At 35.0% G+C, this 110,213-nt stretch overlaps 2 protein-coding genes across 2 annotated transcripts in view; one reads left to right on the top strand and one right to left on the bottom strand.

The window, feature by feature from the left end:
• The first annotated feature begins 1,929 nt into the window (after positions 1 to 1,929).
• Positions 1,930 to 96,700, top strand: tara (SERTA domain-containing protein 2 taranis). Its single transcript, XM_088262753.1, has 2 exons — positions 1,930 to 2,069; positions 95,734 to 96,700. The coding sequence occupies exons 1-2, from the start codon at positions 2,052 to 2,054 to the stop codon at positions 96,562 to 96,564; spliced, it is 849 nt and encodes a 282-aa protein (XP_088118879.1). The 5' UTR covers positions 1,930 to 2,051; the 3' UTR covers positions 96,565 to 96,700.
• Positions 96,701 to 104,897: 8,197 nt separating this feature from the next.
• LOC148307806 (uncharacterized) overlaps positions 104,898 to 110,213 on the bottom strand; it is a gene marked incomplete at its 5' end in the record, with an annotated part of 10,316 nt that continues 5,000 nt past the window's right edge. The window contains 2 exons of the mRNA XM_088262763.1: positions 104,898 to 106,926; positions 107,723 to 107,892. Coding sequence (XP_088118889.1) covers positions 105,346 to 106,926; positions 107,723 to 107,892 — 1,751 coding nt within the window. The remainder of the gene's footprint in view (positions 106,927 to 107,722; positions 107,893 to 110,213) is intronic.

The following is a 110,213-nucleotide window of genomic DNA, read 5'->3' as shown; positions in this document are numbered from 1 at the left end:
TCCTTGACAGTATTTGGAAAAGAGAAGATATGTACTTCAAAAAAATTAAGAAAAAAATATTATATAATTTATATTTGAAGCACTAACTTTTAATTTCCCATTTTATGATTAAAATGTAATTTTGTTTTAAAATCACTATAAATATTTTTTCGCCTCCGTAGTGTAATGGTCAGCACGCTCGGCTACCGTTCTGGAGGTCCCGGGTTCGATTCCCAGGGGGGGTAAAATAAATATAAGTGATTTTTTTCATTCGATACTACCCTGGACTGGTACCTGAAGCGGAGGGCTGATTACCTTTCCTTCATGTGTAAACGATCAAGATTACACTGCGTTTGTATTACGCAGTGCCCTATGCACCATTGGGGTGCGGATAAGGGTTTTATTTATTATATTTATAAATACAAGATCAAGAAAGATAAAGAAGCGGTTAGCTTCGAAACCGGTAGACATTATAATAAAGTTATAATAGAATATTTAGAATGATTTCAAAACAAAGTTAGATGATAATTATAAAAAAAAAATCTCAAAAATTCGTTAGAAAATATTGGCGTGTTGTAGAAATTTCACTAGTAAAATTAAAATATAAATACAAATAAATATAAACATATTTTAATATGTTATTTTTAGCAAACTAACTAATTAAGCATCACGCAAGGATAGGCAGAGAGAATAGAACGCCACGCCAATCTGTCTTCGAAAACAATCTTCGCCTCTTCCACATTCATGCAACTCCTCATACATACATACCCGACGATTATTCCAACTGACTTGCCCACTTTCAAGTGTTTAAAACGCTAAATCATGCCAAGTTTTGTGATGTATTTGAATTATTATCGAATAACATAATGAAAAGGTATTCGCAAACATCATCCCAAAACATGAGTCATCGGTTTACTAAACTATCAAAAATTCAATCATAGTTTTTTTGGATTCAATTTTGTACTGAGATTTTCTTGGTGGTACTGTATTTTATAGAATAAAATAACAACTTGTAGTTTTTCCGACAAAAATTCATGTGGAAAAAACAACATATATACATAGTTGTTATTTTACTATATTTAAAATCTTTGGGTTTTATGTTAATGAATAATATGGTAGCTATGATATAGATATTCCTATTTAGATAACAATTTATAATGTCTTGTTAATAATGAGAATATTAATACTTTTTAAAAACATAGTACAATAGTTAAGTGCGCAACTAGTAAAGTTTCCAGTCTGCCTTAGATGATTTTAGCTGTCAAACTAATCCGGGCTGTAAAAGGCGCCCTTTTCGAATTTCCCCCTCCGTTTGAAATTCACAATACATCATGTTATCGGCAGTGACGAGCAGTCGCCTGTGCGCACTGCGCACTGCGCATCACTATAATGGCGCTTTTTTCAAAATGTAACCACAGGTTATCTCAGAGATAAGAGCGTCTTGGAGTGTAATCAGCCAAAGTTTTCACCGACATTTCCCACACGACATTACCCCAGAGGAATCTTGTCGTATTAGTTATGTTTCACAAGAAAATTGCGAATTATGTTGACTCGTTATATTCTGACGGAATTTAATTTTAGGTTGGACTCGGTACGGGGATGTTTTTCACCTAAACGCAGGTGGGCAGCGGTGAATTGCTATCGAAGCTTCGTATATTCTGTCTGGATGTCACAATAAGTCACCTAGAATCTAACAATAGGGAGTAAAAACGTACAGGTCGAGCTAGGATACAAAAATAAATGCGAAGTAAATGGTTATTACTTTTTTATTAATAGCGCTTTAGCTGTTCCGCGTATTGAACCGTTGCGCACGAAGCCGAATTGCCGGAATGAGCCGATGGTAGCCGAGCGGACCGGTCTCGATTCAGGCGCTAGTTTCTCGGCTCGAAAAGGTCGTATCTCCAATACATTGGAAATTTACCACACTTTAGTATGGCGATCGCTGTAAAGTCTGTAGGACGTGTGACGCTCGGCAGTGTACGTTTCGATTTTGACAGTTCGCGTGTGTCAATTGTGTTTCGGTCATGCTTTTATTTCGGAACGATGTTTCCTCATGGTGATAACTGATAACAATGTGGGGTGATATACAGGTAAGTCAAAATCTCCAACCCCTATCCGCAGATATACGGAATATACTATTTATTTAACTTTTTCCTAACATTGTAACATATAATTTTTTTGTTTCATCGAAATCAATACAACTAGTAATCAGTATTTTATTTCTTATGTACTTTATACGTTAACTGGTTAGTAAAAACAAATTACGTATAAAGAAACAAACCAAGAAAAATATTTTTTAAAAGGTTTTTAATCGAAATTTTAAAAGCGATAAATTGAGAAAAAAAGGTTTTTAACACAAAAATTCTCCAAAATCGATACACGATTATTTTTTCAGTTAGAAAAAAATACACTGTTTAATGTCCGTGAAATCGTTCAAAAAATATAAAATTTCTTTCCAAACTCGAGACATAAAATTTTGCTATTCGAAAATATCTTTTATGCAATTTTTACATAATGAATAATCTAATAATAATTCAATCAGCAATGAATAAAAATGATTTTTTTATTATAATTTAAAATGTATATTTTTTATTAGTTGTATTTCTTTTTATTAAAAAAATGTTTGTGTGCGAGTAAAATCCGAATTTACAGAACGCTCCCTTGCGCTTATAGTTCAAATAGTTTGAATCTGTTCCAAATTGGACAGAATGGTGTTGTCATTTTCAAATTTTGTTTTCATTCCAATCATTTCCCGCCGATATCAGCGATCTGTCAAACGGCCGGCCATGTGATTGGCGGGGAGCAGTAATGTCGCACATGTTTTGTTTTCTTCTATTGAGTTTTAAATTCTAGCGGGTTTCACTCCCCCCGCCTCCCGCGCCCCCTCGTCCGCGGCTGTCTTGTATTCTGCCTAGAATCGTTTATTCAGCGACAGCGGGATATTGTGGGCGCTCACTCTAGTACAGCTGCCTTCGAACGCTCAAAATATACGGGGGAACAACATTTCCAAGACGTTTTTATTTACTAAAACTAATATCTTATTTATTAAGTTTTAAATACAAGAATTTGAATTTTCTATAAAGCGCAGTAATCAATTTTATCGCCACTATTACGAAACATTTACGAAAAGCATTAAAAAGATTTTTTTTAAATTACTGAATAAAGATCTTTTCGCCTGTTGCAAAGAAGACATTTTTTATATACAATAATAATAATGTTTATTATATATCGCTAATTTTGAAAAATACTCCTTTAATGTTACTTAAATTGATCTCTGAATAAGAAATATGTGAATACATATATGTAAATAATTTTGCGGAAGAAAATGGTTTAAAAGATCATCTCACTTTCACAGTTTTAAACGAGTGATACCAGAAAAATTCATATCATTCGTCCCGTAACGGCAAAGACACGCTCTTCCTATTTACTGTCTTGGTTGCGAGCTATTTAGATTTCTACCTGCGGCAGTGTAGAAGTCGTTATATGTACGTTCTACGAAAAATACTTTTGTTTTACTCAGCTATGGACAAACGCTTTATATTGTTTTATTATTATTACTTCATTGAAATACATATTTGTATTTTTAGTTCTGCACAAATATTCATATAGCATAATGTTACCATATTACTATCTCATTTCATAGAAATATATTATTCGCCGCAATAATATTCTTCATAATACGAATAATATTGTATATTTCATCTCTCAGGAGAAGCTGGATCCAACCGTGTAATCTATTATTAACGTTTTGTCTTTGAATACTTAATCGTTCTAATTTTCCATTAATGTCACACTTCATACTAACCAAACTTAATTTGAGCAGAACGAAAAACCCAAACGAACATACAAGCTTATATCGTAGTAGAGAACCATCATGATGATGGAGGGGGACGGCGCCAGCTCACATTTGCCGTGTCTGTGACCGTCGGGTTCTATCTACGACGTACGTCGTACTTCCTTCCTAACGAAACACACGCACTAGAGAGAGAACGAAATGTACACAGTTTGTCGAATACCAGTCGGTGCGGTGTTTGGAAACTCCTTTATTTGATTGAACAAAGACTTACGCCCGTAGCGCTGTTTCGCTCGTACAAACTTGGAAACGCGGAATAAGCGAGATAGCAGTATGTTTGTTATAGCGCGGGCGATTGGAAACCTGCCAGTCAGCTAGCTAGGTGCCGGTTTTATGTTCCAGCGATATGTATGTATATTACAAGTAGGTACCTATTTTGTTGAAGTCCACTATGAGGTAAAGCCTCGCCGTTTCCATGACAACTTACCAAGCTTTCGGGGGCGTTCCCGGCGTTAGAACATTTTTTCCGGTTTTGACAGTCTCCCGCTCACAGGAAAGGTGGAAGGTCGTGGAAAAGCATTATGACTTGTTTTCCTACACGCAGAGAAATTACCGATCGTAGATTAAATACAACCCTGTCACCCATGTTCAGACAACTCTCCGATGCCGTCTAATGACAATAATTTATTTTGTATAACCTTTTTTAAACTTAAATATTATGGCCGAAAAGGTACCTATATAAGGAGCTTGTTATAAATAATTATTATCCATTCGTTGAATGACTCTTAACCTGATATTCCCTAGATCGACCTTTACAACCCGTACCCATCCATAAAATTCTTAATTATTTCGACTCAGATATCCAGGAATTAAGAAATTGATTCAATATTTCCGATTTCCACATTCAGAATTATTAAATTTTCCTTTACTTATAAATGGATGATAATACGTCGACACTTTTGTCCCTTTTTAAAATTTACCTTGTGCACACAATAGAACGTATCTACCTACCTAATAGCTCAAAAGGGTTCATTGATAGATTTCCTAGAGGAAGTAGGTACCTACGTACATAATACATACCCTCATAATGCCTACTTAAAACTTACCAAACCGTCATCAAAGGGTTAAGAAGACGTACTTTTTTTGGCAAAGCACTAAAATTTTATTGATACGTACTTTCCCACCTATATTTTTAGTTTATAAAGATAAGCATAAAATTGTTTAATTTTTATTTTATAAATACATATTTACTTAATTTTTATTATTTCCTTATTAGATTAAATAATAGACCTTAGTTTTTGAACCTTTGGGATGATTGCCATGATTTTTTTTATAATTACGAAAGTTGACCGAAAAACTAGATTGTTGCTGAAAATTTACCGAAATACTGAAAATGAAATAAATACATTGATTTATTTTATTCATTTATTGCCACATACGCCTGAATGGCTTTTACATGCACAGTATACGGAAATAATTTAATACCATTACAGCAATATAAGGCAACATAACTAACTAACTAACCATCACGCCGCTTCCCCGCAGGGGTAGGCAGAGAGAATCGAACGCCACACCACTCTGTCTTTGCAAACATTCTTTGCCTCTTCTACATTCATGCATCTCCTCATACATACCCGACGATTATTACGACTCCTGACCCGGCCGCTTTCAAGTATTTGACATACCTGATTGTGCCAAGTTTTCCTCGGTCGTCCTCTGCTTCTTTTTCCAACTACATTCGCTCCATAAATTTGTTTAACCGTTCTTTCTTCACTCATACGCTCCACATGTCCAAACCATCTCAACACACCTTTCTTAATTTTATCGATAATGCTTATCTCAGCCTTACATTCTTTCCTTATTTCATCATTCGAACATCTATCAAACATCGTTTTGCCACACATTCGTCTGAGGGATCGCATTTCGACTGCGTTCAGTCTGCTTTCATCCTTCTTTTGCCAACTCCATGCTTCGCTTCCATACATAAGGGTTGGAACCAGAACTCCATTGTGTACTGCCAGTTTAGCTTCCGCTGATAGATTTTTATTTGCTAAAACTGATTTTAGTGCACCATAAGTATATATATATTAAAGTACAGGACATAATATAAAATATATACCTACCTAGAAGGGTAAAAAGTGTTGATGTTATGTAGTAATTGTGAAATCAAACAGATTTTTTGAGTCTACTAAGTTATATTTTATTGTTACAAAACACATAAAAAATAACATTGTGACAATTGTTTCGCCTAGTTATGGCATTATCAAACAATTCGCTCACTCCTTTCAAGAACGTCATAAATCAAAAAACTTGATTTTTCAGGAGAACGTTTTTAAAGTTTGAAAATGTAACACAATGTATTAAAAATAAATATCAAGCCACTTATTGAACTTTTTACTGTGCAACAGATCGTTTTAGCTAAAACCTGAAGGTTTTTTTCTCCACTTGAAAAATATTTAGTTTATTTAAAAATATAATTAAACAATACCTTTTCTTAAAAATGCAAAAACAACACTCTCTGCCCTGTAGCGGGTAAATATTAAGTTAAAAATATACCGCTTTTGCTGGGATACAGTACATTTTCTAGGCATTCCGAAAACATGCCCAACTGAAAATTGACGAATTTTGATTTATGACGTTCTTGAAAGGAGTGAGCGAATTGTCAAATGCCATAACTAGGCGAAACAATTGGCACAATATGAATTTTTATGTGTTTTTTAACAATAAAATACAACTCATTAGACTAAAAAAAATCTGTGTTTGATTTAACAATTAATACATAAATTAAAATGGAGTTCTACAAATTAAACTCGAAATCAATTAATAAAAAATTGTGTTAATGTTTATTATTTGAACTTTTGACGTTTCGCTTTTATTTGACCAGGACGAGTTTGCGATCTTATGGCGGTTACACTACGCTATGTACTCACGTATTAACTATATTTTATATTATACTACAAGGTAAATTGTTCAGTCAAAAGTCAACAATATTGATAAAAACTTATCACTTGTATTTTCTTGATGGAAACGTTGCCTCTCTCTTACGACGTCTCTACTTACGACCACTTTAAGCAACATGTTTTATTTGCCGTAAAGGCGAGGTCCTAGTAGCGAATAATAAATTTTATACATATTATTTAGTACTTGCATACCTACATCACTGTCATTGTTATACAGTATTTTGTGTCATTCTGTTATTTTTTCAACTTTTCTTAGTTCAGCAAAAATTTCTCAATACCAGTAATAACGAATTGGATACAATCGAAAAAAAAGGTTTGTTTTAACTGCTTAAGCCATTTATTTAAAAAAAAATAATAATAAAGATGTCCAGAATAATAAATGATTGTATTTTTCTTACTTTCTACAATAAAACAACTTTGTTTTCTTACTGATAATAATAGTGACTTTTTACATCTCAACAAAGATGAAGAAGAATATGGAAGTCTGGGCATTTACAGGGCTTACGACCCTCATAGGCTGGCTGGTTTAAGTGATCACTTTACACGCGTGTAACATTCACCAATTGTACCCATGATTGACAACCACACTATTCAAATTCTTGAATCTTCTGGATATATTGATTCGAAATACGGTGCTTGACATCACTAGAGACATATGGTAGGAAGAGGGAATCTTCTAATGTAAAAAATATCTCCTAATTGGGGATAATCCAGATTTGTGAACAAGTATTTGGACACATTTAAAATGTTGTAAATTGATTTTTAATGTTATTTTCTTCATTTATTCAGAGAAAGTGCTTGTTTCCATATTACGGAGGTCTATACAATAAGCTTTCCAACAAATTTCCTACCTTTATTTTTCAAGTTTAAAAAGCATCAGTCATTATGAATGGAAACATATCATCTCACTTTTTTATGCTCTAAGTCAATTTTTATTGAAAGTTTGTTGAAAGGAGTGAGCGATATGTTACCTCAGGAACGCTTTACAAAATTTACATAATTATTATTTTTTTTAAATTACTTTTTTTTGAGTTTTGCATTAACGAGTATTTTAACTTAATTGTATTTTTACGTTTATATTATAATTTACTATTTAAACAAAATACAACGTCTTAAATTTTGAAGTCAATTGAAATGATGGTAAAATTACTAACGAAGAGGGGACGGAACACGATTGTAGCTTGCCGTAGCGCGGGGTCTTGCCTAGCACAGGGCGGCCGGGGTCGGCCGAGAGGGGTTCCCAGGCTGGGGACCGAGCCCCTATCCTTCGCTCCTGGTGAGTAGTTGTCCCGGGTATCGACTTCCCTTCCACGAACCAGAACACCCCTCGTTATGCGCTCTACCCGCGATGTTGCGAGGCCCCGGCTAGCGATTCAATTATACGACTCAATAACACTTTTCGATGTCGAAATATTCACTTTTTGTTTTTTAATTAAAACGCACCTTACTGATGAGCATTTGTCTTTGTGCATTTATTGACGTGTAGGTTCAAATGATAATAGCTCGGTTAGTTTTGATCAGATCGCCAAGCTGAAAACATCGTTATAAGGGGAAATTCAAATGATGTCCTAATACCTATAATACCGATAGATATTACGTGGACATAAGTCCCAAATAAATAATCTTTATTACCATATAAAAAACGAATATAACGAACATATTAGAATCAATTTATATATATATATATATATATATATATATATATATATATATATATATATATATATATATATATATATATATATATATATATATATGTTTATACATACATACATTTGGTATATAAAAGTACCTATATTCGTTTTAATTTACATTTTTTCATTCATAAGTTTATTGCCTTAATCGGTTATACGTATATCAAAAATTAAATAATTTTTAAAAACTTTTCCTGATGATATTTATTTTATTAACAGCATTTTTAATGTATCCAATGAGTCTGATTGAAAATTTCAAAGCAATCGGTGAATAACTTTTGAATAACGGAGATGAGCTAAAATTTTAACAAAAATATTCATTTTTATTTATATATTATAGATATTAGTTTAAGCGCCGTTGATATAGAACATACATATTTTACGAAAATGGCGCTATATAAATGATCTAATATTAGTACTATTTATTTGACTAATTGACTGATTCGAGCAGTCTGAGGATGCGCGTTAATGGGTGAAAGCGCCAGTTTCTCAGATAATCAAGTGAAATTCTTGGTAGACACCAAATATTTCATATTAGCTCGTGGAACAGTTCAAGTCAATACTAAATTCCATTGAGTAATTCACTCGGTGTCTAGATAGTTATTCGATAAATCACAAAATATTCCGTTATTTCATACGCATGCTGAAATTGAAATACAAAAAAGTAATTATCATTTACCTTAGTAAATTATCGCCATTCAAAACTCACGTAGGAACTGAAAAACGATTTTTTTTAACATGGCAATTCTTTAAAGATAAAAAAAAACAGAAAACAAAAGTGAAATACATATTCCATAACTTCTCTACAATCTATTAACATTACTGTCAAAAACTTCTATCAAAAAGTATGCTTGAAATATATATTCGTAAATATATCGTTTAAAAATATACTTAAACAATAATTATTGCCTTAAAAATGGTATGAAGATTCATTTATTAATATTTATCTACCTTACATTAGTTTTTGACCGATATAAGTTGGAAAAAAATATGCGACATAAAAAGGTTTTCTTCGTCTTTTAACCTTATCTGCACCCGGTAATGCATAGGGCACAGCGTCATATAGAAGCAGTAATATCTTAATATTTAGTACACAAGGGAAATTTTCAAAGAAAGAATCAACCCGCGCTTCAGGTACCAGTCCAGGGTAATATGAAATAAATATTAGGATGAAAAATCACTAATATTTATTTTGACTCTGCTGGGAATCGAACCCGAGACGTCCAGCACGGTAGCGTAACGCGCTAACCCCTCCGCTATAGAGCGAGACCATAAAATATTTAACCTTAAATAATGTACAAAAATAAACTTAATATCACGCAAGCTAACAAAAATATGTTTTAACTCATAGCGTTGCAAACATAAAAAATGGTGGTTCATTGAATCGAAAGTCTAATAATACACACATAATAAAAATTAATGTGCCGATAGATTTTGGAAAACCTTATTGCGAATACAGAACGAAGACTGCCGAAAAAAATTTGGTACCATCAGATCAATCAGGACCTAAAATCTGGTGGTGTCGAAAATCTGCGTAATGACGTGTATGGATATGAAGGAAGCTAGAAGTGTACCATATGTCAAGGCAGAAGAGTGTGGGGTTCCATCCTCTCTGCCTGTAAATGGCGTGATAATAGTAGTAGTAGTTTTATTTATTGTTTTGGCATTAACTTTGTGGTAAGACATGTTACAATGATTAAAGAAAACACTTCGTTTTTTACTACTTGAGTTTTATTACAGACTACATGTTTCAGAAGTTAAACTTCCATCATTCAGGTCTGTATAATAACATTATATAGACCTGAATGATAACATTATACATCATTCAGGTCTGTTATTATACAGACCTGAATGATGGAAGTTTAACTTCTGAAACATGAAGTCTATAATAAAATATATTATTAGATTAAAACCAATATTTTTAGCTTTTCCACTTTATTTTTATTTGACCAGCGACCGGGTTTCGTCGTTACAGACATCATCAGACTGATGTCTGTAACGACGAAACCCGGTCGCTGGTCAAATAAAAATAAAGTGGAAAAGCTAAAAATATTGGTTTTAATCTAATAATATATTAAAAATGCAATTCCATCACGAAGTGTCAGTGGATAATATAAATCTATCTATAATAAAACTCAAGTGGTAAAAAACGAAGTGTTTTCTTTAATCATTGTAGTAGTAGTTAATTACAATATGACCCTTTATAACCCAAAAAGGCTCCCTGAAATAAGTCAAGTTGAAAGAAATTAAATAATCGTTAAACACGTTTTAGGAATTCGCCTAATAACCTGTGTAATGTAATGCTTTAGGAATAATGTTAAAGGGTTGATCAGATAGTGTCGTGTGTAAACGTCAGACGACCCCGATTTGTTAGGAAGACTAGTTGCACCACCGCTGATCGCGATAAGGCCCACTATCCTGTAGGTACTATAGTAGCTACACTAAACCATTGTTGACCCCTTTGTATCTCGGCGATTTCCCATTAATTACTGTAGTTCGAATTTCCCAGCCAAGGCGACGCGACGTGTGACGTATAACTTGTTACTTCCCCGTACAAATACTTGTCATTCTTCCCAAATATATACTATTTACATGTATCGCTCACTCCTTTCAACAACGTTATATATCAAAAATAGTCAATTTTCGGTTCTGCATGTTTTCGGAATGCCTATAAAATATACTATGTCCTAGCAAAAGCGGCATATTTTTGAATTAATATTTACCCGCTACAGGGCAGAAAGTGGTGTTTTTGCAATTTGAAGAAAAGGTATTGTTTAATTATTTTTTTAAATAAACTAAATATTTTTCAAATGGAGAAAAAACATTCAGGTTTTACCTAAAAAGATCTGTTGCACAGTAAAAAGCACAATTAGTGGCTTGATATTTATTTTAAATACATTTCATTATATTTTTTTATTTTTTAAAACGATCTCCTGAAAAATTAAGTTTTTTTAATATATATAGTATGACGTTGTTGAAAGGAGTTAGCGTTATGCATAAGTTTTCAAACATAGTTTTAATGACCCATTTAAAATTGTACTTTAAAAATGTTTTCCTTTGATGATTTATTTGGGATAGTGATACACAGTTGTAAGTATAAAGATTTCGGTCACAATTATACGTCCTAGTTTTGTACAAAAGTAATTATTTAATTTTAATATTTTGTACCTAACTCACGGTTTCTGTATATTTTAGGGAATATTGTCAAAGTGGCTAGTATACATTTTTTTTTTCATTTAAACACTACCTTAGTCGTACATGAATTAATTCTCCAAAGTTATACTCGGTTTGAAAAGGGCTTCTTTAATAATTATATTAATATTTTTTTTTAAATGACAAAACTGTGCACCATGGGGTGTGATAAGGGTCAGAAAGAGAAAAATAATATTAAAATCATTTTCCATTTGTATTAAATGTGTAACATGTATTACATGACGTTATAACGTAAAAAAAACATTGCAACGACAGACTGGTACTTGGTTCTCCCAACCTTTCATATTTTAAATCATTTAAGTAAGAAGCACGATACACCTATGCGCAGCAATTTTCTATACGCCAAATTTCTTCTAAGCTTAGTCGTTTGCCTTGAATACTGTTGTGAAGAATAAAATCAAGGCCGGTTTTTTCTTTCACGAAACTCAAGTTAGTACCTACTTTTATTTGTTTTTCTCTCATTTTAAATTTTTCTAATCAAATGAAAGTTTGTGGGCTTTTAGGATCGCCTATTGGCTGCCCGCAAACCTTCATTCGGGGATAAATAAATGATAATATCTATATTTTAAAATGTGATGTAAGTTCTCCATAGCTAACTGCCGCAATTTTAACTTAAAGGAATCACGTTTTATACAAACATCCAAAGCAAAATCAACAATTTAGAAACTATAGAATTATTTGTTATTAAATTTAATTTTAAACTCATCCGCATACCACTTATGACCCGTTCTCTTTTTGGTCGAAAACGAAATGTAAACAGATTACATTTTTATGATATTGCACTACCACGTTTAAACTACGACAGCTTGAAAAATAGCGTTTCGAAAATGACGTCGTGTATCTGTACCAAACCTATGAATATACATATATAGTAGGTACTTTTTACCCAATACAGAGTTACTTTGAATTCCTCTTACTACGAGTATTAAACTCAAAATGTGTCTCTTTTTTGGCAACTGATTATTTGAGTAATTAAGTTTATTTTTCCTAAAAAAAAACATAAAAGTTATTGCTGCTATAGACCTCTTCCTATATGATGAAAATTGTGATGTTACTGTCAACCTATTTCTAAAATATCGAACTACATATACATAGCTGATGATAGAGCAATATCTCGTAAGCCACTTTTTTTTAAAGATCGAGGGAGTCTAAAAAATCGCATAGAATTTAGTGTTTTATTTTGTACATATTTTTTAAACGTAACAACATTTAAAATTGTACCAAATATACAACAAAAAAAATGATATTGAACAGTGTTCGCCTCTAAATTTTTTACAGGATGACTAACGAGATATAGCTTTATCATTAGCGATATATACCAAGTAAATGCAGGTTATGTTTCGCGATAACAATTAAATTCTTCATAATAATATTCTTCTCTGTTGCAAACAATCGTAGTCTTTAGTTTCAAACATCTACACCATGGGTCAGTTTTCACTAATACTGATCCCTTTTTTCTATGTATTAAGTGGGTTGTATTTCAACACATTGCTTAATTTTACGAATCAAAACAGTCAACTGCGTTGACCAGCAATGCGCAGTATCGCAGTAAGATAAATAAAGCGTCCAAGGCGAGATATAAGATTAGACTTATCTAATCATTCCAAGTGAACGAAGCTCGGCTGTTCTCTCTTCTGACAGCTATGTAAGTTCTCTCGTCAATTAATGCAATAGTCCCCAAAACACACCCTACAATAATATAATAAAATAATTTGTAATAATAAAGGGCTCTTTGTAATAATGACCGTATCCATCAAATGTATGTAATAAATAATATTGGAAGCGATCGTTTGACGTTGTGTAAAGCGCCTCGGAGACGTGCAATAAAATGATCGTGATTGTTTACGTCACTTCTACGTCATCGGTGCACACTGTCATCAGCGCATCGGGGAGCATCAGTGATGCTTTATTGACAGCAAATTTATAATTTTAGTGACCACTCCTGGGGCGTTTTAGAATTGTATGAAAATACTAAAGGATATATGGTTTTCGTAGTCGTTTTCGGGGAAATATGTATATCGAAACATATTTTGGATTTATTTATTTATTGGATAATTTATAAAGCGCTGTTTCCGTTAGAATTCACCTCAATGGCGCTTTAGAATATGCAGCAATTTTAACATTTAAAATGACAACTAAATACTAATTCTTCACATAATATATTTCTACGTTTGCACTCTTGAGTCTCGAGTAATAAACAGAAGTTTCATACTATAGGTGTCTCGTCTTCAGATGGAACATCTATCGTTTTTATATGAAAGAAGATACAAATCTGAGCATCTCAGGGCTTACAACCTGTCGTTTGGCTGGCAGTCGTGTAACATTTCATAATGTTGCAAAAGTTTCTTAATGACTTATATTTCTTCGGCGATTTTGGCGACATTCGTCTCGCCCCAGCCCTGGCGGCTGCGGCCGTGCGTCGGCACAGCCGTGGGCAGGAATGCCATGGGCCGGATCCCGCCTTTGGTGACGCCTCGGCCCCGGCTGGGGTGACTCACTCCTCACTCTAGCGAGAACCGAGAACCTCTGCTGGCTGAGCTAACTGCTAACTGCTGACGGTGACTAACGCTATACACCCAACACTTAGCGCGGACCGGACACCGTCTTGGCTCTTGGCTTTCGGCTGTGTGGCAATTCCGAACCTCTCTCATTGTCTCCAAATGACCATTGTTTCGTTTCGTTTGTATGCAGGACAGAAAAGTACTACTTTTCTGTCGATTAATGCAACATAAAAATCACCTTACTCGATTATATGATAATTTAAAGATGTTGACACTATTGGGCTGTCCAAACTTAAAACACAGTAAGGGACATTTTTTGTAGTATGTTTTTTTTGCATTTTAGATTTTACTTAGTCCAAAAATGCAAAAAAACGTACCACAAAAAATGTCCCTTACTGTGTTTTAAATTTGGACAGGCGTATAAGGCTAGAAGGCTCGATGGGTCGTTTTGATCATTTTGTATCAGAGCGATTTACTTACGTTTTTATCGTGATTATTGATAATAAAATATGGAAGTATGGATATTTACAGGGCATACGACCATTATTAATTAGCTGGTTTAAGTGTCCACTTTCTGCAGTTTGCTACATTCGCTATTTTACCCATGAGAGGAATACTTATACGATTTTTTTTATTTATAATTTTGGAAAATACCACATTTAATTTCCGTTACAGATAACGGAAATGAAATATGGTATTTTCGATAATATTTCGTAAATCGTTATGATATATTTTACAATATAAAATGCAGTTCCACCAAGAAATTTCAGGACAAAATTTAAATCAAATAAAAAGTTATGATATTATTTCAAACGTTTCCATCTCTTCCGGCAACGGGTGAAAGGCCACTAATGCGATAAGGATGTTTGTTAGAATGTTGACGCGTAATTTTTGGGATTTCGCATTATTTTTTGAGTAGATATATGAGTTAGACAAAGAGACGCAGTGTTCCGCGGCGCCCGGCGTCCTTCAATCGGCCGTCACTTGTGGGAAATGGCGTCCGATGGCGTTCTTGCACAACACGAATGGCGGGAACATTCCCGCCATCCTCGCCTTGTATGCAGTCTGCAGTCTCCTCCAGTGTGCATCCCCTGGCCGTGGGGGGCGGACGTCTGTCTGCCGGCCACGTGTCCCGGGGTGGAAGGGCGCCCGCGTGACGTCACCCTTTGTATTTTGACAGATATGTATGGCGGCTTATAGCCTCTCTGTTTACGACAGCGCTCCTAGGCCATTACGGCCGCACTCCTCTCTCCTAGCCGCCCGTCCCTCTCGCACTTCGCGTTTATCGCCTCGGCGACCGTTTTATCTTTGGCTGAAGTTGCGAAAAACAAGGCTCGCGTGATCGAAATATAATTTCTTAATAATAAATACGTTTCTCGAGAATATTTTATTAATAATTTTTGTTTATTTTTTTGTTTTATTGCAATTGCGTCCGTAAGCTTGTCGAATAGCGAAGATTCGAACCATTCCTGGCCGTAGGAAAAGCGCCCAGCGCCTAGAAGTTGCGAGAGGGCGGCCAGAGAAAAATGATCGTAATAAGCAGACGGCTGTAATAAAAAGGCCGAGGGAACAGCGCGCGCTCGTATCGCAGCCGTTCATAAAGTTCACAATGGAATGCAGAATGTAACGATTGAAATCCGGTGTCGGCAGTAAGGTCTCTTTTCCCTCGCAGCTCGGCGGGGCCGCGAGGCGAGCGCTTACGAGAACGGCGCTCGCATTCCGCAGTCTGCCAAGCGACCTTTATCCTTACGGAGTCGGTCTTGCCGGACGAAAAGAGCCTCTACTGCCTGCGAAGCAGCTTGTAGATAAGAGAAAGGCCAACTAACGCGCCACTCAACCGAGGTATAGCGACGGAAGGTAAGCCGGAGCGCTGAATACGTCACAAAAATATTGTGGAAAATATTCTACATGAAATCATTTTTAAAAACTATTCACGAAAATGGTAAATTAACCTTTTCGCATTTCTAGTTAATAAAAAAATAACAATGTCCATCAAAGTTTGAATAATGCCAGGCAATGATTTTTTCTCGGTATGTAAGTGATCACTTCATCGGTTTATTTATGTATTATATGTAATCTTCTTATATACATTATATGTACATTTGCGGGCTTATTGCTATAAAGAAGAAGAAGAAACTTCAATTATAAGGAGTCACTGTATGAATGATACTGTAAACTGGTGAAAAGGGGGAAATATTGAGGGTAGGATCAGTCAAGAGTTGAGGGGAGAAAGGAAGACGATCTAAGGAAGGGTTCATATGATGGACTGTTAGGGTTCCAATGATAGATAGCAATGTTTTAGACGCTTCACACATGGCATCAGAGAATATGCATTTTTTACATGGCGAGGTCATTCATTCGATACTCTACTGCTGGGAGAAAACCACGTAAAATTCCTTAGGAGAAGCCGGACTGTTGACTGTCGTCAGCAGGCATTCTGTTCCACTAGAAGAGGGTTCGGCGTTCTGTGTCCTAGCTTGGTTTATGGTACCAATGTCAATAATCCGTAATAGTTCATAAGGAACTGTCACGAGAGGTGGTATCATACATGATAAAAAATGGATTTGTCTAATTGTTTAGTGTTAAATATTATTATGCATTTTATTTTTAAATTTGTCTTATTCCTAAGCATGGGTGGCATACCCTCGCTCGAAGTATTGTGAACACGTGCGGCGCACCGTTCGTAAGAAGGGCAACCAACCTAGTCATGGCAAGGGGACCGGGCGGTCGGGCAGGGTAGGGGCGGGGGGCAGCCGCTGTCTGCCTGTCTCTACCCAACTCACACTCACACACACACATACATACATTCACATCACGCTGTCTCTACCCGACTCACACTGAGAGACTAATAGACCAGGGCTGCGAGTCACTAAATAATAATAAAATGATTTTTTTAAGTTGTTTTGTTTATATGCCATAAGCACGTTTGCTACTTATTCAAATCAATATAAAATCGTCTTCAGTAATTTATTTATAATAAAAAATATACCTACTTCTATGTTTTCAATGTAAATAAATCTTACAAAGATTATTCAATCATTTAGTATTAGTTATTATGAACATTGTTTTTTAACATATTAACATAGATGAAGAGGAATATGAAAATCTGGGCATTTACTGGGCTTACGACCGTATAGGCTGGTTTTAAGTGACAAATTTACACACGTGTATCACCGATTCGAGTATCTGGTCACACCATGAAAAAAACCATACCAACCACACCATAAAAAAAAACCATGCCAATAGTTTTTAAGCGTTTTTTGTTTTTTTCTCATTTTTAAATACCAATCTTGCTTTCTTGTTGGCATAGTTAAAAAAGAATTTTGATAACTATAGTCTAAATTAATAATAAATTTAACTTTTGATTGTACTAAAATTTAAATTAATACCAAAATTGGGACGAATTTTATGCATACTCAAAAGTGTGTGCATGCATTAAATCCATTGACTACGATAAATGGTTGGGACAACTTCAAAGAATAAAAAAATATCTAAACATAAAATTGATTCTGTCATTCTCTTTATAACTTAAAATTTGTTTTTTTTTTATAATTTAAAAAATAGTGTTCTCAAGTTCTGAATCAACATACACATTTTAACGATGATTCTTCAATATCAGAAATAAAATAGTTTGAAAAAAACTATTAAATATACTTTCGTAACAACCTTGTTTATTACGCGTTTCGTAGCGCTGTACATTATAACCAACACGAGGAATATAAATTATATGTATACCAGCACACCCTGGTTCTATACAGTACAGGCACACACAGCTACCAACCTAACCATACTTGTTACCAGTGCTACCAACACACGGAACACAATCTATACTTGTACGCTGGTTCTACCAAACCAACACCATCAGCTGTTATTCACTATAATATTCTACAAAGATATTTATATAAGCTTAGGAAGGTGTCTACCTATATTATTATTGTATAAACGCTATGGAATACAGGCTTTATATAAGACTTATACACCTAGTTAGCTACCATAGAGAAGTGCGTGTATTAAGTAGGTACTTAGCGGATCAAATTCTACGGTTTAGAGATATTTTGAAAATACGAATTAATTATCGAAATAAACCCCTTCCAAAAAATTTCAGCAGTTTTCGTGAATTTTGGTTAAAGGGTAAAACGACCGAGTATTTTGTATATAACAATATGATTACAACTTTTCCAAAGAAAATTAGTGCGGATCATGTATAGGGTCCGCCATCTAAAGTTTTTTTTTTCAACTAGTGCTTATTTCGTGAATGGTAACACTTAGCTCATGTCTGATTTGACAGATAATTAGTTTTATCCTTCCGCTGAGCGAATATGGTTGTGTATACGCTTGAACAACGCTGGGAAATATTGCGACATTACTTTGAAAATCATGGTAATGTTGCAGAATGTGTGCGAAAATTGCGTACGGTTTTTGGAAGAAGAGAAGCACCGTCAGCTCCGTATGTTCGTTATCTTGTGAAAAAAGTGAAAGAAACTGGCATCCTCATCGATAAACCAAAGCGTGAAAAGCCAAAAACAGTGCGTACACCCGAGAATATCGATGTTGTGGCAGAAAGTGTGCGTGAAGCGCCATCAACATCAATTCACCGTCGTTCTCAACAATTGAACATTTCGGAGACATCATTGAGACGAATTTTGCATAAAGACCTTGGTATGACGCCATACAAAGTCCAATTGGTTCAGGAGTTGAAGCCAACTGACCATCCAATGCGTTTTCGCTTCGCTGAGTGGGCCTGCGATCGACTTACAGAAGATGCCGATTTTGCCAAAAAAATCATCTTTTCGGATGAAGCTCATTTTGATCTTGGCGGGTATGTAAACAAGCAAAATTGTCGTATTTGGGGCACAGAAAACCCGCACGCATACATTGAAAAGCCGGTACACCCAAAACGAGTCACTGTTTGGTGCGGATTTTGGTCCAGAGGCATAATTGGGCCATTTTTCTTTGAAAATGAGCAAGGAGTGGCCGTTACAGTCAATGGCGATCGTTATCGGGCCATGTTGAACGGATTTTTGTTCACAAAAATTGAAGAGGAGGATATTGGCAACATTTGGTTTCAACAGGACGGCGCTACGTGCCACACAGCCGAAGCTACACTCGATGTTTTGCGCCCTGTTTTCAAAAAAAAAAAGTTATTTGGCGGACCCTTTATATTTTTTAAATTAACCCCACATTGCTCGCAAAACAGGCGTAAAATAATAATAGGAAGAAATACATTTGATTTTTTTTTTAAATCTTTATCCGCACCCCAATGGTGCATAGCGCATTGCATCATATGAACGCAGTGTTATGAAACTGAATGTGAAATGTTTTATTATTATTTTCTATTTTTACTATTAAAACAGTTTCATTTTATTTTATTTAAACATAATACTGTTGTGCATTGAGGACAATTCAGGAGTCTTAATCTTTTATACATTTTTTTACCTTTGCCGATGATCCATACATTCGGGAAAATATGCAACTTGTTTCATCTCCTTGAATGCCTCCACATCTTCACTCGACATTACTGACGATCTTACTCTTACTTGTAACTATTTGGGTCCGTTCTTACGTCCATGACTTTAAAAAAATCTTCTCGGCTTCTAAGCTCTTCTCAAAATCTTTTCGTCTTGGGTGCTTGCCCACAAATGTCGACACCAGAGCTACCTTTTATTATCCTTCTAACCAGCAGCAGTGCACGTTACTCTATCAACATTAGCGAATCACTCTTCCGAGGTTCCTTTGGGAAATCGCTGCATTTCTTTCTCCTATGAGCTTTTCAACCCAGGAAATCTATTTCTAAGAATTGTAGCGAAGGATAGTATTTCATTTGTGTGTAAATCCACCAGCAAAGTACCGCAGTCAAAATTAAGTTATTTCAACACTCAAAACGTCTCTTTTTAGTCTGACGACCACATTGCCTCTTCAAATCAGGATCATTGAAAACCTTATATTTGTCATTCTTGACCGGATTTTTTCGTGATATATTTTGTGAAGTGATAATAAAAACTGCTTAATATATTCACAATAATACATATTGCGATATTTGCGTTAAATTCATGAATTATTCAATGATAATTTTACAAAAAAAAAACTGCAGTTAGAACATTATTTGACACAATTATTAAAGAAAACACTTGTTTTTTACCACTTGAGTTTATTTTACGACGACGACGATTAGTTTCGGAAGCTAAATAAACTCAAGTGGTAAAAAAACAAGTGATTTCTTTAATAATTTCATCATGCCCTACCACAGTAAATGCCGAAACAATAAATGAAATTATTACTATTATAGCGTTAGGTGTGAGCTGCAGAAGTCCGTCGTCTTTCAAAAGAAAAATGACTGAGAGAAGAGGAGCAAGGTTTATGAGGAATAAACATAGTAGTGGAGAAGGAATGTGGAATGAAGTGTTATTTATTGGGTTATTTTAGAATATGTTTTTTTTTATATATTCTTTGATGTGCCTCTTGATCATTGATTGTTTTTATTTTGTTATTTCTAAGGGTGTAAAAATTTAATGGATTGATTAAAAAAATAGGACATAACAATAATATGGTTTACAAATTAGTATAATTTATTAATTAACTGTTACCTAGACATCTTTAGACGTCTAGATGTTTGGCCTGAGTATTTTTATTACATCGCATTCAATTCTACCAATTCCTCTTTTATTTATCATATTGATTATTTGGATAAAATTTATATTGAATTGAAGTAAAAATTATTTTACAGTATTTGAAAAAAAAGTATTTCTTATTTTTAACGCGATAAATACATCAAAAGTTAACCGTCAAGCTAGTGCAACAAATGAATCACGTGTAGTTTTACTATGTTTATGTTGTATTACTTTTGATAAAATTCAATTAGCTTCGGGGATTTGAATCTAAATAAAGGAATCTTTCTTAAAATGATTGGAGATTTCCAGACAGACTCATTGAATAAGGCCAGAAATGTTTACATCGGATTCGCAGGATGCGAAACGTCAAAACATTCACGTGGGAGGGTACTTACGCGAGTACGTAATACCGCGGGGAAAAGTTCGGCGGAAAACTCGGAAAAAACCGACAGGGGAAAGAAATCCGTCGTGTTTCCGTGTCGGCTCCCGCCGGCCGACTGGCGGCTGACGGCTGTCGCGATAAGCGGCCAGTGCATCACTCGGAATGACAATAAAAACAATTTGAATGGGGGAAAGTAGGCACCTACCGGAGCGGGAGAAGACCACATTACATTCTCCTTTTACTCAACTTTAAGTTGGCGGGAAAGCGTTCTTTTGTTTTCCTTCCGTCGACAACGAAACGGTTACGTGATTTCGGCGCTACACCTCAATTTTCTTAAATTCTAAAGCGCGTAGACAAACAACAAACTTTTTGCATTCGTTAACAACTATAATAATTTATTTATACATTTGGCGTTTAATTTGTAGAACACCATTTCATAATTAAAATATAACTTTATAAATATTTTATTATAACGTTATTATAATGTCTACCGGATTCGAAGCTAACCGCTTCTTTTTCAGATGAAGTCATAGTAAAAAATGATGGTGATATTAAAACAATGTTATATATTAATTATAAATGGAAAAATCACAAAGTTATTGTTTAATTCTTCAAATATAAATTATAACTCCATTTTAATTCAAATATAAATGTGAAATCAAACACTGAGTACTAAATTGTATTGTATTATTAAAAACACATAAAAATAAAATTTGTGACAATCGTTTCTCCTTATGGCATTTTCAAACTACTGTGAAGATTTAATTAAAGTAGTTTGAGAATGCCATAACAAAGCGAAACAATTGTCACAAATTTAATTTTTATATGTTTTTAATAATAAAATACAATTTAGTACGCTCTAAAAATCGGTGTTTGATTTGAACATTTAGTAAATGAACTTTAATAATGTCCGACTTGTACTGTTTTATTTTATAATCGATTTTTATATTATATACTTTTATTTATTGATTCATTCATTATTGCTCACAAAATACATCACAACAGAAAAACAAAGATTGTTAGCGAATATACGGCTGACGTATCGCCACTGGCAAATTCAGTCAACAGCAAATTACGATGTATTGGTATATTTTGCAATGCAAAATATTTTGTGCATTCGTAAATCATTTAGCTGTCTATAGTTTAAACCACTAAATATAAATAATTGCTTTAAAAACGCAATGACGAACATCGGTAAAACTGTTAGCATTATTCATATATCATATTTTTTTCTTCAACAATCATACTATTTATTATAAACTATGTATGACTCTAAATCAGTGTAGAAAATGATCTTATTTATGACAATTAAAATTGAAAAAATAGTCGTCATTCATTCCGCAATATAAATCCTAAATTCCAATAATGAGTTTATTTAGATGTTTATTATTACTATTTTAAATCACGTACTAGGATACATTTATTTTTATTCTCTGGTAAAATCTTAAGCAAACACATTTAACCTTAGATTACGGGACATTCGTAATATTTACGACGGGCATCTTATTTGTGGGGAGCACCGAGGCAACACATGTATAGAATGTAGTGATAACTAGCATATACAAATATCATATTTTTAACCGATTTTTATGCTCTGTTTTATGTTAAGTTCTCAAAAAACATGTTGCTCTTAATTTTTAAATATTTTAGGTAAAATGTGTTTTTTCTTATCGTCGTAAATTTTACGATAATTCCGTATTAAGTTACATTGAAACAAGTTCCGTGGTCTAGGGTTGATTATTAGAAAAAAATATTTAATAAAAATACAACTATATTTTGAGATTTTCAAAATTTCTTTTAAAACCAGTCTCGAAACTGTATTTATATATTTTGTTAGCGCATCAATGGATATGATGCTTAGTGCTTATAATGATGTGATGCTTATTTTTAGTAAAAATATCGGTCAATGATTATTCACATCGCTACTATTTCTACCTACTTGTATGTTTGTCAGCCCCTATCAAATTTCAGTATGCAACAAAAAATGCAGGAAAAATACAGCCAAAAAATTAATGCGTGGAAATTTTGAAGTGCGTCGTAGCGAAGTCAGGCTCGATTGGTGTAATGTAGGTAGGTACGGTATACGGAGCTTTGTACGAAAGTCCCGTTCGTCGATTGACGCACTTTTACCGCGGCCCGCGGCTATCGGAACTAATCGAGGTACCGGCTAAGCACTACTTAGACCACTCGCTGGTACTGCCTGCACTCGTAACGCCGGTACATCACGAATATCGCTTCAGGAAGTGATTGTCGAGCGAGGAAGTCTCGGGGCAGTGAGAGGGGCAAGGCCGCGAGTCCCTTGTATAGAGGTACACCTATGTAAGAAGCACTATGTGCCGTGTACATTTATACATGCCGTGTTTACTATTCAGCGCCAAACAAAACGCGCCTGTTGCTGTTGCAATCGCGAGATTTCAATGCAACATTAAAGTTCACACCTCGCACACAGCTCGTGTTCAAAGTCTCCGCGCGAACGACCTTTCTGCGGATTCAGTGAAAAATTTTTAGTGGCTAGTTTACTCTGAATTGCTTTTTTAGATTAATATATAACTACATAATGAATAAATATGTTTTATGCAATTTTTAAATCTAAATTATTTATAACGGGACATTCGTAAATTTTACGACGGACATCCAATCTATGGGGAGCACTGAGGTAACATATCGCTCACTCCTTTCAAGAACGTCATAAATCAAAATACTTGATTTTTCAGGAGAACGTTTTTAAAGTTTAAAAATATAATACAATGTATTAAAAATTAATATCAAGACACTTATTGAACTTTTTACTGTGCAACAGGTCTTTTTAGGTAAAACCTGAAGGTTTTTTCTCCGTTTGAAAAATATTTAGTATATTTAAAAAAATATATAAACAATACCTTTTCTTCAAAATGCAAAAACAACACTTTCTGTCCTGTAGCGGGTAAATATTAAGTTAAAAATATGCCGCTTTTGCTGGGATATAGTAAATTTTCTGGGCATTCCGAAAATATGCACAACTGAAAATTGACGTATTTTGATTTATGACGTTCTTGAAATGAGTGAGCGATATGTAAAGAATGTAGTGACAACTAGCATGTATTTTAATTTTTTTTACCAATATTTTATGTTCATATTTTATATAAAGTTCTCAAAAAACATGTTGCATTTATTGCTTAAATGTTTTTAGTAAACGTTTTTGGTAAAATGTGACTTTTTCTTATGATCCTACATCTTACGATATTCCCGTAATAAGTATTTCCATTGTTACCATTAATACTATTTATTTATATAAATCTGTTGTTTTATTTTAATTTTTATAACGCTAGAGAAATTAAAGGAACGGTGTGAATTTTAATTTTACTTGCGATAACCGATTACACAAATATTTTACATTATATTGTCATTTTTTCAAAAAAATAAAAATAAAAATTTCCTTAGTAGATTAAGGAATAAATTAAATAAAGATACTGCAGAACTTATTTACAAAACAATCATTCTTCCACATATAGATTACTGCTCAACAATATTATTTTTAGCAAACGAAGGAAATTTAAATAAACTAGAAATTATACAAAATAAAGCGATGAGAATAGTTCTTAAGAAAAATAAATATAGCAATGTAAAAAAAATGAGAGATGAACTAAAATGGTTATCTGTAAGAAGAAGACTTAAATTTAATATGTTGATATTTATACATAAATTTTTTCACGATAAATTACCAAAATATTTTAAGGATAAAGTTGTCTTAAACAAAAATTGTCATGAATATGCTACTAGACAAAAGGATAAAATAAGACTACCATTATTGAAAAGAGCTGAGTCGCAAAATTGCTTGATGTATAAGGGTTTAAAAATGTATGATGAGATGCCTGAATGTATGAAGAATGAAACGTGTCTGAAAGAATTTAAAAATAAATGTCTAACTGTAAGGAAATGTAAATATATAAAGATGATGTAAATGTATATAATAGTTTATGTTAGTTTTAATATAAGCTAACTTAAGAAATAAATAAAAAATAAAAAATAAAAATTTTGATACCTGCAATACTTCACTCTATATCACTTAAAAAATGTAAACATATTTATAGTTATTTTTTTATCCGCTCGCCTAACATTAATACCGATGCGCCAGCGCGTCTAATTCGACACCATTGTGTACTTTTCATGTTTACACATTTATCTGTGACGTAGTATCAACAAAAAACAAATTGCCGTTTCGATACATAAATTCAGCAGAACAAAGTTCGTCATGAATTGTGTCCTATATTTGTGATAAACTGGCATTTCAATGATATACTGGTATTGAATACATCATCTGAAAAATAAAAACGACAATCAAATAATTTAAGGTCGAAGTATACCGAAATAAAAACTTTTCATATCAACGTAATGTGTATCTTTTAATATAATGTGTATTGTAGCTCTTCAGTGTTTCCTGTAATAGTTTAAAATATGTCGGTAGGTAATATTTTTGTGTTTGTACTTATTTGAAACAGTGCGTACAGAACGCCCCCCTGCATTTTAAATTCAAGAAATTCAAATACGTTCTAAATTTGAGAGAAAAATGTTGCCATTTTTTTAAAATTTGCTTTCATTCCAACCATTTCCCGCCGATATCAGCGATCTGTCAAACGGCCGGCCATGTGATTGGCGGGGAGCAGTAATGTCGCACATGTTTTGTTTTCTTTTATTAAATTTTGAATTCTAGCTGGTTTCACACTCCATCAACCTCCCGCGTCCCCTCATCAATGACTTCTAGTGTTTGGAGTAAAAACACAGGTCATCGAAAAATAATGCCAATATTTGTGGTAATGCAATGATTTTGATCTTGAAATGTGCGGAAAAATATATGTTTTTTCGTATCTGAATATGTTTCGATGTGTGCACCGTTCATATTCTTATAATGCAACGAATAAGACATACAAATATTATCAATGGACATAAAGTGCACAGTAGTTAAGTCATTTTGCGGGTGCAGTTGAGAAAGTAAAGTTTTGCTCGCGTTCCACACATACTCGTAGACCGGGTACCAAATAAAGCACCCCTTGAGACGTGTGACGTCACGGAGTCGCTTTCATCGGCATATTATCACACGCCACACACCTCTGTCCATACATCTCCAACCTGTTCGCGGAAAGCTGCGCTCTCGTTCCGTCTTCCTCGGGTAATCCTAAATGGTAAACGGGCCCGGTGCACTCGCTCGCACGCGCGTACACTGTAAACAAGGCGGTAGGTCAGCGATCTCGTTTCGCGAACACGTGGACGGCCGCACCATAGATTTACGGCCGGCTGTCACTTTCCGCGTGACTGATCTCCGGCGCCCGCCTTTTCCCGACATGGAAATTCTTCGCGAACTTTTGTTAGGGTCCCTCCACACAAATCCTCGCCGTTCGTCGCAATCTTTTAGTGACTGGTTACATATTACTTGGATGAACCACTTAGTACTTGATACTAATCGATATTTATCTTTAAAGCTCTCAATTCGCATATTTATATACTTTATTTACGCACTTGGACTAAAACGACTCCGATATATGACATGTGTTTCTCCTCATAATTTCATAATTAACTCCTCATAATTTCAAAATTTTACTACTACCATCACGGCGTTTTCTGCAGGGTTAGGCAGAGAGGATGGAACTCCACACTCTTCTGTTCTGAAAAACACTCTTAGCTTCCTTCATATCCATACATCTAGTTATGTTTTATAGATTTTATTATTATATAATATACCGTAATTACGACAAAGTAAATAATTTTGAGCCACAGAATGTAATATCGCTAAGCAGTTCTTCAAATAATGATTGAATTTATAACTGGTAATTTCACCATTATCTCTAGAAAATCGTTTAATTTTATACCAATAACAACACGTGCCTCGTATTTATTTTAATTGGTATCTAATTAATAAATCATTTACAAGAAAAACAAACAGTAAGCGTTATATAAATGTTATCAGAATACAAAATACACAGCAAATAAGAATTATTTATATTGAATTAAATTAAAATATTGGAAAATTAGGAAAACACTCTACTTATCGTATTGAGAAGGCAAACACGTTTTCATTTTATTTTATCGTATTTTTATAAATCAGACTCATTTTCCCTTTGATAATGTTCTTATTATCCATTGATAAAAATAATTTTATCTTATTATTAATGTCACCTTATCATTATATTCTGAAATTATTAGTCACATATTGTCCTCTAATATTATATTGTTGTTGTTTTTTATTTCCACGTAAACAAAACAAAATCGAAAGAAATACAACACAATATGTTTTTTTAGTTAATTTAATTGTTATTGAGATTAAAAATTGTTGCTGCAAAGCGACATTATTGAAAAAAAAATCTGGTAATAAAACAATTGTAATAAATATATTTCATAATTAAGGAGAAGAAAAAACATTATCTTTTTACTTAAATAATGTACATATATTCATAAAACAAAATAAATAACAAAAAAAAATAATTACAACATTTTGAATACATATTTCCAAATATTTGCTTGTTCACAAATACTGGATTCTCTACACTCACTTTTTATACATTTTTTTGACATCTCAACATAGATGAAGAAGAATATGGAAGTCTGGGCATTTACAGGGCTTACGACCATGGCTTGATTTTGGAAACAAGCCTATGACAGCCCAGACTTCCATATTCTTCTACATCTATGTTGAGATGTCAAAAAATGTAAAAATAAAAATTAAATAATGTAGCAGATTATTAATCTTGAAAATATCGTTTTATTGAAAACCATGCTTTAATTAATCAATGAGTTTTTTTTTATATTCTTGATTTCCCTTATCCCCGGTTCGATCGCGCCTTTACAATTTGACAAAGTGACAGGTTATAAAGCCAGTGCAGTTCGCTTGGCAGGCAGGTAGGTACTCGGCCACGTGGACGGCGCTAGTGTCGCGCTCGTTATTTGATTTATATTGACAGCCCGCCACTTTAGGGTCTTCCGACATAATAACACCCGCTAACTTTAGTGCAGTCGCAACTCTCGTCGGGAGCTGCGTTCACTTGCTTCCGCTTTTCCCCAATGACAATTGAAAATGTTCTAACGAATTGCAAGTGAACGCAATTCGTTCGAATGTTTTCAAATGTTTCTCTAATTGACATAATCTTGCTATTTCTATGTCTGTTAAAAATGAAGATTATTTTTGCTTTCTTCACTTTATTTAAAAAAAAAATATTTGGGAATTTTACAGAACAGTTGAATCAAATCATTTACATATAAGAGTATTACAAAATAAGTATTAATTTTTAAATCAAACACAGTTTTTTGGGTCTACTAAGTTGTTTTTTTATTAAAAAAACATTTTCATTTTCATTTAAAACAAATATCATTTTCATTTTTATTATTTTAGCTTATAATTTGACCAGATAATTTATTTACATAATTTTTAGTGTGTCCTATACTTGTTCACAAACCTGGATTATCTCCAATTATAGGAGTTATTTTACATATTACATATAATGTGAAAAATAACTCCTATAATTGGAGATAATCCAGATTTGTGAACACACTCAAAATGTTGCTTTTAATATTGAATATCGCCCATTTATCAAAAGGCTATATTTGTATGGACAACTCGCTCGTATGTTTTTCTTCGGTATGAATTGAAATGTGAACAATTGAATTGTTTTGAAAGGAGGCAGCTATAAGCACGTGAGTCGGAGAGCGCATGCGCCCGCGACCGACTCGAGATGCATATCAATCGGAACACAAATATTTATTTTTATTACGTGTTCGGATTTATTGGCTGAGGGCCGCTCATTCAATCGCTCCGCGGAGTAAGGTAAACACAACAATTGGCGCGCGTAACAAAACAAATGCGAAATATTGTTCAACCGTAGCCATTCATTATTCACAATTTACAATCAATCGTAATCTAGACTTGCAGAAAGTTTTAAATTTCAGTTTTACTTGGAAAATACCACTATTTTTTAAAAATCTATTATGACACGTCTTTTAATGCATTCAGCATCATTTTCAAACACCAAACAAAATAATGCTGAATGCATCAAAACACAATAGATATAAAGAAAAAGTGTCATTTACCAAGTAAAACTTAAATTAAAAACGGATAGATTTTACCACAAATTGACTGCCGAATCAATTAATAAAATTGGAGAAAGTTGACTGAAATTAACCTTTGTGCATATGTCTCTTTTGAATTTGTGTTAATCTTTCTCCTATTTAACCTTGCTTCTACTTTACCCTTATTATTCTCTATTTTCCTGTCTATATCATTAATCTTACTAAAACATATAATCCTTAGAGGCTTCTACACTCCACCTCAAGTTTGAAATAAATGAAACCAACAAACTAATGAATAGCAGAGTTTTTTTATTTGCTATGAAATACTTTATAGTTTTCATCTTCATACGCATAGTTTCGTGGTAAAATACCAAGTAAAAATATCTAAATCATGCTTAAATTATTATTTTTTAAATATACCGGGAAGGATATTACTATTTTTTGTTGTCGACCCCTGGCCACCTGTCAGTTCGACCGTTTTAGTATTCAAATCTAAAAGCGGGGGTAATAATCGGTCGCTAAATGTCGCAAATTCATAAATTTAGCGAGACGCCGGACACCTTCCATTTGCGTACAGTTCACTCTATGGGCAGTGACTCCGCTAGACGGATCGTCAGCCGCCAGTACTGAGTACCCACCATCAGTACCTGTTACGTTCGCTCAGCGCGCACGTATTCGAGGTCGATATCAATCGAGTACTAATCATCTGTTTGCAAGTTGATTGACACTGTTTCGTCACATGCCTATAAAGAATGATACCGGCTGTTTATTAGGTAGTTATTAGGTGTGATGGCATTACTCATTCTGCTGCAAACCGAGGAGGTACACTGTCAGCTGTTGTTGCAAATTTTATCGATATGAGATCGATTTCTTGCCGACTTCAGATATATTCATTTAATTTTAGCGAGATGTCGATATTTTTAAATTGCCGCATACTTTATTTTGGAATCTTTGAAAGTTATAAAAACAAAATTGAAAAATGAATATACTGAAAAAATCGCAAGTTAGAATGTGTTTTTGAAAAAAATACTTAATGGAATGATGAGATGTTAGTGATTAGTTATATGTTCTCATTTTTTCCCCTTAAACATGCTTTTTACCGTACTTTTTTATATGCCTATTTACTGTACCTTTTATTGCTTGATATTTTACATTTTGCCCCGTGAAATAAGAAATATTTGTTTTTCAGTCATGTTTACGTTAATCCCAAGTCCTAAAATGATTAATGGAAATCACTCATCTGGAATATGATATATGTAATTTATGTATGTAATATATTTAAATAAACAAAAAAATTTGACAGAGACGACAAGATCAATTAATTTTTCGTTTTTAAATTGCCACACACTTTATTTTGGAATTGTTGAATGTACCTTCATTTTGCTTCCTCATTAGTAACATCAGAAAAATATATTATTTTATTATTTATTTTTTTTAAAGTGAAAATATCTTTATAGATGGAAGAAGTTATAAATAGATTTTTTTTTATTCAATGTCTCCATGGGATTGAGAATACAAATAATCGTTGGATATTTTATCTTTAGCCTGATCTTAGATAAACTTATGTTTTTTTGATACATATATTTATTTATATAATTTTTAGTTAAACATATGAGTATTAAATATTTTAAAAGAAATGTCTGTATAATATAATTCAAAGAAGATCTCGATGACCTTAATTTGTTTAAGATCTGATGTAATTTACGATGACAAAAGAAAATCACTAAATTAAAAAAAAAATGTCATGCAAAACTGATAATATTAATAACTTAAAAATAACTGAAATTATTATAACGTAGGCACTTCTAGCCTTTAATTAACACGGCACATTTTTCTTAAAAGAATGATCATTAGTCATTGTTGTATAGATTATTCGTATTCCTGTCGTTCGCTTAATCCCGCCATTTGTTAATGCCGGCCGCTGTAATTTTGCCAAATTAACATATTCATGGAATGCAATCTAAAATTGTGCGTGAAGTTTTAAAATGATATAGAGAAAATCGCGTCCTAATTGCTTCTTTGTCTCAATACGACCGCCAGATTTGTAGCGGGGGAGCTTTCCCAAATTGCGAACTGGCGACAAAGCAGAACCTTTCCGGCTCCGTCCACAAAGCCCCCGCCCCCTGGGGCCCCCTGCCTCCGGCCCTACCTTATTTAAGGGCCCCCATACTTTCTCCGAATCTCCGCCCCCGCCGAATAATGAACGCGGCAAAAGCCCGCGCGTTTTCGGCGGAGCGCGCCAAACTTCAGATTGATCCGCGCGCAACCAGTAACTGGAAAAACCGCCGGGTAAAATAGAAAATACTAGATAAAAAATCCGAATCACGCCCGCTCCTCGTGAGCCTGGGGCTCCCTCTTTCCACTGCGCACCCGCGTGCTTGCTTCGATACTCGCTTTCCCGGGGACCGAGCTTTAAAATAGAAGTTGAAACATTAATTTAAGGAGTTGTTCGGTAGGGTAGTCGAGGGGGCTCGGAGGGGCTGGGGGGAGGGTGTGTTGCCGCCCCCGCGATATCGAGTGGAGACCCCTCCCTCCGCCGCCCGACAAACATAACCTATATTTTTGACAGAACATTATGTTTACAAAGTCCGTGTTTTCACACGCGTACTAATAATAATCGAACGTTGTTGATTATTCATTAGGTTTTTTACGCGGGCACGATTTTTTCTATCGGCCGATAAAAACGGGATTAAATTATTCTTCCTTCACACTTTATATCCAGCTTCATCCTATTTGATTTGAATCAGATAAAACATTTTTTTATCAAAATCGATTTTAAGAACAATTTTTTGTTGTTTATCGATTCATCAAAAATAATTTATCATTTACATCAACATGATAAATTTTCATTATATGTATCTTGATTTTCCTAATAAATATAACATTTATTTGCGAAAGTTGAATCCCCAAAGTATTAGGAATATTTCACCGTGGTAAGAACAATCCATAGTTCGCTATTTTACGATAATAAAAGTTTTCCAAGTTCTTTCTCATCCGTCTTACTTACTCCTCAATAATCAAAAGAAAAAAAGTACAGGAAATTCTTTATCTTATCGGCGCAACAGTTATTTTATCTTTGCGATTAAAAAAAACATTCATTCAGATTATACCATTAGCAAAAATTTGAGATATAATAATATTGTTTTTAAGAGAAGGATTTTTAATAATATTCAAAATAAGAGAGCTTGTATTTTTTTTATCGCAACATCTGCCGAAGGTTGGGTTGAAAATGAGTGCGCGGGCGTCAGAACAAAGAGGAGGTAGGATATTCTAAATGTAAACAAAGGACGATTCGGGGCGCCGCCGCGCGGAGTTTTCCCGAACTATCAGCAGGCTATACTAGCGCCCGATGGAAACTGGCGGCATTCGTGGGAACTAAAATTCGAAGGTTTTTTCAGTACCTAATTCATTCATGAGGCCCTGATACTAACGTGTCAATTTTATAGTGTACTAAACTTCTCATCGCTCTGATTTCTAGCTTATATCGTATTTATTATATTCAAATGAATTATTACGGGTAATAAAAAAACCTGTATCGATTTTATGACTGCCCTATTTTATCAGTATTGAAAAAATAATTTACATTTTTTTTATATTTATTTATGTGGCAACTATTTCACTATTACTCAATGTTGCATAGGGCACTGTATTCACATCATAAAGCGTCATTTTAAGCTCTATTTTATGCACCTTTTGGAGATCGTTACTTCTAATACATTACTGGATATTGTAGTTATTATAATTTCATGAATGATTTTATATTTGTAGAACAATTTATTTATAGCTTATTTTACAAATTAAACTATTAAAAAAACTAGTTTCGAGCTCACTCTACCTCAATTTGATTCCTATTTTTAATAATCAGCGTATGAAATTTGTATGAACTTAAAGTATTTGCGTATATAATAAAAACACCATTATTTTTCATATCCAAAAAGGAATAGTTTAATAGAAATATTTTAAAAAAAAGATTTTAATGAAAAAATAATCTCGTATCAATCTTGTTTAGAAAATACGATTTTCATTTTTGAAGACCCATAATTTCAATAGATATTAAGTACCTATTTAATTTATTGTATATTAAACAATGGCGAACATTTCAGAATTAAATCTCAGATATATTTTGATATTTAAATATTTGGATTTGGCCAACAAATTATTTGGACTAATATTAAGGATGACATCGCAGCAATCCTGTATAGTGCAGCGAGATTGCGTCCGAAAGAAAGGAAACAACGATTATGACTAATGCGCAAAAACAAATCCAATTCCGCAAATGGTGTGCCGTGGCATAGAGTAGGTAGGTAGGTAGGTAGGTATAAATTATCTAAGTACGGGGGTTCGGTATATACGCGAGCAATAGTACCTACCCACCTATACCAGCTCGGTGGTGTAGTCGACTCTACGTAGGTGTGTTCGGGTTCCCATTCTATATAACACAGGCTATATAATATAGCGTGGGCTCGTTCGTTTTCCAGCATGGCAACTCTGCAGTGCTTCTCTATGGTCGGGAGGGAAGGGGCGATAGGGGTGGGAAAATTGCTTTGTTCAACTCAGGGCCTGTATTCGTTTCTCGTTTCTGATATGGAATTAGCGATTTTTTTTTCTAGTTGTCTAAAAGCTACGGAATGTGTTTTTGGGTGATTCCTGTCTGGTCGACGACGATTTGACATCGTTACAGAAGGTCACCTTCACTGTTGTAGAATATTTATTTATTTATTTATTTTTTATTTCAAAACAAATTTCATACATAAATCATATATACATATAATATTCCCGATGAGTAATTTCTATTTCTCATTTTGGGACATGGGATTAAGGTTAACAAGACTGGAATACAAATAATAAAGTAACAAAAAAGTTTTTTTTAAATAACCAAAACTTACACTAATACATGGCAAAATATAAAAACAATTAACAGATAAATAACCTTCATCAATCACATTGTGTGCTAACACTCTCCTTATCAATACTTCATATAATATTCAATACAATAATTAAAGTGGTATTACACAAAGTGAACGATGAATGATAAGGAGAGTATTATATTACCATACCACAAAGTTAACAATGCTTTTAATATACAAAATACATTGTGTGCCGTTTATTTTCGATTTTTCTAAAACAATACAGTATCATATACGCTATTTAAAATGTACACGGAGTACAAATAAGTATTTCCATTTTGTTTAATTAAAAACGAGTGTTAAAATTATTGTTGAATTCATTTTGTGCAAATGATGATGTAAGCTTACAATTTTGTTAATAATTTCGGTGCTGGGTAAATGAAAATTTTGGGGAAAAATACTTGAAATGAAGTAAAAAAGGATAACTTTTTTTCATTAGGGAATTTTACAAAATAGCTACATCAATTAAGTCATTCATATTAATAGAATATACATCGTATTAAAATATAATTAATTAATAATAAATAAACCATATCTGCTCCCTAAGTGGACCATATGGAGTCCACAAACTGCGTCAAGGCTTTTCTGTCGACAAATTTATATTATCTGGTCAAATTATAAGCTTAATAATAAAAATGAAAATGGTATTTTCTGGCGTTTCTCATGTGTGTGATTATAATCCAGGATTCGGATCTCACATACTAATATAAGAGTTTCTGCTTAATAAAAAGCTTCTTTACATCTTACCAATAGATGTCTCTAGTGAAGTTCTAGTGATTCATGAACAAGGTTTCTAAATTGGTTCATATATATAGAATTTCCAAGAATTTGAGTAGTGTGGTTGTCAATAATGGGTAGAATTGGTGAATGTTACACGTGTGTAAAGTGATCATTTAAACCAGCCTATGACGGTCGTAAGCCCCGTAAATGCTTAGACTTCCATATTCTTCTTCATCTTTGATGAGATATCAAAAAATAAATTTATATTTCATAAATAGTTACACAGAATAAGTTCTTGTGCCATTTCGCTCAGTTTCCATTACTCTCAATTTGAGTTAAAAAGCTTTTTTTTCTGCAAAAATGTGATACAGTTAAACACGCTTTCTACTTAGGAAAAAATCGTCCAGGAATCGCCAGTAACATTTTCGACACAATTCAAAAGTAATTAGTTCCAAATATCTAAGTTTCGAAATGCCTTTCATGTGGAATACCATATACCATATACCGAGCACATCTCTCGCCTATCTACACGCATTTCCCGAGCCCCCTTGGATCGGAGTTCCCCAAATGAAGCGGTCCGCTAACAACGGCCCTGGGCGGGCGGGAGGGCGGCGCGGGGCGGGGTGGCGCGGGCGGGGTGGGCGGCCGCCATTGCGGCGGCGTCGCCATGGCAACGTGTCGCGCGGCCCGGCCGGCCCCCGCCCCCGCCTGTACTCCCCCCCATCCTGCGCTCCTGTGAATTAGAGACGTCCTTTGCTGTTTGCTGGAGCGTTTCAAATGAAGAAATTCTTCCCAACGTCCTTTTTGAACCGGCGTATAATGAAAACTTTCCCGGAATTACTGCCAAACCGTATTTATAATAAAATTATTTCGACTAGTTCAGTTTCCCGTCATTTGTGCGCGATATGCTGTAATATCTCGGAGAACGATTTTTTCACCCAGTTTTAATTCGGGCCTACGAATTCGTTTTTGTTTCACAAAACTCACTTTAAAACGCGTTCTCTACATTTTACCGCCTTACTTCGGAAGGATTCAGCTTTGCCGCTGTTTTTAACCTTACTCGGTACGGTCTAGGTGGCGATATGACACATCGCCCGAAGTCTGCGTTTTGTCTAGCGTATAATTCGTATTACGAATCATCTCGCGGAGCGAACTGAATTCATAAGACGAGGCATCACTGTACTTTAGATCCGAATTTCAGTCAACTTTCAATTATATTTCCAAATTCTCTCCTCCAAAGTCCTTTTGAGCCTAAACTCTCCAGAAAGAGAATACGTACCGAACAGATCTCTAATGTTTTGAAATCCTTTCGTTTTCGCGCAATGTCGAGTCAATGGAAGCTTTGAACGCGCGGATAATGGTCGTCCGGACTAAAGTTTACCTCGTGAACTTTTCGCCCTTTAGCGGACATCCTCATTTCGAATGTACAGAAGTTATTGACTGCCGAAACAGCGAGAACGGGCTGCGGAGTAGGAGTTCTTTGTTTCTGAGAGGAATGGGAGATGTTGTAAACCGCACCTAGCGGACTTTAAAAAGTCGCTAAAAATTACTAATGGCGAAGAATATAAATTTTAATCAAAATCTCGTTTGCTATCTCACATGCCACTTGTCAAAAACTTTTTTTACTCAGTACTCAATTCATCGTAAATGTCTCTCCCGCTGGAATTTATGTCTCACGTTCAGACAATGAAAAAAAGGTCCCAAAGAGCGCTTGTGCACTACACGGAATTTTACTGTCCGGCAGTCCGGTTAGCGTGATAAAACGGATTTTTTTTCAAATAAAAGCAACTATGACAGTTTAGCGTTATCGAGTTCACGCGCACCGTGATCGTGCAACGATCCGAAGAAAGACGGACAAGAAGAAAGACGGCCAATCATACGTTTTTTCATGCTAACCGGACTGCCGGGCAGTGAAATTCCGTGTAGTGCACAAGCGTCCAAACTGTGTTCCAGGGTTGTTTTGAGTCGGAGTTGGAGCTATTTTTGATGAGTTTACGCTGTAAAATCGAGTAAAATAGACGGTAATTTTATCGACCTAGAGCTGGTGATAGTCGAGGCGTCGATAGAGTCACAATGGAGACACATTCACCAGACCACACTACGCCTGGTACGAGGTTGGCGGAGAATACAAGGTACTGGTGGAGCGCGCGACTCGTACCAAGCTGGGATTGCGTGCCGAACGCGAAAAGTAATTTTCTACAAATCTATTCTTAACTTAATTTCCAGCTTTCTCTCATCCCTGGCGCAACGGGAAACGGAATGACTGAAGAAAAGAGTATATATAATGCTATATTACGTACATAGAGCATATCGCTCACTCCTTTCACGAACGTCATATATTATTTTATGTATTCATTTTTAAATCAAACACATATTTTTTGAGTCATTTTGTTAATAAAATACAACTTAGTAGACTCAAAAAAATCTGTGTTTGATTTAAAAATTAATACATAAATCAAAATGGAGTTCTACAAATTAAACTCCAAATCAATAAATAAATAAACGTCATATATCAAAAAACTTGATTTTTCAGGAGATCGTTTTTAAAGTTTAAGAATATAATGAAATATATTAAAAATACATATGAAGCCACTTATTGAACTTTTTACTGTGCAACAGATCTTTTTAGGTAAAACCTGAAGGTTTTTTCTCCATTTGAAAAATATTAAGTATATTTAAATAAAATAATAAAACAATACCTTTTCTTCAAAATGCAAAAACAACACTTTCTGCCCTGTAGCGGGTAAACGTTAAGTTAGAAATATGTCGCTTTCGCTGGGATATAGTACATTTTCTGGGCATTCCGAAAACATTACTGAAAATTGACGATTTTCGATATATGACGTTGTTGAAAGGAGTGAGCGAAATATATGCACGTTGTTCGCATATCAGTGCATACACATATATGTACTATATTTGCTACGTAAACTGTAAACAGTATTTTTAATAAAGCAGTACGCGTCCTAGACGTTATACGTCAACTAACGCCGCTTTCATAATCATATCTGTATTATTGAATGAAATTCACGTTATACAATTTGAAATAACATGTGATGTTTACATTCAAATATATATCGCTTGTATTACATTCATAAAATAGATATTCAGGATTTCATTCATGTAAAGAAAATTGATATTTATAAATCACTTTCTTCATTTGAATATTATATCCTTTGAAAATTTTCTCTCCTTGAGTATTTTGGTATTTTTTCTCTTATATTTTTTCGGTGAATTTTCAAATGTTTCAAATTGACTTACAATTTTCAGATTACATTATGAATTAAAGTAAGACTTGTATGAGTATAATTTAAATGTTACTTTGTTTTAAAATCACTATAAATATTTAATTATAACTTAATTATAATGTCTACCGGTTTCGAAGCTAACCGCTTCTTTATCGAGGCTGATTAATACTAAAACACTATCTACTAAACAAATTGAATATGATTGGCTATCACCTAATAGAAAATAATCACTCATGGATATAAATATAAATAATCACCTAATAGAATTTTGTTTAGTTGATAGTGTTTTAGTATTAATCAGTCTTGAAATAGAAGTGGTTAGCTTCGAAGATATAATTAATGCTATAAATATTACTCAATTTCAATGACAGTACTTTTTTATTTTTCTCATTAGTACCTTAGTCGAAAATGACCGTTAAGGGTGTATTCTAAATATACAATGCACTACGCGACTGGTTGCGCGAGAAATTGAGATCATATTCATATTTTTTTGTTACTCCGTACCTTTCAATTATTCTTTTCTATTCAAAACCATATATTTATTTCGAAGAAAAACTTATTTTGACTTCAATACAAAAACGGTGTTTTAAGTATAAAAAAAAATACGCTAAATGATACCCGGGTTTGAAGAAAATTTAGTTGCGGGCTATCGAATATCTTCCCTTAAGGAATGAAATCGATTATTCTCTAAAAATACGCTAGTGGATCCAAAATATATAATTTATTAAATTTATTCTACCTGTAGATACTGCTATTCAACACTGAAATATGAAATTTCATAAAGAAGAGTCAGTAAAAAATATCAAGTTATGATGTTTTGATGTGTATGGAAGGCTATAGAAATTATTTTGGATCAGAACTACGCAAGTAAATTTTGAAATTTGCTTCAAAAATATTCTTCAGCTTGTAGACTCGCAGCTATCGCTGAAGCAGTCTGGTATTTCTGACTGCTTGTGCCGAGTATTTTAAAACTCCGGCAGAGAGACTATTCTGACGTCAGAGAAGGCGTCCAGAACCAGTGAGCCGCGTAAAAAATATCATAAATGTTTTGATTAATTATTGATATTAACACGTTGATTGCTGACCTGAAAAGCTGAATTTCAGGAAGTGGCCAAATTGTTATTTTTCATCTAGCTTGCTTATATTTTTTCAACTGTGCTTATATATGACTTTGTTTAAGTGTGTCTTTAGTTTTGATAGTATCTAAGTAGGTTTTATCATAGTGATCGGCCATCGGCTGAGGAGCCGGATCACGCGTATAAGCGTGACCGGTAATAACATGTTAACTTTGACTTTTCCATTAATTTTAATGAAAACGACTTCTTTGTTGATATCTCAACAAAAATGAAGAAGAATATGGAAGACTGGGTATTAACATGGCTTACTGACAGAAACCTTTATGAAATGTGTTGTATAATACATTTAATTATTTTTTTTGCATTTATTGTCTTCAATTTTATATATCTGTAGGAAGGTTAGTAAAGTATTTGGTTTCCAAATATTTATTGTTCTGTTGGAATTGTTTGGAATTCTAAAGTCATTTTGGTGTCTCGAAGATGAACTTTTCTTAAGATTCATAGTATTTTTCACCCTTAGCTAATTAATTAAATCCTTGTTAGTGGTTTTCTCCTTATTCTCATATAACATGAGTTTTATTTGATTTTTTTCAGGTAAGAAGCAGTCGACGGTTGGCTACCTCTGTGTTTGTCTGCCGCTCGGGTAGAGGCGGGTGGGGGCGGCGTCTGGAGGGCGTCGCGGCGCCCGCACGCACGCCTCCCGCACGCCTCCCGCACGTCGCCGCACGCACGCGCTCGAGCTTCGCAGAGCCGCATCAAATATTACCGTATTTTTTTTATCAATCACCTAGAATTTTTTCATAATACTCGTACCATGGTTTTCAGTCTATCTCACGTAAATTTTAATCAGCGTGACCGCCTATTATCGTATCTTTATCACGTTACGTTTTTCATTAATTGATTTGGCAGTCATTTTGTAGTAATATCTATCCATTTTATTTTGTTTTTGGAGTTAAATACCTCAATTAAATAGTATTTAAAAATGGTATTTGTTCACCTAGTATTTTAAATACACATTAGTTATTCACTTTTATATTTATTTAATATTATCCTTGACTAGTCCCTGAAGCGCAAAAGTAACGATCAAGATAACACTGCGTCAATACGATGCAGTGCCCTATGCACCATTAGGTGTGAAAAAGGGTTAGAAGAAGTATTTTTTCATATTACTATGTTTCTCAATCGTATTTCACGTAAATTTGTATCGTTAGTATCGTAGGTACTATTATTGTATCTTCATCATTTTTGACATCTCAACAAGAGGAAGAATATGGAAGTCTGGTCATTTACAGGACTTACGACCTGTCATAGGTTGGTTAAACAAAATTGTGGTAGCTGGTTGATGTCAAAAATGTAAAGAGTAACTCCTAAGTGGGGTTAATCCATAGTTGTGAACAATTATTTCAACACAATCAAAATGTTGTAAAAAAAGATGCGGAATGCATCGAAACACGTGTCGCAATACAATTGCAAGAAACATTGATATTTACCAAGTATAACTTGAATTGAAAACGTATAGATATTACCACAAAGTGACAATTGTGTCAATAAATGAAATTATATTTATCTTTTAATTTATGAGGCGAATGTAATTGGAAAAAGAGCAGAGGAAGACCAGGTATGCCAAATACTTGGAAGTGGTCAGGTTAGGAGTCGCAATAATCGGCGGGTATGTATGAGGAGATGCATGAACGTGGAAGAGGCGAAGAATTTTTGCAAAGACAGAGTGGTGTGGCGTTCTATTCTGCGGAGAAGCGGCGTGATGGTTAGTTAGTTAATTTTAGTTATATTTATCTTCTCTCACCCAATTCGATACGGTTTTTTTTAAGGCTGACTCTCTATTTTTACATTTTAATTCAAACCCTTATCCGCGCCCCAATGGTGCATAAGGCACTGTATCATACAAACGCAGTGTTATCTTGATCGTTAACTCATGAAGGAAAGGTGATCAGCTCTCCGCTTCAGGTACCAGTCCTGGGTAATATTGAATAAATATTAGAGTGAAAAAATCCCTGAATTTTTACAAAGCGCCCTAATCCTAGATCCGCTGCTGTTACAACACCACTACTATCAGCGAGCGGACCATTATACCTCTGTGTGTGTATACCTACAGCCTATAGCCCACATAGCGAGCTGTGCGTACATAATATACACACCTACTTGGGAGCCGAAAATCGAACTAGGTTAAACGTGACTCCGCCGGCTGTACGCTGTTCGGTACTGAACCTAGTACTCGCTTACCAGTTCAAATCTGTATATCAATAATGTATAACCTACCTATGTACGCATACGTTCTCCCAAGAAACGCATATGATATTTATTTTGATAATAAATCGGAAATAATTTTTATTTTTACTATGTGTACAAAAACAATCGAAACAATCAGCTGGTATGTCAAAGTAAAGTATGTAAAAAAATCGTATTTTACTGAAATTTTCAATTGATAAAAAAATCATATGTGGATTCTGCATTTCACATCACGGTTAAGGTAGTCTGACCGAGAAAAAATACTTTTTTTAAAGTTTTTTTCGAAGAGTCGAAATAATCGGCGGGTGTGTATGAGGAGATGCATGAACGTGGAAGAGGCGAAGAATGTTTGCAAATGCAGAGTGGTGTGGCGTTCTGTTCTCTCTGCCTACCCCTGCGGGGAAGCGGCGTGATGGTTAGTTAGTTAGTTATGTACAAAAAAATGGGCATTGGCGAGTTTATTGCTAAATATCAATGTCTTCCAACCAGCCAAAAACAGACTCGTGATATTGGTCAAGACGAGTTAGTAGTAAATTCTGCCCTCTCGTCATAGTTTCAATTTAGTAAAATTGAAGTGATCTCTTAAAAAATTACAATTTAGACATTCAAATACGGCAACTCAATATACATGATGTACATGATACTAATATAAGAGTTTCTGCTTAATAAAAAGCTTCTTTACATCTCACCAATAGATGTCTGTAGTGAAGTTCTAGTGATTCATGAACAAGGTTTCTAAATTGGTTCATATATATAGAACTTCCAAGAATTTGAGTAGTGTGGTTGTCAATAATGGGTAGAATTGGTGAATGTTACACGTGTGTAAAGTGATCACTTAAACCAGCCTATGACGGTCGTAAGCCCCGTAAATGCCCAGACTTCCATATTCTTCTTCATCTTTGATGAGATATCAAAAAATAATACAATATACATGATGAAGAATACGAATGTCTGGGTATTTACGTATATAGGCTGGTTTAAGGGATCACTTCATACACGTTTAAAAATCATCATTCTTCCCGTGATTGACAAACACATTACTCAAATTTTCGTAACTTGTATATATTGACATGTTATTTCACCGTGAAATACCCAGACTTCCTTATTCTTCCTCATCCATGAGGTTTTCAATGTTTTTCTGTTGTTATCTTTAAAATAATCGTCAACTGCTTTTATGAAATGCAGACTCATTTATACGTTTATTTAAATAGTATCATTCGTAATTCGTAGATATTACTTTAAATATAATAATTAACTGGTAATAATGTCCGCCTCCATGGTGTAGTGGTCAGCGTGTTTAGCTACCGTGCTGGAGGTCCCAGGTTCGATTCCCAGGGGGGGAGATGAAAATAAATATTAGTGATTTAACACTGTAATATTTATTTAATATTTACCTGGACTGGTTCCTGAAGCGCAAGAGTGATCACCTTGCCTTCATGTAAGTAATGATCAACATAACACTGCGTCAATTTGATGCAGTGCCCTATGCACCATTAGGTGCGGATAAGGGTTATAAAAAAAAAATAATTAACTTAAATTATTTATATTACATTTTCATAAAAAAAGATTTGATGTTACACTATAACGGGCGACAAAACCTGTCGTAGGTTTTCCGTGATAAATTTCACTACACAATAATCTATTCTCGGGTCAATAATGTTATAATGGAGTCAATGAATCGACCGTTTCGTCTCGCTATTAATTGATATCTCAATCGCACAGATCGTAATCTCGGAATGAGTCAGATGTCACGAGATGTCGGTCACCGCGTATTGTGGCATTCCACAACCTGTTCGCAATAAAGTGCGCCATCACTGCACCTCTAAACAGGCACCCCGAGCCCTTCAGCGCGTAATTAATGGTTTCGGGGAATCCCGCCGATTGTCAGACGATACGGCGCGCTTTTATAGACTGTCTGGCCGCCTTTGACGTGTACGTCGATAATATTACGATGTAAAGTCGGCGCGGGGAGCGGAGGGGGCGGCCGCTTTTCTTTTCATGAATGAATTAAGCGCTCGAATAAAATTTGTAAACAGTCATCATTATTATTATCGCGCCCGGCATTGTGTGCGTGAAGTTCGTAAACAATCGCGAGATTCTCCAGAGCGATCGGCCGCGACCATTCCGAACGCTTCTCGTCTCCCTCGGCGCCGTACAGCTCCGCTATTCTCGTCTTCTTTCGACTAATTAACTATCGACTGGATGGCTGGTACGATTTTTTCCAGCTCTGTACTTTCGATTATTTGTTTTTATAATGAGTAAAATACTACGAGCGTGCCTATTTCGCTCTCGTTCTTAATAGCTTTACAACATAATTGTATTCATTGATAGTATCGTTTATCAACACGTGACCGGGTACACGGCTATTACGTATCGAATTCATTAACAATTTAAATCGTTTAATACGTGATTAGCATCGTTGCGTATGTAATCGCGACGGCCGGGACAATTTATTTACTATTAAAGAGTATTTTTATCTCTCGTAGTAGCGTTTAGCGGCGCGTACGAAAGAGATTTATCTAAATATAGAATATGTACCTATTCTGTGTCGGATAATATTGGTACTATATAATCTGGAATATTAAACCGTCTCGTAACGCTCGCGCTATTTATAGAAGGGTCGCTCCCGCCGAAAGCAGGTGCTGACGTCACGCCGACTGAAGGTCCGAGCTCGCCTATACATCAGGACCGCCTTCTGCTGTCGTGACAAGCCGAAGGGTATTCCCCGACCCTATACAACTACGTATGTTTATTCAATCGCGGTTTGACTCATGGTGTCCTGACTGAAAATCGATTCCCTCGGCCCGTGACCGAGTAGAAAGCTTCAACGAGCTTTGACGCGTCGCTGCTCTGTCGAACTGTTGCTCTGGATGCTTTTATTGGTTTGGGATCGAGTTCCCATCGTGTGCAGCTTGCAGTATGCATAAACTGACCATTTATTTTTGTCCTTAAAACGGGACATCTACCAATTTTCACGTAATAGCATGTATATTCAAGAAAACACAGTTTTTTTTCACAGTTTTTATATGTTAATAAAAAGAAAAGTAATTTTCATAAAGAAAATAAGAGGAATAATGAATATAAATACGAAAAATTTATGTTGTTTTATTATTTATATAAAGAGTCGGCGGTCTTTATAAAAATTAGTTAGTCTTTGCACATGACTCACCAGCCACCTGCTGCAGCCATATGCACCGAAATCAAGCTCGGATTTATTATTTTTTGACATCTCATCAAAGATGAAGAAGAATATGAAAGTTTGGGCATTTACGAGGCTGACGACCGTCATAGGCTAGTTTCATTTCATATTCTCCTTCATCTTTGATGAGATGTCAAAAAATGATTTGATAATAACTCCTGTAATCGGAGATAATCCAGATTTTGTGAACAAGTATTTGGACACACTCTAAATGTTGTAAAGCTAGGATTTGTTCAGCAAAGTTATATGAAACGGCTATACTACAAACTACCGTCGATTTTTAGCACTTTAAAAAAAAAATTGTAACCATGGCTATCTAAAAACGGGATGGTCCCGTTCAAAACAGGACGTATGGTGACTTTAAGTATGCATTGCACTGTAGATAGGGCGTATTGCACTCGGCGCGCCAGATAAATCACCCGCATAAATATAATCTGTCGAACGGGAGGAATTCGGTAAATCATCTGAGTAACTCTGTACGTGGGGCTCGCCATTCAGACTAAACTACAACGACTGAACTTGAATGTAAGGAGTACTCGCTGCTCGCTAATGTGTGTGCTATTGAAGCGAAAGTGGGTTTAAATGGCACGTCAAATGTAGGTGAATATCGATCGGTTCTTCGAGTACGACTCTCCGCGTACTTGTGCATTATATACGTGTAGAATGCGACATTGAAAAATAGCAAGGCCGGTTATTGAGATATATGAGTGAGATGAAAATATTTAAATCCATATCATAAATTAAATAATGATCTAAAAGTATCTGAGTAGGAATCACTCCACAAAAACCAGCTTTAGTTAACATTGAATACTGTTAATAAATTCCAAAATCTTAGTATGTAATTTTGATAGTATTCTATAAGCTAGAGCGGATAATGTATTTCATATTCTCATATACAATACACGAATCCTTCATTCATCGTTTGATGTTTTCGTCAGTAACGGGGTGGAATAATATAGGTGGCACATTCGCAATAATAGCAAACAGAAGTAAAATATCAAGTCAGCGAGTTGTCTAGCCGAGACAACAAAACAACCTTGTCACATTAATTAATAATACGCTCGGTACGCAGGCAATAAGCGCAACACGTCGGGCTTATAAATAATAACAGCCGGAACGATTGTATCTTTATTCAAATGTGTTTACAAATAGTTGTTTAGTGTATACAGCGTCGTGTCAATATTGACGTTCGGAAAGAATTTCCCCCGTATCTGTGGTCTGTGGGTAGGTACTGTTGACTGCCGCGGCCGGAGGCGCCGGCGTGAGAACAGCCATAAATCACCCGCATGTATATTTTTAATCTGTCAAACGGCCGGAACCACGCTGCCGAGGCGAGTTTATGATCTCGGAAGTGATTCGATTTATGTGTTCTGGCGCGAGCGGACGCCGCTGTTGTGGCTCTCGCGGAACGTGTTCGGGAAATCAGCTGATCATATTTACGCCGGCACGTCTTACTATACTCATTTTTATTGAATTACCGTATTATTATTGTTGTGTGTTTGATACGGAATGTGCGGCGCGTGGCCGCAGACGTCGACTCGTCGGATTCATGAATGTATTAATGTTTATTTATGTAAACTAGTACCTACCGGCGAATTCATGAAAACGTACGTTTATTTTTACCTCGTACGCACTTGTTATTTACTACGCCGGTCGTCTGAATCATAATATTTACTTTTTAATATGATAACTTAATTATTGTAATTTCGATTGATTGAAATATCAAAATAAAAATAATTACATCTGGAAATTGTATCTAATATGATCGAATATCGAGTGTGTATGTATGTGCATGTATTTATGTATACGTATACGTATTTGTAGCGTTGCTGTGGTTTAGTAATGCGGAGCAAATGGATGACAAGAGAATGACTAAGAGATTATATTTGGCAAATGTGATAGGAAGAATAATACGAGGACAGCCAAGAAAAACTTGGCACAACCAAATCAGTGACCGGCCAGTTCAAAATGCTACGTAACCGGAGGACATGTATGACTAGTTGTATGGATGTAGAGGAATCTAGAAGTGTATGTCAGAATTGTGGCGTTCCATCCTCCTTGCCTTACCATGTGCAGGGAAGCGTGATGGTAGTAGAAGTATTAAAAGTCTCGAGGACTAATGAACCTATCGACGATATTTTCCCATATTAGCATATTGATAACTCGCAGTTTAATACCTACTCTAAGATTTTTACTAATAAAAATCATGAAGTACTTGTCTGTGTAAACATTTTAAACATTTTTAAAAACTGTTTAAACATTTTTAAATAGAACAAAATAAAAATACATGTATTTCGAGACAGAAATACAATTTATGTCTACATCAAAAAAAAGTAACAAAAATATCCAACACCTTAAAGTCCAAAATCTGAAGATGTAGATGAAAGCGCTCTTTGGTCAGTTGTAAAAACAGCAAAATTACAGCACTACGCATTCCTTCCAAAATTATTAATTCAATATTTTTTTAACTTTTATACAGAATTGTAAGTAAAGCTTTTTTGTATTTTGCTGTCGGTAATGTAGGCAACTGCATTTAGGAGATATATATCATGTATTTAAAAAGGGATATGTATATAGTTACACTCGTAAATGCTCTTATAGGGAGCGGTAACGAGCAACTACATTCTAAATTTAAATATTATACACTTAGAATAAGCAATTCAATTGTTTAATGCATTTTCATAAACTTATAAGCAATAAGTCCACTTCAGAAGTGGATTTATAACCCGACAAATCGTATTATTTGTTTGGTTTCATAAAAATGTACATATCGTCTTCAAACATCCCGCCAAATGAACAGTTTTATTTTTCGAACGATGTCAGTTCAGCCCACCTGACATGGTTTCGTCACGTCTCCTACCTTGCGCCTTGTGTACTGGTCTGTAGAGGTGGGATTGGCTTACCAGCGGCGAGTTTCCAAATTTGAATTTTGTTCGTACATTCTTACTTTCTCCCGCCAATCACCTCCGCGCCGTGGCGTAACCAGCCTTATTCTGGCGGCTCTAATAAAAAATATTAATTTAAAAAATCACTGCCCAAAAATGAACACTTCACGGGTTGAAAAATACATATATTACGCTCTATTCTGATTTTTCACTCTAATATTTATTCAATATTACCCTGGACTGTGGTACCTGAGGCGGAGGGCTGATCACCTTTCCTACATATGTTAGCGATCAAGATAACACTGCATTTATATGATGCAGTGCCCTATGCACCATTGGGGGCAGGATATGGGTTCGAAAAAAAAGATTTTGTATGGAAAAATATTCTACACTATACATACGGTGTTTAAAAATGATGCGGAATGCATCGAAACACGTGTCACAGTAGATTTGAAGAAATAGTGGTATTTACTAAGTAAAACATTAATTAAAATTGAAAAATATTCCGATAACATTTTCGTATTATAAGCATTTCTGTAACAGGGAGGTCAGAATAACACTGTGTTATCGCCGGAATATGTATATACTTTGTTTCTTGGTACATGATTACAGCAACGTTCTTCGAATCGTCAGCTGTTATCGTAATTTATAAATCCATATCGTAGAAATTTCAGTTATGTTCGTATCTTACGATAGGAGTGTGAGCAAGAGACGTGCATAACACAATATCGTAATGTTTCTCTGCATTCAAACATTCAACTAACTAACTAACTAACCATCACGCCGCTTCCCCGCAGGGGTAGGCAGAGAGAATCGAACGCCACACCACTCTGTATTTGCAAACATTCTTTGCCTCTTCTACATTCATGCATCTCCTCATACATACCCGACGATTATTACGACTCCTGACCCGGCCGCTTTCAAGTATTTGACATACCTGATTGTGCCAAGTTTTCCTCGGTCGTCCTCTGCTTCTTTTTCCAACTACATTCGCCTCTTAAATTTGTGTAACCGTTCTTTCTTCACTCATACGCTCCACATGTCCAAACCATCTCAACACACCTTTCTTAATTTTATCGATAATGCTTATCTCAGCCTTACATTCTTTCCTTATTTCATCATTCGAACATATATCAAACATCGTTTTGCCACACATTCGTCTGAGGGATCGCATTTCGACTGCATTCAGTCTGCTTTCATCCTTCTTTTGCTTCGCTCCATGCTTCTTCCATACATAAGGGTTGGAACCAGAACTCCATTGTGTACTGCCAGTTTAGCTTTCGCTGATAGATTTTTATTTGCTAAAACTGATTTTAGTGCACCATTCACTCTGTTCCCATTCATTATGCCTAAAAATAGTTATTATGCATGTATGTATGTAACCAAAAATATTAAAATGTCGTTCTTAGGACGTCAGTTTGCGAATTAGCGTTTTCATATCAATATTTTCAGTACTGAAAGCTGAAAACATTATGAGGGATTTTTTCCGGTACATATTTTTACAGGGTATATTTTCATATTATTTTTTGACATCTCAACATAGATGAAGAAGAATATGGAAGTCTGGGCATTTACGGGGCTTACGACCGTCATAGGCTGGTTTAAGTGATCACTTTACACACGTGTAACATTCACCAATTCTACCCATGATTGACAACCATACCTACTGCTCAAATTCTTTGAATTTCTATTTTTACTATTAAAATTCGAAACATAGTGCTTGAATCCACTAGAGACATCTACGATGAGATGAAAGAAGCTTTTTATTAAGCGGAATATATAATTATTATAAAATTACATGATATATACGAATAAATAAAATGAAAAAAAAACCTTGGTAATTTTTCTCGTTTAGACTACTTTAACCGTGATGTGAAATCCAGAATCCACATATAATTTTTTATCAATTGAAAATTTCAGTAAAATATGCATATAATATATATTTTTTCAAATTATAATAGGTCGAAATGGTCAACATAATATATGTACAATATTACGTATGACCCTAACAATCTGCATAAACCGTGCAAGGAAATGCTAACAAGAAGATAACAAAATATTTTCAAAAATATTTGCTTGGGAAGCATGGTAGTGGTATGAATAATACATATGTATAAATATTGCTGTCATTCTGCGTCATGCATTTGGCAAACTGATAACGTTCCTACGCATATGGTAGTACGTAGGTACTTATATTGTTTCCTGTGTCCACACGAAAAGCGTTCTAAGATATACAAAATATACTTCAAAATGTGTATTATTTTTAAAATTGTAGTAAATTCTTGTATATCTCAGATAGTACTATAATAACGAACGTTCGTGTCGAATACACCGTTGGTTGGCAGTGTAGAAAGTGCGATGTTGTCAGTTCCACACAAGGCGACTGCGCGCGGCAACAGCGCGCTGGCGTCATTACTAAATTTAAAGTTCTGTTCTCCGCGCTCAACGCTTACCGGTAATACCCGACCCCCGAGTAAAAAGGGAATATATCTACACTCCCGTTCTTACCGAGGCAATATACGATTTGATCACTTTTGCTATTTGCCGCGCTGCTTTGTGAGAATTTATATTTCATCCGAACCGGGCTTAATGCGGCCGGCGGTAACCTCGCAACGAACGCTCCGCAAATCGGCGGGAATTGAGTGCCATATTTGAAATAGAAAATGAAAATGCGCACGCAATTCAGAAAAATACGTAGGTACTTTATTTTCAAAATTCTGAAGCTTTGTTTGTATGCAAAATTGTACGAATTGCGTCCATTATAACCTTAGGATGGAAGAATTGCTGTTTATATATGTATTTTTATTGTTATTATTTGTTATTTTGATTTTTGTATTATTTTTATACCAATGACTGATAAGAAAGTATTAGCCCTATGTATTTTTTCCGTTTTTAACAGTTCCTACCTTAGAAATAATATAATTATTGTAGGCACCACCGCCCACATACAATACTTTATGTGCGTAGGCAACACTTAGGGTCAAATTACAGCACCATGCTTCCGCGTGAGCACGGTAAACCAGACCCACGAGCGAATACATCGGGGCTCACATGAAATGTTTAGGAAGATTAAGTAATTTTATCCCGCGTGGGTTTTATCGCAGAACGCCGTAATATCCTCCAAAGCTAAGTAATTAGAGGCCAAATTCCCTCGTCAAAGCTAAATTCTAGAATTAGAACAGACCGAATTTTTTGTACGGAAATTATATTATTTTGCCGGAGCTTAATTTCAACGAACGGTAAAGACAATACATACTAAAAATGCAAGATATATTATGATAATTTTTATTTTTATTTCATTGTGAATGCATTAAGACCATATTCATTTTTATATAATTGATAATAATAATTTTATATTTTAATAATTTGAAAAAAACATCCCTGTAATGTCAATCGTCTTTATCTATCATTAACTGTAAGTTTTCGTATGGATTTCACGTGCGTTTTGACATTATGAAAATTATTAAAAAAATGGTTAGGAATTGAAAAAAAAATCTAATAAATAGTAATGTTTAAAACTAACGTTTCTTGAACAATTGAAAATATAAAATGTGAAGATTTGTATTATTATTACTTTTTTTAAACAGAACGAATACGGTTGCGTTCGTTTCTTGTTTTTGGCACATTGGTCAAAAGCGCCAAAAATTAATTCGGAATAAATTTTTATTATCAATGAGGATAAGATACACGAGGTAAGGATTCTCTGAATCCATTTTCTTAAATAACAGGGTTAGAAAATACGCCCAATGGTACACATATACATGTCCATCCCTGAAGATGACAAGGTTCTTATAGAAAAGTACCAGAAATAAAAGTGGTGAAAACAATGTTTTTATTTTAAAGTTTTATAAAATGTGCCAAAAGGTACCTGCAAAAACATTCAAGGAAACATATTAATTGTTAATATTTATTATATTCGCTACATGTTACAGTAAACCCCCCTACAACGTTAACGTAGGTACCCCTTTATCTTAGGGAATTTTATAATGGGTTTAAAATTTTAAATTGTATTTTTAAATTTTAACTAGCGGAAATGACCCAAATGAGTCATTTAAAATTGAAATTCAATTTAAAAACTTCAACTTCCCTATAACGTTACCTCCGATAACGCGGTACCTATCTCAGCGTTATAGGGGGGTTAGCTGTATTTAAAATCTTGACGAACGGTTTTTTGTTATTTTTACTTCGAAAAAAAGTAATGCGTTTGAGTAATTAGAAATACGCGTAGGTGAATTTCCCCTTTGATCTCGCCGCTTTCAATCAATACCGATTTGCCGGTCATATTACCAAAGATGCACATACCATACATGTATTTTGCAGGTATGGACAGCACACGGTGTAATACTTTCGCAAACACCGCCTCTTCGATCTGAGAGATTATCATCGGTTATCCCTAAAAAATATTTTACTAAAACAATAAAGAAACGACACGTACGTGTCCACTTATGTTATAATTAATTTAACTTAATAAATATACCAGGTATAATAATAATAAAATAATAAAACTCTTATCCGCACCCCAATGATGTATAGGGCACTGTGTCATATAAAGGCAGTGTTATCTTGATCGTTTACACATGAAGGAAAGGTGATCAGGCCTCCGCTTCAGGTACCAGTCCATGGTAGTATTGAATAAATATTACAGTGAATAAATATATATATATATATATATATATATATATATATATATATATATATATATATATATATATATATATATATATATATATATATATATATATATATATATATATATATATATATATATATATATATATCCGTTCTGGAGGTCCCGAGTTCGATTCCCAGGGGGGGTAAAATAAATATAAGTGATTTATTCACTGTAATATTTATTCAATACTACCATGGACTGGTACCTGAAGCGGAGGCTAAAATAAAGCTAAAAGTTTGTTTTTAACCACTTTTATTTTTGGTACTTTTTTCCAACCGGTTTCGACAAGACCTTGTCATCTTCAGGGATGGACATGTACAAAACCTAAAACTGTGAAATATTCATAGTTAGGTGAGTACTATGCAGTGGCGTGCACAGAGTTTTTAATAAGGGTAGGGAGTAGGGTTAGGTAAGGATAAGGCATAGTAGGCATTGATTGAACGAACAAATTAATCACACACATGCGAAGTACCTACCCGACTATAATCTCAAAAAAATTACATTGGGCTAGTATTTCCATCTATCACTAAAAATAATATGGAAAAGTGCAAATAAAACAAATATAAATGTGCTGCCATTGTGTTCTCCAAAAGTCAGAGTTGCAATACTTTTTTTTTTCGAAAATGCGTTTTCCGACAACAATGTAAAAAATATTAACGATTTGCGCATTGTCCCCCAAAATATTCAAATTACCAAATTTGTGGGGCGTGCAAAAACACTGCCTTAGAAAGATGTTCTTTAATTCATATAGAATTTTTTAATTTATTCAAACTACGGTCTTCAGATATAAGATGATTGGCAAATTCAGAAAAAAATGTCATTATTAAGACACCTAGATGCTCTTTAATCCTGGTATTGAATGTTTCTTTATCTATGCTGTGGATATTTAAAAAAAAACAGCAGATTCGAGTTTCCTGTCTACCTTGCGGATGTTAGAAGTCCGTTTTCCTCGTCCTACGTACGATGGCGACTGCCAGGCGCAGTTTCCCCTTCGAAGATAGAATATTTCAATTCCATAATAATAATTTGTCACCGGAACCGCATCTGGCGGGCGGCTGGCTAGGAACTGGGCGTTTTTTCCTTGTGCTTATTTGCTCATTTAAGGATATTGCGTTCCAGGAAAAACATTGCTCAAACAAAACCTACGTAAAGCAATGCCTACCTTCATCACGTAATGTTGGACACTCATCCTGGCGTCAACAGATCACTGAGATCCGGAATAAATTCTACTGCTCTCTTATTTATTTGAAAATACAATGCATACTTAAAAAATTTATTCCAATCACAGCGAAATATGTCTGTTTCAGTCTGTTCTTCTTATGTTTAATATCTTGATGTCAATATTGAACTTCTTTATTCACTTCGTATTCGATCTTTTGAAAATACACATATATTGGAAAATACATATATATTAACGATTGGTATTAAAGCGGCTGTATGTGCTTTCAGTACCCTCAATATGTTTTCGTATTTCACGTCTTGAGGTCAGTGTTAAGCAAACTGACTTGCCGCAACAGCTGTTAGTCAGGTTATACGCCACCTGGGTGTCACGGAAAATCAACGATATGCTGTGGATTCCAGGTGCTAAGAAGACAACGAGTAGGAAAAATTCATACGTGTTTTATAAAAATTAAAAAAACAGCCGTTAATTGTAATTTATGATTTTTTTCTTTCTTTTTTTGGAGGTCCTTACCATAAAGTTACATTTCTAATACTGCACAAAAAAACCTTCAAACGCAAATCATTTCTGTTTACTGTATTCTATCGAAATCTTAAAGCTGCGACAAAACGTAACCAATCCTGTGTTAAACCAATATGAAATCATTAAATCGCACCAAAACGTTACCATTTTAGAAGATTACTTCAAATAATTTCTAATGGAAATGTAACGTTTTGGTGAGGACCTCCACATTTAAACTTGATGTTCAAACACTATCTAACCTCTGATTGCAAACAACTATAAAAGGCATCAAATGTTTTGACGAATATCACTAGTCTGTTTTAGGTTGGTTATTTCAAGAAATTGCTTCTATGCAATAAGCTCGCCAATGTAGGTTCATATTTTTTCTGTACATGAAGGTAAAGTGAATAAATAATAATGTATGACATGGAGTACGGATGTGTGACGTGCGAGTACGCATATATTACTAGCGCGGGGAGATGCAGTATGACACCTGACTGCGGATGGGGAGGCGACAGGTGTGGCCAGCGTGGCCAGTGCACCGCTCTCCCTGCCTACTATATAATATAATAATACCTAATGGACCGTCACGTTTATAATTTTCTGAAACGTACCTACCCACGGCCTACGTACCTCACACAGGCGCCTCCTGGGGCCTGTGTGAAAAGTTCAAACTTATCAACAAAATATTCTGTATTTTTTTATTGATTTGGCGTTTAATTTGTAGAACTCCATTTTAAATTATGTATTAATTTTAAATCAAACAAAGATTTCTTGAGTCTTTTTTGAGTCTACCAAGAAATGCCATAACTAGGCGAAACAAAAAAAACTAACTAACTAACCATCACGCCGCTTCCCCACAGGGGTAGGCAGAGAGAATCGAACGCCACACCACTCTGTCTTTGCAAACATTCTTCGCCTCTTCTACATCCATGCATCTCTTCATACATACCCGACGATTATTACGACTCCTGATCCGGCCGCTTTCAAGTATTTGACATACCTGATTGTGCCAGGTTAGGCAAAACAATTGTCACAATATTAATTTTTAATGTGTTTTTGTTAATTAAATACAACTGAGAAGACTCTGTACACATCTATGTTTGATTTATTAATACAAAAAATATTCTTCTTTTGTCTGCATTTTAAACGCACGAAACGCATTTCTTTGCCAAATAACTTTAAATCTTTTCTTTTGCCTATAATTTTTACACAACCCTACTGCTTACCCTGATTAAAAACGCTGTGCTCGCCACTGCCTATCTTAACTATCCTACCTATAAAAATTAAAATCAAATAAAATGACAGTATTTAAATTATCCGAAATAGTATGAGTATTATGTATTTAAAAATACGATAAAGAACTATACACTGATAGTAACTTATATCGGATTTTGTGTTTATTTTTATTTTTAACTACAAATATGCGCTTCTTTATGTTCTTTTTTAAGACGATTATTTAAGCGGCTCTATTTGTTGATGATAATGGTTCATAATCTCTGTAAATACTTAAACTTCTATATTCTTCTTCATCTATGTTGAGATGTCAAAAAAGAAGTAAAATCTGGTCCTTTTGACTTCAGGATCTTTATGTTTTTGTATTTAATTTATCTTTGCGCTTTAGATATTTATGCGACTCGAATGACAACTTACGTTAAAATTTAGAAAACTCCTAATGTAATAATTTTATACTTATCAAATATGAATAATTAGTACGTAAGGCATCGATAAATAGTTTAAACGACTGCTTGTCACTCAACTTATCAGTTATCACTACCTCACAGATTACAGACTGCTGTTCCAACAATACTGGATCCCTGCTTCATTATTTATTGAAGCTTTTGCTGCTGAAAATATACTACAGCAGCCTAATTCTACCCTCCCAATCCCACCCCAACCGAACATACTTCTCCTCTCCACGACATCACCCTCTCTGGCTTAAAACACAGTGCTGGAAATTGATAAAACTTTTTATCGCAGAGCGAGACTCATCATAATTAGCGCTGATGATTCGTAAATACACAATGAACGCAATGTTCGATTGTTCTTGTTAAGTATTCATTATTCATACATGATTTAAATAACATAAAATCACTCGCACATTTGTGCTTATATGTGTCAATACCCAAATATTTCCTGCCTTTTAGCTCGAATTTCAATCACACATTGTAAGTACTACTTTATAATTATACCCCAAATTATATTTTTACACATTGACTGCCAATGTCAGCCACCGGTGGCCGACACAAGGCATTTCAATTGCGTCTCGTCGGCCACCGGTGGCTGACACTTTGTACCTTATATTGATGAAATAAAGTACAAAGTGTCAGCCTTTGGTGGCCGTCATGGCAGTCAATGTGTGAATACAATTTTATTTATTTTAATCATTATGTATATATTTTAATCAATATATGTTATATTCTTATTTTATAATGAATCACAATAATATAATTATTATACATATATGTGATTACTTTTAAGCTGAAACATTTATCTGCGTAAAATCAGTGGGCATATTAGAAATATACTCTATTTCTATGTTACTAACTCAGGAATCGAATCCGGAACCCCATACGTAGTAGTCAAACATTCTAACACATTTTCCTTAACAGTAAGTTAAAACCTTAATTTGCATTCACTTCGCAAATCAGCTTTTAGACTATTACAGATCAGAAAATAGTTTTAACATAGAATGAAGGCTTTATTATTTGAAAATATTATTTTCCCGATTGTTAAAATTGTGTGCTTAATATCATTTATGTACATACATGCATAAGAATCAACTTTTTATTTTATTTGAAACGGGTTAAATTGTTTTATTTTATTTTTTCATCGTACATGTATACTTTCCAGCTTATTTCACTTATAATTTGTAGAATACAATTAAAACCTTCAAATACATATATCGTTTTAACATTGTCCCACCATCTCTCGTTTAGATATATTGCAATGAAGAACTGATAGTTTACATCTAATAACAGATTCGCATATTCAATTTCACATAATTTAATCGTAAAAAAAATATAAATGTCAAAAATAATACGATTGTTTTTATTATTATACGTATTATTTCCTAGGGCCCTAACATTTAATAATTTTACTGTGAATAAGAATAAATTGGTATGTAAAAATATTTGAGATGCGCAAAATTACAGAAGATTGGAAAAATGTACAGAAGGTTAAAATATATGATAGATAAATTATAATACGCTTGTGTGCAAAATGCATATTTGAGAGCTTACTAGTAGGTAAACATATGATACCTGTATAAAGAAAGTGAACCAAGCGCACATATATACTCGCAAGGTCCTAGAGATATGTTCACACACGTACACGTGCGAGTCTGTAGCATCTACTATCTTCTTATCACTATCCCTGCATACAACAAATTTCCTTACACTCCAAAACTGTCTGTCGCGCCTGTGTACATAGCCACACACACGATATAGTATAGCAGATACCCTTTCGCTGTTTACTATAACGCTCGTCGGATTTTCAAGGGCGCTACACACATTTCCACATTTCCAGTCTCTGGCAGCACCCCATCCCTCGCTACCCACCCTACCGACTCCCCCATCCCCTCCCGCTACGGTACTTCAGCTTCCACCCCTAATACCCGCCCCTCTGCTCGTTGGGAGCCCGGTTTTTCTTTCTTCTTTGAGACCCTCATCCACCCTGCTTGCCCCTACCCGACTACACAGACGTTAATTGTGACGTGGATTTTTTAACATACATAAGTATATTATTTTAAAAATTAACTTAATTTTTAAAATTACGTTTATTTCAGAAATCTAAACTTTTCTTCATTTCACAAACCATATTTTGAGCCACATAAACCATCACATTCGTTTTATAATGCCCTAACAAGGCGAAAAAATTGTCACAATATTAATTTTTTATGTGTTTTTGCTAATAAAATACAACTTAGTAGACTCTAAAAAATCTGTGTTTGATTTAAAATTAATACATAAATTAAAATGGAGTGGTACAAATTAAACGCCAAATCAATAAATAATACATATTTTGAGATATAAACTAAACTAACTAAAAGTATATTTGCTGTATATTTGATTTATCAACCCCCAAATATACAGTATATGTAATAAATATACAGTATCGAAGAGAACGTTATAGGGGACCAGTGTTTTAGAATTGTTTTTTTAATTTTAAATTACTCAATTCAGTCATTCCCGCTGGTTAAAATGTAAAATTACAAATTAAAACATAAACACCTAGAAAAGTTCCTATACCTATCTCAACGTTATAGGGGGGTTTACTGTATAAGTACTTAAAGTTGAAAAAATGGGAAGATTTAAACATTTTACTTGTCAGTTAAGCAGTAATGAATTTTTTAATAAAACGTTTGATTGCACTTAATTTATAATTTCTATATATTTTACCAATATTTTTACATTGTATTATTTGAATATTGCTGAAAAGCAAATTTTTAATATTAATAAAATATGATTAAAACATTATTAAAAGCATCCATTACATTTTAATGTGTGAATACAAATATGCTATAATCCACTCTAAAACACATATCATAACACTGATTCTGTAATGATATGTAACTTATGTTAATCAGAATCACTTGCAATGTTTGCATTAATTATAAATCCATTATTTTGATGTGAAATTACGAAATAACAGTCGATTAACAATGCTTATAGTATAGAAATCAGGTAATCTTATTAAAACATACAGTAAAACATCAAATATATATTATAAATATCGATGGTAAAAATGTATAAAATAAAAATAGCAGGTTGAATCGATTGATGAAAAATTTTATTATTTAACTGTGATTCCGTATTTTTTTTGTATTTTCTGATAATCCGACCTTTTTGAGTTGCGACCATACCCTCAGTCTCAAATGTGACCAATTAGACAGGCTCTATTATTTGTTGATTCTGCATTAACTTTATGGAATGACGTGTTAATTATTTAAAAAAAAACTCTTGCATAATACCACTTAATGAGTTTTATTTCATTACACACGACTAGTTTCGTGAAACTACATGTGAAAAGTAAAACTGAAAATAAAAACATCTTTAAGAGAGGTTCTACTCTAATTACATGTACGACTTTTTTACTCTGCCCCCTTACGATTGGAATTTTAGATATTTTCCCATGCCTTCAATACAGCCGAAAGTTAATAAATAGATCTCAAAAATGCATTTTTCATCCTTCCTCCTTCGTTACGTCGGAAAATTCATTCGCTTAATGGAGAGAGTAACTGCTACGGAATTCCACATTACGCAGAAATTGTTTATTTAATAAACGGCAAATTGAAAAACCCGCCCTTGGAAGCTCCGTGAGATGGGTCTCGGGTCTTCTACCCTCCCCTCCGCCGCCCCTCCCCACCGCCCCCGCCCCCATCTCGCCCAAAGCAGACAACAACTTTTCCCTCCGCCCTTCGGGCGACGCGTTTTCCACTTTTGTTTTCTACGCTGGGATGTGACACAGTGGAAATGCGAGCGGGTCTCTCCATATTCGGCTAACTGGTTGCCGGTAACGAGTCGCTGGAATCCAGCTAATCGCATTCTACGATGTCACTCGTCATGATTCCAACCTCATTACGCTCTTCCAACCCTCATCCGCACCCGATGGTGCATAGGGCACTCCATCATATAAACGCAGTGGTATCTTGATCGTTAGTTGACACGTGAAGGAAAGGTGATCAGCCCTCCGCTTCAGGCACCAGTCCAGGGTAATATTGAATATTGGAATGAAAAAATCACTTTTATTCATTTCACGCCCCTGGGAATCGAACCCGGGACCTCCAGTACGATAGCCGATCGTGATTGTGTCAAAGTAATCAATTGAAAGATTTAAGATCTTGAACAAATGTTTTCATTTTGATAAATAAACATTTTTTTATTATACGTTTAAAAAATGAAAACATCTCCCATCGAAAAGCGCCTACGCTATTAAGTTTTCGCGAAGCGATAAAATTAATTTATTTTAACATTTCTTATTTTATTGAAGACAAAGTAAATTTGATTGAACTACCCTGTGAAGGAGTTATTGAGGTATTCGCGGAAAAGTTATTTATAGGCGGTTTTGAACCATATTTGAAATACTATTCAAATATAACGAATTATGTTAATTTTATTTTGGCATTATTAATTTTCGATATCAGTACATGAAAAAGAGATTTAAAAAGTTGAATGCAGTATTGTATATACCTACATGATTTGCTATAATATTAAAATATATCTTCTTCTTCTTTTTTCAACCTTTATCCACATCAAATGGAGTATAGGGCACTGAATAGTATCGACGCAGCGTTGTCTTGATCGTTAATTACGTGTAGGCAAGGTGATCAGTCCTGCACTACTTGTACCAAGTATATATCAGAGAGAAAAATCACTCATAATCACTTTTACCCCTCCTGGTAATCGAACCCATTACCTCTAGGATGGTACCCAAATGCGCTTACTACTGGACTACGGAGCGGACAAAATGTAAAAAAATATTAAAGTAAAGAGAAATATTTGTGTTTTTATTATTTACATAAATATATCAATTTCATTCTATTTCTGTGAGCCTAAACGGCTCATTATTAGAAATAGGTATCACATTGCGGTAGAGCTCGAACCGAGAAAATCTGACTTAAGAATCCGCGACACTAACCACAGGACCACAAACCGACTATATATATATATATATATATATATATATATATATATATATATATATATATATATATATATATATATATACATTTATATATATATATATATATATATATATATATATATATATATATATATATATATATATATATATATATATATATATATATATATATATATATATACATACATATAAATGTCGAAATATTGGACACAAATTCACGATTCAATTCTTTTGAATATAATTAAACGTAAGATAATTGTAAACGCGTAAATTTTGCTAGATATTTGTTAGTGTATTTCGCTTAAATGAGTCTGCCACTGTTTTGAAATTTTGCTTTCGGGAATAAATGCTAAATATTCATTTCACGCGATTTTATTTAGCGCTTAATTTGGTCTACCCGGCTTTCCATGTATGGCTCCATTTTGCGTGACCAACTGACTTAAATACAAAGCTCCCTAGTCAATTATTTTGCCAGTCTCTATATATTAAAAGGCTCGATGAAAATAGGTCATGTTCTGCTTTATAAATATAGCAAATATCCTATGGTGTACAGGTACCTAAAGTGCTATAGTGTATATTCCTGTTAGTGTACAGGTACCTATAGTGCTATAGTGTATAGTTCTATAGTCTGCAGGTACCAAAAGTGCTATAGTTTAGAGTCTATAGTGTACAGGTAGCTATAATGCTGTATAGTCCTACAATGTAAAGGTACCTATAGTGCTATAGTGTATATTCCTGTTAGTGTACAGGTACTATAATGCTACAGTGTTTAATCCTATAATGTTTAGAACCTATAGTGCTATAGTGTATAGTTTTATATTCTACTGTTACCTATAGTGCTGTAGTTTAGAGTCTAAAGCGTACAGGTGCCTATAGTACTAAAGTTTATATTCCTGTTAGTGTACAGGTACCTTTGATGTTATAGTTCTATAATGTAAAGATACTTATAATGCTATAAGTGTATAGTTCTATAGTCTACAGGTACCTATAGTGCTATAGTGTATATTCCTGTTAGTGTACAGGTACCTATAGTGCTATAGTGTATTGTCCTATAGTGTAAATGTACCTATGGAGCTTTAGTGAATAGTCTTATAGTGTACTTACCTACAGTAAGATGTGAATTCTTCTTCTTACTGTGCTTAAATACTGGTGGTTCTCGTCTTCTGATATGTGCCTATCCAATTTTAGCCACGTCCGTTTTTTTATATTTAATTTAGTTTGTTTAGAAGAGTTTTGAGATACCGTTTTACTCGCTTTTCTGTGATTACCATCTTCTCGAGACATTCATTATTCCGTCTGGCAACATGCCCAAAGTACTCTAAAAACCCTTCTCCATGTTGGCTTAAAGTCTTTTTTTAATCAATAATAGTTCTTGGAGCTTAATATGTGATTTGTGGAGCTCGTGGTCCATCTCGTCTCCGGTACTACACATATCTCTCATATGTGTAGGTGTATATCAAATCAACTATATGTGTAGTTCATTCCATAAGCACATTAAGATTGGCCATAGAAACTACTTAGTTATTTCCATCGATTCTTAAACAGAGACTCCATTGAAACATTCACCTTTCTTTAATTGTACGCGTTTTTTTTAATGAGAATCTTATTAAATTATTCTTTGCAATACTTTGAAAGTGTCCAAATGTACTTGACAAAAAAATCTGTTTATTTTTTTTTGACATTTTTGACATCGCAAAATAGATGAAGAAGAAGAATAGACATGCATATTCTTCTTCATCTATGTTGAGATGTCAAAAATGTAAAAAAATATTATTTCATAATATGTATCCATTTTTTTCATTAATGTTTTACTTGTTAATAGTGGTATTTACCGAGTGAAATTTAAATCATATTTTTTTATTTGTTACATTTTCAATAAGTGTGAGTATGTAGGCTACTCTCCTAACGCGAATTAGTATTTTTCTTTTGTATATTGGATTAAATGAACGCACCCTTATTTGGTTAAACTGAATTAAAAAACTAAATTTTATTGATGAACGAATTTGCATCACTGCGCATCCATTTATGCATCGATCTCATTCACCGGTGTTCTGGCTCAGTGGAACTGCGAAGGCTTGATTATTCATGGTATAAATTTTTCATCGAACGCACGTCTATTTTCATTACTCGATGATTGGTAGAGAGATGCTCGCATACGCACAAGTAGAAACAAGAGACATTCCAATGAATGATATATCAGTTTATCGCGATAATGAAGACAGTAGGTGTTTTATATTAGAATATATTGGCTTAACAAAATTTGTTATTCGAATCGCCCTTCGTAATTCATTCGCAGTACCAGGTATCGAACCCAGGAACTCTGTATCTAATTCATTGTTGTGGCACTGCAGGAAAAAATAAGTTACCATAATTAGGTCCGCCTCCGTAGTGTAATGGTCAGCTCGTTCGGCTACCGTTCTGGAGGTCCCGGGCTCGATTCCCAAGGGGGGTAAAATAAATATTAGTGAATTTTTCACTGTCATATTTATTCAATATTACCCTGGACTGGTACCTGAAGTGGAGGGCTGATCACCTTTCCTTCATGTGTAAACGATCAAGATAACACTGCGTTTATATGACGCAGTGCCCTATGCACCTTTGGGGTGCGGATAAGGGTTTTATTATTATTATTTTATTATTATAATTAGGTTAAGTCATTCTTCTATCTAAACTTTCCCTCAATTTTAGAAATAAAATCGTGGGGGTGTTCAGTTTTTTTAAAATTCATACAAAAATGAGCTGATTGTCAACCTGCATATTTCAATTAAAATCATAATTTTCTCTATTAAATTATTAGCACTCGGAACCCGTGTACTAAATGCCGAAAAAACGCAACTGGATTCGTTCTGTTGTGCGAGATTTTCAACAACGAGAAGCTGAAAAATCGAAAAATCTTCGATTTCTCCACATTCCATATGCTTTCGTTCACTCATGGAACGTCAGATATACAATGATATTTGATTCTCGCTGAAAATCCGAATAATCGTTATTTCTCTTTCTTTTTTCGACTTCCAACACACGCCATACCTGTACAAAAAGTTATGAAAATTATCAGACTGAGGACGACTGCATTTATAACGTACAAGGATTGTCAATTTTTTTGTTTTTAGGGAGCAACCTTATTAATTTATTATTGACTATACGCATCCACTATAATTTTTTAAGACATATAAAGAAATATGTCATAAATCATTGTACATAATAGGCGAGTAGAATTTTCTAAGGCAACTAATAAATATTTTAAAATAAAAAAACGTACAAGGATGGGTTTTTTTATTCTTTCGCCATGTTAAAAATTATAACATTTTGAGTGTGTCCAAATACTTGTTCACAAAATCTGGATTATCTCCAATTACAGGAGTTACCTTCATATTATTTTTTGACATCTCATCAAAGATGAAGAAGAATATGGAAATCAAAAAACAATATGTTAAAAATTAATCGTTTCTTGCATAATATTTTGCGAAAATGGCGCTGTATTAAGTATCTTAAACTTTTATTATTATCGCATATACTAAGGAATAAAAAAAATTCAACAGCCTCCCTTTAGAAATACAAAATATAAATGAAACTTAACGAACACTAAAAACGTATACAGATTATACAATAGAAGACTAAACAAACTCCCTCGTACCGCATAAATATATATGGTCTCCTGTATAATATTTTCAAATGTATAACATGATACTATGAACAACAAAAAAGTCCCTCTCCAAGCACAAGAGCTCAGTCTCTCTTTTGGAGAAGCTCAGCGAAACTAAACTTATAAGATTGTATTTAGTAGAAATTGTATTAAATTGCATAAAAAATGTAAGTATATTAAGTAAAAAATAAATGAAATACATAACTGAATGATAATGAGGGTGTTGTTTAAAGCCAGGCGCCACTATCTGGGGATTCCCTGTCGTATTGTGTTCACATACTCGGCTACGTGTATGATAAGAACGTCGTTCCACAAGTATATACGAGTACGTAAGAGGCAGACAGGCGTAGTCGTCCGTCTAGAAAACTTTTCGAGGTTATACGTATTCCGTGAGAGGCTTTCTATATTACGACTGCAGCCTACATAGCGCCGAGAGTATACAGTAGGCGGTGCACACATGTAGAAGTGACCGTGTGTGGAGTGCTCTACCGCTGTGTAGGGGTGTGGTCCGCCGGTGGGAGGCCGGAGGACCTCACTACACCGCGAGATGGGACGACAGAATAACGTCTGGAGGAAAGCATAACACATCCGATCGATTCTTTTTTTAGAATTTTCCGAAAGAACCATTTTTAACGGCCAAAAACGGTACGAGTAAAATTAGAAAGTAGACCGAATGCAATTGGAATGCGATCCCTCAAACGAATGTGTGTCAAAAAGATGTATGATAAATGTTCGAATGAGGCGAATGTAGTTGGAAAAGGATCAGAGAAAGACCGAGAAAAACTTCGCACAATCAGGTTTGTCAAATACTGGAAAGCGGTCAATTTAGGAGTCGAAATAATTGGCGTGGAAGAGGCGAAGAACGTTTGCAAAGACAGAGTGGTGTGGCGTTCTATTCTGAAGCATCAATTTACTGAACGGGTAGAAATACCCAAAACTTAAAATGTTTTATTTTTGATCTTTCTAAAGTAATCGTGGGTTTTTCTTCCAAATGCATATAATTTTCCTAGTACCTACCAAGTTGGGAAAACACCTCGAACAGATCTCTAGACGTGATTTTATTATAGGCACATTTACATGCAGACGCCCATATAGTGTAAAGCGTGAATAGTGTAAGCGTACGTATATGTATGGAACATATAGTATGAGTCGTACGTATCACATAGACGTAGGGTATACGGAGGTACTAGCTAAGCGGCCTTGGTGTGTGATTTAGGGCCGACCGCTGTAGCCGTGCGTAGCTAGCGGCGGCGCTATGCGTAGTGCTGCGTGGGACCCACATACCCGCCCCCGGCGGGGGGCAGCCACCCTCGCGCCCTCTCCCGCCGCCCTGCAGCCCCCCGCCGCCGCCCTGCCGCCCCCTCTCGCCGCCCCGCCGCCCCCCCGCTCCCGGCGCAGAAATGAGGCCAGACGGGAAGGGCTGCGCGCGATTAGGGCTCCGGGAGACAAATGAAAGCCTCTACCCGCCCACTGGATAAAATTATACCTATATATTGAATGTATTAAGTCCGAAGGGTATTTTTTTGTTGACATTTCAACATAGATGAAGAAGAAAGAATATGGAAGTCTGGACATTTACAGGGTGTAAGACTGTCAAAGGCCGATTTCAGTGATCACTTTACACACGTGTAACATTCACCAATTCTACCCATGATTGCAACCACACTACTCGAATTCTTATTTCTCACAAATTCGCTATTTTGATAAATAATTTTACATGCATTTTCTTCTTCTTCTGATCCAATCTGCACCCTATGGTGTTTTTTTTTTTTTTTTTTTTTTTTCTCAAATGAGTAACTCGCAGTCTCTACTTTTAGAGGATTGTTATATACATCACAGTTTTTTTGTTGTTAATATTTTTGTATTAATATTTATTGCACCACTTGGAATCGAACCCGGGATCTTCTGCACTTTAATGAAGACTTACATTATACGTTTTCAAAATAGTGATTTTTTTTCAAAAACATGTAAAAATATGTTTTTGTTGTTGTTGTATTTTTTAATGATTTTTTAAAAAAATGTTTCTATTTAAATGTATAGGCTTTGTAGACGAATAGGATAGTCGATTTAAAAAAACACATTTAGTAATCACATAATATCTTGTATTTTTATCAATATTTTCTGGAATTGAAGATAACCCACACATTTGTAACAAAATTTTGAGCGGCAAATTGGTGATGGAAAGGCCCATTAGGAAAATTGGTTTTAGGCCCCCGAAAGGCTAGATTCGTCCCTGCCTTCGTAAATTGAAGTAGGTAACTAAATAATATATCGCTTGTTTAAAGCAATACCTCGCATCGTACCAGTTTGGCAAAAGTGAGTTCTCGATGTATTCAAAGAAATATTTCCTTTTGAATATACAGCCTTGCTACTTTCTTAACCCAAATCAGTTTTATTACTTATTTTTCCTTGTTAGATTACTTCTTTATTACAAGTCCATAACAAATTATAAATATAAAGTATTCCTCATCCATATTCATGATCTATCTTGCAGTTCATCTAGTAACATCACGTAAATTTTTCACCTACAATCAGAACCAAATAAGCAAAAATGAAATATTAAAAAAACATTTTCTGTTGTTGAGAAACACGAGGTATTATTTGAGTTCAGTGGTGTATTATCGCTCTTCTGACTAACTGCCATATCCGGCATTTCATTTAGAAACCGTTTAATTTTATATCTTCTTTTCTTCGTCCTTTGCCGTGGACGATGGCAATCACTGGCGAAGACTTCTCTGTCATGCGCGACCCGGAACAGCATAACATCATCTTACCATTTTATATCTTACCAAGTTAAAAAAAAATCAATACAAGCTTAAATAATTCTTTTTCAAAAACTTTTTTATTGATAAACAGAGAAAAAAACCACCTTAAAAATATTAGATCACTGTCGAGCGCACAGTTTATATTTGGGATGAAATTGATGGTAATAATCGGGAACACAAAAAAAGCTCTAAAATTTGTGAAAACTCAGATACGACGGTGAGTCAGTAGGGTGGGGGTGTATTTTAGGTACCAGGATGTATAAAGACGGAAGGTTTTCCTTTAGTTGGGTAGATTCCCATGACGTGTGACGTGTCACGTGTCGCGTTTCCCGGATGACATTGACATCCAGATTCCAGATGAAGCTCCAGATCCAGACAGTCGTAGCAACTCTCCCTTTCCGCGGAAGCATATCAACAAGTTCTGATGAAATTGACAATGGACGAGACAAGTTTGCGAACTTAAAAACTTTGACGGCGGAAAGCCCAACTTTGTTCCCGCTGTTTGATCCCTCCTCTCCTCTCTTTGTTTCATCTCCCCCCCCATCTCCGTGGCACTTCATCTTGTCTCGCTAATCTCCGGATTTATAGCGAAAATATTGTTTCTTAAATATACTTAATGAACTCCTTTCAGTCGCTCACTTTTACGTTAATTCGATTGAATTGAGACTTTTCGTTCACCGAAACTGTTATTCATAAAAATGTCCGTAATAAATGTATATAAATCGAAGCGGATTGCGATTGTCTGTGTGGGTTTCTTAAGAATGAAATTCATTCATGTTTTTTTCAGCGTATTCAGAAAAATGTAATAGATGTTTTTAGACAATTGAAACGACGTGTCTAATTTTAAAAAGGGTTTATAGCATACTCAATGTTATATAAGCAATCATCATTTGATATATTTCTTAGGTTCAGTTTTTTTTAATTTTCTTTTCCCAGATACTCGATACGATGGAAATGGGGCATATCATGGAATATTATAAACAATTTTTTTTATTTATTTAATTTTTTTATTTTTTATTATTTTTACTTCTTATTTATATGTACAAACCCTGTAAGCGAACTCCCTCTCTAAACACGAGCAATCTGCTCTCTTAGTGAGGTAGCACGTAAAAAAAAACTATGTATATGTAACTATGTTGATTATTTTGCCATACAATGTATCTTTGATTAAAAAATTATACATAATAATTAAACATAATAAATTTTGTATCTGGAATGGTACAAATACCCGTTTTGTATTACTCGTTTATTAATGTAACTGTTCTGTTATATTTTTTTTTCTTGACATCTTATCAAAGATGAAGAAGAATATGAAAGTCTGGGCATTTACGGGGCTTACGACCGGCATAGGCTGGTTTAAGTGATCTCTTTACACACGTGTAACATTCACCAATTCTACCCATTATTGACAACCACACTACTCAAATTCTTGGAAATTCTATATATATGAACCAATTTTGCAACATTATTCTTGAATGACTTGAACTTCACTAGAGACATCTATTGGTGAGATGAAAAGAAGCTTTTTATTGAGCAGAAACTCTTTTATTAGTATGTGAGATCCGAATCCTGGATTATAATCACACACATGAGGAACGCCAGAAAATATCATTTTAATTCTTATTATTTAAGCTTATAATTTGACCAGATAATTTATTTACAACATTTTGAGTGTGTCGAAATACTTGTTCCAGATTTTGTGATCAAGTATTCGGCTGTCCAAACTCAAAACACAGTAAGGGACATTTTTTGTAGTACGTTTTTTTTGCATTTTTGGAATAAGTAGATTCTACTAAGTCCAAAAATGCAAAAAAACGTACTACAAAAAAATGTCCCTTACTGTGTTTTCAGTTTGGACAGCCGTATTTGGACTCACTCAAAATGTTATAAAAATAAAATATCTTATTTTACGCCATCCGTGTGATAAATATAAAGTTACGATAAGCGCGGTGATTTATTTTGATGTCATACATTTGTTCCCGCGAGAAAGGAAATTTCCCGCGGTCTGAGTTTTCTTGACCTAGTGTAATGTCGGATCCACTAGCGGCAAAAATAGTCCAAAAGTTGAGTTATAATTTTTATCCTACCTACCCTCGCAGAGATGGGGATTTTTTGCCTCGAGTATTTTCGCATTCCACAGGACTCATTTCCAAAGAACCCGGTCGTGTTACGCCGGGGGTCCCCGCTAAGCCGTCCCCAAAAGACGGGAACAAAAAATGGTTAAAATTGTATGGAGGGTTGGGTGTTCATATCCCGGGATGGCGAACCCATGGCACGCGTGCCAAAGGAGGCACGCGAGACATTTTTCCATATCACGCGAATGAAGAGAAAAAATAAAAGTGATCATACAAAAAAAGTAATGTTTTAGAAATAGTATAAAAAAATTAACAATTTAAATATTTCAAAGCATGTTCATTTACCCTCATAGATACGTGTTCATTTGCTAGATCTACACTAAATATTTTGTACTAATCTTTATGTTTCTGTGGTTAACTACAGTATCTACTCAATGAATTAGGGCCACCCATTATTTTTTTGAATACTCTGAAATCTTTTGGATTATTATATTTATTTTACATAAATACTTTAAGTTTTCTATTGACATCTAATATCATGTATATTACCTTCAATAATATGTTAAATATACCTGGATTATTTAAGCCTTTACAAAATTTCAAACCCTTTTTCTGAGAAAGGTCCCTAATTAGCACAGGTAGACAGATAGTTGAAAGTTCAAAAAATAGTCCTATCTCATTTATTAGTGAAGTTTCTTGAGTTCTGGTTATTGTTTTGTTCAGAGAGGTTATATAGTTATCGTGTCTTGTGAAAAAAACTTAATTTTTAATTTTAGTTCATAAAGTATAATTTTTTTTTGTAAACACAAGTGTTTTTTTTGAAAAGGACAAAATGGGAAAAAGTAAAGACATTTCTGAGGAAAAAAAGTCTAGTGTTATAGTGATACTGAAATTAGGAATACTATCTAATAGAGAAATTTCAAAAAAAGAAAACGTTTCTCGTCAAACAGTGGACCGAATTTCAAAATCAATAAAAAATCAGTCACCCGCCACCAGCAATCGGCGAAAGAACTGTCGTAGGATTAGAAAAACAACACCGAGGACTGATCGAAAAATCGTTCAAAGTGCCTTAGAAAACCGTAGTGCATCAGCAAAAACATTAAAAATAAAATTGGAAGAAGAGGGTATAAATATATCGGTATCAACACTGAGGCGACGTCTTTACGAAGTAAATCTAAAATGCAGGCGCCCTGTAAAAGTACCAAAATTGACACCATGAATGAAAGCGGATCGATTAAAATGGGCCAGGCTACATCGAAATTACTCGGTAGATGATTGGAAAAAGGTATTTATTTAAATTGAATTTTCAACATATCATTTTAGTAAATAAACTTATATATTTGAATTAAACTTAAATTTTCATTATTTTTCAGGTCATCTTTAGTGATGAGTGCCAGTTAGAAGCCGCGACAGAGAGCCGTCGATTCGTCAGGAGAACACCAATGGAACGTTACAATGAGGCCTGTGTGGTAAAAGTTATCAAACACCCCCCTGCAACAATGATATGGTCATGTATTATTAACAATTTACCTGGGCCGTTGTTTTTCGTGGAAGGAACAATGAACCGAAATTCCTATAAGCAGGTCCTCGAACGAATTTTATTGCCCTTCTACCATACACTCGACCCAACAGAAGGTCCATACACCTTCATGCAGGATGGGGCACCTTGCCACCGGGCTAAATCAATAATAAAAATTTTGTCTAACAAAAATCTGCCCTTGCTCCCCTGGCCTGGAAATTCTCCGGACCTTAATCCTATAGAAAACGTATGGAGCATGTTAAAAATAAGGTATACTCATTTTCAAATCCGACAGTAGACTATCTAAAAAAAAATATTCAAAAAATTTGGTCAGAAGACGAAGAAATAAAAAACATGATAAAACAGTGCATTTTAAGTATGCCAAAAAGAATTGAGGCAGTTATTTCTGCCAAAGGTGGAAATACTAAATACTAACTATATTTATATGAAAATATATGCATAATTTAAGCGTAATAAAGTTTTCATGTGTAAATAAAATTCAATTTTGTTTTATTCAAGGTTTTCTCTGAGTTATTCCTGTTTGAATTGAGAAATTGCGTGAAATTCTGCGTGGCCCTAATTCATTGAGTAGATACTGTATAATTGGCTTGTTTAACGCATATTCTTTTAATGTTTTGTTTTATATATGATGCTGTTGATAACCGAAATAAATAAACAGCCATGTGTATTTTGTTCGTTCATCAATAGTTTCGCAAACTACGGAAACAAAGGATATGACGACTTCTTCTTTTTCTTCTTCATGAAAGAAGGGCTCATGAGTCCTCTGACCTCCACTACTGGGTATAGGCCTCTTCCCCATTCCATTTCCTTCGGTTGGTTGCTGCTTGCAGCCAGTTTCTCACACAGCTAACATCTCGTCGGACCATCTCTTTTGGGGTCTTCCGACACCTCTTTTGTTCTCCCAAAGCCTCCATCGTAGAATGCTTGGGGTCCATCTATATGATACATAATGACGACATTCATATTTATCTACAGAAACGATATGACGACATTCATGCATACATATATCGCATTGTTTAATACATCCCGCACGTTTCAATATTTTTTAATTGTTTCATTATTTCGAGAAATAAAAATACTTTGTGTTCTGATCCACTCAAATTGTGAGTGGATCAGAACACAAAGTATTTTTATTTCTCGAAATAGTATATCAATATGATCCACAAAGTTAATGCTTTCAATATTCAATACATTTAATTGTTTTTTTTAAATTTTGCCATTAATAAGTACTTAATTATTTTTTCGATGTATTCATACTTTGTTTACATTGAAAATCTGAAGTTACACAAACATTTTATGCATTTTTATTTCCATGGCATGTGGCGCGACATATAATTATATTGAAAAAATATATATTTTGGCATTCGGGGTTAAAAAAATGGTTCGCAATCCCTCTCATATCCTATGTTGGCGCTGCCTCGGCTGTACATTACCGGGGCATGGGGCGGGACGCGGGGATCGGGGGGTCTCCCCTCCTAATGCCACCCCCCTCCCTCCCCCCTCTCTACCAACCCCTTTATACGCGGAGAAGCACCATGCTTTCCTAATATCTTTGGGACAATTTGCTAAAAGGAATCCGATATTAAATTTTAATTAAAACGCACCTTTTCGTTAATCGATTCGGCAGTCATTTTGCGGTAAAATCTGTCTATTTTTAATTTAAGTTTTACTTGGTAAATACCACTAATTGTTAGAGTAAATGTTTAACCACACAGCTCTGTATTTGGTCATTAACTTCCTACACATTTTGCCTTTTTTTAACTGTACTAGTTTCAATAATCTCATTAATTGATTCGGCAGTCACTTTGTGGTAAAATCTATCCATTTTTAATTTCAGCTTTACTCATTAAATAGTGGTCTTTACTAAATGTTTTTTAATTTAAGTAAAACTTAAATTAAAACATATTTGATTGATATACTAAATTATATCAGTATAGTTATTATTTTCCCCTAATTTTGACTCATATACCGTCAGTTCAATGCAGTGAAATAAAATATATGTAGAAAAAACTACATAGTTGTTATTTTATTATCTGAAATGCATTTTCACCAAGAAATGTGAGTTCAAAACTTTATTTTTTATTTAAATTTTACTAAGCTTCACCGTTCTGGAGGTCCCGGGTTCGATCCCAGGGGGGTTTAATAAATATAAGTGATTTTTTCACTCTAATATTTATTCAATATTACACTGGACTGGTACCTGAAGTGGAGGGCTGATCACCTTTCCTTCATGTGTAATCGATCGAGATAACACTGTGTTTATATGAAGCAGTGCCCTATGCACCATTGGGGTGCGGTAAGGGTTTAATTATTATTAAGCTTCACATAAAGTGTTTGAAAGTAATGCTGAAATAGTGGTATTTACTAAGTAACACTTGAATTAATAATCCGGGTCAGGTGTCGAAATATATGCATGAGGAGATGCATGAATGTGGAAGAGGCGAAGAATGTTCGCAAAGACAGAGTGGTGTGGCGTTCTATTCTCTCTGCCTACCTGTGCGGGGAAGCGGCGTGATGGTTAGTTAGAAAGTTAGTTTGAAAATAAAAACAGTGTCAATTTAGGTATAATGCTTTAAAAAATAAGCCTCTTTCATGTTTTTTTTTTAAAGAGAAATCTTTGTGTTTTTATTATTAACACAAATATTTCAATTTTATACTATTTTTGTGAGCCTGAGCGGCTCATTATTAGAAAAAGGTATCAAATTGTGGTGTGGAGTGGGTTTGAACCGAGAAACTCTGATTTAAGAGTCCGCGACACTAACCACGGGACCACAACCCGAAATTATTAATAATATTAATATATTGCCTCAAGTTTTTCTACCGTATGTTATAATTAAGATAAACTATACTTTAGGGATCAAGTTCCGTAAGTTGTACAATACGTATGAAGTAAGAATATTTTCAATCTCTAGGCACTGTTTTTCCAAAATTCAGTAGACTAGCATATAATGTGAGAGATTTTCGGGGATTTGGTGTTTTTACCCGCAGACAATCCTTCACAAAACTCGGATAACTCGTTCTATTTTGTAAAGAATTATAATAATCCCTCTAGTTCAAAATACCCTCCTAAAGTAATGTAATAAGCTGGTCACCCCAGTAATGCCTCATTTCTCTCTCCGGCAGTATTCTACCTACACGAGGTACCTACCGTGGTACCTACCCTCGCTAGGTAGGTTGGTAGGTGCTGTATTTTAGGGTTGGCTAAAGCTCCGTCTACACTGTCTTCAAAACAAAGCACTGAATACATTTTAGTAAATTTTTCTATATATAGACACGACTTTACAATCTGTGTATTATGCGTGTAATTTTCATAAAGCATTGAAAAATTATCCCAAAATTAAAATGGAATTATAATTAAAATGTAACTTTGTTTTAAAATCACTATAAATATTTTCTTATAACTTAATTTTAATGTCTACCGGTTTCGAAGCTAACCGCTTCTTTATCAATACATATTAACTGTCTTGATAAAGAAGCTGTTAGCATTAAAACCGGTAGACATTATAATTAAGTTATAAAAAAACATTTATAGTGATTTTAAAACAAAGTTATATTTTAATTATAAAATGGAAAATCACAAAGTTAGTGCTTCAAATATAAATTATGAAATGGAATTACTTAAAATTTCATAACATAGCGAGATCGAAATACATAGATGTAAGGTTAATTAAGAAATGAATTTAAAATCGTCATCATCTGGAATTTTAACGAATTTTTCCATGTCAGGCGGCATTTAGTAGTTTTCGGAATTATTGGTCTTTGTATGGTTTATTTTATTAGACCGCATTTTGATCAAAATGTGCATTAAAGAAAACATTAATGATTTTTTTACTATACATATTGTTAAAGAGGCTTAGAAGATAATTTATACCCTTTTGTGTAACAAATTCAGATATAAAAATAATAGTTTCAAATAATTTATTGAGTCCTTTTTTCGTAAAATACTACTTGAACAGTTTTGCGAAATTAATCTAGATAATAAAACCAGCTTCAACCAGAATGAATCAGAAAAATAGACGTTATATCTCACCAAAAAAAGAAACATTGTTCTTGTATTGAAAAATCTCTTTCTAATTTTCACGTACATACACATATCATTTTGAATCCGTGGCTTATTAGTTAAGTTTAAGGTTATTTACTTACCATGATTAGGTTCGATTCACAATTATATTATTTTACAATATAAGTAATTTGATAACTACTTGTCGATTCAGATCCTGTTATTGTATAAAACTAAAGTGTAATCATATTTAACGTTTGTATATTAAATGCATTGTTAACTTTGTGATATGGTATACAACACCCTCCTTATCATTCGTCGTTCACTTTAAGGAGAGTGTTATATTACCATACCACAAAGATAACAAAGCTTTTAATAAACAAAACTTAGATATGACTACACTTTACGTATTTACAATTACAGGATCAGAATCGACAAGGATTACACAAAGTGGACGATGAATGATAAGGAGAGTTGTTGGGTAATATATCCAAAACAAAACGCGGTTTTGTTGGATTGAATTCTACATTTATTTATGTATATTTGAATCAAAATATACATAAATAAATGTAGAATTCAATCCAACAAAAACCGTGTTTTATTTTGGAAATATTACCCAACAATGCAATATAGAATTCTACCAACTGTCTGCAGTTACAATAGATAAGGAGAGTGTTATATTCAACTTTACTTCAAACAGCAGTTAGAACTTGTGTAGAATATTGTGAAATGGTTTGAAATAAAATATATTTTCGAATTATTTATTGATTTGGCGTTAATTTGTAGAACTCCATTTTAATTTATGTATTGATTTTAAATCAAACACAGATTTTTTGAGTCTACTAAGTTGTATTTTATTAACGAAAACACTTAAAAATTAATATTGTGACAATTTTTTCGCCTAATTATGGCATTATCAAACGAATGTGAAGATCAAATGGATTGACGGTCCTTATGTAGCTATACAATTCTAAGTAATTTAATAAAGGCGGTGTGGACGAGCCACTCGGCTCAGGGTTGTGCGATGTCGAGCGGTGCGGCGAAGGGTAGCGGAGCGGGGAGCGGGGGGTGCTACAGGGTTCCCAGAAATGGTTTCTCCTCTCTCTGTGTTGGGAATAAACGGGAAAATGGAACCCCATCAACCCCCTGAATATTACACTTACAATACTCTGGGACATTTGTTCGGCGCGTTTAGGGACCTACGCACTACACCCTAACTCACGGAGGGAGAGAAATGAGACCCTTTTTATTAAAATTCAGAAACGATTACAACACGAACTGCAACTGCCTACGTACTTCTCGTATCCTTCACATAGTACGTATTTAACATATATTTAAAATATTATTTTTTGACATTTCATCAAAGATGAAAAAGAATATGATTTAAAAACCATTTTATTTTTTTTAGGGGTTGAAAACCATGATTTTAAATAACATTTTTATGACACCTCGAAATGGATGAAGAAAAATATGGAAGTCTGGGCATTCACGGGGCTGACGACCGTCATGGGCTGGTTTATGTGTTCACTTTACACGCGTGTAACATTCACCAATTCAACCCGTTATTGACAACCACACTACTCAAATATTTATTTATTTTTAAATCATATTCTTCTTCATCTTTGATGAGATGTAAAAAAAATAATATGAAAATCACTCCTGTAATTGGAGATAATCCAGATTTTGTGAAAAGTATTTGGACACACTTAAAATGTTGTAAATATATTTAAAACACTCCCCTTACCATCCATTGTTTACTTTGTGTAATACCACTTTTTTAAACACTTTTTTGTGACTACCAGTTTCGAAAAATTATTCCATCATCAGGTCATTGAAATAAGATTATTTCGATTTGACATTTGTATAAAAATAAAAAAATTGAACGGGAGAAAGACGACAAACGAATCACAATGGAAATATTTTCAAAAGTGAACTCGAAGATAAATTTAGTTGGTTATTCATTATGGGTAAGTCTTAGTAAGTAAGAGTTAAAGTAAAGAAAGTAGAAAGGAATGCAAAGTTGAATGAGTATGGTTAAAAATGATCGCTCACTTCTTTCAACAACGTCATATACCAAAAATAATTTATTTTCAGTTGTGCGTGTTTTCGGAGAATGTACTTTATCCCAGCAAAAGCACCATATTTTTAACTTAATATTTACCCGCTACAGGACAGAAAGTTTTGTTTTTGCATTTTGAAGAAAAGGTATTGTTTAATAATTTTTTAAAAATACGAAATATGTTTCAAATTGAGAAAAAACCTTGAAGGATCTGTTGCACATTAAAAAATTCAATAAGTGGCTTGATATTTATTTTCAATACATTGTATTATATTTTTAAACTCTAAAAACGTTCTCCTGAAAAATCAAGTTATTTATAACGTTCATGAAAAGAGTGAGCGATATGTGGCATAGCCATATTGATTGAGAACCTGAAAACTAGCCATTTAAAAAGCCAACATTAACTAAACAAATGATGGTTGAGTAGGCAAGGAGTGTGATAGGAACTTCCCATGATATCCCATTGAGAATAAGTAGAAATGTATATATTTCAGTATAAATTGTATAATAATTTTCATTATCCTACCAGCCTGACGATCATGTGAGAGCGATAAACCTATAAACAGGTCAAACAGCCAAGTGGATTCAATTGTCAACCTGTTATTAATTCAATTTAAAAAGTACAAAACTATTCACAAGATAGGCATGAAGAGACTCGACTGTATTCCTAAGAGTAACATGTAACGTATCCTTGAACCGCGGCCGTATTGAGGTTAATGTTACGCAAACTTTTTAGCGTCACATTCTATGTATACATATAATCCTTGCTCTTCACTCACTAACATTCGATTCAACTTGGACAAAACTTTTAAGCGGTATCTAGTAATACTTTATATAAGTTACATACATTTTTCGTCAATAGCGTAAATACATATCGCTCACTCCTTTCAAGAACGTCATAAATCAAAAAACTTGATTTTTCAGGAGAACGTTTTTAAAGTTTAAAAATATAATACAATTTATTAAAAATGAATACAACGCCAATTATTGAACTTTTTACTGTGCAACAGATCTTTTTAGGTGAAACCTGAAGGTTTTTTCTCAATTTGAAAAATATTTAGTATATTTAAAAAACTAATTAAACAAAACCTTTTCTTCGAAATGCAAAAACAACACTTTCTGACCTGTAGCGGGTAAATATTAAGTTAAAAATATGCTTCTTTTGCTGGGATATAGTACATTTTATGGGCATTCCGAAAACATGCACAACTGAAAATTGTCGATTTTTGATTTATGACGTTCTTGAAAGGAGTGAGCGATATGTGACATAAGAACACTTACGTGTGCGTAATAAAATAACAACTACTCGGCTGTCCAAACTCAAAAAAACAGTAAGGGACATTTTTTTTGCATTTTTGGACCAAGTAGGTTTTACTTGGTCCAAAAATGCAAAAAAAAACGTACTACAAAAAATGTCCCTTACTGTTTAAGTTTGGACAGCCGTACTGTATATGTATTATTTTTTCTACGTATATTTTATTTGACCAGTGACCGGGTTTCATCGTTATCGATATCACCAGACTGCTGGGAGGCTAGATAAACTTCTATGTTATATACATAATAAGGTAGGGGTGAAAACCATGATTTTAAATATAATTTTTATGACATCTCAACATGGACGAAGAAGAATATGGAAGTCTGGGCATTTACGGGGCTTACGATTGTCATGTACTGGTTTTAGTAATCACTTTACACACGCGTAACATTCACCAATTCTACCCATGATTGACAACCACACTACTCAAATTCTTAGAACCTCTAAATATATTGATCAAACTCGAAACTTAGTGTTTGAATTCTCTAGAACTTCACTAGAGACATCCTTTATCCTATTCGATTCCTGAATAATATTCGATGGCAGAATATCGTTTTATTCTCTCGACACATCAAACGTGACAACCCTTATGCATGACATAATATATGATATATAACAGCTGACTATCAAAAATGCACATGGATACATATGTACGAATTTCGTTGTGTCAAAAATCAATCGTTTCGACAATTCGCTCACTCCTTTTACCAACGTCATATATCGAAAGATCGTTTTTAAAGTTTAAAAATATAATAAAATGTATTAAAAATAAATATCAAGCCACTTTTTGAACTTTTTACTGTGCAATATATGTTTTTAGGTAAAACCTGAATGTTTTTTCTCCATTTGAAAAATATTTAGTACTTATATTTAAAAAAAAAAAAACAATAAAATAATACCTTGCAAATGCAAATACAACACTTTCTGCCCTGTAGCGGGTAAATATTAAGTTAAAAATATGCCACTTTTGTTGGGATATAGCACATTATCTGGACATTCCGAAAACATGCACAACTGAAAATTTTCGATTTTTCAAATATGACGTTGTTGAAAGGAGTGAACGAATTGTCCAGATAGTAAAGTTATTTATATTTTCGTCTTAATGTCACGCGTTTGAAATCATAAACAATGTCAGCCGATCAAACAAATTGAACATTAAATTTTTACGATATTTTTACGATGCGAAAACATTTAATTATGTTAATTGAAACATGTTCTTATCGTTCGGACGGCTACCTGACCTACCTCATCGTAATGTTTACACAAATAATGTTATACTGTGGGTTACGTTACGCATGAATTAGGTACGTACTGGCTTTTCGTCGCCCCATTATCAAAGCGAGCGATGACGCAATTTTCCTTACAAATTTGATAAAAAGCGCAAGGTCAATGGACCTCGGGAAAATGTTACGCGAATTCGTTACGAAGTCAATGTCAATACTTTTCAGCGTCGCCTAGCGACGTCTTTCACCGCCAGCCGATTTTATTTCACATTTTTCTCGAGAAATCTTTTCGCCGTTTGATTTGTAAAACATTTGTCTTTGTGAAGTTAATTGATAAGCTTCGTACCCCGACCTACGTACGTCATGCGGTTACGTTCGTTATTACGTTATATTACGCAGCAGTACTAAAAATACATATTAATTACTTTTTCTTTTAATACGATAAAAAACCTTTTTACTTCATTTTTTTCGCTTTAAATTTCGGTAAGTGCGGGACATTGTTACGCGAATTTTATTCTTGTTGTTAAATAATTTTGATTTATATGAAAAGTCCGCCTCCGTAGTGTAATGATCAGCACGCTCGGCTACCGTTCTGGAGGTCCCGGGTTCGATTCCCAAGGGGGGTAAAATAAATGTAAGTGATTTTTTCACTGTCATATTTATTCAATATTACCCTGGACTGGTACCTGAAGCGGAGGGCTGATCACCTTTCCTTCATGTGTAAACGATCAAGATAACACTGCGTTTATATGACGCAGTGCCCTATGCACCATTGGGGTGCGGATAAGGGTTTTATTATTATTATTATGAAAATTCCGTTCTAGTGCTGAAGAATTTCCGAATGAAGTTCATGCATGTTTTCCCGCTCTGCCACAATTAAATTCCTATTTTTATTGCATTCTGTCAATCATACCTAAACTTTATGGCTATTATTAAGATGTAATGAATGCCACTAAAGCGCTTCCTTCGTAGGTTATTCGGCTATTATTTTTTTTTTATTTTTTTAAATTACTTTTTTGTTCTTTTGAACAAAAAAGTAAATTAAAAAGACATTCATAAGAAAAATATTAGAATTCTTTTAATATTCTTCTTATGACCCCTTTCCACACCCAATGGTTCATAGGGCACTATGTCAAATTGATGCACTGTTAGCTTGATCGTTAAAAACATGACGGCAAAGTTAATTAATTCTGCGCTTCAGGTACCAGTCTATGTCGTCAAATTTCAAACGCGTTTGACTATGTTACAACATAACGCAGTTAGTTATTTAGACGTCATTTAGGAAAAAAAAATCCTAACATTTATTATAAGAAAAAGGATTTTCTTCTTAGTCGACTTTCGTTTTCTTTTGGCTTTCGAGAGACTGTCTCCTTTCTTCCGTGCCTCGAGTCGTGTGGGTGGGTAATATGTTTTATTGTGGGTCACATAGGATGTGTAGATTCCGGGCAGATATGTGGGTGACGCACGCGCAGTGCAGCCGTAAGTTTTCCCATTGTAAGATGCCATTGAAAAGGAAGTTGTTAAACTCTCCTCAGCGCTCCTCAACAAGTGGGCGGCCCGCCCTGCGCACTGCACAATGCAGCTTGCACCCTAACTACTTGACATTACGGAGATGCGAGTTATAGCTGGCAGTGCACCTCGTCCGAACGAGCGGCTACAATCACTCCGATATTTTTTACATTATTTTTGTCATTTTTGAGGACCAAAGACCGAGAAAAATATGGCACGATCAGGTATGCCAAATACTTGAAAGTGGTCAGGTTAGGAGTCGTTAGAATCGGCGGGTATGTATGAGGAGATGCATGAACGTGGAAGAGGCGAAAAATGTTTGCAAAGACAGAGTTGTGTGGCGTTCTATTCTCTCTGCCTACCCCTGCGGGGAAGCGGCGCGATGGTTAGTTAGTTAGTATTTTTGACATATCAACATAGACGAAGAAGAAAATATGAAAGTCTTACGGGGCTGACGACCGTCAAAGGCTGGTTTAAGTGATCACTTAACACACGCGTAACATTCACCAATTCTACCCATAATTGACAACCGACTACTCGAATATTTTGAAACTTCGATATATCTAGGAGTTGAGTATTTTTTTTTGAGTAGTGTGGTTGTCAATCATGGATAGAATGGGTGAATGTTACACGTGTGTAAAGTTATCACTTGACCAGCCTATAACAGGTCATACGCCCTGGAAACAAATACCCAGACTTTCATATACATCTTCACCTATGTTGATATGTCAAAACTTGTTAATTTTTGAGAAAGAAAAGGGAAAACTTTAGTTCTGCGAAGCATTTATATATATATTTTTTTTTTTCATGGGGAAGCGATGTATTGGTAGTTAGTTAGAAAAATGTAATAGGTACTTTCGACATCTTGTCTCCTCGCATATGAACATTATCCACTTTATTCCACATTATCATTCATCGTTCACTTTTGTGGTATTACACAAAGTGAACAATGAATGATAAGAAGAGTGCTGTATTCAAACCCTTATCCGCACCCCAATGGTGCATAGGGCACTGCATTATATAAAGGCAGTGTTATCTTGATCGTCAACACACGAAGGAAAGGTGATCAGCCCTCCGCTTCAGGTACCAGTCCAGTGTGATATTGAATAAATATTCAAGTGAAAAAAACACTTATATTTATTTGACCCCCCCTGGGAATCGAACCTGGGACCTTCAGAACGGTAGCCGAGCGTGCTGACCATTACACTACGGAGGCGGCTATATTACCATACCACTATGTCAACAATGCTTTTAATACACCATACAAAATATGAATGCTAGTTAACACTCTCCTTATCATTCATCGTTAACTTTTGTGGTATTACACAAAGTGAGCGATGAATGATGAGAGTGCTATATTACCATACCACTATGTTAACAATGCTTTTAATATACAAAATATGAATGCAAGTTCCCCATTGATGAACTTTCATAGTTTTCATACTACGATTGCGGAACAATGCCCCGACAAAACTATTAAAAGTTATCGCTAACTTCATTAACCCTGACCTTCCGCGACCCTCTGTAGCGCTACATACTCGTACTTACCTACCCCCTACCTGAGTAAACACTGCAAACTTTCAAGACAGTTAATGGGCCGCTTTACGACGCCATCCTCCTTCGTTAGGGTTGTCAAATTGCCTCCCGGATTCCGAGTATTATTTCCCGAAGAAAATGCCGACTCATTCCAGACTGGGGTTTTCAATAGGTCGGAGATGTACCTACATATTATATTTGCATTGATATTTAAATACGGCCACGTGTTGCTTTCTCTGTTCAACGTAATAGCGTATTTTCCAACATTTTTCCATTTTTTACGTTTTATTATTAGCGGCTAGGGTGGGTGCGATATCATATCGGTCGCGATATTATTTTACCTTCTCTATGCTAGATGCGTCACGTCACAGAGTTTTAATTTGAAGGGTAGATTAGGACGCCATTTTTAATAAAATCTTGAAACTCGTTTTATAACAAAACTTATTTTATGGACAGTTCTCGGTGATTTTGACTAATTTAGAAGAAAAAAACACGATTTCCGATAATAATAATACATTAGGTTAATTTATATAGCACCATTTTCGTAAAATACTACCTCAAGGGCGCTTCATAAATTGGATTTAAAACTGTATTTCAAATATCAATTTAATTTAAGTTTTACTTAATAAATACCACTATTTCTTAAAATCTATTGTGACACGTGTTTCGATGCATTCCGCATCATTTTCAAACACCGTACGGTGTTTTTGTTTTTTTATTATTTACAAAAACACCTCAATTTCACACTATTTCTGTGAGCCTGAACGGCTCATTATTAGAAATAGGTATCAAATTGCGGTAGAGTGGATCCGAACCGAGGAACTCTGACTCAAGAGTCCGCGACACTAGCTACGGGACCACAACCCGACACTATTACTATTTTTAAATAATCACACTTTAATATATTATTTATTGATTCGGCATTAACTTTGTGGAATGACTTGATTATTTTATTAAAATTAAACACTTCAATATACCACTTTAATGAGTTTTATTTATATATACGACTAGTTTCGAAAAACAGATGTTTTCATCTTCTGGTAATTAAATTACCTGTTTTTATTTGTACCAGAAGATGAAAACATCTGTAAGTTTTCGAAACTAGTCGTATATATAAATAAAACTCATTAAAGTGAATAATCAAGTGTTTAATTTTAATAAAATAATCAAACTGTTAACTGTATATTCGTCGCCTGGTGGCTTCAAACTAAACTATAGTTTATGTGTTACTCTTCAAATGTTGGTTGCATTATAGAATTATCCGATTTAATTTTTTATCCACTTAAACGAATGGCGACTAGTATTTTTTGGTCAGTAGAAAAAGTCCGATAATGCGGGACGCCTGTCAGGCCGAACCGTTAGCATTGTCCTCGATCCCGTGACCTCTAACGTTGGGCGGGTGGTAATAATTTACGGGTGGCGTAGCACGTGGTCTGGCGCTCGTTAGGATTCCTCCCAGACACACGTTCCTTAGTGGCCCTCCCCCCCATCCTGGGTCCTGAGGGAGGCGGGCCGAGCACGTGCCCGGTCCAGACGAGGTCACGCGGCGGCCGAGGGAGCGACTGTGCTAATAGAATAGTTACTCCTTCACTTTCTGCGCAATGGGCTTTTTACTCTTAGCTCCAGACTTCGGCTAAACACTCGCTCTTCAATGTCACGATTCACTCGAGTAAACACGCCGGAACAATGCACCGCCGACGCGATAAATCTTTTAAGCTTTGCGGTTTACACCTGCTACAAACGTATTACAAATCTCGTCTATGTACATTTTTACTACGTAATAACTCAAGTATCGACAATTCAATCAGAACGCGGGAAAATTATCGTCATTTTCCTACCACTTATCTTAAAAAGGGTGAACTAATAATACACCAAAAGGAAGTACCGTAGAACGGGGCTACTTGAACTTTGATGTGTTACTTGAGCCCAGTACAAAAAAGATTTAAATCTGTATTTGGTTTACAATAATGAACGCATAAGTGTCACCTGTCAGGGAAAGTAGAGTAGTAGTAGTAAGGTAAGCTGGGTAGTGCTTCGTAAGGTATGGTAGGTACTAGTTGCATTTTTATATGTTACGCGGGTAAGTTAGGATAGGCACTGCTTTTCTGTCTATATAGAATGCTCGCTTCTCCATACCACAAAGTAAACGATGCGTTTAATATTAGGAAATTTATATATCCCGGTATTGTGGGAAATCACCTCAAGGCGCTTTACAATTTACAAATATATTGACATATAAAACGACATAAATAAATAATTATTCTTCGCATCAATATATTTAATATGAAAGTACAAGTCCAGGGTAACATGATAAGCGAATTCTCGAGCTTATAGAAATGTTTGTGATGCGATGAAATGATGTGATTTCAGACCCAAAAAATGAAGTTAATACATTTAACTTGTCGTCATTTATCTCCTCACATTTTGATTCTCAGATTATGGTTTTCGATCGATAATTCAGCGGCGGTCACTCTCATCGGTTTCAAATTGTATCTGACATCATCTGATGCCGTCACCGCTGTACTCGGTTCAGAATTTCTGCAAGTTTTCGGACTGTTTATTTATGTTCATCCCACGGTAACCAAAAGTGTTAAAAAAAACAAGTTGCATTTTTATCTATCCTTCATTTGCAGCCTATTTTAATTGTCTTATACAAATTAATACATATTTTTGAATTCCAGTAAAACCACGATATAAGGGACCTCTGTTTAACGGGCTTCGGGTATAACGGACAAAAATCCGCTAAAAAATTAAGAACGTCCCGTTAGTTAGTATTTTACATGCTTAATTTCAAGTGTCGCCGCATGTAAATAATCTCAAAACGCCATAAGTATAAACAAAATTTGAATCCTTTTTCAAAGCAGGATTACCAAAAACAAGCGCGTAGATATCATGCAGCAACGTTATTTCACAAGTGTCCAAAGACAAAAATAGCATTTTTTCTGTTTTGTAGTATTTATTTATATCTAAATACAGTGCTCATATTTTTTTTTAATATTTTAATTTTAAAAACTCTCTTCTTATCTTTCATCGTTCCATTGTGTAAATACCACATTCAACTGGTATTACACAAAGTGAACGATGAATGATAATGATAAGGAGAGTGGTTTTCTTCTTCTTTTAGATAGGAATTGCATTTATTATTTACCTTGCTTATTATGCACAAGGTTTATAGATCATTAACTGGATTTTTATTTATTCTAACTAAATAAATATATTTTATTTAAATCTGTGTTGGGAACAGGAGGGATAATCTAGTGTAGGCTAATCAGGAACTTGATAAGGAGAGTGTTGTATTACCATAGCACAAAGTTAACAACGCTTTTAATATACCAAATATTTTAATCTTTTTTGTTATATAACGGACTTTTAGCTTTAACGGACACCTCCTCCCCCCAATCAATCCGTTATATCGAGGTTTAACTGTCCTCTGTTTTTGGTTGAATCGCACAAAGTAAGCCGTGAAATCCAGTAGTACACATAGCCCTGCGGCGCGAGTAGGCATATTTCCCAACGTTCGGTTAGTTGTTTATTTTTAGAGTAGGTTGGCACGGCCCTTTACGTCGGACCTACTTGGGCTCTCTCGGCACGTACACGTACATCACGTGGCACTGTGTACCGTAGGCCCTTCCACCCGCAGCACTGTCCCTTTTAGCCTAACCACACAATATAATGTAAAATTGTGCCTTCTAGATAAATAAAATGCCATTGTGCGAAGTACTCGTACTATATCGGACAACTCCATGTCTAATCTTTTCTTCAATATTAAAAAAAATATATTGAAAACAAATTTGTTTGCTAAATAAATCATTTAATAAATTCCTATTTGTTTCAATTTATTCACTAATTTTTATTCTCTACATCAGTGCTGTGATGTCGATAACGACGAAATCCGACCATTGGTCAAATAATATAATATAAAAGTGAAAAAACATATAGTGGTTGTTTCATTATAATTAATGCAGTTCCAGTAAGAAATGTTATTATAAGCTTTAATAATAAAAATGAAAATGATATTTTCTGGCGTTTCTCATGTGTGTTATTATAATCCAGGATTCGGACATCACATACTAATAAAAGAGTTTCTGATCAATAAAAAGCTTCTTTTCATCTCACCAATAGATGTCTCTAGTGAAGTTCTAGTGATTCAAGAATAATGTTTCAAAAATTGGTTCATATATACTTATAGACCTTACAAAAATTTAAGTGTTGTGGTTGTAAATAATGAGTAGAATTGGTAAATGTTACACGTATGTCAGGTGATCACTTAAACCAGCCTATGACGGTCGTCAGCCCCGTAAATGCCCAGGCTTCAATATTCTTCTTCATCTTTGATGAGATGTCAAAAAAGAATAAGAAATGTTAGTACAAAAATTTGAATATTTTTTTAAAAATTACATTTTAAAAGTTATACATATTTTACAAGATTATCTATTTAGATTTCTTTCAAAAATACTCTTCTTTTCTTACATCTTGTGCATGATAAAAGTGCATCATGTTATTTCAGGTGATTTAAAATCGCAATGAGTTGAATAGCGGTATGAATTCTTAGAGAATATTTTAAGTAAATATTTCAAAGGTAACATCAACGTCACAAATGTAATAATGGATCCAAACTTACTTCACCTCAATTATCTACTCAGTATTGTGTAATGACCTATCACATGACGTTCGTATGGTATGATTGTGGAAACATGATTGGTTTTATGATTAATATTGTCGAAACATATTTGTTTTATGAGTATTATTGTCGAAACATACTCGTATTTGACAGCTAGTTCATTGTATTGAAAGTTCGGACGGAATTTTCCCTGTTAACTTTCTTCTGCGCAACTCGCGAAAGTAAAACAGATACAATCGGTAGTGGCACGACTTACCGCCTCGCCCCATAAACATGTATCATACATGATTCTAATAACTACTGCACACGTCTTTTGTTATATTTTATTTCATTTTATTTCACAGACTAAAACGGCGTTAAAAATTGCTACGGGTGATTTTAAATTGTAGTTGCCATTCGTCCCGATAATCCATATAAACATCCATATTGCTTTAAAAATTTAAAGATGGTATATGCGCTGTTGTAGGATTCCTTTAGTATGTTAATTATTATTTTGATGTATGTGGAATTTCGGCTGATAGTGTTACTATCACTTGAGTATTTGTTGCTCTGAAATGCTCAGACTTCCATCTTCTTACGCATAAAAATGATATATGCTTCTGCATCGAATTGTCCCTTAGAGACGAAATATGAAGTTCATGCAAGCGTGGAACCCTGGGTGTAACTGATATTAATAGTAAGGTTGATGAAAGGTAATTTAGATGGTATGGGCCCATAGGATTCAGAGAATCTGATCATATTGTGAACCAGGCAATCGCCTTGGATCTTCCTCGAAAAACATCTGACCAAAGAATTCATGGATGCTGCAGAAAGAAAACACGATTCGAAGAAATAGCTTAGGGGACGTTGTCCATGCTAGATGGACCTACAACCTGAGGACGAGGAGAGCTGATCCCAACAGTCTAGAAAGACGATAAGTTGGGATGGAGCCAGGAAGAACAAGATTGAATTAAGTAACTAAACGCATTGCTTTAAAAAAGTCATCATAATAGTATTAACCGTACTAAATTTCATATTTGTTTAATAAAATGGCGGTTGTTAAAGTCAATTACGTATGATATTTAAAGAGTATTTATAGATTTGGCGTTTAATTTGTAGAACTCCATTTTAATTTATAGTTTAAATGTGAAAATCGTACACTGATTTTTAGAGTGTACTTAATTGTATTTTATTGTTAAAAACACATCAAAATGAAATTTGTGACGATTGTTTCGCCTTGTTATGGCATTTTGAAACTAGTAAATTAAATCGTGAGCCTTATTAATAGACCCAAGACAGTAATTGTGTTCATTATCACTTTTTTAATAAAAAAAACATAATAACAGCATTATTTGAAAATGAATGTTTATTACATTATTACATCGTACTTTTGAGAATATTATAAGATATTTTTCACAACGAAAAACACTGAATGGCTTTGAAATGTAGATTGCTTTGGATAAAGTTTGAAAATGCCATAACAAGGCGGAACAATTGTCACAAATTTCATTAATTGCATTAAAAATCTATCAATTTTTAATTTAAGTTTTACTTAGTAAATACCACTATATCTTAAAATCTACTGTGACACGTGTTTATCGAAACGTAAACGGCATTCGGCATCATTTTCAAACACCGTATGCGGAATGCATCGAGGAATTGTGGTATTTACTAAGTAAAACTTAAATTAAAAATAGACGCAAATTTGTTTTCAACAATAAAATACAATTAAGTATACTCTAAAAATCAGTGTTTGCTTTTAACATTTAATATATACATATATTTAAAGAGCTTTATGAAGCGTGATCACTAAGAGTAGCGCGATGGAAATTTGCTGTGATAAAAAATGGCTTGATTTCGTACTGGGCGGCGGATATCGTTCCAAAACTCGTTTCGAGAGCTAGCGCCTTGAAATGGCGTTTTAGGTTTTTTTATTCAAATATCTCCTGACTAACTATTCGTGATAGTTGGATCGCGGCGCGTGTATCAAATTGTTTTATAAAACTTTAGGCTTTATAATTTTTCTGCTACTGCAACCATCACGCTTTTTCCACTGGTTTCAACTCGCTAACCACTGGACTACGGAGGCGGACTATACAATATTAAACCATATATTATGTAATACTCTACTACTACTATCACACTGTTTCCCTACAGGAGTAACCAGAAAGTATATGACGCCACACTCTACTGTCCTGACATAGACTCCTAGGCCTCCTTGACATCCATATATCTAGTCATACATGCCCTCCGATTGCGCAGACTTTTGACACTACCAGGTTTTAGTTTTGATTGATCTGGTCGTGCCGAGTCTTTTTCGGCCGTCTTCGTTCTGTTCTCCCATTCACATTTTCCAAATAAGCTTTCTTGGTCGTTCTCTCGTTATCCATCCGCTCCACATGTCCATACATATATTTATTCTTCTTCCTGGCTCCATTCCAACTTATCTTCTTTGTAAACTGTTTGGATCAGCTCTCCTCGTCCTCAGGTTGTGGTCCTTCTATCACATACAACGTCACCTAGGCCATGCCTTCGAACCATGATATCTTTCTGTAGCATCAATGATTTTTTTGGTCTCTTGATGCATTTCGAGGAAGATCCATGGCAATCGCCTGGTATACAATATGTTCATGTCCGTATCTTGAAGAACTTTTCTTAATCTTTTGAATTATCCTTAGTTCACCGTTACATTCCTTTCTATCACATTTCGGGCGAGTGTTTTTTACGCCTGCAGAACGCTGGCGACGGGATTTGATAATTTGTGTACATATAGTTTAGACCTTAACAAAGAGATTGGTACATAATATTCATATAAAAACATTAAATAATTCCTTCCTTTCTGACTTTGAAATCAGGCCGGCGCAGAAGGTAAAAATACACTTACCAGCTTTAAGCATCAATCGACCGAACGGGTAGAAATACCTTTCCCGTCCTTAGTGCGATATCTTCGTTTTTCGATATGCGTCTGGCACGCAAGGCGAGAATATGAGAATATGTTTGGTTCATTTAAGAAGCCAGTTCTAGTCCCTCCGCACACCTACGGTGTTTCCAAATATTTACCGCTATTTCAGAGCTAGCCTCTAGCGATGGGTTATGGAAGGGGGTGTAACATTCCTCTCGGCTTCTCTAGCACCCGGTACAAGATGCCATCTTGCCAAAAGGGTCTCTCATTTCCGGCGTGTCCAGCGGCTGCTGGAATAAATACGATCTCCCTTTTTAGGACGAGACACGTCTTGTTAGGCCGCGCGCGCCGAGATGCGGACCAGTACCGGATGTGCTGGCATCGCTCGCATCTTCACACTCTTGCTTCCAACTCCTAGCAGAATAATGTGGTGGGATCACCGTCGAGAAATATCGGCCTTCACACTCTACATTTTCAAACGAATGCCATTCGTTTGAAAATACCATAACAGGCGAAACAATTCGCTCACTCCTTTCAACAACGTCATATATAAAAAAACTTGATTTTTCAGGAGATCGTTTTTAAAGTTTAAGAATGTAATGAAATGTTTTAAAAATAAATACAAGCCACTTATTGAACTTTTTACTGTGGAACAGATATTTTAGGTAAAACCTGAAGGTTTTTTCTCCATTTGAAAAATATTTAGTGAAAAAAAAAATAATAAAATAATACTTTTTCTTCAAAATGCAAAAACAACACTTTCTGCCCTGTAGCGGGTAAATATTAAGTTTAAAATATGTCGCTTTTGCTGGGATATAGTACCTTTTCTGGGCATTCCGAATACATGCACAACTGAATATTGACGATTTTTTATATATGACGTTGTTGAAAGGAGTGAGCGAATTGTCATAAAATACGGCTTTGTATACTCAAAAAATCAGTGTCTGATTTAACATTTATTCATAAATTAAAATGATGTTCAAAACTGTGTGAAGTTATATATAAAAGCAAATAGCAACTATTAATTTTTTTGTTTTAAAAAAACTGGAAGATTTTCAAACCTATACAGATATTATTCTTCTAGCCCTTATCCCCGCACCTTATGGGTACCTACCACATAGGGCACTGCTTCCTACAGAACTAGTGGTAACTTGATCATATTAATATTATTTATTATTTTGGACTCTCCATGTCGTGTTGAACATATTAAAATCGCCATATTCATCGTTAAGGCCCAGCATTAATTTGTCAAGTCGCAACTAAATTTTCCCTAAATCCAGGTAACATTTTTTACGTAATTGTTTTTTTTTCTTCAAAATAATTATATGGTTTTAATAAGCAAACAGTAATTGAAAGGTGTCGGGTTGTGGTCCCGTGGTTAGTGTCGCGGACTCTTAAGTTAAGAGTTTCTCGGTTCGAATCCACTCTACCATAATTTGATACCTATTTCTAATAATGAACCACTTAGGCTCACAGAAATAGTATGAAAATTAAATATTTCTGTAAATAATAAAAACACATAAGGAATTATAAAAAATAAAAATAAAAATATTTTCTCTGTAATTTCTATTGTCTGCCTCCGTGGTGTAATGGTCAGCGTGTTTAGCTACCGTGCTGGAGGTCCCGGGTTCGATTCCCAGGGGTGTGAAAATAAATATTAGTGATTTTACACTGTAATATTTATTTAATATTACCGACTGGTTCCTGAAGCGCAAGAGTGATCACCTTGCCTTCATGTAAGTAATGATCAAGGTAACACTGCGTCAATTCGATGCAGTGCCCTATGCACCATTGGGTGCGGATAAGGGTTATAAGTAAGTGAGTAAGTAATATATTCATAAAAAAATCCAATATACGTTCTTTGAAAAACTCGGAGGTGAATGGACATGACGTCTCCGGTGGTCTCTTTCTTATGAATTCTGCGTGTTGCGAATATCCCCTTAACCAATTTTTGACCAAAGTATGTGTTAGATTTTGTTTGATGCGTTTCTGCCTTTTGAATCTTGCAGTTCTCTGTATGTAACCATTGAGTGTTAGTTTCATTTGTGCGGGGTGCTTTGTGTTTCCTCCAAGTGGCATGTTAGAAAAAAATGTAAAATACTCCAGTCCGGCGTTGTTATGTGGTTCGCAACTTCCGGTGTTTTCTACCAGCCGCTGGTCGGTCTTCTCCCCTCCCCCGCCGCTCCCGCGACCGGTCGGACGGCCGGCAAGTCGGCGACTGGAAATAGCGACGCAATCTGAAAACGCGCTATTCTGGTTTTCGGCTGTTTAGATCCGCCGACGATTTTTGACTCCGCGCCAGTTCGCCTCGTCTTGCGGCGCTACCTACTTATAACTACTTCTCCGAATACCGCACGGTCTTCGAAAAAAAAAACTAAATGGAAATATCCGAGCTGCCAAAACTGCTCGCGGACAAAATAAGGAAAATCATATTCAGGGTGTTTTTTATAACAAATATTTCCTTACTATTATATTTCTGTCTTATATTTTGTCCGCCTCCGTAGTGTAATGGTCAGCACGCTCGGCTACCGTTCTGGAGGACCCGGGTTCGATTCCCAGAGGGTGGTCTAATAATTATAAATGATTTTTTCCCTCTAATATTTATTCCATATTACCCTGGACTGGTACCTGAAGTGTAGGGCTGATCACCTTCCCTTCGTGTGTTAACGATCAAGATAACACTACGTTTGTATGATGCAGTGCCCTATGCACCATTGGGGTGCGGATAAGGGTTCGAATGAATTAATTATATTTCTAACTAATTTGACACCTCTGTGGTATAATGGTGAGCACGCTTGACTCGGTTCGATTCCCAGGGGGGTTAAAATAAATATGTGTGATTTTCACTCTCATATTTTTGAAGCGCAGGGCGATCACCTTGCGTTCATGCAATTAACAATCAAGATAACACTGCGTCGATCCGATGCAGTGTCTCATGGTAGGGACTGCCCGGAGCATTTCGTCTTAACGTAATGTCGTAACATCGCTCGCGGCGAGCATCAGCGAGCATCCGAAATTATGGATGGAGCTCGGCTCGCTGTACTGACTATACGAATGCTCGCATCGTAACGTGTTACGTTACGATGACATGGTAGGCCATTATGTATCTTTCAGCGCTTATGGGGTTAGGTTAGGTTAGGAAGGGTACTTGAAGACTTTGACTGGGCGTAATTAACGGTCAAGATAACGCGATGTAGTACCATATTCACCATTGGGTGCGGACGAGAGTTAGAATAAGAAGAAGAAAATATTTTCATCTCTTAAAATCTATTGTGTGACGTGTTTCGATGCATTCCGCATAATTTTCAAACACCGTATGTGGAGCTAAGTCTAAATTTTAGAGTTGTGCCCTTGAGTCACGATAGATTTTAAGAAATAGTGGTATTTACCAAGTAAACATTAAATAAAAAATGGATAGATATTACCACACAGTGACTGCCGAATCAATGAATGAAAAGATATTGTCAATTGACGTTTTGATTGGTCAGAAGTTGGCAAAAGAAGAGGCCGCTGTCATAATTATTACTGGCTAGTAAAATACAAACTCAGTCGAAGCGGGAAAAGTCAGCCATTCGGAAAATGACATTTTATCTATGGCCGGCGGGGTCCGTTCGGCAAGCAGCGGTGATCGGCAACTGGCAGCTACAGGCTACAGGCTACGGCGGCCGCCGAAGGCCGCGCACCGGTTCACCTATGGCGGTTGTGTGTTGTACGTTGTACTGCAACTAGCGGCCAGCAGTGAGCAGCCGAGTCAGCCTTCTGCGTCGCAAGTCGCGGCGACCTTGCGCGCCCGAGCCACTCGCTGGGAATAAAAAACAATTATTATTGCCTCCCGCCTCAAGGTTGTGCGCTCGCTTTGGCTTTCCGATCCTACTCAGTTCGCTCGCTGATTCTCTTGCTAAAACTCTGAACGATAACGTAGCGAATAACAGAGAACATCGTAAAAAAACACGCAAATTTTTTTTACTGTGAAAAAGCACAAGAGAATAACAGTATCTTTTTCTGCTTCTTTTTCTAGATCCTAAGGATCTGTTTGTGCCTCCGCTTGTCGCTCTTGGGATGTTGACTCCTAGCTGTCTTTCCACCTTTTTGGAGGTCTGCCTGGGGGTCTGAGTCCTTCAGGGATTCCTTGAAGGGCGATACGTGGAAGTCTGTCATCTGACATTCTGTTTACATGATCAGTCCAGTACCAATAACAGTATGATCGCGGAAAATCAGCAGATGTGATTTTCTTTTATAGATTGTTAGACGCATACATTGATTCGCCGCCAGAATTGCTGGAACATATAAGTTTTACAGTTCCCGGTCGGATCGCTGGGACAATTGATACCTTAGCGCTTCCCACGAGTAGAGTTTGCTCTAAGCAAGGTTCCTATATTTATCGTTCATCAAAATTGGTCAATGATAAATAAGGGAATTTAGATATGCTAACTTGAGATTGTCAGCACTGAGATCGCGTACATAGTAAGTCGATATTCATATCGTGGTGTGTCCCAATTTTAACATTATTTGTCTTGGACTTAAGCTTCGACCCTTCCCTTTTTCTCTTTTACTCCCTCCCGTCCCTTTTCCATGTATTTTCACTAACCTACAAATGTGAAATTTTGAAACTAGAACGGTAAAAATACCTGCTTTGTGTTACTCGTCGAATTTATGTAACTGTTCTGTCAAATTTTCAAATAAAATAAAACAAAATAATTTATATAGCGCCATTTTCTTAAAATACTACTTCGAGGGCGCTTATACAGATGTGAATTATCACTGTATTGCACCTTCTCGGTCTTCTTGGGCTGGAGCATGGCCAAGATGTTGGGCAGGTCGCCTCCCTTTGCAATGGTAATGCCGGAGAGCAGCTTGTTGTGGTCACGTCATTGTGGATATTCAACTGCAATATTGGGGATGATGTTAGTCTTCTTGTTAAACCCACTGATCTTCTCACTTTCATGTTCTTTACAATTAATCTTTTACGATGAATTTAAGATAATATCGCATTGATGTGACGCAGTGTCCCTTGCATCACTGGCCGTAGATTAAGGAAGCCAGTTATAAAAATAACTTAATATTTAATCAATTCATAGTCTACATTAAATATTTATTCAATATCACCCTGGACTGGTGCCTGAAGCCTAATAAGAAAGTAACTATAATTATCAACCAGAGTAACGCTGATTCGAAACGTTGCAGTGCCCTATGCATCATGGGGTGCATTAATGCTTAGTAGAAGATATTATTCACAAGCTTACCTTTTAATAATATTAATTGTAGGCATATTGGTATATATCACGGTCTTGCAAGATACTTGGGTTGCCTATGGTCATCATATTTAGTTCTAAAAATCATCCGTTGTTATGCAAACCGAGGCACACTGGTATCATAAAGTTTTTAGTTGCTATGGACGTGACGTGATCGCTGTTAACTAACGAAACATTCTTGTGACGGGCTCCCTCTGCCGGTCGTGCAAGGAAACTATTATATATTGTTATATATATATAATATATATATATATATATATATATATATATATATATATATATATATATATATATATATATATATATATATATATATATATATATATATATAATATATATATATATATATATATATATATATATATATATATATATATATATATATATATATATATATATATATATATATATATATATATATATATATATATATATATATATATATATATATATATATATATATATATATATATATATATATATATATATATATATATATATATATATATAATATTTATATAAATATATAAAGACACGATGATGTTTTGTTTCAACTCGGGTATTTTTTTACGGTGAGCGATTTGAAAGCGATATTATTTGCTGCAAGAAATGTGAACGTAGTCCGATAGCATTATAGCTTATGGCGTTCGATTGTACCGAGTTGTACTTTCTCCCAGTGTCGGTACCAAACTCCGGCCACGCTTTTCCTCGCAACTCACTACTCCACCGACCGCTTTTAGTTTACCGCCCTCCATTACAAAATGTTATCTAACGTCCGCGGCTAAAGCGCATACTGTCGCACTGCCTTGTGTATATATGTAATATGTATTTAGTGTCGTTACTAGGGAAATAACTCGGTTATTCCGTTTGCAGAACTCTGGTCCGATGGGCGCCGGCGGCAAGAGGAAGATGTGCTACGGGGCGGCGGGCGCGGGCGGCGCGCCGGCGGGCGGCAAGGCGGCGCGCTGGGAGGAGAGCAGTCTGGCGCGCCTGCAGGCCGTGGCCGTGCCCGGGGAGCCCTGGCCCGCGTGGGGCGCCGCCTGGGGGCCCGAGGAGCGGCCCGACTGCGGCTGCCGCGCAAACCCGCGCGCCGCGCCGCCCTACCAGGAGACCATCCGCTGCGCGGAGAACGGCAAGTCCTACCTCGAGCTCGGCAGCGGCGGCTGGCCGCGCCGGCGCTGCTGCGCGCGCCAGTGCTACCGCGAGCGCCGCCTCAAGATCATGAACCTGTGCGTGTACAAGCTGAGCCGCTTCCGGCAGTCGGCCGACCCGTCGCTGCGCCGCTCCGTGCTCGTGTGCAACACGCTGCGCCGCATGGAGCGCGAGGCGGAGCGCGACGCGGCCGAGGAGGCGGCGCGCGAGGGCCGCGCCGCCGCGCCCGCGCCCGCGCCGCGCGACCCGCCGCCGCTGGCCGCGCCGCCCGCCGGCCGCCTTACGCCCTTCCCCGCCGCGTCGGACGCGGACTCCGGCTACGGCGAGGAAGAGTGCGCGCGCCCCATCGACTGGGGCTCCGTGCTGAGCCTCAGCAGCCAGTCGGCGCTGGACCCGCTCAACAACAACGAGCCCTGCGGCGGCTGGGAGGCGCCGCCGCCGCTGGACGTGGACCTGAGCCTGGCGGGCAGCTGGAACGCGTGGGCGGCCGCCGAGGAGCGCCCCGACCCGGAGCTGGACAGCTTCATGCACATCCTGGTGGGCTCCAGTTAGTGGGCGGAGCGCGGGCCGCCCCCGCCCTCCCCCGTCCGCCTGTGAGTCCTCGCCTGCGAGGACTGCCCGCTACAAACTATGAAACCAATGCAGGAATTGCGAGTGATGTACTTTTGTGCTATACTTGATAGGGAATTATTATATGTAACAAAACGTAGATAAAGTTAATAGAATGGGATAAGTTAGGGGCGGTGGAGTCGCCCCGCCGGTCCGCAAGTCCTAAAGACACTTCTCCGTCTCGCAGATATTACAAATGCTCAGTTATTGAATTTATTATTTGGTTAGGACCGACACTTATTGTATAATAATTGTTAAGAGTGATTATAAATATAAATAATTTGTACATAAAACTGTAAATAACTCATTTTTACAAATTTTATTCTATTGTAAAGCTATTTCGATGATCGGTAATTAATTAACTTAATTAAATTATGTAAATAAGTCAGGGAGTAAAATTGTTTCGAAAACTTGCGATTGTACGCTCGTCCGCATTTAACCGTAACCTAAAGTAACCGCTCTTCACGTCGAGGAATATTCAACACACTCGCGCTCATGTTCCTTTCGAAACAGTTCGACTTGCCGACAGATATATTATATATATAAAACTATGGATTAGATTAAACGAGATATATTTTAAAGTGATGTATTACACGGCGATATTTTGGTAAAATGGATTAAATATGTTATTGATGAAGATAATTATAACAAAGAGTCTAGTCTTTTCCATTTCATAACATTACAAACAGATGAAACAAGTTGGATTTGAAACTGCCTATAGATTTGCCAATTAGCCGGTGTGGTCTGCATCCTCCTAGTTACAGTGGTCGTAGCGCCTGGTGAAACTTTACCTCATGCATTCACATTATCTTTTGTTGTTGCAGCGAAGAAAGAGAGTCAGCCAAGAAAGGATTATAAAATGCAATAATAAATTCCAATACGTAATTGCCCACTCGCATTGTCCCCTACACGCGGAGACAGTGGATTATGTCAGAGTATTCTATTTCTTATTAACATATTTATTATTATAATAAAGTATAGATAAGAGCAGACTTGTAGGGTGCGTCACTTTCAGAGAGCTGTGATTATAAATTATTTTTAATGAATAGCCTATTTTAACGCATAGTTTAATGTATATTAAATAATAATTGTCAATTGATTAACGTAAATCTATTCTTTAAATTTACTTTTGTATAGTAAATATAATGTTTCGCTTAAAACTGTGACCACTCTGCATTTCTGACTTGCCGAATATTGCGACCAATCCTCTCAATTTACAAAAGTTAATAATATAGAAATGTAAATTGTAATTCTCACATGTTTTAGATGTTCAAAATTTGTACAATCATTACCAGTAATATACATTATTGTTATTTGGATGGAAAAATAAAGTTAGAAGTATACAAATCTTCGCGGCATGTTTTTGAGATGTTAAATAAATTTACGCTATAATCATTGCAAAAAATGAATGTGTAGTATTTTATGTCATAGTTAATATAGAATGGGACATTTTGAGTTGACAGATTTCTACTGAAATCGAGCTTGCCCTTAAATGTACCCTTAATGTACTTCTGTAAAGCCGAATGATTTGAAAATACGTGAGCAACATTTTCTATTACAAAACGACGGTTCTTATTCACTAAGCAATAAGCCACAAATATGAAGTAAGACATTGTTACTTTCTTGCCATTTTCTTGAATTACTTTTTATTTACCACAACTGTTGTACTTGTTCGTTGGTCACTAGTTTTGTCACACGTTTCTTACAAATTAAAGGTATTTAAGAGAGCAATCATTCCATGTGCGTATCGAGTATGTGCTGACATCACCCTCTTTCAAGTATTCTCAGTGAATAATAATAATAATTGTAATATATTTTTGTGTTAGAATAAATGTATAATATTATCAAATCAACGAAACTTCAATACAAGTAACAAGGAATTCAATAGACATGGACAATGCTCCATTTCCATGTTCTGATTACATTTCTCGTTTAGAGGAATTCTTGTAAAGGAAATGTGAGGGTATATTCATTAAATGCTAAAAACTGCTACTCAGTTGCTCTCTTTATCTGCGGAAACTTTAGTTTTGTGCTTTTTTATGGTGCTGCATTATTCTGTGTGCTGTTCAACTACTTATTATTTCTAAGATCTCAATATTCTTATATTCTGTAAGATTAACTCTGTCGGATTATTCATAATTACAAAATACTTTCTTGTAAATCAATTTCTCTATACGAGGGACCTGAAATATTCATTCATATTTTGAATCAATTAGTTTATATTTATCTTATCTTAAAAAATAGACTTCGGAAAATGTTTAAAGCACCATTTTTTTTTATTGATTATTATTTTTCGCAAAAAAATATTTGCATTTATTCCTTAATTTCTTCCACTGTGAATACCAAAATAGATAAACTTAATAAATACTTAATTACAACAAAGTTTAGTGAATTAATTTGTTTGTAATTTTAAAAGAGGTTGTTATTACTTAATTAATATGATCAACGAGACTTAATATATTTAGTACCTGTTACTGCAATACCACAGGTTTTTGACAACATTATTACCTCGATGTAATAAAAGGGCCACAAAAATTATAACACTACTTCCTAATTTTATACTGTGCAGTAAATTTGCTATAATATTGAGATTATAATGTCTGTTATTATTGTACACAGATATTTGTGAAACTTAATAGCAAATTACCAGAACAATGATGTTTATTGATGAAAGACAAACTAATATATGTCGCGCTCGATGGCAATTTTTTACAATAAATTAAAATTACTGTTGAAGTATACATATTATATATACATGAATACTCTTTTATTTCCAATCCCGACACCCCTTCTAACCTACTCAATGGCGCTTTAGGATACTGCATTGCATCGACGCAGTGTTACTAACCTAACCTAATCCTAGTCCGTACTCAATGGCATATTGAATTACGAGGCAAAGATAAAAGAATAGAAAGAAGCTATGTAAAAAAATATGTCAGTCAAAAAGATGACAGTCCTTACTTAGTCCTTACCTCTTACTTCATTGGTAGCCATAAATGACACCTGGGTTTGATTCTTCGCTATATTCTATTAATAATTTAATATCCTCATTGCACCTGGACTGGAATTACAGTGAAAAGATAAGTATATAACTACGTAGTGTAGATAAATTATACTTTACTTCTAGATCAATATTTCCAATTATTTAAGCATTTTGAAACTGATTGTCAATTGGTTTTGTCGGGAAGTCAATGGTACCAAAAAGAATACATATTAATGAATATTTGGTCCTTCTTACAGAATAGAGCTAAAGTTAGATAACTTTGACTTTAACTTTTTTTCTTTTGACTATGCGGTGTAGATACACCGCATAGTCAAAAGAATCATTATATTTAATAATATCACCTTAATTAAAACAAAACAATAATACACCATTTAGTACAAAGAAAAAGAAGAATTTATATTTACCATAGAAAATTACATCCGATAACTTGCGCAACGTTGGAGAATTCTATTTTGAGAGAACAAAAAACAGAGATTTAATAAAAGAGTTTAAAAGGAAAAGGATTATTGAAGTTACTTTTTAAAGTGAATTTGGTGATCAGTATTTCATGACGGTGCTGACATCTATGGCAACAATTCATTTATATCGTTTTAAATCTTTACAAATAGCTTTGAAATTAGTACAACAGATGTCAGTAGTCGATGAAAAGAAAATTAATTAACTTACAATTTTCAAAAGATATTGAACAATAAAAATTGCAGTTTATGTGAATTCATCAGGTTCAATGCCATTTTTTATTTTTATGAAAATTTGAAAAACTTTTTCTAACAAAAATGAATTTATTTACATCATTTTCATATTAATTCTATTTATTTATGGTGTTCCAATTCTTTAACAAACATGGAAAAAGATCCAAGATGTTTTATCCACACTGCTCTATCAACTACTGTAAAAGTTTAAATTAAAGTGTATCGCTGGAATGTAGAATAACTTTGTCCACAGGCCCAGTACTAGCCAATTAGTTTTGAATTCACTTTTTTGAGAATGGTAACAGTCTGTCTTTGGATAGTATAAGTTATCATTTCATAGCTTTGTTTACGCCAGAGGATGCCCACGCTGTGAATATCTTTGCGACTTGTACGAGGATATGGGCTGTTCAACTTGTGAGGAGCTGAAGAGGGTGGCGCATAATAGACCGGAATGGCAGAGGTGTCATTTATTGCTGTAAACCAATTCACAAGATTGAGACCGGAGAATAAGAATATTCACCATTCTACCTATGTCGCAAGTTATCACACATATCGCTCACTCCTTTCAACAATGTCATAAATAAAAATCGTCAGTTTTCAGTTGTGCATTTTTTCCATAATGCCTAGAAAATGTACTATATCCCAGCAAAAGCAGCATATTTTTAACTTAATATTTACCGGCTACAGGGCAGAAAAGTTATTGTTTAATTATTTTTTTAAATATACTAAATATTTTTCAAATGGAGAAAAAACATTCAGGTTTTACCTAAAAAGATCTATTGCACAGTAAAAAGTTCAATAAGTAGTGGCTTGATATTTATTTTTAATACATTTTGTTATATTTTTAACTTTAAAAACGATCTCCTGAAAAATCAAGTTTATTGAAATATGACATTGTTGAAAAGAGTGAGCAATATGTGTACCAGAATAAACTTTATAGGCGACATCTATAGTTGGAAATTGCTTTAAAAATATGTGCATGGTGGTCACTTTCATGGATTCTTTCCAAATTATTTCATGTACTAGGATGCACCTAAAAATATATAATTTTCAGTTTTTTATTTTATGAATTGTTCACACCAGAGGTGGTTGAACCTGGCTTGAGCTAATGGGGCATCTCGGCTACAGCCTTTTGACTTGTGCCAATCTAAAAAAATAAAAATAAAATTATATGTAAAAATTCAGCTTCCACATATTTGTCCAAAAAACTCAAAAAGTCAATGGAATAATAATGATAATAATGGAAAAATAGTCAATGGATTGACTATTTTTTTTTTGCAAATGCGCATTAATCTTGAAAAAAATAAATGAATGTGGCCTTTAGAGATTATAATGAACTCTTCATCTATTCATCATATATATCATTATAAAGAAGTAAACTTTTCAAAAATTCTTGTTTTGCAAATTATATTTTAAAACTTCATTATCTGTCACTGCCACTGTAGGAAAATGGTGTCACGGTAATTGCAATAAAACTTCAAATCAGCATTTAAAAGGTATATTTATTACTGATAACTTGCAAAATTTCCTTATTACATAATACAAATGAATCGTCCCGTTTTCAAATGTATTTAAAACAGTCATAAGTACATTTAGAAAATACACAAATGAGAATATCGGGTGACATAAAATAATGAGTGAAATACAATCTACATTTTTTTGACATAAAACAGGGTGAATTCTCAGTTTTAAGATTATTTGCCTTTAAGGCATTATTCGTTTATGAGGCCTAAATAGAAATACACTCATTGATCCTTAAATGCTGCCAAATTTAAAATTAATATATTTAAGGAAAAAAATGGATTTCAATCATAAAGTGTCAGTCACTTAATGAAGAACTAATATAATATATGGATTCTTATAAACAATATCATTTTAGAAAATTAAAAATAATTTTTAATACCTTTAGAGTATGATAATGCTGTTATTTGCGAGAACAAGATCACAATTCAAATTTAGATACTTAAAGTGAGATTTTTAAAAAGGGTTTTGGAGAAAACCATAGCTGTGCATTATTCCCAAGTTTCCATTCCACCACATTATTCTGAAACAGAAGAAAGATCTTCTCTGCTTATTCCTCATTACTGAGGGTTGTGACCACTGTCTGAAACTGTACATACCAACATATATGACTTACAATCCTTCTGATGTGTCTCCGAGAAACCCCAAATTGTTGAGTTGTGACATTGTTATTGCCACTGAGCAATATGGAAGATACATTTATGTAAACAAAAAGGAGAATTTGAAAATACATACATACTAATAGTATTATCACATATATTAGATCCATAATACATATATATTAACATTGTAAGAGTGACTACCCCAATACCGTTCAATCAAATTCTTGGTTCTTTATGTTCATGGGTATTTTTTTTGACACAAGTTCTTATTGTATACAGATTAATATTAAACCTATATGAAATAGCAGACTGCGCTATAATTAGTGCACCGAATTAGAAGATATATAAGTCTTTTAAAGGATTTCTTTAAAATCCAGATGTGGGAGGGTAAAAAAAGGGATGTTTATCACTATCATTGACTAACAAATGTAACGACCTAACTGGACAATCAATCTGTTACATAAATATTGAATTCTTATTTTGTTGCAGATACATTTGGCAATTTTCTAATTTTTATGGAAGGGCTCTGTCATATAAAGACATCTCGGGAAAAACAATGGACAAAACAGGAATGTTAAAGTCACTTCTCTCATTTACTCAGTCTTACTACTATGTATAACTAAACTTAATTTAGTTTTGGTTTCTTAAATTATATTTTTTTACACTCAGGTATTCCTGTTTCTTCCAGTGGATGAATACGCAGATTGGAGCACCAAAAAGGACAAAGTCTTGTTAGTATGTATGTACTTGAAAGACGCCGACAGATGGCCATTAGTATCATTTTGGAAAAAAGACACTTGTTCTACCCGATTTGTCTTCATACGATGTTTCCCTGAGAGATGTGTGTTGGCACAAAAATGATAAATCCATACAAATAGTTGTCGTAATTTAGTGACAAAAGAATTAAAGAAAAAGTCGATGGATTCGTAATGCAGATGTGCAGTTTTGCCCAATCACATATCCCTGCCTACCTGTTGCATATTGAATGTTACCACTAATTTACTTAATCTTATTGTGGTTTCACTAAGCCTAAGTGATAATACTGAATCGAGTTATAGTTTTTAAGAACAAAAATATGCAACCATACACCAGAGAGGATGTACGTCGATATGAATAAATCAGACCAATAATTGTTAAGTCAAAACAGTGCTGCAAACTGTTGAATTTGATAAAAAAATTAAATAAAATAATTTCCAATATGTTATATCAGTTCTTTAAGAAGGTCCATTTGGATAAACGAAAAACAAAACTGCAATAAAAATAATCACCGAAGAAAGATTATTTAGTACACATATTTATAAACGCAATACGGCTGTCCAAACTGCCGGCTGTTCGGCTGTACACAGTAAGGGACATTTTTTTTGTAGTATGTTCTTCTTGTATTTTTGGACTAAGTAGATTCTACTTAGTCCAAAAATGCAAAAAAAAATACATATAAAACGTACTACAAAAAAATGTCCCTTACTGTGTTTTGAGTTAGGACGGCCGAATACTGTATGCGGTTCAAAATCAAATAAAGCTATGTGTTCAATAATTATTGAATACTTGGGTATATTTGATTTTCAAGGTGAAAATATCACTGAAAAGTACAAACACAAACAATTTAATAATGATGTAATACTGAATTATACTGAAATACTGAAAATAATACTGAATTATGTGGGATGAAAGGAATATGTAGGATTGTAATAAAATGTAACCAAAATATTTAAACAAATTCTATCAATAATTTTACTACAAATGTGAAGATCAGTATTGAAAGGAATCACAAGATATAAACAGGATAATATGCAATGTAATTATTCTGAATAATAATAATAATAAAAAACACTAAAAATGATAATCTTATAAGGTGATAAATAATTTTAAAAAATCGTATACAATTATTCCTAGTCTTTATACTGAGGAAAACATTTCAATGATGGGTACAATGAGGAAAAAAATACTTATTTCTATATACATAAAAATAAAAAAGAGTTCATAATATTGATGCGACATTTTTGTGCAAATTCATAGTTAAGGATGAAAATAGGAACGTAAAATACCAATAAATTAAAAGAGAAAATCAAAATCGATACATAAATGCAGTACTGGTTTAAAATTAATTTTAAAATATACTTGTGGAGTTGCAGTATGTAATTATAGCGGCAGTCCGGGAAAACCAGAGAGTCCCTCCAGTCCTTCCAGTCTACAGTAGCGGGACAGAGCCACCACTGTATAGAACACATCACTTACGACAACAAGAAACCAATGTTGGCAATTATGATTTTTTCCATAGTATAATGTATCCGAATGTTTAACTGGACAAAAACAAATTTGCAGTCTAGGAACTAGATATTTGACTTAAATCTTAGCCCTATGTTATAATATTATGCCTATGTAGAGTACTTAAATATTAAAAGTAAAATATAAACACCGTCGAAGGTTATCTAAAAATGTCATCGGATATAAAAAGAGGTATTTTTGTTCACTGAAGAAATTGGAAACGAATATTACCGAAGACTACGCCGCCCTTTCTGAAAGGTGGCGTTTGGAGAATCCCTAGTAGGAGGGTAAAACAACGGGAGGAAGCCCTAGCGTGTCTTCGTGCGACGCAAATTCATCACCTCTCGATGTACGTACATAGTAAACAAAAAAAACCAACAAGGATCGGAAATATTATTTCTCACCGCACTCGGAGAACCCACTGGAAGAAACATCGCACTCGGATATTATATCAATGTGCGGAGTAATAAAGTAATGTAAAAATAAAGAAATACAAAAGAAAGGAATTATACATCACAACTGCAAAAGTCCTCCTAACGACGATCACAACTAACGCTACAACAAACGAGTAATGTTGCGGCCCCAGAAGATGGAGTCGGCAGTGGACTAATTGTCTCGGAGGCTGACTCCCGCGCCGGCCCGTTTACGTTTCTGCCACTTGTTGGATGGCCGGCTGCTCCGCAATTTCCTCGGTGGGGACCTTTTTCAACTTGATTTGTTCGGTGGCGGGAGTCACTTCCGGAGCGGTGCCGTTACTCGGTTTGAGTCTGTCTGCCGGTTCGGTATTTTCCGTTTCTTTCGAGTTTCCGTTCTGCACTTTGACTTCTTCGGTGGCCTTTCCGTTGACCTCTGTGCCGTTTCCATTTGTGCATTCCTGAGTGCCATTCGTCTTCTTTTCTACTATATTACTAACCGTTTGTTTAGGTTCAGACGGGGTTTCTTCAGACTTCTTTTCTATCTCCGGTTCCGGAATGGGGGGTTTATCCGATGTTACCGTTTCAGTAGCGATACTCTCCTTTTCATCTGCCGGGGAAGACTCTTTTGGTGCATCCGCCTTATCCTCTTTTTCGGTAGACTTTCCATTATCGACGATTATCTCATCTGACGCGCTAGAGTCGACTAATTTCTCTCCGTTTTCATCTTCAGCTTGGACGGTTTCTTTCTCAGCCATGGCCTTATCGATGAACGCTTTACCGGTGGACAGACTTTTGGCTGTCATTTCGTCTACTTTAGATAATATATCGTCGCAAGCTTTCTCGAGAGCCGCACCTTCTTCCCCGAGAAGTTCGTTTAACTTGTCGTCGATATCTGTTTCCATTGCGCCAATTTCCTTTTCAACGGTACCGTTACTTTCTTCCTTTGGCTCTTCCGAACAAACGTCCACTATAGCTGACTCCTCGCCGGGTTTATCATTTTCGATCACATCTAAAACATTTTGAATGGGAGAACTGTCTCCGGCGTCCATTTTATCATCGACAGTTTCTTGTAATTTTTTTTCAACGGAAGGTTCATCCGCATCTACCTTTTCGGTGTCCAATTTAATATCGTCTTCCGCAGGTTTGTCCGCTGACTGGACTTCTACTTCCTCGGCAACCGCCTCTTTTCCATTGGAAACACTTTCAGTCTTATCTTTCTCCGTACTCTGGGGTGAGGGAGTCTCCCCGACATTTGGTATCGTAATTTCATTTTTGCTTTCACATTTCTTTTCGACAAGCGCTTCTCCATCAGTCTCCATAATTTCTGGCACTTGTTCCTTATCACTACTTTTATCAGTCTTTAGTTTACATTCATCCGCCACAACGGCTTCAGTCTCTTCGGTAAGTTGGTCTCTCGACTCTGATTCTTGGGGTGTAACTGCCACGGCAACATCCTCAGTAGGTGCTTTCACTTCCTCTTCTTTACATTCGGCGCTTTTATCGGAAGTGTCTTCACCCTTTGTTTCTTTCTTATCTTCTTCTTTTTTCTCTTCTGTGACTTTATCGACAACGATTTCTTCCGGAACGACCGCATTCTCAACTTGAGAAACGGCATCCGGTTTCACATCACTAATGCTCTCATCCATCTTATCACTGCTACTTTCTGCAACCGGAAGGCCATTCGACTCGGTGTTAGGTTTCTCTTGCGCGACGTCGACCTCCATCTCCTCCTTCTCGGGCTCGTGTTCTACTAGTTCATCTTTAGTCTTTTCTGGGACAGTCTTTGCAACTTTAGTGGGAGGAAGTTCCTGTAAGAAAATAAAAATAATTTAAGATGAAGGGGAAACAAAAGAAGAAAAAAAGCTTGTGGTGAATTCCAGAAAAATGATCAAATATAATAATAATCCAATCATTAGAAATCCTTCAACAATTGTTGCGTACCATATATTGTGATAACAATATTTGACACACATTGATAATGTGTAAACCATAATTTATGTTATTTAAAAATGACACAGTTCTTATCACTGTTAGTTGCAATATTGGTTAGGAGACTGGTAATTGTCAAGTAAAATATTACAAGGTTGGGGGTTCAAATCCTGCACATTAATTTTTTTTATTTTTAGTATTTTCATTTTAATTTATTTTACAAATAGCATTTTGTTATTTGTAGGCATTTAACGAAGAAAGAGGGAGAGAAGTACAGTTTACTTCAAACAATACTGACTACTGGGCTGTCCCTCAATTTGTTGAGGGACAGCGTGGTTTTGGCAGAAGGCAAACATCTTAGCTGCGCAACATAAGAGATTGGACCTGGATGAGACATGTGGGGAAACAGTTCCAGATTGTGAAGAGCAGAAAAGATAGAAGAGAAGAAAGTAGCCAACGCCAGAGTGATTGCCAACTTTGGGGGGACCTGATATGGTACAGAAAGAAGAAGAAAAAAAGTCCAAAAGAATAACGGAGCAATTTATTTAATATATACATAGAAATACTATAAACAAACAAAACTATTATTTTGGTATAATTTATGCATGGAATAGATTCTAATACGATTATTATATGGAGTGTGGTTTTGAAATTATAAAAAAAGGCTTAGTGAACCTCCTCGGGCGCGGAGTCCTGCTTCCTTTTGGCGGAGGTGGGCAGCAGCGGCAGGTCCTGGAAGGAGGAGATGCAGCTGTACGTCTCTCGGTCCTCGCTACTGAGCGGAGCGTTGCCTTCCCTAACCACCAGGACGGCGTTCAGGCCGGCTTTGCGGGCCGCCGCTGCTTCTGCAGACATAGATAAAAAATGGTTAATTAACGTTTTACTTAGTAAATACCACTATATAAAACATTAAGTAAAATTGGATAGATTTTACCACAAAGTGACTGCCGAATCAATTAATGAAATTAACAAATGGTTAGTTTGAGACCGACGAGCGTGAACCATTTTTTTTCTTCATTTAACTGGTTAATGGCCAAGAGCGTCTTAAGACGCATAATTTTCAGTGATCGGAGCGCTGCTCATACAAAAATTACGTCTTAAGACGCGCTGTTTTAAACGAGCTTTTAGTAAAGAAAATCAATTATTTAAAATGTACAAATATATTGAACGCATAGTGACATCTATTGAGAATATCTTTGCATACTTAGAATTGAAACAGAATTTGTTTTTACCACTTAAATTAAAGAGAGCTTTGTCATCCGAACAACTAATGCCGCTCAGGGTTGTCCAATAATCCCCGAGTTGCCGTCACTGCCGAATCTGATGACAGTGATTTTTAGTGTTGATTCTGATGTTTTTAATTTTAAATTTTTTTAAATCAAAGTGTGTGTGTGTGAATACTTTTAATATTAAACTAACATAAACAATTACTTTTGACATATAATTTAGTTTTCATATTTTCTATGACAAATTTTGTGACAACCCTGCACCATGAACAATTAATTTTATGATTATGGATAAATGACTGAACGACTGGCGCGCTCTTCATTTATTTGGCAAGTTTTATAAATAAATGTTAATACACTTTCAATAACGATATGTTTAAAAGGTTTTATTTTTGTGGTAAAATTCGCGGCGTGCTGGGTACCGCCATACATGTACCTCCTGGCAGTTAACCGGTTAACAATATAATATACTATTCTCTCTATTTAAGCCCTTATCCCCACCCGATGGTGTATAGGGCATTGCATCATATAAACGCAGTGTTATCTTTATCGTTAACACATGAAGGAAGGGTGATCAGCCCTCCGCTTCAGGTACCAGTCTGGGGAAATAGTTAATAAATATCAGAGTGAAAAAATCACTTGTATTTATTTGAACCCCCCCCTAGGAATCGAACCTGGGACCTCCAGCACGGTAGTCGAGTGTGCTCACAATCACTAAGTGTCTTATACCTTTGATAAGAACATAAAGAATGCATGTAAAGTTTATTGCAAAGATAACAATTAGTTCGAATTATATATATTGTAATAATTATTTCAGGCATAAAAATTACTTCAATATTCTTATTCATCTATGCTGGGATGTCACAAAAATTATATGCAAATTTTTTATTTTTTTATTATGTGGTTATTATTTTTTTAAACTTTTTAAAATTTTGATTATGTTTTTTAAGCACTCTTACGATGCAGCAGTGATATGTATTTTGTACACCATGTGAAAATGTGGTTCAAAAACAGGAAATGTGTGAATATATTCCTAAATGTTGCTTTTACTGCCCATATTGAAGTTGAAATATAAAAATTTTAATTTATTATTAGATTAAAACCAATATTTTTAGCTTTTCCACTTTTTTATTTATAAAAATGCAATTCCATCACGAAGTGTCAGTGGATAAAATAAATCTATTATAAAAATTTTGTAATGTTAGCTCTGAAATTTTGTAATGTTTGTAATGGTAGGTACGTATCTGAAAATGAGAAAAAAATACATTACTAGCCTCAATAGCTAGTGTAGCGACACGACCACCGCGTCAACGATCTGCGCAGTGCTGGCGCAGTAAATACATGGACATGTAGCAGCACTGGTGCACAGTGCTGCGTTTGCCGGAGAGTTAATTTTCTAACTTCTATCCACAATTTTTTCATTGTTATTTATGTTATTTATTTTTGTTGTTAATTAAAGGGTCCGCCAAATAACTTTTTTTTTTTGAAAATGCTATAAAAAACATCGAGTGTAGCTTCGGCTGTGTGGCACGTAGCGCCGTCCTGTTGAAACCAAATGTTGCCAATATCCTCCTCTTCAATTTTTGTGAACAAAAATCCGTTCAACATGGCCCGATAACGATCGCCATTGACTGTAACGGCCACTCCTTGCTCATTTTCAAAGAAAAATAACCCAATTATGCCTCTGGACCAAAATCCGCACCAAACAGTGACTCGTTTTGGGTGTACCGGCTTTTCAATGTATGCGTGCGGGTTTTCTGTGCCCCAAATACGACAATTTTGCTTGTTTACATACCCGCCAAGATCAAAATGAGCTTCATCCGAAAAGATGATTTTTTTGGCAAAATCGGCATCTTCTGTAAGTCGATCGCAGGCCCACTCAGCGAAGCGAAAACGCATTGGATGGTCAGTTGGCTTCAACTCCTGAACCAATTGGACTT

The sequence above is a fragment of the Brachycentrus maculatus genome, unplaced genomic scaffold (genome assembly GCF_059751285.1).
Source record: "Brachycentrus maculatus isolate JH-2025_06_01 unplaced genomic scaffold, ASM5975128v1 h1tg000188l, whole genome shotgun sequence".
Lineage (NCBI taxonomy): Eukaryota > Metazoa > Arthropoda > Insecta > Trichoptera > Brachycentridae > Brachycentrus > Brachycentrus maculatus.
Note: the sequence above shows the minus strand (reverse complement) of the source record. Positions and strands in the feature narration are given on the sequence as shown.